Raw genomic sequence first — 120,392 nt, 5'->3', positions numbered from 1 at the left:
TCCCTGCTCCTCTGCCCAGCCCCGGCCCGAATGCCCCCAGCCCAGTGCCCCCTCCTCCTCCGCACATCGGGGGCCAGGGATCCCCCGGCCTGGCCTGGCTGCTGTGTCCCTCTGGCTCCCAGGCTGCCGCCCCGCGACTCGCTGCTCCGCTCCCAGCACAGCATTCTCCCCTGGCTCGGGGCAGTGGGGCCTAGTGGTTAGAGCAGGGGATGGGAGCCAAGACTCCTAGGTTCTCTCCCCTGGCTCGGGGCAGTGGGGCCTAGTGGTTAGAGCAGGGGATGGGAGCCAAGACTCCTAGGTTCTCTCCCCTGGCTCGGGGCAGTGGGGGCTAGTGGTTAGAGCAGGGGGGCCGGGAGCCAGGTCTCCTGGGTTCTCTCCCCTGGCTCTGGGAGGGGAGTGGGGGCTAGTGGTTAGAGCGGGGGGGGCCGGGAGCCAAGACTCCTGGGTTCTCTCCCCTGGCTCGGGGCAGTGGGGGCTAGTGGTTAGAGCAGGGGATGGGAGCCAAGACTCCTAGGTTCTCTCCCCTGGCTCGGGGCAGTGGGGGCTAGTGGTTAGAGCGGGGGGGGCCGGGAGCCAGGTCTCCTGGGTTCTCTCCCTGGCTCTGGGAGGGGGAGTGGGGGCTAGTGGTTAGAGCGGGGGGGCCGGGAGCCAGGTCTCCTGGGTTCTCTCCCTGGCTGATCATGGGGTACAGAAAGCCCAAGGCGTTGCTAAGCCCCATGAGGCCTGACACCTGGGTGAGGGGCTGTGCGGACACAGGAGGGTGGGGGGCACAGAGCCCCGCCAGGGCCAAGTGGCTGGAATAGCCCCCCAGCTCCCCGGCCAGGCCCTGTGCCGGCTGCCACCCCCTGGCCCTGCCCCTCCCCCCCTCAGCTCAGTGCCTGACTCACTCCGGTGCCTCACCCGCCCCCGCCTGAGTCAGCGGGGCTGGCGTTTGCAGCTCGGGGGCCGTGGGGGGGAGGGGGGCTCTCAGGGGCTGCACAGCCTGGGAGTGCCAGGGACTTGGCTGGGGCCCTTCTGCCCCTGCTTCTGGTTCAGGGAGGGAGTGGGGGCTAGTGGTCAGAGCTGTGCGCCAGGACACCTGGCTTCTGTCAGGGTCGGGGAGGGAGGGGGGGCTAGTGGGTTGGGTTGGGGCGGGGGGGGGGCCGGTTTCTGTTCCTGGGTCTGTCATGGTCATGGACTCCCCATGTGACCATGGGCCGGGTGGTTGAGTGCTCCCTGCCTCAGTTTCCCTGGTGACGAGCGCCACCCAGAATAATGCAGTGGGAGAGCCGCTGCCGCAGGCCCAAGCTGCTGACGACCCCCCTTGACCCCCCCACAGCCATAACCGAGCCACCCTGGCGAGCAGGAGACAAACGGCCCATTGAGAGCAGAGACATGGGGGGGTGCCCCGAACAGCTGCTCCCCTCTCCCGCCTTCTTCCCATCCCCCGCCCCAACGTGCCTACGGGGGGGGCTCTGGCCCCGTGCCCCCCCACTCACCGCTCACTGCCAGCGTGGAGGGCACCTGGGCCAGCTGCTCCACCAGGGAGTTGCGGGGAGCCCCGTTCTGCAGCCAGACGACCCGCACGGGATCCGGGGGTCCCTGGGCGCTGCAGCTCAGGTTGAAGGGGGTGTCGGCCGCCACCTCCAGGTCCTGGGGCTCCTCGGAGAAGAAGGGCAGCCCTGGGCAGGCAGAGCGGACATCAGGCTGCTGCTTCCCCCTGCCCGGAGCCCGCCTCCCCCGACAGGGGCGCCTGAGCAGCAGGGCTGGGTGTGACTCGGGGCAGCTCCCCGTCCCAGCCACGGCTCCGGCTCCCCAGGGACCCGCACTCCCGGGGCAGCTCCCCGTCCCAGCCACGGCTCCGGCTCCCCAGGGACCCGCACTCCCGGGGCAGCTCCCTGTCCCAGCCACGGCTCCGGCTCCCCAGGGACCCGCACTCCCGGGGCAGCTCCCCGTCCCAGCCACGGCTCCGGCTCCCCAGGGACCCGCACTCCCGGGGCAGCTCCCCGTCCCAGCCACGGCTCCGGCTCCCCAGGGACCCGCACTCCCGGGGCAGCTCCCCGTCCCAGCCACGGCTCCGGCTCCCCAGGGACCCGCACTCCGGGGGCAGCTCCCCGTCCCAGCCACGGCTCCGGCTCCCCAGGGACCCGCACACCCAGGGCAGCTCCCCGTCCAGCCACGGCTCCGGCTCCCCAGGGACCCGCACACCCAGGGCAGCTCCCTGTCCCAGCCATGGCTCCGGTGCCACGTGGGCCCTGCACACCCGGGGCAGCTCCCCGTCCCAGCCACGGCTCCAGCGCCCTGTGGGCCCCGCACTCCCGGGACAGCTCCCTGTCCCAGCCACGGCTCCAGCGCCCTGTGGGCCCCGCACACCCGGGACAGCTCCCTGTCCCAGCCACGGCTCCAGCGCCCTGTGGGCCCCGCACTCCCGGGACAGCTCCCTGTCCCAGCCACGGCTCCAGCGCCCTGTGGGCCCCGCACTCCCGGGACAGCTCCCTGTCCCAGCCACGGCTCCAGCGCCCTGTGGGCCCCGCACTCCCGGGACAGCTCCCTGTCCCAGCCACGGCTCCAGCGCCCTGTGGGCCCCGCACACCCGGGGCAGCTCCCTGTCCCAGCCACGGCTCCGGCTCCCCAGGGACCCGCACACCCGGGGCAGCTCCCTGTCCCAGCCACGGCTCCAGCGCCCCACAGGCTGCAGCAGCGTGGCTGCTTTCCCCTTTATCCAGCCACCGCCCTCAGCCCCGTGGTGCAGGGCCGAGTCCGGAGGGGCCCAGGGCCACTCACCTTCCAGGCCCAGGTGGGCGGCGTCAGACAGCACCTCCTGCCCCTGGACCTGCACCGCGCACTGGTAGCTGCCCGCGTCCGAGAGCTGCACCGCGGGGATACTGCGGGCGGAGGGGGGGCGTGAGCACTGCGGGCAGCACCTGGCAGGCTGGGCACGGCGCGGGGGGGCGGACTGGGGGGGGGCCGGACTGGGGGCACTGCATGGAGAGGGGCTGGACTGGGGGGGCCGGACTGGGGGCACTGCATGGAGGGGGGCTGGACTGGGGGGGGCCGGACTGGGGCACTGCATGGAGGGGGGCCGGACTGGGGGGGGGCTGGACTGGGGGGGCCGGACTGGAGGCACTGCATGGAGGGGGGCTGGACTGGGGGGGGGCTGGACTGGGGGGGCCGGACTGGAGGCACTGCATGGAGGGGGGCTGGACTGGGGGGGCCGGACTGGAGGCACTGCATGGAGGGGGGCTGGACTGGGGGGCCGGACTGGAGGCACTGCATGGAGGGGGGCTGGACTGGGGGGGCCGGACTGGGGGGGGGCCGTCTGCCCCGAGGAAGGAGGCAGCAGCGAGAGGCGCCGTGGCCTGCAGGGCGGGGCAGCTTCACCAGCGTCACCCGCTCCCCCCCCTCCAGCCCCCAACCTGCGCCGGGTGCAGCACCCGTCTGGGCTCCTGGGACGCGGGGTGGGGGGGGGGTCGCTCTGTTCCCTTGTTGTGTGGCATGGGATACCTACTGTCCTGGGGTGACCCCGTGTGTGTGCCTCAGTTTCCCTGGGCAGGGCGCCAGTGCCTGTCTGGGTGTGGGAATTTGGGGGGTGACCCACTGCAGGAGGCAGCCCCAGCCCAGCCTGTACCCGCTGGGCCAGGCACTCTGGAAGCTGAGCGTAGATGGGGGGCAACCAGCTGACCCCTTTTGCCCGGGAAGGGGGCAGGGCTGGCTGCAGGGCAGGGGCCGGTTGCTGGGGGTGGGAGTGAGTCTCTCTGGCTTGGGGGGCAGGCAGGGGGGGCCGGGTCGGGCTCTGTCTGCCCAGCCTGGACTGCACCAGGCTGCAGATGGGGGGCAGGGCCCGGTGCCACCCTCCTCGGGGGACAACCCCACTCCCCACGGCTCCTACTGGGTGACCCCTGGCCCTGGGGGGGGCGTGGGGTCTGGGTGAGGGGGACCCGCTCACCTGAGCTCGCTGACGGCCAGCCAGTCCCTGTCGGTCACCGGCATCTGCATCTGGTTGGTGTCGGCCAGCTCCAGCGTCCGCCCGTCCCGCAGCCAGCCAATGTCGGGGGGCTCCTGGCCCAGGCGCACGGCGCAGCGCAGCCGCACGTCCTTCCCCAGCGACGCCGTCAGGTTCGAGGGGCTCTCCAGGAAGTGCAGGGCTGCGGGGGGGGGGAGGGTGAAGGTGTCTGCTGCTGGGGGCCTGCCCCCCCAGAGTGTTCTGTGGGGCGAGGGGTCTGTGGAGGACCAGCCCCTGGGCCCCACCCCAGAGGTGGGCGCATCTCAGAGCCAGGCGAGGGGTCCGTGAAGGACCGGCCCCTGGGCCCCACCCCAGAGGTGGGCGCATCTCAGAGCCAGGCGAGGGGTCCGTGAAGGACCGGCCCGCAGGCCCCACCCCAGAGGTGGGCGCATCTCAGAGCCAGGCGAGGGCTCCGTGAAGGACCGGCCCCTGGGCCCCACCCCAGAGGTGGGCGCATCTCAGAGCCAGGCGAGGGGTCCGTGAAGGACCGGCCCCCTGGGCCCCACCCCAGAGGTGGGCGCATCTCAGAGCCAGGTGAGGGGTCCGTGAAGGACCAGCCCCTGGGCCCCCACCCCAGAGGTGGGCGCATCTCAGAGTCAGGTGAGGGGTCCGTGAAGGACCGGCCCGCAGGCCCCACCCCAGAGGTGGGCGCATCTCAGAGCCAGGCGAGGGCTCCGTGAAGGACCGGCCCCTGGGCCCCACCCCAGAGGTGGGCGCATCTCAGAGCCAGGCGAGGGGTCCGTGAAGGACCGGCCCCTGGGCCCCACCCCAGAGGTGGGCGCATCTCAGAGCCAGGCGAGGGGTCCGTGAAGGACCAGCCCGCAGGCCCCACCCCAGAGGTGGGCACATCTCAGAGCCAGGCGAGGGGTCCGTGAAGGACTAGCCCGCAGGCCCCACCCCAGAGGTGGGCGCATCTCAGAGCCAGGCGAGGGGTCCGTGAAGGACCAGCCCGCAGGCCCCACCCCAGAGGTGGGCACATCTCAGAGCCAGGCGAGGGGTCCGTGAAGGACCGGCCCCTGGGCCCCACCCCAGAGGTGGGCGCATCTCAGAGCCAGGCGAGGGGTCCGTGAAGGACCAGCCCGCAGGCCCCACCCCAGAGGTGGGCGCATCTCAGAGCCAGGCGAGGGGTCCGTGAAGGACCAGCCCGCAGGCCCCACCCCAGAGGTGGGCGCATCTCAGAGCCAGGCGAGGGGTCCGTGAAGGACCAGCCCGCAGGCCCCACCCCAGAGGTGGGCGCATCTCAGAGCCAGGCGAGGGGTCCGTGTAGGACCAGCCCGCAGGCCCCACCCCAGAGGTGGGCGCATCTCAGAGCCAGGCGAGGGGTCCGTGAAGGACCAGCCCGCAGGCCCCACCCCAGAGGTGGGCACATCTCAGAGCCAGGCGAGGGGTCCGTGAAGGACCGGCCCGCAGGCCCCACCCCAGAGGTGGGCGCATCTCAGAGCCAGGCGAGGGGTCCGTGAAGGACCAGCCCGCAGGCCCCACCCCAGAGGTGGGCACATCTCAGAGCCAGGCGAGGGGTCCGTGAAGGACCGGCCCGCAGGCCCCACCCCAGAGGTGGGCGCATCTCAGAGCCAGGCGAGGGGTCCGTGTAGGACTAGCCCGCAGGCCCCACCCCAGAGGCAGGCACGGGGATGGTGGAGGGACACGGCCGTCCCCAGGTCTGGCTCCTGGATGTGCATGGAGCAGGGGGCTGGGAATCAGCCCGCCTGTGCCTCAGTTTCCCCAGCTGCCAAAGGCAGAGGAACCGGATCGGGGGGGGGGGGGGGGAAGCTGATCTGCACAGCAGGGACCTTCTCCCCCTCCCCCTCCCCCGGCCGTTCAGCCCCTTGGGATGGGAGCCACATTCCAGGGCGTGGGAACCAGAAGGGACTTGGCCCTGCTGCTCGCTCTGGGGGCTGGCGGGTCACAGTGGAAGCCTGAGGCCCCCCCCCCCGCTGGGTGCACCAGTCACAGGCCCCCCCCCTCCCCCCGCTGGGTGCACCAGTCACAGGCCCCCCCCTCCCCCCGCCGGGGCGCACCGGTCACAGGCCCCCCCTCCCCCCGCCGGGCGCACCGGTCACAGGCCCCCCCCTCCCCCCGCCGGGGGCACCGGTCACAGGCCCCCCCTCCCCCCCGCCGGGCGCACCGGTCACAGGCCCCCCCCTCCCCCCGCCGGGGGCACCGGTCACAGGCCCCCCCCTCCCCCCGCCGGGCGCACCGGTCACAGGCCCCCCCTCCCCCCGCCGGGGGCACCGGTCACAGGGCCCCCCCTCCCCCCGCCGGGCGCACCGGTCACAGGCCCCCCCTCCCCCCGCCGGGCGCACCGGTCACAGGCCCCCCCCTCCCCCCGCCCGGGGCGCACCGGTCACAGGCCCCCCCCCTCCCCCCGCCGGGCGCACCGGTCACAGGCCCCCCCTCCCCCGCCGGGTGCACCGGTCACAGGCCCCCCCTCCCCCCGCCGGGCGCACCGGTCACAGGCCCCCCCTCCCCCCGCCGGGTGCACCGGTCACAGGCCCCCCCCTCCCCCCGCCGGGCGCACCGGTCACAGGCCCCCCCTCCCCCCCGCCGGGCGCACCGGTCACAGGCCCCCCCTCCCCCCGCTGGGTGCACCGGTCACAGGCCCCCCCTCCCCCCGCTGGGTGCACCGGTCACAGGCCCCCCCTCCCCCCGCCGGGCGCACCGGTCACAGGCCCCCCCCCCCCCGGTCACAGGGCCCCCCCTCCCCCCGCCGGGTGCACCAGTCACAGGCCCCCCCCTCCCCCCGCTGGGTGCACCGGTCACAGGCCCCCCCTCCCCCCGCTGGGTGCACCGGTCACAGGCCCCCCCTCCCCCCGCTGGGTGCACCGGTCACAGGCCCCCCCTCCCCCGCCGGGTGCACCAGTCACAGGCCCCCCCTCCCCCCGCTGGGTGCACCGGTCACAGGCCCCCCCCTGCCGCCGCTTGTGGTTCAAAGCAATTTGGTTCCTCTTTCGTTTCCCCCCCCCCCCCGCTTCCGGCACGTTCTGCCGGGAGGCCGATCCCAGGGCCTGGGACCCCCCCCAGAGCCTCGCAGGGCCCAGAGCGGGTCAGCAGGGAACCTGGGGCTGGGCTGGCGGTGACGGGCCGCCGGGAAATGCAGAGACTTGGCCTCCTCTTGGGGGGGTCTGGGGGCCCTGATCTCGGCCGGGGTCTGGGGGCGCCCGGCCCGACGGGCCCTGATCTCGGGAGGTCTGGGGGCGCCCGGCCCGACGGGCCCTGATCTCGGGGGGGTCTGGGGGCGCCCGGCCCGACGGGCCCTGATCTCGGGGGGGTCTGGGGGCGCCCGGCCCGACGGGCCCTGATCTCGGGGGGGTCTGGGGGCGCCCGGCCCGACGGGCCCTGATCTCGGGAGGTCTGGGGGGCGTCCGGCCCGACGGGCCCTGATCTCGGGGGGGTCTGGGGGCACCGTCCAGGACTCTGTAGCAGGCTCCTGTTCCCCAGCACAAGGCCCGTCCCGGTGCCAGGGGTCGGGTTTGAACCGGCCAGTCCAGTGCTGGAGCCAATGGAGCTGGGGGGGCGCGGGCTCGCTCCGACCTCGTGTCCGTTGGGGGCTCGTGGCTGGTATTTTTGTTGGACCCATCTGGCCGCCCTGCGCAGGCACAAGGTGACGCTGGTGCTGAAATGCAGCCAGTGCTGGGGGGGAGCTGCTCCGCGACACAGCTGGGATGCGCCGAGGGAGCTGCGGGGCCAAAGCCCCCACCCATCCGGCAAACATGATGTGTGTGCAGCTCGCCCAGCCCCACATCCCAGAGCCGGGAGCCGAGCTCCCTGTGCGGCCGGTGCCCCACCCTCCCCCCAGCCCCTGCCCCCTGCCCTGCCAGTGCCCCACCCTCCCCCCAGCCCCTGCCCCCCAGCCCTGCCAGTGCCCCACCCGCCCCCCAGCCCCTGCCCCCCAGCCCCTGCCCCCTGCCCTGCCAGTGCCCCACCCTCCCCCCAGCCCCTGCCCCCCAGCCCTGCCAGTGCCCCACCCGCCCCCCAGCCCCTGCCCCCCAGCCCCTGCCCCCTGCCCTGCCAGTGCCCCACCCTCCCCCCAGCCCCTGCCCCCTGCCCTGCCAGTGCCCCACCCTCCCCCCAGCCCCTGCCCCCTGCCCTGCCAGTGCCCCATCCGCCCCCCAGCCCCTGCCCCCCAGCCCTGCCAGTGCCCCACCCGCCCCCCCAGCCCCTGCCCCCCAGCCCCTGCCCCCTGCCCTGCCAGTGCCCCACCCGCCCCCCAGCCCCTGCCCCCCAGCCCTGCCAGTGCCCCACCCTCCCCCCAGCCCCTGCCCCCTGTCCTGCCAGTGCCCCACCCGCCCCCCAGCCCCTGCCCCCCAGCCCTGCCAGTGCCCCACCCTCCAGCCCAGCCCTGCCCCCCAGGCTCTGAGCAGCCTCTGCTGGCTCCCACCTGCAGCCTAGTCTGCGATGAAACTGTTTTTAGCTTCCGCTGACCCTGGCACCTCTCCAGCCCCCTCCACGGGGGCTCCGGGCACCTGCCCCACAACCAGCACCTGGGACTGACCTCTCGAGTCTCAGCCCCCACCCCGGCACCCCAAAGCCCGCAGAGATTGGCCAACATGCTTACCCCCAGTGGGGAAACCGAGGCACAATGGGGCTGAAGGGGCTTGGCCAGGGTCACATGGGGAGTCGGTCACAGACTCAGGACTGGAAACCAACCCCCCCCCCCCCGTGGGATCCGCCTGCCCCCAGTCCCCATCCTGCGCCTCGGCTCTGCCCTCCGCCCCCCAGGAAGGGGCAGAAGAGCCCGGAGCTACTGCCCCAGTCTCGCCCGGCCCGGCCCCAGGCTCTCCGGGGGGTACTCACCGGCCTGGGGCGCGCCCGTGCCCAGCCAGCAGGCCGCCAGCAGGCAGAGCAGGGGGCTGCCGGCCGTGCCCATGTCGGCTCCCCGGAATCGCCAGCACCCGGAGTGGATCTGGGGGGCCGCGCCCTGCCGGTCCGGGCGGGTCGGGGCCTCCGAGCCCGACTCCTGCCCACGGTCGCCTCCTTCCTCGCCGGCTTCGCCCCGCCTGGGCCTGGCTCCGGGGGGCCGCCCTGGCTCCCCACAGGCCCCCGGCCTGAGCACGGCGCCCCCAGGCAGCCTGCAAGAGAGAGCCCAGCCAGGGAGCTGGGGCGCCTGCCCCGGCCAGCCCTCTGCCAGCCTCAGCCACAGCCACTGCCTGTCCCGCCCGCCCACGCAGCCTGGCGCCCGCCCGAAAGCAGAAGGGAGCATCAGCTGGGCCGGGACATTCCAGCCGGCAGCCCAGGGGTTAATGGGAGGGGAGCGCAGAAAAGCTGCAAGAAAGTCTCAGTTTGTTAAAGTTACAGCACCAGGAAAGGGCCGGCGTGGGGCCGGGGTGTATGGGGAGGGCAGGCGTGGGGGTGGGGAGTATGGGGAGGGGCCGGCGTGGGGCCAGGGTGTATGGGGAGGGGCCGGCGTGGGGCCGGGGTGTATGGGGAGGGCAGGCGTGGGGCCGGGGAGTATGGGGAGGGGCCGGCGTGGGGCCAGGGTGTATGGGGAGGGCCGGCGTGGGGCCGGGGTGTATGGGGAGGGGCGGCGTGGGGCCGGGGAGTATGGGGAGGGGCCGGCGTGGGGCCAGGGTGTATGGGGAGGGCCGGCGTGGGGCCGGGGTGTATGGGGAGGGCCGGCGTGGGGCCGGGGTGTATGGGGAGGGGCCGGCGTGGGGCCGGGGTGCATGGGGAGGGCAGGCGTGGGGCCGGGGTGTATGGGGAGGGGCCGGCATGGAACCGGGGTGTATGGGGAGGGCCGGCGTGGCTGCAGGGTGCACGGGGAGGGCCGGCGTGGGGCCTGGGTGCACGGGGAGGGCCGGCGTGGGGGTGGGATGCACGGGGAGGGCCGGCGTGGCTGCGGGGTGCACGGGGAGGGCAGGCGTGGGGGTGGGGTGCACGGGGAGGGCCGGTGTGGCTGCGGGGTGCACGGGGAGGGCTGGCGTGGGGCCGGGGTGCACGGGGAGGGCCGGCGTGGGGCCTGGGTGCACGGGGAGGGCTGGCGTGGGGGTGGGATGCACGGGGAGGGCCGGCGTGGGGCCGGGGTGCACAGGGAGGGCCGGCGTGGGGGTGGGGTGCACGGGGAGGGCCGGCGTGGGGCCGGGGTGCACGGGGACGGCCGGCGTGGGGCCGGGGTGCACGGGGAGGGCCGGCGTGGGGCCGGGGTGCACGGGGAGGGCAGGCGTGGGGGTGGGGTGCACGGGGAGGGCAGGCGTGGGGGTGGGGTGCACGGGGAGGGCAGGCGTGGGGCCGGGGTGCATGGGGAGGGCAGGCGTGGGGGTGGGGTGCACGGGGAGGGCAGGCGTGGGGCCGGGGTGTATGGGGAGGGCCGGCGTGGGGCCGGGGTGCATGGGGAGGGCAGGCGTGGGGCCGGGGTGCATGGGGAGGGCAGGCGTGGGGGTGGGGTGTATGGGGAGGGGCCGGCGTGGGGCCGGGGTGTATGGGGAGGGGCCGGCGTGGGGCCGGGGTGCACGGGGAGGGCAGGCGTGGGGGTGGGGTGCACGGGGAGGGCAGGCGTGGGGGTGGGGTGCACGGGGAGGGCAGGCGTGGGGCCGGGGTGCATGGGGAGGGCAGGCGTGGGGGTGGGGTGCACGGGGAGGGCAGGCGTGGGGCCGGGGTGTATGGGGAGGGCCGGCGTGGGGCCGGGGTGCATGGGGAGGGCAGGCGTGGGGCCGGGGTGCATGGGGAGGGCAGGCGTGGGGGTGGGGTGTATGGGGAGGGGCCGGCGTGGGGCCGGGGTGTATGGGGAGGGCCGGCGTGCGGGTGGGGTGTATGGGGAGGGGCCGGCGTGGGGCCGGGGTGCACGGGGAGGGGCCGGCGTGGGGGTGGGGTGTATGGGGAGGGGCCGGCGTGGGGCCGGGGTGTATGGGGAGGGCCGGCGTGGGGCCGGGGTGCACGGGGAGGGGCCGGCGTGGGGCCGGGGTGTATGGGGAGGGCCGGCGTGGGGCTGGGGTGCACGGGGAGGGGCCGGCGTGGGGCCGGGGTGTATGGGGAGGGCCGGCGTGGGGCTGGGGTGCACGGGGAGGGGCCGGCGTGGGGCCGGGGTGCACGGGGACGGCCGGCGTGGGGGTGGGGTGCACTGGGAGGGCCGGCGTGGGGCCGGGGTGTATGGGGAGGGCCGGCGTGGGGGTGGGGTGCACTGGGAGGGCCGGCGTGGGGGTGGGGTGCACTGGGAGGGCCGGCGTGGGGCCGGGGTGTATGGGGAGGGCCGCCGTGGGGGTGGGGTGCACGGGGAGGGCCGGCGTGGGGGTGGGGTGCACTGGGAGGGCCGGCGTGGGGGTGGGGTGCACTGGGAGGGCCGGCGTGGGGCTGCCCAGACCTCGGCCGAGCTCCTGCGGTTCGGGGCGTGTCTGCCCGGGGCCCCCAGTGGAACCAGCCTGGCCGTGGGGCGCGGGGGCCAGAACCAGGCTGTGGGGGGCCGCACGCCCCCGGCAGCGCCCCTGCGCAGGGGGTAGGGGGAATGGCAGCCAGCGGGGGAGGGGTAACGCCGGGGTAAACGGGTAACAAGCCGGTTCCCAAGGGCACCTTCCTGTTTCACTATTAGCTGGAGGCAGCGTGAGCCGGTGTGAGCTGCACCCGCCCGACGGGCCCTGATCTCGGGGGGGTCTGGGGGCGCCCGGCCCGACGGGCCCTGATCTCGGGGGGGGTCTGGGGGCGCCTGGCCCGACGGGCCCTGATCTCGGGGGGGGTCTGGGGGGGGGCGCCTGGCCCGACGGGCCCTGATCTCGGGGGGGTCTGGGGGCGCCCGGCCCGACGGGCCCTGATCTCGGGGGGGTCTGGGGGCGCCCGGCCCGACGGGCCCTGATCTCGGGGGGTCTGGGGGCGCCCGGCCCGACGGGCCCTGATCTCGGGGGGGTCTGGGGGCGCCCGGCCCGACGGGCCCTGATCTCGGGGGGGGTCTGGGGGCGCCTGGCCCGACGGGCCCTGATCTCGGGGGGGTCTGGGGGGGGCGCCTGGCCCGACGGGCCCTGATCTCGGGGGGGTCTGGGGGCGCCCGGCCCGACGGGCCCTGATCTCGGGGGGGTCTGGGGGCGCCCGGCCCGACGGGCCCTGATCTCGGGGGGTCTGGGGGCGCCCGGCCCGACGGGCCCTGATCTCGGGGGGGTCTGGGGGGCGCCCGGCCCGACGGGCCCTGATCTCGGGGGGGTCTGGGGGCGCCCGGCCCGACGGGCCCTGATCTCGGGGGGGTCTGGGGGCGCCCGGCCCGACGGGCCCTGATCTCGGGGGGGTCTGGGCTGCACCCGCCCGACGGGCCCTGATCTCGGGGGGGTCTGGGGGCGCCCGGCCCGACGGGCCCTGATCTCGGGGGGGTCTGGGGGGCGCCCGGCCCGACGGGCCCTGATCTCGGGGGGGGTCTGGGGGCGCCCGGCCCGACGGGCCCTGATCTCGGGGGGGTCTGGGGGGGCGCCCGGCCCGACGGGCCCTGATCTCGGGGGGGTCTGGGGGTGCCCGGCCCGACGGGCCCTGATCTCGGGGGGGTCTGGGGGCGCCCGGCCCGACGGGCCCTGATCTCGGGGGGGTCTGGGGGCGCCCGGCCCGACGGGCCCTGATCTCGGGGGGGTCTGGGGGTGCCCGGCCCGACGGGCCCTGATCTCGGGGGGGTCTGGAGGCGCCCGGCCCGACGGGCCCTGATCTCGGGGGGGTCTGGGGGCACCCGGCCCGACGGGCCCTGATCTCGGGGGGGTCTGGGGGTGCCCGGCCCGACGGGCCCTGATCTCGGGGGGGTCTGGAGGCGCCCGGCCCGACGGGCCCTGATCTCGGGGGGGTCTGGGGGTGCCCGGCCCGACGGGCCCTGATCTCGGGGGGGGTCTGGGGGCGCCCGGCCCGACGGGCCCTGATCTCGGGGGGGTCTGGGGGCACCCGGCCCGACGGGCCCTGATCTCGGGGGGGTCTGGGGGTGCCCGGCCCGACGGGCCCTGATCTTGGGGGGGTCTGGAGGCGCCCGGCCCGACGGGCCCTGATCTCGGGGGGGTCTGGGGGCACCCGGCCCGACGGGCCCTGATCTCGGGGGGGTCTGGGGGTGCCCGGCCCGACGGGCCCTGATCTCGGGGGGGTCTGGAGGCGCCCGGCCCGACGGGCCCTGATCTCGGGGGGGTCTGGGGGCGCCCGGCCCGACGGGCCCTGATCTCGGGGGGGTCTGGGGGCGCCCGGCCCCAGGGGGCCGCCATCTGGTCTCATTACCCCACGGCGCTGGGGGGCAGAGCGGCCCTGCCGTAAAGGGCTGTGGGTGGGGACCCGTGGGCTGGACAATGCGGCTGATAAGGAACCAGGATCGTATCTCGCTTGTGCTGGGCCGTGCCCACAGAGATGGGCCGGGAGGCAGCGCGAGACCTTCCCGGCCCCCACCAGCTCCACGGGCATCTTACACGTAGGGAAACTGAGGCACAGAGCGAGGCCACAAATTGCCTCCAGTCACTGGCAGGGCTGGAATGGAACCCAGGGGTCCTGGTGCCCAGCCCCCCCGCTCTAACCACTAATCCCCACTCCCCTCCCCGTAAAGCCGGTCGGGAGGGGGCGGGGGGGAGGAGGCCTGACGTGCCCAATAAAAGCTGCACTGTTTGGTCAGGGGAGGGGCGGCCAGGCCGGCTGGGGCCTTGGGGTTTTAACATTAACCTCCAGGAGAGCGGCTGGGGGAGGGGCACAGCAGGAGGCGTCCCCCTCCCCTTCCCCCGCTGGCCTGGCAGAGCTGCCATTGGAAGGGGGAGGGGAGCCACCCGCCTCCCGCCAGGGGACGTGGGGGGGGGGGGGTCCTTGTGATCAGAGCTGAGACGGGGGCTGCTTGGGGGGATCCTGAACCAAGCAGGGGAGTCGTCCCTTCTCCTCCGAGCTGAGGCAGGATCACGGCCTCCGTTTAACAGATGGGGAAACTGAGGCACAGAGCCAGGGCGAGAACCCAGGGGTTCTGGCTTCCAACCCGCTCTCACCAGTAGCCCTCGCGCAGCCAGGGAGAGATGCCAGGAGTCGTGGCTCCCAGTGGCTGTGGCAGACCCAGCGGCCCTGGGGCCGTGCCCCTGGGTCCGTCTGCAGCCGCGAGCAGCGGGGGCCCGTTGTGCTCTGGTCCCCACGGGGGCGGGTGCTGATGGACACCCGGCAGGATGTGTCATGCCCCAGGCTGGCGCCAAGGCAGCTCCATCTGGGGGGGCCGCACCCCACGTTCTGCCTCATCTCCCTGGGCCTGGCTGGTGCCCCCTGGGGGCTGCCCCACACACCCGCTGACTCTGTCAGCCTCTGGTGATCCCGGGACGCCTCGTAACCAGGGAGCTCCACTGCCCCGGGGCGGGGTCACAAAGCAAAGACCCCCCAGCCCCAGAATGTAATATGGGGGCGAGAACCCAGGGAAGGGGGGAGGGGCTGGGGGCCCGGACTCCTGGCTCCATTTCACAGACGTGCCCGGGTGTAAGGGAGGGGCTGGCGCTAGCTGTGCCCTGGGACACATGCTGCCCATCCCCCACCGATCTGCCTGGGCGAGGGGCTGCGAGGGAAAGGGCCAGGTTCCAGTGGGGTAAATGGGGGTCACCCTCTGGCCCTGGAGTCAGTGGGATGGACCCCCAAGGGTGTAAATCGGCGCAAGTGCACAGGAAGCAGCGTGTAACAGCACAGGTGCACGGCCAGAGGGGTGTGACTCAGCACAGGCGCACGGGATGAGGGGTGTGACTCAGCACAGGTGCACAGGAAGGCTATGTCTAGACTGCAGGCTTCTTTCGAAAGAGCAATCCGCTTTTTCGAAAGAGAGCACCCAGCGAGTCTGGATGCTCTCTTTCGAGGAAGCCCTATTTACATTGAAGAACGCCTTCTTTTGAAAGAGGAACTTTCGAAAGAAGGCGTTCTTCCTCGTGAAACGAGGTTTACCGCCATCGAATGAAAAGCTGCGTTCTTTCGAAATTATTTCGAAAGAACGCGGCTTGAGTCTGGACGCAGGGGAAGTTCTTTCGAAAAAAGGCTACTTTTTTCGAAAGAACCCCTGAGTCTGGACACAGCCGAAGAGAGGTGTAACTCAGAACAGGCACATGGGAAGAGGGGTGTAACTCTGTACAGTCGTACAGGAAGGGGGTGAAACTCTACAGGTGCACAGGAAGAGGGGTGTAACTCAGAACAGGCACACGGCAAGAGGGGTGTAACGCTGCACAGGCGCACGGGAAGAGGGGTGTAACGCTGCACAGGCGCACGGGAAGAGGGGTGTAACGCTGCACAGGCGCACGGGAAGAGGGGTGTAACGCTGCACAGGCGCACGGGAAGAGGGGTGTAACTCTGCACAGGCGCACGGGAAGAGGGGTGTCACTCTGCACAGGCGCACGGGAAGAGGGGTGTAACGCTGCACAGGCGCACGGGAAGAGGGGTGTCACTCTGCACAGGCGCACGGGAAGAGGGGTGTAACGCTGCACAGGCGCACGGGAAGAGGGGTGTAACTCTGCACAGGCGCACGGGAAGAGGGGTGTAACGCTGCACAGGCGCACGGGAAGAGGGCTGTAACTCAGAACAGGTGCACTGGTGTCCAGGCAGCGCCTGGGCTCTCCTCCCAGGCCGCCCCGGTCCGAGTGGTGGCCCAGGGCCGGTTTGGGGACGTGAAGCCCTCGCGGGGGGGGGGGGGGGGCTGGCGACCCAGCTCTGTCGTCACAGGTCTGGCCCCACAGATGGAGGGCAGTGCAGGCCCAGGGATGCCAGGCGGGACGTGGCCTCTTCTCACCCACGGGGCTGGGCCAGCAGAGCCAGGCCGGGACAGCCCCCCCCCGCCTTCCTGCAGGGCCTGGCCCAGCTGTGCACATCTGCCCAGATGTTCCCCTTGCATCAGCCCGTAGCCCCGGGCAGCGCTGAGGCCGGCTCCACCCAGCTGGGCTTGTGTGCGGGGCGGCTCCGAACAGGGCAGCTTCCCTGGGTCTGGGCGGCGCCTGGTCTCGGCCGGGGTCGGGGGTCGCGCTGCAGCCCCCGGCCGTGGGGTGTCGACTCCCCTCCAAGCGAGAGGAGCTGGGGGCGCCCCTGGGGCAAGGGACAGCATCTGCCCTGCCCACCGGCCCCAGCCCCTCCCGCCAGGCGGGGGGGGGGGGCACGGAGTCCCCTTGCCCCCCCCCCCCGGCGAAGGGACCGTGGCGGGCGTGCGTCAGCTGGAAAAACCCGCCACGGCCCAGCTGCATTCCCGAGCGGTGAGGGGGCCGCCTGGCAGGAGGAATTTCCTGCCTGGGTTCGGGCTGGGGAGGCCGGGCCCTGTTCAGAGGATCGCTATTTGCTTCCCCCGCCGGCGGTGGCTTGTTTTTCACTGCGCGGCCCCAGCCTGGCCGGGGGACAGGAGCCATGCGGCCAGCCGCCCCGAAGGGCTGAGTCACTCCCTGCTCCGTGGGGCCGCCCTCCAGCGCCGGCCAGCTCCACCCACGTGCCCATCGGCAGCGGGGCTGGGCTGATGGGGGAGCCACGGGGCTCTGGCGCCCCGACCGGGTCCTGCCGCCGAACGGGCTGGGCCGTGAGCAGCGCAGCCGAGACCTGCAAACTCAGCGCGCCCGCCGCAGAGCTCCACGGTCAGCGCCGAGCCAGCGTGGCGGAGGGCGCTGGGCCCTGCCAGCTGCACGGATGCTGCGGGCACCGAGGGATGCCTGGCTCGGTCTGAGCTCCGGGGGCAGAGACTGTCTCTCACCGTGCGTGGGCAGCACCCGGCCCGATGGGCCCTGATCTCGGCCGGGGTTTGGGGGCGCCCGGCCCGACGGGCCCTGAGCTCGGCCGGGGTTTGGGGGGCACCCGGCCCGACGGGCCCTGATCTCGGCCGGAGTTTGGGGGCGCCCGGCCCGACGGGCCCTGATCTCGGCCAGGATTTGGGGGCGCCCGGCCCGATGGGCCCTGATCTTGGCCGGAGTTTGGGGGCGCCCAGCCCGACGGGCCCTGAGCTCGGCCGGGCTTTGGGGGGCACCCGGCCCAATGGGGCCCTGGTCTCAGCTGGAGTCTGGGGGTGCCCGGCCCCGGGGCCCTGATCTCAGCCGGAGTCTGGGGGCGCCCGGCCCGACGGGCCCTGATTTCGGCCGGAGTTTGGGGGCGCCCGGCCCAATGGGGCCCTGGTCTCAGCCGGAGTCTGGGGGTGCCCGGCCCCGGGGCCCTGATCTCAGCCGGAGTCTGGGGGCGCCCGGCCCGACGGGCCCTGATTTCGGCCGGAGTTTGGGGGCGCCCGGCCCAATGGGGCCCTGGTCTCAGCTGGAGTCTGGGGGCGCCCGGCCCGACGGGCCCTGATCTCGGCCGGAGTCTGGGGGCGCCCGGCCCAATGGGGCCCTGGTCTCAGCTGGAGTCTGGGGGCGCCCGGCCCGACGGGCCCTGATCTCAGCCGGAGTTTGGGGGCGCCCGGCCCAATGGGGCCCTGGTCTCAGCCGGAGTCTGGGGGCGCCTGGCCCCGGGGCCCTGATCTCGGCTGGGGACCTGGCAGTGGAATTGCCGACTGGGAATCCTGCCGTGCCGGGGAAGAAGGTGTCAGTGGGTCCCTGGAGTTGCACTGACACGCCTGTGGCACCCCAGAAATCCGAGGTTTTTCATCTCTGCTGCTGGGTCCCCCCTCCCGCGGGAGCAGCCTGTACCCGGCTTGCCGAGGGGAGAGACCGGCCCGGATCCCCGAGGGTTCCCGTAATCTTCAGGGGTCGGCTCGAGCCCGTTTGCCTGTCCTCTGCCGTCCGGCGGCAAATGAGAATATTCACGGGGGCTCTTGCAGCCGGCGCTGGAATGTGACACCTCGTTCCAGTAAGGACGAACTGGAGCAGGACTGTCATTTTCACGGGGAAATGACGCCCCCCCCCAGCTCAGGACCCTCTGCGGCGCCGTGGGGCTGGGTGCAGGGCGGGGACGCTGTTTCTCTCGGCACCGTCTGTCTGTCCCACTGGACCTGCTGGCGTCTGTCCCCGCGGGCGCACACGCTGCCCCTCGGTCTCACTGCCCGCCAGGGCTCTGGGGGCGGGATTCCCTCCGGGGCCAGGCGCTACGGCGGCTCTGTGGCGGCCTGGGGGCCTGCTGGCACCGTCTCCCCTTGCTCCACTTCCCCACTGACTCCCGTGGTCCAGCGCCAGGCCCTGCCGGCTGGGACCTGCCCCCGGCGCCGTGGCCTACTTACGCCTCCTGCCTCCGGCCCGGGGCTGGGCGGGGGCCCTGGGATTCCCCCGGCAGCCGCCTGCCTCGGGGATTAGATCCAGGCTCTGCTGGAGGCGGGTGGCAGCCGCCCCGGGCGCTCTCCCGGCCGGCTGCGCCGATGGACGGCTCGCGGCAGCCCCAGCCCCTGGGGATCCATCGGGGCTACCTGCGGAAATACGGTGAGCGCCCGCCGGCCGCGCCGTTCCCTTCCCCCGCCCACCGGGGGGCCGAGAGCCGCCTGCCTGCCCGGGGGCCAGGGCCCAGCGGACTAAGGGGAGCATGGGGGGCTGCCCCTCCCCAGCCCTGCTGCAGTGGGGAGAGGCACTTTGCCTAGCCCCGGGGGAGGGGGGGAGGGCCGGGGGCAGCCCCCCAAAGCCCTCAGCCTCGGCTCCAACCCAGAGCCCCAGAGCCGCCCCCTCCCACTAGGGCCCTCACCCACCTTCCAAACCCTGCTCTGCCCCTTCCCTGAGCCCCAGAGCCGCCCCCTCCCACTAGGGCCCTCGCCCCCTTCCCCTCGCCCCAGAGCCGCCCCCTCCCACTAGGGCCCTCACCCACCTTCCCTGAGCCCCAGAGCCGCCCCCTCCCACTAGGGCCCTCGCCCCCTTCCCTGAGCCCCAGAGCCGCCCCCTCCGACCAGGGCCCTCGCCCCCTTCCCCTCGCCCCAGAGCCGCCCCCTCCCACTAGGGCCCTCGCCCCCCTTCCCTCAGCCCCAGAGCCGCCCCCTCCCACTAGGGCCCTCGCCCCCTTCCCCTCGCCCCAGAGCCGCCCCCTCCCACTAGGGCCCTCGCCCCCTTCCCTGAGCCCCAGAGCCGCCCCCTTCCCCTCGCCCCAGAGCCGCCCCCTCCCACTAGGGCCCTCGCCCCCCTTCCCTCAGCCCCAGAGCCGCCCCCTCCCACTAGGGCCCTCGCCCCCTTCCCTCAGCCCCAGAGCCGCCCCCTCCCACTAGGGCCCTCGCCCCCTTCCCTCAGCCCCAGAGCCGCCCCCTCCCACTAGGGCCCTCGCCCCCCTTCCCTCAGCCCCAGAGCCGCCCCCTCCCACTAGGGCCCTCGCCCCCTTCCCTCAGCCCCAGAGCTGCCCCCTCCCACTAGGGCCCTCGCCCCCCTTCCCTCAGCCCCAGAGCCGCCCCCTCCCACTAGGGCCCTCGCCCCCCTTCCCTCAGCCCCAGAGCCGCCCCCTCCCACTAGGGCCCTCGCCCCCCTTCCCTCAGCCCCAGAGCCGCCCCCTCCCACTAGGGCCCTCGCCCCCTTCCCCTCGCCCCAGAGCCGCCCCCTCCCACTAGGGCCCTCGCCCCCTTCCCTCAGCCCCAGAGCCGCCCCCTCCCACTAGGGCCCTCGCCCCCTTCCCTGAGCCCCAGAGCCGCCCCTCCCACTAGGGCCCTCGCCCCCTTCCCTCGCCCCAGAGCTGCCCCTCCCACTAGGGCCCTCGCCCCCCTTCCCTCGCCCCAGAGCTGCCCCTCCCACTAGGGCCCTCGCCCCCTTCCCTGAGCCCCAGAGCCGCCCCCTCCCACTAGGGCCCTCGCCCCCCTTCCCTGAGCCCCAGAGCCGCCCCTCCCACTAGGGCCCTCGCCCCCTTCCCTGAGCCCCAGAGCCGCCCCTCCCACTAGGGCCCTCGCCCCCTTCCCTGAGCCCCAGAGCCGCCCCTCCCACTAGGGCCCTCGCCCCCTTCCCTGAGCCCCAGAGCCGCCCCTCCCACTAGGGCCCTCGCCCCCTTCCCCTCGCCCCAGAGCTGCCCCTCCCACTAGGGCCCTCGCCCCCTTCCCTCGCCCCAGAGCTGCCCCTCCCACTAGGGCCCTCGCCCCCTTCCCTGAGCCCCAGAGCCGCCCCCTCCCACTAGGGCCCTCGCCCCCTTCCCTGAGCCCCAGAGCCGCCCCCTCCGACCAGGGCCCTCGCCCCCTTCCCCTCGCCCCAGAGCCGCCCCCTCCCACTAGGGCCCTCGCCCCCTTCCCCTCGCCCCAGAGCTGCCCCTCCCACTAGGGCCCTCGCCCCCTTCCCTGAGCCCCAGAGCCGCCCCCTCCCACTAGGGCCCTCGCCCCCTTCCCTGAGCCCCAGAGCCGCCCCCTCCCACTAGGGCCCTCGCCCCCCTTCCCTGAGCCCCAGAGCCGCCCCCTCCCACTAGGGCCCTCGCCCCCTTCCCCTCGCCCCAGAGCTGCCCCTCCCACTAGGGCCCTCGCCCCCTTCCCTGAGCCCCAGAGCTGCCCCTCCCACTAGGGCCCTCGCCCCCTTCCCTGAGCCCCAGAGCCGCCCCCTCCCACTAGGGCCAGTACGGTGCCCCCAGCCGCCCGCCCGCAGCCCCTGCCCGCCACGCTGAGCCGGGGGTTCCGCTGGGGCTCAGGGCCCGGCCCCACATCTCTGGGGAGCGGGGCCCCTTGGGGACCCCCCGGCTTTTCGGGAAGGCCTGCCGGCGCCTCGCTGCCCGCGGGATTTAGCACGTGCCCCCCTCCGGCGGGATTAGCGGGGCCGCCCGCGAGCGACTGCTAATCCCCAAGCGGCTACGCCAGTGTAATCCGGGTTTCATCCGCCCGGGGGGGCTGCCCAGGGCTCTCGTGCCGGGGGGGGGGGGAGTCACTGGGGCAAGAGGCTCTGCTCCGCCCCACAGCTGGGTGCTGGAGGGATGCTCCCAGGACCTTTAAACATGCCCAGCCTCTGGCTGCTCCCACGCGTGCTCCGTGGGGCGGGGGCAGGGAATAGCCACAGCACAGTGGGGGCGGGAGGTGCCAACTGAGGGGGCAGAGCCGGGAGCCAGGACTCCTGGGGTCTGTGCCCAGCTCTGGGAGGGGAGTGGGGTCTAGCGGTTAGAGCAGGGAGGCTGTTGGAGCCAGGACTCCTGGGGTCTGTGCCCAGCTCTGGGAGGGGAGTGGGGTCTAGCGGTTAGAGCAGGGAGGCTGTTGGAGCCAGGACTCCTGGGTCCTCTACCTACCTGTGAGCAGGGAGTGGGGGCTAGTGGTTAGAGCAGGGGGCTGGGAGCCAGGACTCCTGGGGTCTCCCCCCAGCTGTGAATAGGGAGCAGTGTCCAGTGGTTAGAGCAGCTGGCAGCGGCCAGGCGGGAGGAGACCCTGCGGTGACGCTGGGGCCTGGCTCCTCTACCTCGCAGGTGGCTTTCTCTTCAAGCAGTGGAAGGAGAAGTTCCTCCTAGTGGCGGACGGGAGCCTGCTGATCTGCCGGGACGCTCAGTCCCCGGCCGAGCTGGGCATCTCGCTGGGCACCAGCTGCCAGGCCATCCTGGAGGGCAGGGAGATGGGCAGCCTGCCCCGACTGCCGCTGGGCGCCCAACGGGACTCCTGCCTGGGCCTGCGGCTCACGGACGGCAGGTGCCTGCTGCTGCTGGCCCCCGACAGCCAGGAGTGCAGGTGAGGTCCAGCCATGCCCCGTGGCCCCTAACTGCCGCGTGTGGCTCCTAGCCATGTCCCAGGGCTCCTAGCCACGTCCCCTGGCCCCTACTCACACCACATGGCTCCTAGCCACGTCCCCTGGCCCCTACTCACACCACATGGCTCCTAGCCACGTCCCCTGGCCCCTACTCACACCACATGGCTCCTAGCCACGTCCCAGGGCTCCTAGCCACGTCCCCTGGCCCCTACTCACACCACATGGCTCCTAGCCACGTCCCAGGGCTCCTAGCCACGTCCCCTGGCCCCTACTCACACCACATGGCTCCTAGCCATGTCCCGTGGCTCCTACTCACACCACATGGCTCCTAGCCATGTCCCGTGGCTCCTACTCATGCCACATGCCTCCTAGCCACGTCCCAGGGCTCCTAGCCACGTCCCCTGGCCCCTACTCACACCACATGGCTCCTAGCCACGTCCCAGGGCTCCTAGCCACGTCCCCTGGCCCCTACTCACACCACATGGCTCCTAGCCACGTCCCAGGGCTCCTAGCCACGTCCCCTGGCCCCTACTCACACCACATGGCTCCTAGCCACGTCCCAGGTCTCCTAGCCACGTCCCCTGGCCCCTACTCACACCACATGGCTCCTAGCCACGTCCCAGGGCTCCTAGCCATGTCCCCTGGCCCCTACTCACACCACATGGCTCCTAGCCACGTCCCAGGGCTCCTAGCCATGTCCCCTGGCCCCTACTCACACCACATGGCTCCTAGCCACGTCCCAGGGCTCCTAGCCATGTTCCCTGGCCCCTACTCACACCACATGGCTCCTAGCCATGTCCCAGGGCTCCTAGCCATGTCCCCTGGCCCCTACTCACACCACATGGCTCCTAGCCACGTCCCCTGGCCCCTACTCATGCCACATGACTCCTAGCCACGTCCGAGGGCTCCTAGCCATGTCCCCTGGCCCCTACTCACACCACATGGCTCCTAGCCACGTCCCAGGGCTCCTAGCCATGTCCCGTGGCCCCTACTCACACCACATGGCTCCTAGCCACGTCCCCTGGCCCCTACTCATGCCACATGACTCCTAGCCACGTCCGAGGGCTCCTAGCCATGTCCCCTGGCCCCTACTCACACCACATGGCTCCTAGCCACGTCCCAGGGCTCCTAGCCATGTCCCGTGGCCCCTACTCACACCACATGGCTCCTAGCCATGTCCCCTGGCCCCTACTCACACCACATGGCTCCTAGCCATGTCCCGTGGCTCCTACTCATGCCACATGCCTCCTAGCCATGTCCCAGGGCTCCTAGCCACGTCCCCTGGCCCCTACTCTCACCACATGGCTCCTAGCCACGTCCCAGGGCTCCTAGCCACGTCCCCTGGCCCCTACTCACACCACATGGCTCCTAGCCACGTCCCCTGGCCCCTACTCACACCACATGACTCCTAGCCACGTCCCAGGGCTCCTAGCCACGTCCCAGGGCTCCTAGCCATGTCCCCTGGCCCCTACTCACACCACATGGCTCCTAGCCATGTCCCAGGGCTCCTAGCCACGTCCTGTGGCTCCTAGCTGCCCCCCAGAGGTCCCCCATGGGGGCCCCTCTGCCTGGCCTGGCCACGCAGGCAGTGGCTGGCGGGAGCTGTGGGGTGGCTCGGTGGGGCTATCGATGCCAGGGGCTGGCGGCGGCCGGCACTAATCGGCGTTTCCCTCTCTCCTCCCCACTGCAGACAGTGGCTCAGCATCCTGCGCAAAGTCAAAGAGGTGAGAGGAGGCTCCGCCCGCCCCCCGGGGGTTTCCCGCTGCCGGGGTCCGTGGCTGGGGGACCGGACGCAGCTCAGCCCTGGTAGCTCCGAGAGCAGCTCGGCTTTGCTCCGGGCACCCGTCTGGGCCTGATTCAGAGCTGCTGCTGGGGAGGGACCAGTTCTCTGTGAATCTCCCCCTCCCGGCTGCCGTGGGGCTGGCACAAGGGGCCTGCCCCTCTCCCCCGCTCCCAGAGGGGGCAGAGCGGGGCGTGGCAGGAGCACACTGCCCTGTGGCTGTTCCCTGCCCCCCCGGCCCGTAGGGGGCAGAGTGGGACGTGGCCGGAGCACACTGCCCTGTGGCTGTTCCCTGCCCCCCCGGCCCGTAGGGGGCAGAGTGGGACGTGGCCAGAGCACACTGCCCTGTGGCTGTTCCCTGCCCCCCCGGCCCGTAGGGGGCAGAGTGGGACGTGGCCAGAGCACACTGCCCTGTGGCTGTTCCCTGCCCCCCCGGCCCGTAGGGGGCAGAGTGGGACGTGGCCAGAGCACACTGCCCTGTGGCTGTTCCCTGCCCCCCCGGCCCGTAGGGGGCAGAGTGGGACGTGGCCGGAGCACACTGCCCTGTGGCTGTTCCCTGCCCCCCCGGCCCGTAGGGGGCAGAGTGGGACGTGGCCGGAGCACACTGCCCTGTGGCTGTTCCCTGCCCCCCCGGCCCGTAGGGGGCAGAGTGGGACGTGGCCGGAGCACACTGCCCTGTGGCTGTTCCCTGCCCCCCCGGCCCGTAGGGGGCAGAGTGGGACGTGGCCGGAGCACACTGCCCTGTGGCTGTTCCCTGCCCCCCCGGCCCGTAGGGGGCAGAGTGGGACGTGGCCGGAGCACACTGCCCTGTGGCTGTTCCCTGCCCCCCCGGCCCGTAGGGGGCAGAGTGGGACGTGGCCAGAGCACACTGCCCTGTGGCTGTTCCCTGCCCCCCCAGCCCGTAGGGGGCAGAGCGGGACGTGGCCAGAGCACACTGCCCTGTGGCTGTTCCCTGCTCCCCCGGCCTGTAGGGGGCAGAGTGGGGCGTGGCCGGAGCACACTGCCCTGTGGCTGTTCCCTGCCCCCCCAGCCCGTAGGGGGCAGAGCGGGACGTGGCCGGAGCCCATTGCCTTGTGGCTGTTCCCTGCCCCCTGCCATGGGGGTGGAATGTGGGTCCCAGCAGCCCGGGGCTCCCACAGGGGTGCTGACAGTGGGGCCCGTTGTTTCCCGTGGCCCCGTGGCCTCTGGCGGGCCCCTGGAGGGCCCCTGGCTCTTGCTGGCTGCGGGCGCTGCCGGGGCAGTGCTGGGCGCCAGCCGCTCCAGTCCCAGGCAGGGCCCCCCAGGTACTTGGCTCCTGGTGACCGATCGGGCCCTCGCGGGGGCCGGGGGGGGGGGATCCTGGCAGACACTGACCCATGTGCCCCCCCGGGTCCTGCTTCTGCCCTGCCTGGATCTGCCCCCGCAGGGCCCTTCCCCTTGTTCCCGGTGACTGAGCCGGCGTCTCTCCGGACAGAGCTTCTCCCCGGCGGCCCCGGCCCGGGGCATCGGCTCCCCCGCCAGGAGGTGCTGCTGGAAAGAGGCGGGAGGCGGAGGCTGTCCTGGCCCGGAGAGCAGAGCAGGTACGGGGGGGACCCGGTCACTGGGCTGTCCCCGCCCCCCCCCAGAGCCACCATCTGGGCTCCAGCCGTGCCGCTGGCCGTCCTGCCCGGCGAGGCTTGCTCCCAGCCTCCTGGAATCCCGCCCAGTGCCGGCGCCGGAGCCACGGTGCCTGGCTCCGATGCCGCTCAGGTCTGGTCCACACCTCAGTGCAGTGGCTCCGATTCTGGCCTCGCTTAGACCTGATCCTCATCAATGTCCGGTAAGCCTGGTGTAAACCGCAGAGACTCCTTTTTTTTTTTTTGCACCAGATTCACTTCACGTTCCGCTGCTGTGTAGACGCAATCGGGTGCAAATCAGGAGTAGCTCGACGGTGGGTAGAATTACAGTAGGGCTGCAAGACTCCAGCGGAGGCGTGGCCTGGCCACACAGCGTAGGCGACATCACTGCCTTAGCCAGGGCTTGGGAAAGTCCCTCGGCTGGTGGACAGTCACCGCGCCCCCGTCCCCAGTGCGGACACGGCTGTTGCAGCAGAACGCTTCCATGGACCCCGAGTCACGTGCTGCACGGGCCCAGCAGCAGCCTCTGTGCAAAGCCAATCAGACAAAGCTCTTTCTTCCCCATAGTACGCAAAGGGGGAAACTGAGGCACGCAGCGACGGGGAAGTGACTGAGTCACTGACAGCGCTGGGAACGAACCCAGGGCCCCCCAGCTCCTCAGCCAGGGTGTTAGAGCTAGCGCACAAGGGGACCCAGGGCTTGGAGCTGCCCTATTGACCCCTCTTCTGCCCCCTTTCTGCCCCAGCCCCCAGGAGCATCCCGTGCAAGGAGACCTGCTCGCCCCGTTGCCTGCGCCACGGATCCCAGATGCACGCGGGGGTGAAGGCTGCCTGCCTGCTGATGGGGGGAGCCGCAGCCGGCCCCACTGTGGGCTACATGGTGACCTCGGCCACGGCCGGCCGGCCGGGGGAGACGCACCCCCCCGACTTCAAAGAACTGGGGTACCACCCGGCCGCCTGCGACGCGGAGGCCTCCCAGTTCGAGATGCTGGATTACGAAGGGCTGGACCAGGACTTCGACGGGCTGGATTTCGGGGGGTTTGCTTTCTAGGCACACGTGACCCCCCTGGTCCCCCCAGATTTAAAGGGCTACACAGACGGAGAGGGAGCTCACCGCTGGCTTCATGTCCTCAGAAACCAGCCACCTCCCACAGGTCCCCCCACCGTGCCCCTCATGGCGTGTCCCACCCACCCAGTGGGTCAGGTCTCGACTCGCACCCTTCCAGTGTGGCAGCAGCAGTGGTAGGTTGGTATCCTTTAGGCGGAGCGGCCCCGCCAGGGTGGCCTGAAACGGGCTAGGCGAGGCCGGTGAGGCAGGGAGTGCCACGGCCGAGCTGGGGGAAGAGAGAAGTGAGGCCCCTGGATGCAAAGCAGGGTGAAAGGTGCCCACCCCTGGGTCCCGCACCCAGCTCTGCTGGGCAGGGCAGGGCAGGGCGGGCGTCTGGCGATCAGCAAGGTGTTGCTTTGCATCGCTCCGGGCACCGCGTCCGACTGGCCTTCTGGCTGCTCGAGTTCGGCATGTGTCCCGGCTGCCGTGGCTTGAATCCGGCCCTTCGTTTCGTTCCCCCCCCCCAGTGTTAACCGGGGCAACTCAGGGCAGGATAACCCCCCAGAGGTGCATGACACTGCAGACCACCCGTAGGTGGTCTTTGCTCGGCGCGGGGAGGCTGAACAGGGCCCCCCGGATCCCGAGCCCTTCTCCCCAAGGACGCGCGTCACACGTACCTGCTGGTGAATCGTCAGCTCGCCGAGGCAGGCCGCCGCCTGGGAAACTGAGGCACAGAGCGTCCCGGGGGCTTGGCAGCTGAGGGCCTCGCGCCGCTGGGACAGGGCTGTGAGAAAGCCGCAGGGCCTGTTGCTGGGCAGCATGCGGCTGGAGGGGGGGCGTGGGAGGCTCCGTTCCGTGGCAGGGCTGTGGCCACGCTTCGGCTTTTACTGGGGAGGGGGGGTTATTCACCTTGCGCTGTTGCATGAGTTCTACTGTCCTGTAGTAACCCCGGCGGTGTGCCTCAGTTTCCCTGGGCGCTGTGCAGGGCCTAGATGGGGCTGGGAATTTTGGTACCTGAGCCCGGGGGGTGGGCGGGAGAGGGCCAAGTGACACCTTTTCCCAGGAAGCACAGAAGAGGCTGGAGGAGGGGCCTGGGGGAGGGGAGGGGGCTGGGAGTGGGGCAGTCTGGGCTGGCTTGGGGGGCAGGGCCCGGGCTCCGAGGCTGCCCCTGGTCCTTGTGCTGACAAGTCTGTGCTATCCCCTGAGCAATAAACCTCCTGTGCTCCTGCGGCTGGGAGTCTGCTTGGGGGGGGGGCAGACCCCAGGGACTTCGGGGACCCCCCCAAAGCACCAGGTTGCGCGAGTTCGCAGCCGGACGCCGCGGGGCCCGCAGGCCGGGGCAGTAGCAGACTGGGGCGCTACCCACTAGCCCACACAGCCTGTGGGGACCCACCGCCAGAGCCCTGCCAAGGGGCATCAGACCAGACCGCCCGGCCATTTCTCACTGGCCCTGCCGAGGGGAGGGGAGAGGACGGGAGGTCGGGGGGGAGAACATGGCGGGGGGGAGGACAGAGCAGGGGACGGGACGGGGCGGGGGGGGAGGACGGGAGGTCGGGGAGGAGAACATGGCGGGGGACGGTACGGGGGGGAGAACAGAGCGGGGGGGGGGAGAACATGGGGGGGGAGGGCGGGGCGGGGGGGAGAACAGAGCAGGCGGGGGGGAGAACATGGCGGGGGACGGGACGGGGGGGAGAACAGAGCAGGCGGGGGGGAGAACATGGCGGGGGACGGGGCGGGGGGGAGAACAGAGCAGGTGGGGGGGAGAACATGGCAGGGACGAGACGGGGGGGAGGACGGGAGGGAGAACATGGCGGGGGGGGAGGACGGGGCGGAGACCAGAGCGGACGGGGGGAGGACGGGGCGGCGGGGGGGAGAACAGAGCAGGCGGGGGGGAGGACGGGGCGGGGGGGAGGACATGGAGGGGGGGTAGAACAGAGCAGGCGGGGGGGGAGGACGGGGCGGGGGACGGACGGGGGGGAGAACAGAGCAGGCGGGGGGGGAGGACGGGGCGGGGGACGGACGGGGGGGAGAACAGAGCAGGCGGGGGGGAGGACGGGGCGGGGGGGAGGACATGGAGGGGGGGTAGAACAGAGCAGGCGGGGGGGGAGGACGGGGCGGGGGACGGACGGGGGGGAGAACAGAGCAGGCGGGGGGGGAGGACGGGGCGGGGGGGAGGACATGGAGGGGGGGTAGAACAGAGCAGGCGGGGGGGGCCCGCTCCGAGCAGGCGAGGTGCGTTTGCAGAGCCCGCGGCTGGCGACCCGCGCAGCGTCCGGCGGCCTCGGGGCGGGCGGGGCCGGGTGTGGAGGCCGAAGTGCCTCGACTCCTCACCCCGCCCCTCCCTCCCCACAGGGCTGTCCCGCCCCCGCCCGCTCGGTCGGTCTGTCTGTCCCCACCTCCATCTGTCTCTGGCCTGCCCTGCGTGTGCCCAGAGCTGTGCCCATGCCGCCCGGGTCTCGCTGGGGCCACGGAGGGGCCTCTGGGTCCCGGCGCCTCCCTCTCTCGGGGGCTCTTTGCCAGGGCTTGGCTGAATCCTTTGCCCCAGACGCGCCCAGCAGACCCGGCCCAGCCCCTGTGCCGAGGCAGGGCCGGTGGGTTTCCCCCACTTGTGCTCCGCCCGGCAGCTCTCCGGTTTGCTGGCTCCATTCCCCCCGACACGGCTTATCTGGGGCTTGCGGCAGGGCTCGCTCAGCTCCCCTGCTCCTCCCCACCCCACAACCCAAAGCCACGTGCGGCCGCCTCTGTTGCCAGATGCGCCTGGCTCAGCCTAGCACCACGGACATGCAGGTGCTGCCTCCAATTTCTTCCCATCCATGTGCGGAATGACTTTTGTTCTGTGCACCGAGGCATGTGCAGATGGGCACCACCGGTAGGAACGCACGCGGCTCCTCATCTCGGTGGCTTGGCTGCCCAAGAGCTTTGCTTCCAGGGGAACACCGCCCCTCTGGGGGTGTAGGCACAGCCAGCACCCTGCTGTCACCGAGCGCACCCCAACTGTCGCTGGTCTCCACTAAAACCCCTTCTTGGCCCCAGGAGGCATCCGCTGGGCAGGCCAGGCGTGGAACCCCCTGCCCCTCGCGCTGAGCTGCAGCCGGAGCTGCCGGCTTGGAAGAGCCTTTCCCGAGACGTGGGGTGTTGCAGATGCAGGGTGTGGTTCTCCGGAGGGCTCGCTGGCTGCATCCCGGGCTCAGCGGCGTAAAGCGGCCAGATGACACGGCCCTGGGCGGGGACCATCCGCCGTGGTTTTTAGGTCAAAACAGACATCGTCAGCGGGCTCTCGGGCCTAATCCCCCGGCAGGAGTCTCCGGCTAATCCGCCGGGATTACAGGGCAGCCGGGGAATGCTGGAACACGGCGCGTGCCCGGTTCGCTCTCGCTGCGTCTGGCGCGGAATCGGCAACGAGGCGCGAGGGAGCAGCGTGGGGAGGGGAGCGCTCTGGGCTCCGGCTCTGTCGCTGGAGGGCGGGTGTGACGGCGCGCCGGGGTCCCCGGCCCTGCACCCCCTCCACCCGCCCGTGGAACAGGGGGGTTTAGTACTTCTCGGAGATGCCGCCGGCCCGGGTTCGAGGTGCACGTCGGAGTAAGGGGCAGGCAGCCTCAGACCCCTTGGGGCAGGGTACCCACCCCTGATCCCCCAGTGCCCGACAGTCTCCTTTTCATGTTTGCCCAGCCAAGCCTGCCCCTTCTCCAACCCACCGAACACGCCTCCCCCCCAGGCAGCCCCCCCTTCCTTTGTTCACACCCCTCCCCCGCAGTGCTTACAGACACCAGCCAGCAGGGGTCACCCCCAGCCCACACAGCAACCAGTGACTGCCCAGCCAGGGTGGGCCCAGGGCCACAAGAGGGTACAGCCCCCACACTACATCACTCAGGGGGGAGGAGAAGTCACAGTGCCTCAGTTTCCCCATCTATACAATTATTGGCTGCTCATCTCCTTTGCGAGGTGCTTGGAGAGCTCCGGAGGAGAGGGGCTACCGGGGAGCGAGGGGTCCGTACGAGCCAAGCAGCGGGGTGCTGGCTTGCCTGCTGTGGGTGGAGACGCCGGGTTGTGATCCTGACTCCGGAAGGGTGTCCGGGTTCCTGGGTTCGGTCCCGCGGGGCTCAGCTGACCGGCCAGTTCCCACGTTGTCGCTGGGATCAACCATCCTTGCTCCCCACCGTACGGCTCGGGGGTTTCTCCGTGTCCCGCGCCGGCCCCCGAGTTTCCCTCGACAGCGTGAGAAGGGAGCAGTCCTGGCTCCGGCGCGTTAGCATCCTCGGGGAGCCGGCCAGCCTGGACAGCAAGGTGCCAGGAGACAGAGACTCCGACCCGCCCTTTGCTAAACTGTTCCAACCGGCAATTACCCTCTGTGGCGTAGTGGGGGGCTGTCTGCTCTGTAACCCGGTGGGCGGGGTGATGGGGCCTTGCGGGTTGCTGTGCTGGGCTGGGCTGTGGGTGACTCCACTGGCGGCTGTTTGTAGCACGGATGAGTCGCTAGGCCAGGGGCTCCCAACCTGTCCCACCGGTGCCTCCCAGGGAGAGAGACAAAGGGAGGAAGGTGGGGTCCAACCCCTCGGGGGCAGGGCTGGAAGGGAAGCAGGGGAGAAGGAGCTAGGGAGGGGGCTGGGATTGTAGGGCCCAGCCACCCCCCATCTCAAGGGGGGGGGCTGAGGCCTCCTAGCCCCAGTTCCTGTAACTAGATGACATCTGTGCTGGGCTGTATCCTGGAGAAGCAATAAACTCCCTCTGTTCTACCGGCTGGCGGAGTCTGTCCGTGCCACGACGGGGGTGCAGGAGACGGGGAAACCCCGACGCGCCGTCACACCTGCCCAGCCAGAAAATGGTAACGTCACACCAGCCCGAAATGTGGCTGCTTGACCGTCCAGCCTGGGGCTCTTGGTTTGCCTGGCTCTGGGAGGTGAAGGAACCCCCCGCATTAGATCCGCTCCTCCCGGGGCAGGCAGGCACAGACTGGGATTAAAGCATCATCTACTCGTCTCCATGAAACAGTCCGAGGGAAGCCCTGTGGCATGCGCCTACGGCCCGGATGCTCAGGACCGATTTGCAAGTCGGGGATGCAGGCCCCGAAGCCAGGCTGGCCACCAGCATCACAGATTTTAAGGCCAGGAAGGATCTCGTCTGACTTGATTTGAATATTTCACCCAGAGCCGGCTTTTCCTTCCTCCTGCTCGGCTCTGAACACTTGCCACATTTTCCAGCATCCTTTTCGGAGCGTGGGACCAGAACGGGGCACAGTACGTCAGCCAAGGTCGAAACATTGCGGCGCGAGTCAAACCTCGCTGCTCGTCTTGGGCAGAATTCCAAGAACCTGCGTGAATCCGTAGTTATTTATAGCACGGTTCATTTGGGGCCATTCTCTGCGTGTTTGGGGTTGAGTGGGAGAACACAAACCTCGGCTGCGAATCCAAATTACCTGGGAGAGGCTGTTTTGGCGGAAGCCGGCGTTCGCAGGAAACGCTTGCATAACTCCTACAGCCGGTCGAAATTATTCGTCCAAACAGTTTTCCCAAAGGAACCGGCCGTTTTGTCAAAAAGATCCATTTTCCATGGGAAAAATGTCAATGTGGGGGCAATCGAAGCCCAACTTTCCCCTCCGAAGCATTGATCCGGGGCGGCGGGTTTCGCTTCGAAAAGAAACAGGGAAGGGCAAAGCGAGAGCCGCGTTTCCTTTCAAACAGACATTTCACAACAAAAGGTTTCGTTCCGGCACCTCAAAAATCCGTTCTCCAACATTCCCCGTTCCGCTGGTGTTCTCAGGCGTTCGCCGTGTCGTCCCATCTGCGACGGTGCGTGGGGGTCTCCCCGTCTCCTGCACCCCCGTCGTGGCATGGACAGACTCCGCCAGCCCGTAGAATTGAGGGAGTTTATTGCTTCTCTGGGATACAGCCCAGCACAGATGGAATCTGGTCACAGTGACCAGGGCTAGGAGTCCTCACCCCGCCCTTGAGATGGGGGCGACTGGGCCCCTCCAAATCTAGCTCCCTCCCTAGTCTCTACTCCTCCTGCTTCCCCGACCGCAACTGCCTCCCCCCCAGGCCCTGCCCCCCAGCCAGCTGCTGGTCCCCGCCCTCCTCCCTTTGTCTCTCCCTGGGAGGCTGAGCTGGGGTGTCTCGGCTATTACACATTTGGGGGAGTCAGTGAGAATCTCACATCACAGCGCAAGTGGGGGGACACTGGGTTACAGAGCAGACAGCCCTCCCACTCCGCCACACCATCTCGGGGTGCAAACAAAGACCGGAACCTCGGCACCTCCCCTGGGGCAGAAATTCCATTTTCAGACCCGTCCCACCAAGTTCCAAACAGCTATTATCCGACAGATTGGAAACCCAAGTGCCCCGGTTTGCTGCTAACTTAGCGAGGGTGACTGACAGCTTCAGTTAATAAACAATCTGAATTCAATACGCCGGTTTCATTAATACAAGTTGAACCTTCCCAGCCCTGCACCCTCGGGACCTGGCCGGTTCTGAGCCAGAGAATTTGCCAAACTACAGCTGGTCTGCATTGTCTAGCAGTGTTACCAACGCGGCCACTGCTTGCTGGGCTCTGAGAAACAATTTCAGGGCACAGTAGAGCTAAATAACAGCCCAGAACATGGAGAGCCAGGTCTGGGGGCTGTAAACAAACTTTATAGGACCGTGGGAAACTTGGCCACCCCCCGGAAAAGTAGACACCTGGCTCACTCACATCCTTCTGGACGACGGAGGTTTCAGGCTCCGGGAGTTCTGGATTAGAGAGGTTCAACCTGTATTAAATTAACTTTCGAAACTAGGTTAGAATCAACCCCCTCTCTGGAATCCAGTCTCCTGTGCTACGATGGTAACTCATGGATTCTTGATCCAGTTTTATAGGCTGTTAGGTCTTCCCCTGAAAACACGGTTCCTTTTACCTTCCGCTCTGAAGTGACCAGAAGATCGGAGTTAATAAAACCGACAAACTGAAAAGCGTCTCCCCCATCCGGGCTCCCGCGGAGCCAAGTGGGAAGGAGAGAACCGGGATGTGGTTAAGGAAAAAGAACCCAGGACTCCTGGCTCCTAATTTCACCTGCTTTAACCACTAGCTCCCGCTCCGCTCCCAGAAGGGAATCCAAGCCCTTCTCCTCGACCTACGAGTCCGCCGGATCGGGAGCTGAGAGGGTCCCGGGAACGGAAGGACTAGACACGTTGCTGACTCCCACGCAGAGCCCAACCTCGAACCGTTGGGCGTGGGAAGAAACGTAATCCCTGCCCGCTCTGTGGCTCTTGGACTTTCCTCTGAACCGTCCCGCGGGGAGAACAGGCCGCCTGCCCTGAGCCACCCTGTGATGAGGGGGCTGGGCGGGGGCTGTACTCTCTTGTTGGCCAGTCACTGGTTGCTGGTGACCCCTACTGGCCTGTGTCTGTAAGCACTGCCCGGAGGGGGTGTCCCTGGGGCAGTGCACATAGACCATGACTAGCCACTTCACACCTGGCATGGGGAAGGGGTGTGAACCAAGGAAGGGGGTGGCTCGCTGGGGGGGGGAGTGACCGATGGCTGGGGGGGGGGGCAGTCTCGGCTGGGCAATCATGAAGAGAAGAGACTAAGCCGAGTGCAGGGGGTTCGGGGCCCTGGGTACCCTGCCCCAGGGGGTCTGAGGCTGCCTGCCCCTTACTCCGATGTCCGCATCGAACCCGGGCCGGGCTGGATCACCGGCTGGTGGAGTCACAACTTGTATAGGGGGTGCAGGGTCGGGGGTGCCCGACGTGCCGTCTCACGCCCTGCCGGAGCTACGGGCGGGAGGCTGGGATCCAGACGAGGCCCCCAGACCCCGATCCACGGAGGCTGCATCCACGGAGGCGCTGCGAGCCACGCGGGCGGGGGCTCTGGTCCCTGGGGCGATGGGCGCTGTCCTGTGAGCAGGGACCACCCGGGCCCGGAGAAGGCTGACGGGGACATGCCAGCAAAGGGACAGTTCAGCCACTTACAGCTGGGGGGCCACCGCTGCCGGGAACGATGGCGCAGTGCCGCCACCTGGTGGCCAGGGGCTGCCAACCGCCCCGCCTGGCACCCCTGCTCCCCTCGAAAACATGGAGCAACCGAGTCACGCCTGTTGTGAGGGGCTGGGTGGGTGGGGGGGGGGCCGCCCCGTTCTACATCTGCCCAGCAGGACTGTACCTCAGTTTCCCTCTCTCCCTTTTACTCTCCAGCACTTCTGCGGGGGGTGGGCAGGGCTGCCCTTTGGCGTTAGCTCAGGGCTGGCCCCCTGCCAGCAATTCTGGGCCATCGGGTGTGAGCGGCAGCCCCCCACTTTGGGTCCCCGAGTTCTGCCAGTGCAGCTCCAGCCTCCCCACCCCCCACCCGTTCCAGTCCTACAGCCCCGCCCCCGCACAGGCCGGTTCATGCCCCACCACCTCCAGCTGGGAGCAAGGGAGGCATGGACTTCGGCTGCCTAGAAGCCAAACAGCTGTTCTCCGGCCAGGTCAGGAAAGAGGCTGGAGGAGCAGGGAACGTAACAGAGATTCAGCCACTAACGCTGCGGCTGCCCTGGTACATACAGAAAAGAGGAGGCTACGGGGGATAGGATGGAGGTCTATATAATCATGACAGGTGTGGCAAAAGTGAAGAAGGAAAGGTCATTTACTTATTCCCAGAACACAAGAACGAGAGGTCACCCAATGAAAGGAAGAGGCAGCAGGTTTAAAACAAACAGAAGGAAGTTTTTCTTCACTCAGTGCACAGTCAACCTGTGGAACTCCTCGCCAGAGGATGTGGTGATGGCTAGAACTTTCACAGGGTTCAACAAAGAGCTAGATAGATGCATAGAGGTTCGGTCCCTCAACGGCTCTTAGCCAGGCTGGGTGGGAATGGTGTCCCTACCTCTGTTTGTCTGGAGGTGGGTGACCGGAGACGGATCCCGTGAGGATTCCCTGTTGTTTCCCCTCCCCCTGGGGCACCTGGCGTTGGCCACTGTGGGCAGACAGGATGCTGGGCTGGAGGGACCGTTGGTCTGAGCCAGGCTGGCCGCTCTGCTGTTCTTATGTGCACAGACGTGAGATGTAACAGGTGGAGCCGACCGAGCGAAGACAGCCCCTCCGTGCCCTGCACAGCCCCAGAGCCCGCCTGTCCTGTCTCCGTCGCCTTGCAGGCCATCCGGCCGCACCCCCTCCCCCGGCCGCGATTGACGTTGGCCCCCGCGCATGCAGGAGTGCGGGCAGGACTCAGCCGGGGAACTAATCTAGTCCCGACAGCCGTCCTCTGCTGTAACCGCTAGGCCCTCCCTCCCTCCCTTCCCAGGGCCGGCCATTCTGAGGGCTCCTCGCTCTAGGAAAGTAGAGGTGGGCCTAGTGGTTAGAGCGGGGGACAAGGAAACAGGATTTCTGGGCTCTTTTCCTGACTCTGCCACGTACATGGGCGCTGGTCCTACAGACACGCGTGATCCCAGCCTCTCTGTCAATAAGCCCCACCCCCAAGCCCCGCCCCCGCAACCAGGCATGGACCCCTGATGCCCAGGCGCTTGCTGTAACCACTAGACCCCACAGCCCCGCCCAGCATCACACCTGCTCTGCAAGCACAAAGCCACGCGCCTGCTCCCTCGCAGGGCCCCTCCGTGCCGGGACAGGACAGGACGTCAGAGCTCCGCGGGCGTTACAAAAAGCAGCCACACATTTCCTGTGCCCAGACCTGTACATGAGATCGCTGCCTGGGACAGCTTCCTCATTGGCACAGGCCTGCCTAGGGCTGTCGGACGTGTCTCCTGCTCGCTGCCCCCCCACCGGCGAGCTCCCTCCTCAGCGCGGCACGGCACAGATCTGGTACTCAGGAGGGAGGTTCCAAAACCCGCTCCCCTGCGGGGTTAGGTCTATTTCCTGGGGGTCGCCGGGCCAGGTCAGGGCGAAGCGCTGCAAGACGGTGGTGAGGAAGAGGAAGAGCTCCAGGCGGGCCAGGCCCTCGCCCAGGCAGATCCGCTTCCCTGGGGAAACAAAGACAAACGTACCCATCCGGCCTGTCCCACAGACCCAGAAAGGGCGCTCGGTCCCTTCCACGCGTAGAGCTCAGCTCCCGGCAGCAGGGCTACAACATCACGCCCGGGGTGGAGACAGCGAATAGGGAAAAGTGATTTCCTTGTGCCCAGAACACAAGAACTAAGGGTCACCCAAATGGAATGAAGAGGGGGCAGGTTTAAAACAAACCATAGGGAGTTTTTCTTCACGCAGCGTACAGCCAACCTGTGGAACTCCTCGCCGGAGGATGTTGTGAAGGCCAGGATTTTAGCAGGGTTCCAAAAAGAGCTGGATAGATTCATGGAGCTTAGGTCTAGCAATGGCTATTAGCCAGGACAGGCAGGGAATGGCCCTGTTCTCTGTTTGTCAGAAGCTGGAAATGGGTGATGGGGGGGGGGCACTTGATTCCCTGTTCTGTTCCTTCCCTCTGGGGCACCTGGCGTTGGCCGCTGGATGGGCCGCTCTCCTGTTCTTACCAGTCCCAGTGAAGCTGCCGGCGCCTAGCCTCTACGGGGTGAATTTGTTCGGGGTTTGGGACCGAGGCCTCGTGCGGGGCAGGGGCGGAGGCGGGGAGAGACGCTGGTACCTGCGGAGAAGGCCATGAAAGCCGGGTTCTTCTGAAAGCGGCCGTCCTCGCCCAAGAAGTTCCCCGGGTTGAAGCGCTCGGGGTCGCGGAAGTGGCCGGGGTCCCGCAGGGCAGAGCCGAGCGCGCAGAGAACGTCGGTCCCCTGGCGAGACAGGCGGGTCGGGTTGCTTGGCTAGCTCCGGCGATCACGGCCGCAGCTCCCCCGCTGGTTCCAGCCACGGCATGGCAGGCTTGGGACCCAGGGCCGGGAAAGGACCCAGGAGTCCTGGCCCTGCTGCCACAGCGAGGCCCTCTGCCTGCACCCCATCCCGCAGCCGCCCAGAGCATGTGGGACCCCAACACCAGCCCTCCGGGTGGCCAGGAATGGTTGGACTCAAGAGCTGGGGTTGGGCGGGGCTTGGCTGGGGAGAGGGTTGTTGAAGGGGGGTGTGGTCTTGGAGAAGGGGTGTGGCCACAGGCAGAAGGGGCGGAGCTTGGCCTTCACCCGCCACCCATGGCTGGCACGGCTTGTCTCCTAGGTGCACCCAGGACGTGCACCCCCCCAGCCAGTTCTGGGGCCTGTCAGACCCCCATTGCAGCTGAGACTTCTGGAGAAATTGCTGAGTCCCACCCGTGGGGCCAGCTTTGCAGTGATTGTTTAGGGAGCAGATGAGTGGCCGACAGAGACCCAGGCCTGGCGCTGCCTCTGCATCGTCTGCCCAGCGCCAAATGCAGCTGACTCTGGGGTGCAGGCGTGGCCGGGCAGCGCCCAGGGCCAGGAAAGCAGAGCCAGGAAGGGCAGGGGGGAGGCTCCCGTGCCGGAGGGCGGTTGGGGGGCCGGACGAGGGCGTGTGCACTATGCTCCGCACTCAGCACCTTGGGGAGCGTGTACCCCCGGAACTGGGTGTCTCGGCTCACGGCGTGCGGGATCCCCAGCGGGAGGACGTAGCAGAACCGCTGGACCTCGTGGATCACCGCCTGGGTGTAGGGCATCCGGCTGCGGTCCTCGGCGGCGGGGCTGCGGTCCCGGCCGACGACGCGCTCGATTTCCTCGTGCACCTTCCCTGTCGAGACAGGTGCGGGAGGCACGTTACGGGCACGGGCAGCGGGGGCGCGGCACTCTCCAGCAATGCTGCCAGCAGGGGGCAGGCTGCTGCCGGACGCTGCCGGACAGGCGGAGAACTACCGCGCTGGAGAGACTGTGGTCGAGCACAGCTTGCACGAGGAGTCACCAGCTGAACGCACATCTCCTGGCTCCCAGTGTAGTGAATTCACCACAGATTCAACCTCCTCTGTGAGAGCTGGGGTGTGTGTGCTGGGCTCTCCAACCTAGCACCACTCTTCCCTACAATTTTTCAATCCATGTGCGGAATAAATTTTGTTACACGCACCAAAGCATGTGCAGATGTGCACCACCAGTGAAAGCACAGGCTGCGAGCTCGCTGCTAATCAGTGGGGTGGCATGTGAATCACTCCCGGTGGCTGCCCGAGCAGCCAGTGTACAGGAAGCATCCGCCCCAGCTCCCCCCTTTCCTTCTGCACGGGAGAGCGCTTTCCTTGAAGCCGTTGCTTCCATAATGGAGGCTAGAGACAGAACCAGGCCAAACGTCGCTCTCTGGCCCCTGCCGTTGGCTCTGCTACCGACAGTCCCCACCCAGAGTGGCCCAGGTTGAGGAACAGCCGGTAGCCCCCTCCAGCAGGGGCCGGCACGTCCCTTGGACGGGAAACGTGGTGTTTCCCAAATCGGTTTCCCCTCCAAAGTGACCCGAGAGCCACGAACGAACATGGGAATTCCCTGCCCGAAAACGTAATGTGCTGAAAAGAAAATCGTTTTGAGTCCAAGCCCGTTCGGTTCCATCCCGACGCGGCCCTGCCCTCCCGATCTGCAGGGCCGGAAAGTTTCCAAAACTCCAACGGAGGCGACTCCGTGGGCTGGCTCAGCAAGCTGTGCCAGAGAGATTTTCGGCCACTCCCTCTCCATCACCCCTCGCTCTGCATGAAACGGGGGCGGCCCGCCCCGCGCCATCGGTACCTTGGACCTCCGGGTGTTTCGCCAGGAGCAGGAAGCCGTATCTCAGCGTGGCGCTCACCATCTCGGTGCCCCCAAAGAACAGATGCACCGTGCTCAGCGTCAGGTTCCTCGCGTGGAACTCGCTGTGCGGGTTTTGCTTTTCCTGGCCAGGGGAGACCAACACAAAGCCCCCAGACTCTCGCTCAGGACGCTCCGACTCCGGGGAGACGAACGGCAACCCGAGGTCTGTGACCAGGTTTGCACCAGACCCAATCGAGCTCACGAGTCCCCAGGCAGGCGGGGAAGCGCTGGGCTGGGTTCCCTAGGGAGGGGTGGAATCTCCATCCCTGGAGGTGTTTCAGTCCCAAGCCCTGGCTGGGCGGATGGAGTCGGGCTGGTCCCGCTTTGGGCAGGGGGCTGGACTCGGCGCCTCCTGAGATCTCTGCCCGCCCACGGATTCCGAGAGGGGGCACAAGACGCTTCCCGCGCCCACTTGGCATTTGGGTAAATAACGGCGCTAGGTGGAGAAACGGGCCCCGGGCGACGGAGATAAAGGGGATTCTTCCTAGTGCCCAGCGAGCTGCGGCCTCGCCTCCCTGGCTCCGCGTCGGGGCGTCCCGGAGCCCATCGGAGACCCCCCCAAGATACCGCCCCCCCCGCCCCGTACCTCTTCCATCTTGATGAGGAAGGCGTCGATATAATCCCGTGGGCAGCTGGGGTCCAAGGTCTCCTGGTTCCTCCGCATGCGCCCAGTGACGAAATCGTGCAGCACCCCGACGTGCACAAGGATCCGGTTGTGGGGGCCAGGGAGGAACCGCAGGAGGCCTGAAAACATCTCGTAGAGCTGCGGTGGGGGGGGCGCAGAACGCTCTGTGAGCCACACAGCGAGGGAGCTGGCGGGCCGTCCCAGCTGAGCCCACCCCCCCGCCGACCCCATCTGGCTGCTCCCACAGCTGGCTCAGGGTGGCCCCGCGGGAGAGGACAAACACCGAGGCGGGCCCCGGAACCACACGAGCGGCTGACGGCCGGGGAGATTAGAGACAGGCCACTCCTGGCTTTGGAGATCCTGTGGCTGGCCAGCCGGGCGGGGTGGCCCGTTGGGCGTTTCTCCGCCCACACATGGGCAAGCTCATGTTAGAAAAGAAGAGGCAGGCGAAGTGTCTTGCCTGAGGCCCCGGGCTGCAGGAGCTGGGGCTGTTAGAAAAGACCCCAGAGACCAAGAAATTGCCAGTGGGGGCAAACCGGGGAATCCCCACTTGGATCTGGGCTCGTAGGGGCCCCCCGAGACAGCTCAGAGCCAGGCTGCCCTTCCCCCGAAGGCCTAGACAATGAGACGTGCGGCCATGTGGTGTGCTGGCCCACGGCCCCTGCTGTGCTGCTGTGGGGAGAGCGTGCGTCTGTCTGGCTGCGCGTCCGCCCGCCCGCCTGGGAGTCCGTGGGTTCAAGAACTGCGCAACGGGAAGATGGGCAGGCAGCCTCCTCTCGCGCACAGCAGGGCGGGGGTTGGGCCGCGCCAGGGCAGCGGGACGTGCCGGGAATGGGACTGTGTTCCATCAAACAGGATGGGAGGGTGGGATAGCGCCGGGGCCCCTGTGTCCGACTTGGGTCTGGGAAGGGGGGAGCTCAGGGGGAGACACTGGCAGCAGGCGGGTCGGGGGAAGGACGAGGCCCCCCTGCAGGAGGGCGGGGAGGGGTCAGGCGCCCCAGTCACACGGGGGGTTGGTGCCTAGGGCACTTAGGGGCTCTTGAAAACCCTCCCTGCACTTGTAGGCACCTAAATCCCTTTGGCCATCCTGCCTGGATCCCTGCTCTCCTCCCTGCACGCGCTCCCACCCCAGGCCCCCCGCGGCGCCAGCAGCCGCCACCCACCTGGGTCCAGGGGCTGCTCAGCTCCCGGAAGAGGCCCCGGATGGCATCAAGCAAGGCCAGGAAGGCCTGGTCCTGGGGGTCGAAGCGCTGCCCGAAGGCGAGGGAGGCGACCACGTTACCCACGGCGAGGCTGACGGGGCGGCCGGGCTCGAAGGGAGACCCTGGGCGGCAGGGCAGACGGGGTCAGCGGCCGGGGCAGAGGGAGGGAAGAGGAGCCGTGCGGGGCCAGTGGGCACAGGGGGGCAGCGGGGGTGGGGGGAAGACGGGCCCCGAGGGACCCCTCCTCCTTTCCCCACCCCGAGAAGGGAGGAACCGGAACCTCCCCATTTACGGACTTGGAATCCGAGACCCCCAGGGCGGGATCAGCCCCGACTCCATCGGCCCAGCCAGGGCTTGGTCAATCCGGGACCGAAACACCCCAGGGACGGAGACTCCAGCCCCTCCCTCGGGAACCCAGCCCAGCGCCCCCCCGCCCGCCTGGGGAGATCGTTTGTCCTAATCTCCAACCTAGACCCCCCCCCCCGCAAGGTGAGCCCATCGCTCCTCGTTCTGCCCCCCCCCCGAGAACAGCCTCTCGCCAGCCTCTTTGGACCCCCCCGCAGGGAGCTGCAGGCGACTCTCACATCCCCCCCCCCCTCGTCTCCCCTGCAGACGGGACAAGCCCCGATCCCCCGGCCTCTCCTTGTGGGTCCCGCGCTCCAGCCCCCGAATCTTTCCCATCGCCCTCCGCTGGCCCCTCCCCGACGCGCCCACGTCCTTTCTGCAGTGGGGGCCTAGAGCTCCAGACGTGGCCTCCCCGGGGCTGCACAGCGGGGACTAGTCACCTCCCCAGGGCACCCCACTGGTGGGCTCCACAGCCCCCCGCTGCACGTGGGGGGAGCCGCGGCGCGGAGAACCCAGCCCCTCCCCCGCGGCCCCCGCCTGGCGCAAACCTTTGGTTTCCCCGATCTCCTCCACCAGAGCCTGGGCCTCCGCGGCGACCCGCTCCTCCAGGAGCCTTTTCCCCATGCCCAGGTCCCGCAGGGCGGCGATGGAGAAGTGCCGGAGCTGCTTCCACCGCACCCCGTTGGCCAGGAGGAGCCCTGAGGGGGAGAGGAAGGAGCCCGGGCATGAGGACCACAGCGAGGAACCGCCGGGCCCCCGCGGGAAGGTGGCGCCCAGGGCTGGGTCCAGGGAGCAGGGTGTCTGCAGAGATGGGGAACCCCGGCCTGGGAGCCGCCAGGGGTACGCCTGCACCCCAGCCCTGTAACGCCAACCCCCTGCTGCCCCCCAAACCCGGACCCCTGGGGATGTAGTGGGCAGGCCTGTGTGGGCTGTGGGTGACCCCTGCTGGCCGGTGTCTGTAGCACTGCCCAGCGGGGGCCCGAGGTCACACAGACACCGGTCCTACCTGTAGAGGGCAGGGACTGAACAGAGGAAGCGGGTGTCGGGGGAAGGGTCAGTTTCGGCTGGGGGGAACCACGAGGGGGACAGACGAAGCAGGGGGCCGGGAGTCTAGGGGCCCAGGCACCCCTGCCCCAAGGGGGCTGAGGCACCCCGGTCCTACTCCTGTAGCCACATCGCGTCTGTCCCGGAGAAGCACTAACCCCTCCCTGTTCTACTGGCGGGCGGAGTCTGTTCTGGCTGCTCCGGGTGCAGGATCGGGGGGACCCGACGCGCCGTCACCCCCCTCCCCCAAACTCTGCCCGCCCCCCGCAGCCTGCGCGTGGGCACAACATCGTGAAGCACTTTCCCCCGGCGGGGTCGCGAGAACAAGCCCGGGGGCAGGGGCTGGGGGCTGGGTTGTGCCCGGCCGGGGGGGACCCGTGTCGCTCTCCTCCATCCCCGAGGAGGGACCCGGGCGAGGGGGCGCAGGAAGGGGGGACGGGGGAGGCTGCCCTCCCGCTCACCGTAACCCTGGAAGATTCTGTCCAGCGTAGGCATCTGTCCCCTGCTGCCGAACGCCTCGGCGTGGTCCACCAGGGCCTCCTTCACCGCCTCGTGCCCGCACAGCACCACCACCCGCCGCGGGCCCAGGGAGACGGAGAACACCGGCCCGTACTGCTCCCGCAGCTGCGGCGGGAACGGGTGCAAATGGGCAGGCGGAAAGACCAGAGCCTGCCGCAACCGGGAGGCGGAGGGGCCTCGTGTGACGTAGTGGGGGTACCTGGCTGGTTTCTATGCTGCTGGCTCTGGGGTAACCCCCACTGGCTGCCGTGGGTACCAGGACCCAGCAAAACAGGATGAGTCACTGTGCAAACCAGTGGCCAGACACCCCCCATGGAGAGGAACAAAGGAAGGTGGATGCTGCCCTGGCTGGGGGGCAGGGCTGGAAGAGGGTTAGTGAGTGGCTGGCTGTCTGGGAGCATGGAGGAGAGCCTAGGGAAAGGGGCTGGAGTTTAGGGGCCCAGTCTCCCCCCATCTCAAGGGGGCCTGAGGCATCCGAGCCCAGCTCTGTGACCAGAGTCCATCTGTGCTGTGCTGTATCCTGGAGAGGCAATAAACTTCCTCTATTCCACCGGCTGGTGCAGTCTGTTTGTGCCATTTCGGGGTGCAGGAGACGGGGGACCCCCAACGCGCCATCACACCTCGAGAAAGGGTCGCGCTGCAGCTCAAACCTCCCCCCTTCCGGAGACGCCTCGGGCGTGGGCCGAGCGGGGACCCACCTAGATCCCGGCAAGTAGGGCCGGAGTAAGCCCATCAGAGGCCCCAAGCACTGAAAAGATGCTGCTGCCCTCCATATGGAATTCAAAATAGAAACAAAACGACACCGTAAAATCTCTTTTTTTGGTGCCCCGATTTGGTGGTGCCCTAAGCACGTGCTTGGCCTGCCTATTGGGTAATCCAGCCCTGATGCGTTCGCCCGCGATAGCGCGCCGCGGAGATGCCAGCCGGGCCACAGGCCGGGCCACGTCTGCCCGGGTCTCCCAGGGGCACCGAGCCACGGCTCAGGAACGCCACACCCAGCAATGCTGCCGGCACGCACCAGCTTTTCCCAGGCCTCTCCCTTGACACATTTGGGACCCGCTTCGGTGCCCGCGGAGAACAGCGGTTGCAACAGTGGTTGGTCCGTTCACCGTGGAATTCAGTAACGCCCCCCCGGCGAAGCGGATGCAGACGGGGCGACCCGGGGCCTTCCCCTGCTTGGTCCCGCGCCCCCACCGGTTCCGATCTCCGTGCCTAACGGCAATGGTTTCGGAAAGCCGCGTCGGTCTACAACCGGCTGCAGCGTGGGAAGGGGCGTCCCGGGAGTAGCTGTACGGCCGCGCTCCTTCGCAAGCCCGGCGGGCTCGGCTTTCGCAGCGCGGTTCCGACACGTCTCACGCCATCGTGCCAAGCGCGGCGTGGGGGGGGGGGGGATGACTGTATCTGTACAAGCTCTGGCATATGCCTGGAATCCGAGTCCCATCCGGGCAATGTAGCCAAGCCTGTTCTCCCTACTGCAGGAATCCGGGTGCGTTGCCATGACAGCCTTAGGAGAGCGTGCCTCAGTTTCCCTTTCCCTACAGCGCGTGATTTCTGGAATGACCTTTTCTCCCGGGGAGAAGTTGCACACTGGCTAGAGGCACTAGCCCTGGAGTGTCAGGACTGCAGGGGCCTCTGAACACGCGGCGTGTCCCTGGGTACCAGGCGGGCCAGGCTTCCCCCCCAGGGATCAGGCACAGGCGGCCGCACCCCGGTGGCCAACGCGCATTCCCACCCTTGGGCGAGCTGGCTTTGGGGCTCCCCTACGCTCCCCTGTGCAAACCCAGGTGTTCTCCCTCCTCCCTGCCCTGTGGGTGCAGCCTGGATCTCCCTTGCTCAGCCGACTCCGTGGGCGGGCTGGGTGCGCCCTCTCGGCTCCCAGTGGCTGGGGGAAGGAGGCCCCGTGCAGAGGCCTCATCTTTTCAGCGTTGTTGGAGTCTTGCCTGCTCCTGGCTCCTGGCTGGTTTCACCCTCCCGCTCCCCCCATCGGGGCCAGCCGCCCCCCCCCAGGGAACCAGCCGTCGCCCAGCCTCAGCGAGCCGGGGCTGGCCCCAAATGAAGTGGACCGCGAGGAGCAAAAGCCCGCTCTGCTGGCACGCTGGCTGGCATGTCGAGCGAAGCCGGAGCCAAGCGCGTGGGCCTGGGCACAGCCGAGGCCCCCCCTTTCCAGCCGGGATCACCCCTTTCCAGCCGGGGCCCCCCCTTTCCAGCCGGGATCACCCCTTCCCAGCCGGGGCCCCCCCCTTCCCAGCCGGGGCCCCCTTCCCAGCCGGGGCCCCCCCCTTCCAGCTCGAGTCCTGCAACCCCGCGCGCTCTCGGGGAGTTCCCAGGCGCGGGGCTGGGCGCACGGTGCCAGCCCGCCCCGACGTACCCGCGCTCCCGCCCCGCTCGCTTTTCCCGGCGGGACCCAACTTACCGCCATCAGGGACGTGAACAGGTCGCCCCGCAGCAGCCGCAGCGCGTTGCCCAGCAGCGGCAGGGGAGTGGGGCCGGGGGGCAGGAGGCGGCTCCGTCCCGGCCGCGTCCAGGCCCAGAGGAGAACCAGGCACGAAACGCCGGCGGCCAGGGCCAGCGTGGCTGCGCCCCCGAGCTCCATCGGGCAAGCCGGCGCGGCACCGGGCGCGGATCTCTGGCGCTGGGCGGGGAGGGGCCGGGTGGGGGCGGGACCGGGGCGCTGGCGTTTCTCACGCCTGGGGGAGCGGGTGTCCGCGCCGTCCGGGCCCCGGCCCTCGGGGCTGTTCGCTCCGCTTCGCTGGGCCCCGGTCTTAGGGCTCGGCAGGAGGGCGCGGGGCAGGTTGGGGCTCCGGGCACGGACCGGGGGGCACCACGGAGACTCCTCGGGCCCTGCAGGCTCCAAGCCAGCGCCCCGGTTCCTGGGCTGCCCGCCCCGCGCGCCTGCAGGGTCGGATGTGGGAGGCGCGCCGAGCCCCATCGAAGGGGCTCGGGAAGGAGAGGCCCCCCCCCCCCTTGCTGAGCCCCAGCCGTCGGGCAGGATGTGGGCGCCGCATCCCGCGCGGGGGGGGGGGCTGTTTCTCTCCCGTGGGACACGGACCTGGCCGATTCGATCCGTGGAGCAGGGGGCGGGCGGCGGGTTCCAGCCCCGCAGCCACCGCGCTAACCACTAGGCCTCGGTGCCCTCCTCTCCTCGGCTGGAACAGGTCACCAAGCGGCCGTGAAAGGCGCGGGGGGGGGAGGGTCAGGTGACCTGCTGCCGGGCGGCCCCAGGCCCCTCTGTCCTCACTCTGAGCCCCCCCCGCGCCCCGGCCCAGACACCCAGCGCCCGGCTAGCTGACCCCCCCGTCCCGAGCCGGGGCTGGAGGCAGGACGCCGGAGCTGCTCCGGGCTCCATTCAGAGGCGCTCAGGCGGGAACCAGGTGCCCCTCCCCACACACCGGGCATCAGCGTCCTGGGGCGCCCCGGCCGGAGCAGACAGCAGGGCTCCAGTCGCTGCCTGGCCCTGGGCTCACACTGGGGGGGGGGGGGGGGGGGGGTAGGAAAGGCCCGGCAGCATGCCCAGCTCTCGGTCGGCGGGTGCGCACCATGGCCGGCCCGGCACCAAGAGAGCATCGGCGGCGCTCAGTGCCTTCCATCCCTAAGAGCAGCCGGACCGGGTGAGAGCAAAGGCCCGTCCCTCTGCCCACGGACACACAGAGGCCGGGACGCCCTCCTTCCCCAGCCTGGCTAACAGCCAGTGAGGGACCTCACCTCCGTGAATCTATCCAGCCCTTTTGGGAATTCTCTGAAAGTTCTAGCCGTCCCCGCATCCTCCGGCGAGGAGTTCCGCAGGTTGGCTGTGCGCTGGGGGAAGAAAACCTTCCTCGGGTTTGTGTTAAAACCTGCTGCCTCTTCGTGTCATTGGGTGACTCCCAGTGATTGTGCGAGGGGAGCAAGTCAATCTTTCTCCGCCCCCTCATGATGTTATAGACCCCGCTCCTGTCCCCTTTTTGAGAGGCGGCGACCAGGTCCGGCCGCAGCGCTTAAGGAGCGGGCGTCCCATGGATGCACAGCTTAGGCCAGCCAGGAGCGGGTCCGTCCGTCTGTCTGTCTGTCGCTGTCATGGGCCGGGCGAGGGGGGAGGGGAAATCCCCCGCGCAGGAGAAAGCGAGAGGGCAAAGCAGCTGACTCCAAAAGGACTGACCCACCCAGCTCGGGGGCCGGGGGGGGGGGCAGGCCACCAGCTTTTTAACAAAGGCAACAGAAGTGCGAAGTTCCCTCCCATCCCCCGCCCCCGGAGAATAATAGACTCCGCAGCGGGAGAGGCTGCAGTTCCACGTTTCGCCCACCAGGGGCTGCTGTGGCGCCAGAAGACAGGACAGCTGGGGGGGGGGGGGCGCTTTGGACTGCCTGTCACATTACCAAATTGGAGGGAAGCAGCCAGATCGCTGCTGCACCCCTAGGTGGGGGTGTTGGCCCCAGAAATCTGTATGAAAGGGAGCCATGTGGGGTATTGAATGGGAGCTTGTTGTTTTCTGATCCTGTGTACACTGTTTATGTGAATATATAATGTCTGTGTGTGTAGATCTGTAATCTGTGTAGAAGCTGAATATTTCTGTGAATGGGTTAAGCATGGCTATGGACAGGCTGAGTAGCAAAGCCCTGTGGAACAATGACTCTCAATAGGCTATGGACACACCCAAAGAATGGGATTTGTCACCTGAGGGCAGCCAGCAGGAAACCTGACCAGGTGACTTGCTGCATACTGGAAGAGGCCAGGAAGGAGTATAAAGAGGCCATGTGGTCGATGCCATTTGGTTCTCAGCTCAGCACTTCATCCCAGAGGCAGCACTGCAGGGATTGAAGAGCCCGGAAGACCTGGGAACCCATCCTGATCGTAGGATGTGCAATAAGGACTTTTAACCAGCAGCTGCAACATCTCTGCTAGAGCCTGCATCGAGAACTGGGAGATTCGGTGCATGTAACGTACTGTACTTTAATAACCTTACTCTCAAGCTTTTCTTTCTTGTAATAATAAACCTTTAGATATAGATTCTAAAGGATTGGCCCAGCGTGATTTGTGGGTAAGGTCCAGAGGGTAAATTGACCAGGGATCTGTGGCTGGTTTCTTGGAACCGGACAGAACTTGTTCGGGGTAGGTGGGATTGGGTGCTAGGACCCCCCACCTGTGTATAGGCCCGGGGCCATCTGGGGCACGGATATAGCTGGGGTGTCGGAGGGGTTTTGCTCGGGAGGCTTCAGGCAGGCTGCTGAAGCGCTCTGTGAGACTGGTTTTTGGCCTGTGTGGAGAGGTCGCCAGTCGGGGGCTGTAAGGAACCCCGGATTTGAGCAATTCGCCCTGAGCGGACGCACTCAGCTGTGCCCAGACAAGGCCCGGTCTGTCACAGTGGCGTAGTCGGCAGGATCCACAGATCTTGGTCAATTGAGCTTTGGGATCAGGACCCCACGCTGTCTAAATTTGATTTTTGGTGTTGAGAGTTTGGTTGATTAAAGAGCCGCTGCGATGATCCCGGAACTATATGAGAGTCTGAGCAAAAGTGCTCTGAAGGATTTGTGCTTGGGGAGAGGCATTGCCTTTAGGAAAAGGGCCTCTAAACTAGATCTGGTAGTGTTGTTATTAACCAGAGATGTGGATGAAAAGGAGCAGAAGCAAGCCAAGGAGGCTGCTGAAAGAAGGCGGAAGGCAGATGAAGAAATTGCTAAGAGACAGAAGGAGATGGATCGGGAACTTGAGGAGAAAAAGGCAGAATATGCTGAGAGACAGAGGAGGGAAGAGGCAGAGCATGCAAAGAAGATGGCCCTAGCCAAGGAGGAAAATGCTAGACTTGACCTCCAGCTTAAGAGACTAAAAGAACAAGAGAGACTGTATCCTCCTGAAGGTTCAATGTATAACTCTGTGGGTATGGGGTATGCTTATGATATGGCAGACGTATTTTACCCAGCTGATGTGATGACCCAACCCCAAAGCATGTGTAAATGCAAACCTTTTGTGTTACCTGTAGCTAACAGGGAGGTTTGGGAAGGGGGTGCATGTGGGTATGGAAAGTTTCCTGGAGCTGGTCAGACTCCCTGTAACCAAGGGGAAAGTGTCTCTATATGTGAGCCTGTGGGTGAGGGCCCGTCTGATGCCTCAGAGGTGAGGCTGGAATCAGAACCAGGGCAGGAAGAGCCCAGAAATCGGGGAAATGTTTCTCTGAGGCAGCCTGGAGTGGCTGGCCAGAGTGAAGTTTTAGTTGAGGAGCTGGTGGCTGGTGAGGTTTGTGGAATTGAACCTGCACAAGCTGAAAGTGATTTGTGTGAAGAAGCACAGTGTGTGCAAGCTGGCAATTTGGCTGGTGGAAGTAGCAAGGGGGCAGTAAAGGAAGCTGTCCCAGTGGCTAGCTGTATGCCTGAGATTAGCCAGGGGTGTTGGGACAAGGGAGAAGCTGTCTCTGGTTGTCTGGCTGTGTGTGGGGAAGAGTTTCTTCCTTTGTCTGAGGAAGGTGCCCCACAGCCTGTGAAGGCTGAGAGCAGTGTTGTTGTCCCAGAGTTGGGTCTGGATATGGCTAAGGCCCAGGAAGGGGGTGGCCCAAGGTTTGTGTCTGCTGGGGAGAGGGATGAGGTGACTCAGGTAGAGTCAGTCAGTGTTTTACCAGAACCCCAGAGACCAGACAGTGGTGACCCTGATATTGTGCCTGATGCTGCTGTGTTGCTGGCAGAGGGGGGAGCTACTCGGTGGGAGCAGGGAGACCCCTTAGCCCGGGCACAAGGAGAGAATGAGGGTGTGTTAACTCTGGTGCCTAATGATGGTGTGGACGTTTACAGCCATCTAGAGAGCTGCACAGGGAGTGAAGATGCCTCTGACCCTGTCTCTTGTGAGTCTGTCTATGTGCCTGAGAGGGGATTATCTGTGAATCCACCTGAGGGGCCAGAGATAACTCAGGGAGTAAGGGAAGTGCAGGAGGAATTGGTTGGGGCTCAGCAGGGCAATGCTACTGCAGAGCCAGGGAAGGGTGAACTGCTGCTTAAGGAAGCTCATAGGGAGGAGAGTCCTGGCAGTGCTTGTAGCAAGCAGTTTGCTGTGACTGAGGGAGGTGACAGGGCCTTGCTGGGAGAAGGCATTCAGGAGAAAGCTCTGCCTGTAAAAGGCAGCAGCTTCTTGTGTGAGGCCCTTGTTGCAGTGCCTGACAGACAGAACTTGTCTGTTAACAGTGACTCCACTGACTTGGGTTTAGGGAAACCCAGTGTGGATGGTGGTGGAGAGGTCTCGGAGGGACTGAGGGTTGTTCCAGAGGAGGCAGGAACAGCCAGAGAACTGGAGCAGGCGGTTAACCCAGTGACTGTGGGTGACCAGCTTGCTGGGAAGTCAGTGTGTGTGGGACAGGATTGTTCCCAGGTGAGTGAGGAGAGTGGGAAGTTAGTGTCTCAGATTCAGGAGAAGGGCTGGGTAGCTAAGTATGCAGAGCAGAACAGCTGTGTGGTCACTCTCCCTAGGATGCAGGAGATGGCAGTTACGCTCCCATCTCTGGACACGGTGGACACTCATACTCAATCAGGGAAGTGGATATCTGGTTCCATGTGGAAACAGAGGTTGGAGGTGGACAGAGGAGAGACTTGGGAGTCTACAGCTCACTGCTGTTACCCCACTGAGTGGGGGAATGGGGAGAATTCCAGGGCCATTGTGAGCCAGGGAGTCACGCCCAGCCAGCCCTTTGTCTCGGTCAGGCCAGAGGTTTCAGGCCTGGAGCCCAGAGGACAAGGGGGAGGGGCAGGACTTGTTTTGGCCAAGAAGATTTGCAGTTTAAACCTGAAGGGCCAAAACTGCAATGGGGTGGGGCCAGAGAAGGGGCCTGAGGGAGAATTTCAGTATACACCTGATATAGGATTGTTCTTGTTACTGATGTTAATTCTTGTAACCAATGGATTATTGTTGCAGAGAATTGTAACGGTATACAGTGTGCATGAGCTTATGAAAATACCATGTAATCTGTCTGGAGATGTACCAAACGACAGATGGTATGTAAGGGGACATTGTGATGTTGCTATTTGGTGGTTAACACTTGTAACTGGTCTTGGAACTTCTTACAGGACAAAAAGGGTTCCAGCCAGAAGGTCCTGTGTAAGAAGGGAAACTGAGGCACACCACCATTTTGGTTGGGGAGGCCTGTGATGCCCTCAGTGATGTTACTGGCATCACTTCCTGCATCAATTTTGCGTTGGGGGTGTCACATTACCAAATTGGAGGGAAGCAGCCAGATCGCTGCTGCACCCCTAGGTGGGGGTGTTGGCCCCAGAAATCTGTATGAAAGGGAGCCATGTGGGGTATTGAATGGGAGCTTGTTGTTTTCTGATCCTGTGTACACTGTTTATGTGAATATATAATGTCTGTGTGTGTAGATCTGTAATCTGTGTAGAAGCTGAATATTTCTGTGAATGGGTTAAGCATGGCTATGGACAGGCTGAGTAGCAAAGCCCTGTGGAACAATGACTCTCAATAGGCTATGGACACACCCAAAGAATGGGATTTGTCACCTGAGGGCAGCCAGCAGGAAACCTGACCAGGTGACTTGCTGCATACTGGAAGAGGCCAGGAAGGAGTATAAAGAGGCCATGTGGTCGATGCCATTTGGTTCTCAGCTCAGCACTTCATCCCAGAGGCAGCACTGCAGGGATTGAAGAGCCCGGAAGACCTGGGAACCCATCCTGATCGTAGGATGTGCAATAAGGACTTTTAACCAGCAGCTGCAACATCTCTGCTAGAGCCTGCATCGAGAACTGGGAGATTCGGTGCATGTAACGTACTGTACTTTAATAACCTTACTCTCAAGCTTTTCTTTCTTGTAATAATAAACCTTTAGATATAGATTCTAAAGGATTGGCCCAGCGTGATTTGTGGGTAAGGTCCAGAGGGTAAATTGACCAGGGATCTGTGGCTGGTTTCTTGGAACCGGACAGAACTTGTTCGGGGTAGGTGGGATTGGGTGCTAGGACCCCCCACCTGTGTATAGGCCCGGGGCCATCTGGGGCACGGATATAGCTGGGGTGTCGGAGGGGTTTTGCTCGGGAGGCTTCAGGCAGGCTGCTGAAGCGCTCTGTGAGACTGGTTTTTGGCCTGTGTGGAGAGGTCGCCAGTCGGGGGCTGTAAGGAACCCCGGATTTGAGCAATTCGCCCTGAGCGGACGCACTCAGCTGTGCCCAGACAAGGCCCGGTCTGTCACACTGCCCCTGGGGGGACTCGGAGAGGTTTGGGGCAGGCGTGGGGCGGGGAGCAGGGCAGCTGGGGGAGGAGGCTCCAGGTTTAGGAACCCAAGCGCCAGCCGACCCAACGCCAGCACGAAGAACACTGGGGGCAGGAGGGGAAACTGAGGCAGGGAGCTGCGTCTGGGGTTCTTTGTCGTCCATCTGGGAGTGCCTCGCACGATCACTGTCATCGACCTGGAGGTGCCTTGCACACTCGTCATCGATCTGGGTATAGCTTGCACGGTCACTGTCATTGATCTGGGGGTGCCTCGCACGATCACTGTCATCGACCTGGAGGTGCCTTGCACACTCGTCATCGATCTGGGTATAGCTTGCACGGTCACTGTCATCGATCTGGGGGTGTCTCGCACGGTCACTGTCATCGACCTGGAGGTGCCTTGCACACTCGTCATCGATCTGGGTATACCTTGCACGGCCACTGTCATCGATCTGGGGGTGTCTCGCATGGTCATTGTCATCGACCTGGAGGTGCCTTGCACGCTCATTGTCACCAATCTGGGTCTACCTCGCACGGCCATTATTGATCTGGGGGTGCCACGCATGGTTAACGAGGCTGATGTGCTAGAATCTGTGCAAAGTGCAACACCTGGTCACCTGAGGGGTCCACGCCTGGCAGGGGGAGTGTCGGGAGAGGCTCTCGGCACTCGGCCAGGGAGCACCAGGGTCACCGCTGTCGTGGGCAGCCAGAGAGCACGAACCCCCCACCATGCGCCCAGATGCCCCCAGACTGACAGTGCTGGGCCCCGGGAGACGCTGCTGCTTCAAATCTGAAACTCCACCGGGGTCCCTGGGACCAGGCTCTGCCACGTGCTGGGTGGGCAGCGGCGTTTCAGGCCCCAAGCCACGTGCCGTGCTACCCCCCCCACCGAGCTCACCACCCAGCCACACACAGGGTGTGTGTGGGGGAAACTGAGGCACAGAGCACGGCAGCAACCTGCTCAGGGTGGGACAGAATCCAACCCCCCCGAGAGCTGCTGGATTCTCAGGGGCAGGCCCCTTACCTGGAAACGAGGCGACATCCCAGAGATCTTTGCTCCTCTCCGCAGCCCTCTGCCTCTCCTGGTGGCCTCCTGCCCCGGCCTCCGCCCGCTCAGGCACCAGGCGGAAAGAGACACTCGGACCACAACGCAACTGGACAGGGTCTCAGTGGCTTCTCTTTGACAGTCAGCATCAGGCACCAAGATGATTGTGCTTTGTGTGTCTCGCACACAGAGCAGGTGACTAGGACATAGACACACACACACACACACACACACACACACACATGCGTGCTCCTCCACAGCCATGCTCCCGCTTGCCTCCTGTGCACAATGCTGGTGCCCTGGCCAGGTGGCGTGCAGCACGAGGGCGGGGCGCTGTGCGAGGTGCAGCACGAGGGCGGGGCGCTGTGCGAGGTGCAGCACGAGGGCGGGGCGCTGTGCGAGGTGCAGCACGAGGGCGGGGCGCTGTGCGAGGTGCAGCACGAGGGCGGGGTGCCGTGCGAGGTGCAGCCGAGGGGGAGTGGCCCGGCCGCCCGGCTCAGCGGGGGACGAAGCGCAGCCGATAGTCCCGGGGCAGCTTGCCGAAGCCGTGGTACTGCGGCGAGACGTCCAGCTCCTCGGGGCCGGCCGGGCGGAGGGCGAAGCGCTGCAGGATGGTGGTGAGGAAGAGGAAGAGCTCCATGCGGGCCAGGCCCTCGCCGGGACACGCTCGCTTCCCTGCAGAGAGCGCGGGCGTCGTTGGCAGGCGGCTCCCCCCGCCCCAAGAAAACCGGCCGAGGGGGCCCAGGACCTGAGTCTCCGGCCCCTCGGATTCGCCCCGAGCGGCGGCTCCTCCCCCCCGGCAGGGCCCCTGGGCGCGGCCTGTGGCTACACCAGCCCCGGGGCTGCTCTCAGTGATGCCCAGACGGGGCGGCGCCGGCCTGCGGCTGCACAAAGGGGTTTCCTGCCACGTCCCGGCCAAGCGGGGACCCTGGCCCCCAGGGGCGCCAGTGCCCAGCGAATGCCCCGGGTGAACCCTCGGGCCTAGCGACTGGGACCTGCCTTTCCTCCGGCCGCTCCTGCCACCCTTTGGGCTGGGGCCAGGCTGAGGGATGGTCCCTGCCCCAGCGGGCTCGCCTGAGGACCGGCCTGAGGACCATCTCCCTGGCTTGGGGCCTGAGGGGCACAAGGAGGCCCCGTCCATTAGGAACCCCACTTTTTGGGGATGCCACGTGGCCCCCCACGTCTCAGGCCTCCACCCCAGCATGGGGGGGCGATGCAAGTCCTGCGCCCCGGGGGAGTCCTCACGGGGAGGCCTCGAGCCGTGATCCGGGGCAGGATCGGTGCCGTCCGGCTCTGGCAAACAGACTGGTACCCGGGGCACTCCCCGGGCAGCCCCCCGCGACAGCCGCCCGCCGCCCATGGGGCACTCCCCGGGCAGCCCCCCGCGACAGCCGCCCGCCCCCCACGGGGCACTCCCCAGGCAGCCCCCTGCGACAGCCGCCCGCCCCCCACGGGACACTCCCCAGGCAGCCCCCCGCGACAGCCGGCCGCCGCCCATGGGGCAGTCCCCGGGCAGCCCCCCCGCGACAGCCGCCCACCCCCCACGGGGCACTCCCCGGGCAGCCCCCCCGCGACAGCCGGCCGCCGCCCATGGGGCAGTCCCCGGGCAGCCCCCCCGCGACAGCCGCCCACCCCCCATGGGGCAGTCCCCGGGCAGCCCCCCCGCGACAGCCGGCCGCCGCCCATGGGGCAGTCCCCGGGCAGCCCCCCCGCGACAGCCGGCCGCCGCCCATGGGGCAGTCCCCGGGCAGCCCCCTGCGACAGCCGCCCGCCGCCCACGGGGCACTCCCCAGGCAGCCCCCCACGACAGCCGCCCGCCGCCCATGGGGCACTCCCCGGGCAGCCCCCCGCGACAGCCGCCCGCCCCCCATGGGGCACTCCCCGGGAGCCCGGACCTGCCGAGAAGGCCATGAACGCCGCGTTCTTCTGAAATCCGCCATCCGCGTCCAGGAAGTGCCCGGGGTCGAAGGTCTCCGGGTCGGCGAATCGCCCAGGGTCGTGCAGGACGGAATGCAGGATGGGAAACACGGCCGTGCCCTGGTGGAGAGTTTGGACCCAGCTTAGTGGAGATGGCTCCGGATCTGACACCTAGGACGGGGCTCGAGGAGTGGACGGGGTCTGCCTTCTTGTCCTTGTTCACTGGAGCCAGGTGGGGGGGGAGACGGTCCCTGCCCCAGCGAGCTCACAATCGACAGGGCCCCACGGCAGCTGTTCTTTAGAGAAACCACCACTGGAGGGCAGCAAAGTTACACAAGGGCCTTGCACGGTTATTTCTACCCGTGCAAGGTCAGGGCACAGTGTGGCGCATTCCAGTGCGGCAGCTTCCTTGCACTAGTGCAGCCGCCTGCCCACACAAGGGGCAGCAGGCCCTGGGGAGCGGGCCCCCGGGAAGCCAGAGCAGGAGCCGGGTGACCCTTTGTATCCGAAACTGGTTTGCTGATTTTTCCCCCTAGATTCTGCTGCCCTTGCACCAGCTTGTTCACGTTGGGAAAATCGTGCAAAGCTCTGCTGCACGGGGGCATTTTGGAAGTGACAGGTCGGGCTTCGGTTTGAGCCCAATCTGCAGTCCGTTTATCGCCCGATGTCCCCAAACGGAAACCTCAAGAAAGGGGCGAGATTGGAGCCAAACCGTCGGCTCGACCAGAATCCGGGCTTTTGCCTGTCAAGTTGTGACGTAGTGGGGGTACTTGCTGGGCTGTGGTGACCCCTGCTGTCTGGAGCAAGACCCAGCAGGGAAAACCTCGCTAGGCAGAGGTAAGGCCAAACTTGTTGAACCAGTGGCCAGACACCCCCCATGGAGAGGAACAAAGGAAGGTGGATGCTGCCCTGGCTGGGGGGCAGGGCTGGAAGAGGGTTAGTTAGTTCCTATCTGGAAGGCAGGGAATAAGGAGCTGGGGAGGGGGCTGGGACTCCCCTATCTCAAGGGGGGCACTGAGGCCTCTTAGCCCCAGTTCCTGTAACCAGATTACATCTGTGCTGCGCTGTGCTGGAGGAGCAATAAACCACCCTCAATTCCACTGGCTGGTGCAGTCTGTTTGTGCCATTTCGGGGTGCAGGAGACGGGGAACCCCCAACGCGCCATCACACAAGTCTCTGAACCTGTTTGCGGATTGTTCATTTTCGCCCCCGCAGGAAACAATCCGGCCCCGGCCCTCAAGCAGCCCCCCCAGACTGACCCCTCGCGCTGCCGTGGGGTGACGTTGTGGGGCCCGGCCCAGTGTACCTTAGGAAGGGTGTAGCCTCTGAACTGGGTGTCCCGTGTCACGGCGTGGGGTGACGTTGTGGGGCCCGGCCCAGTGTACCTTAGGAAGGGCGTAGCCTCTGAACTGGGTGTCCCGTGTCACGGCGTGGGGCACGCCCAGAGGAAGGACGTCGGCGAAGCGCTGGATCTCGTGGATGACGGCGTCGGTGTAGGGCATCTTGGCCCTGTCCTCCATGCGGGGCGCGCGCTGCTGGCCGATCTCCCGCTCGATCTCCGCCTGGACCTGCGCTGTGACGGGACGGCACAGGGGAGGGCGGTAAGAGCGGGAGCCCTGCTGTCCTGCCCGTCCCAGCGGGAGGAACATCCCCGGATGGGTTGGGGCTTCTTAAATGACAGCCCATAAGCTGCGTGCAAGGTTGGTCGTGTGGCAAAGGCGTGGCCTGTGGGTGGCCCTGGCCCCGCCCCTTCTGACAGAGGTCCCGCCCCTTCCACACAAGTCCCCGCCCCTTCAGCCACCTCTCCCCATGGAGCCATCCCCTTGCTGGCATTACTCGCCACCCACGGCAAAGACCACGGAGGCTACTCGTGCCCACTGAGGGCCGTTCCCAGCCCGCCCCGGCCCGGGGAAAGGGAGGAGCGCTCTGGCGTTTCGTGGATCCCCCGGAGCCAGGCCTGGGCGTTTCACTGCCCTAGCAGGCCCCGGCTTCCTCCCCGTGCAGTCGGACTGGACGTGCTTGCGGGGCTCCCGGTCGCCCGTTCCCGACGCCGGCTGGGAGCAGCGGGGCCCGGAGCCGGCCCCGTTCCCGCAGTGCTGGCTGACCTGCGACCTGCGGGTGTTTCAGCAGCAGCAGCAGCCCGTAGCGCAGGGTGGTGCTGGTCGTTTCGGTGCCCCCGAAAAACAGATCCAGGGCGGAGAGGAGCAAATTGTCCTGGTGGAATTTGGTGTCCGGATCGTTTTCCTCCTGGAGAGGCAGGGGGCGGAGGAGGGGCCGTGAGAACCGCATGCCCCGCCCACACCCCGCCTCCAGCTCCGCCCACACCCCGCCCCCTGGAGCACGTCTTGGGGGGCTTTGGAGCCGTGACACCAGCCCTACTGGTCTGTCCTCCCCCACCCTCCCCATTCTCCGGGAAGGCTGGGGCCACACGCCACCCGCTGGGGTAGGGTTGGTTTGCCCTCATAGTGGGGGCGCTTGGCTCCCATGGGGTCCTGGGTGGCATGGGCGGGGTTGGGCCATGGCCCCCCCAGCCCCAAGTTCACTCACCACCAGGATCGCCCCCATGGGCTGCCCCCTGGAGACCCTTCCTGGCCTCCACATTTCTCTGCTCTCCCAGAAACCGGCCAGAGACATTTCCAGGTGGGTCTGAGCTCGGTCCCAACTGGGCGGTGGCGCCCGAGCCAGCCTCGAGCTGGGCAGGAAGCCTCGTGGAAACGTTCCCCGTTTGTCCACCTTGGGAACGTTCCCAGGAGCCGAAAAGCCGAGTCCAGCGGCTCGTTTGGTTTCGATTTTGACCGCTCGGAAACAGATGGAACGTCTGGGATTTTCCTTCCTACTTCAAAGGAAAATCTCATTTTCCGCTGGCAAACGGACACTTGTTCCATGTGGACACGGGGCCTCGGGACAGTTTTCAACTTTCCAAGCATTTTCTGCGTGGAGCCGTTCCTTGAAACGGCCCCTTCCCTGCGGCACGCTTCGCCCTCGCCGAGAGGGCGTTTCTCCGCCGTCCACTGGGTTTGGGGTTACATTCCCAATCTGCCCGCGACGGGAGCAGGGGGAACGAAACCAGATTCAGGGTGTCTACACGGGGGTTCGCTAATCCGGTGTCACCGACCTGCCGCTCACGGCCCTGACCTGCTGCATCCGGATGAGGAAGGCGTCGGTGTAGTCCCGTGGGGAGGACGGGTCCAGGGTCTCTCTGTGCTTCTGGACGACCCCAGCCACGTATCGCTTCTGTTCTTCGAAGTTCTCAAAGAGGCGGTGGTGAGGGCCGGGCAGGAGGTTCATGATGGTGGGGAAGAGGTTGTAGAGCTGGGGGGTGCAACGAAGGGGAACCGTGGGTGCCAAGAGGACCCCCCAGAGCAAAGGGCTCCGTACGAGAGCCAGGGAAGCCACATCTGGGGGGCGCCCGGCCTGACGGGCCCTGATCTTGGGGGAGTCTGGGGGGGCCCTGATCTCGGCCGGAGTCTGGTGGCGCCCGGCCTGACGGGCCCTGATCTCGGGGGAGTCTGGGGGGGCCCTGATCTTGGCCGGAGTCTGGGGGCGCCCGGCCTGACGGGCCCTGATCTCGGCCGGAGTCTGGGGGCGCCCGGATCTCGGGGGGGTCTGGGGGGGCCCTGATCTCGGCCGGAGTCTGGGGGCGCCCGGATCTCGGGGGGGTCTGGGGGGGCCCTGATCTCGGCCGGGGTCTGGGTGGTGCCCAGCGGGCCCTGATCTGGTTAGAGATCCCAGGCAGGCTGCGGAGGGTGAGCCCAGCCGGGCCCTGCTGCCCCCCACCCGGGGGCTTGCCTCCTACCTGCACCCAGACGGTGTCCACGCGGCGGAAGTTGGCCTGGATCAGGCTGAGCAGCGTCTGGAACTCCTGGTCCGCGTAGTCGAACCGGGCCCCGAAGACCACGGAGCAGATGACGTTGGAGACGGAGCGCCGCAGCACGAAGGTGGGGTCTATGGGAATCCCTGGAGGCCGGGCCCGACAGCCGCTCAGCTGTGGGGCTGGCCCTGCCGGCGCCATGGGGCAGAGGGAGCCCACGCTGGCCAGCCCAGAGAGTCGGGGCAGGCGGCTGTAACGCCTGGGCACGGCCGGGGCGGCTCCGGGGATCCCCCCCACCACTTCCTGTGCCTCCTCCGCTTTGTCCCCCCCCTGAAGTCCCAGCCCCGGTTCCCACCCGCCTCGCAGGAGAACCCCAAACTTCTCCTCCTCTCCCGGCCTCTGCCCTCCTCTCCCGCTGCGCCCTGAGCGCCTGGCCACTCTGCTGTCCCGGGTACCGGGCGGGGTGCAGGGCTTGGGCTGGGCTGCCCGGATCCCCCCTAGCCCTGCACCCTGGAGTTAGCTCTCCATCCTCCCCGCCCCCCAACCCCGGTGGTGGGTGGGGTGAGGGGCAGGGAGGACTTAAGCCACGGCTATCATCTGGCCTCTGCTCTAGCCCCCCCAAATAACAGAGCCCGGTGCCGTGGGGCATCCTGGGATGTGCGGTCCACGTGCCTCCTGCTCCCATTCTCTTCGCTTGGCCACGTTCTGTGGCTGGACTACATCTCCCATGATGCACCACAGCACCCGCCCCATTCCCCTCCTTTCCTAGCGGGGCGAAAGTGATGCATCCTGGGGGATGTAGTCTGGCCAGATCGGCCAGGCTGCAGAGGAACAGGGACTCACGAGGCAGCTGGACCACACGCCCCAGGGTACCTCCTGCTCCCTGCACTTTGAATGGCTATTGTAGGCCTGAAATTTTCCCTGCCCGGTTAATAACACCTGCAAAATGGGGGGTGGGGAGTCGTGGGGCGGCCCCAGGGACAGGGCTGGGAGGACCCAGGGCACCCCCCTCTTTGGAACAACCCCAGAGCTTTGAAAAATCCCAAACCTTTGGTCTTCCCGAGCTCCTCCAGTAGGTAGTGGGCCTCCTCCCGGATCCGCTCCTCGATGCTCCGCTTCCCCATGCCGAAGTCCCGCAGGGTGCTCAGGGCGAACCGGCGCAGCTGCTGCCACGTCTCCCCGTTGCTGAAGAAGAGCCCTGGGTGCGGAAAGGGACTGGGTGGGCAAGCGTCTCCCAGCGCCTGCGCCCAACTCTCGGCCCCGCGCCAGGCGCCCGCTCCCCCGCCCCTCGCTAGGGGGAAACGTGCCGCTAATGAGGGGGGACGAATGCCGGGAGCTTCCCCTGCAAGCCCCTGCTCCCCTAGACCCATGACTAGCCAAGAGGCTCCTCTTTCACGGACAGACGTTTCTATGCGGTGTGGGGGGGAACCCTCGAAAAGTGCCCCCCCCGAGACTCAGGAAACAGGAGGTGAAAGAAAAGGACCCAACATTTGTTATTTTTAGAATAGCGGGTCACCTGACGCAATGAAAAGGGAGCTGGTTTAAAACAAACCAAAGGAAGTTTTTCTCTGTGCAGTGCACGGTCAACCTGTGGAACTCCTCGCCACAGGATGTGGGGAAGACCAAGATTTTAACAGGGTTCAAAAAAGAGCTAGATAGATTGACGGAGGTCAGCCAGAATAGGTAGGAACAGTGTCCCTAGCCCCTGTTTGTCTGGTAATGAGCGATACCCACCACCCATGTTCCTCACCATTGCCCTTGGAGGTCCTCTCTGCCAGAGCCAACCCCTCCCGGCCACTGAACTCCTCCGCGTGGTCCACCAGGGCCTCCTTCACCGCCTCGTAGCCCCACAGCACCACCGCCCGGTGCGGCCCCATGTAGATGGTGAACACCGGGCCGTACTGGTCTCGGAGCTAGTGAAAGGGAGCAAAGGTTACTTCTGGACACTCCTCCCCATGCCCACGCCGTGCCACGGTTTACCCAGCGAGTGGAGGTGCATGGTCACCAACCCTGCCGGAGTCAGGGAAACTGAGGCACAGCAGCAAACTGGTGCAGCCGTAGCCACGTGCTGGGCTGGAGCGAAAACGCCCCTGGAAAGGGCACTATTTCGCCTGCCCCGGCTGTGGTCGATCACAGAGAAATGTGCTCTCCTGCACATGCGGGACACCTGGATATTTGGTTTTCAGCTGCCCGCCCCCCGGAGCCCTTTGCTGGTGGACAAAAAGCCGAACCATTTTTGGATCAGCTCTGGGGAAGAGCCAGGATTAGCGCCCGTGCTTGCTAGCCCGCTGCTCATCCCGCCGACCCACAGCGGCTGGGGGAAACCTATCTGCCGCTGTGCTGTGGGACGAATCCCCTTCCCCCAGCTCACAATACTGCCCAGCAAAGGAACGGCTGTGAATTAAACGCACGGCAGCCCAAATAATTCAGGCTTCTGCCCCATCGCAGCCCCAGACAGGCCGCACCTAGTGCCAGATTCTCCTCTGGCATAAGCAGTGTTCCCTTGAAGCTTTTCCATCTGTGTGTGGAATAAATTTTGTCACGTGCACGGAGGCATGTGTGAATGTGCACCACCCCTCGAAACAACAAACCTGGCGGCGAGCGCTGTGCTAATCAGCCGGGCGGCATTGGAACCTCTCCTGCGCAGCCGCCCAAGCGCCCGGCTTCCAGGCAGACTGGCCATAAGCTCCATGGACGCCAGCCCCGGAGGTCGACAAATGACCCGGCCCCTCTAGGTCACAGGTCAGAGCTCTGGCCTGTATTAACCTGCTCCCGCTCGGGTGCAGGGAGGCGGCCGGACAGGGCGGGCTGGTCCCTGCCCGTAGGGGCCGGATTTTGGAGAAGCTGCGGCCCCCCAGCCGTCTAGCCTCCCCCTCTGTGCTCCCCCCTGGCAGAGCCCCGCCGTCGGGGCTCCCTTCAAGAGCAGAGCCCCGAGAGCCAGCAGGGAGCCGTGCGGCTCATTCTCCCTGGGGCGGCCGGGGAAGCGGGGATGCAGGAACTGAACTCACCGCCAGCAGAGAATGCAACAGCGAAGGGCCCCACAACTGCCGCAGGTTGCCCAGGAGGGGGAGGGGGCGCGGGCCTGGGGGCAGGTTGCCCCGCGCCGCCCTGTGCCCCCTCAGCAGCAGCAAGAACAGGACGGCCGTGAGCAGGAGCAGCGGGCCGGTGAGGTCCATGGTCCCGGGAGCAGGAAGAGGAAGTGACAGGACCACACCTCCCCGTGCGGGCGGGGAGCAATCCGAAAGCGCCGGGCCAGGGTTCAGATTCCCAGCGCGGGGGCCTGGGGCCGGCAGGCAGGGCTGGCTGCAAAGCGGCCGCCGGCTTTCGGACCGCAGCGGGCTGGCTGCGCCCTGCGGGAAAGTGGCTTCTCCGGACCCGCTCCCCCAAAAGTGATAAAAAGTTGCCTTTTCCCCCTGCAAATCCCAAGGCCCCCAAAGGCCGTTTTCATGGCCCGGTGCCGAGGGGGGGGGGGGGATCCTGGGCTAAGAGAGGGGCCGGGGCGAGTTAAAACACAGCGCCTGGGACACAAGCCCGGAGGCTCCCTGCTAGCGAACCGCTTCCCAGAGAACTCGGCCCAGGCCGCCGGTCCAGCCGGATTCCCACGCGGGGCTTTCGGCAGCTGGAAAACTGGGGCTCTGGAAACCGTTCCTGACACCAGGGGTGAGCGCCGGGACACGGCGGAGCCAGGGGCAAAGGTCAGCGGCAGCGTCTTGGAGCGGGGGGCTCTGTACCCGTGGGGCTGACCCCCGGCTCCCCCGGGAATCCCACCGAGGAAAGCGCCGCCGAAGCGGAGACATTTCCGGGGAAGGGTTTGTTGTGATCAAGCAGCGTTTTCCGACCGGGGGCGGGTTAGTTCATTGAACCCCCCCCCCCTTAATCGCTGACGTGAGGATCAATTCCTGGGCCGGGTGTGTGCGGGGGGTGGCCCTTTCCCCGCTGGGCGCTGCCGTGGGTCACTAGGGCGACACACGGGGCCCTCTGTGACTCTAGAGCAGGGTTTCTCACCCTGTTACAAACATTCAAGTACTCCCAGGACCTGCAGGTTTCAGACACACACACGGTTTTTTTTCTACCATGGCAACCCATTTGTTTAAACAACTTAATCGTAGCCGGGCAGGTGAGGAAAGTTTGGGGTGTAAAAATTACAAAAATAAGAGTAAAAACCCCAAACTTCAGTTTTTCCACTTTTCCATTGTCACCCCCCAGACCTCTCCCCAGTCCCCCTAAGGAGACTCGTCCCACTAGTGGGGAAACACTGGTCTACAGCAGGGATCCCCAACCTTTTGGGGTTGCCGGGTGCCTGGGGGTGGGGCCCCTCATGTGCGGTTCGCCGGGGGCGGGGCTGGCCCAGATGGTTCAGCGGGCGCACATAAATGCCCCGGTGGGTGCCATAGCGCCCGCAAGCACCGCATTGGGGACCACTGGTCTAGAGACTACGCAGAGCTAGTTACTAGACCTATGCCCTTGGCCATCACCTGCCAGGGACGCCCGGCCCCCCGGCAGCCCGCCTGCGGGGTCCATCTGAAGAGACGCCACTTCAAAAGGGGTTTGTTGTGTCCCAGAACGGCGGCAACGTGGAACCAGCCCTTCCTTGCTGTCAATTTCACAGCCACACCGAACGATTAACCTCGTTTTACAGCAGGGGAAACCGAGGCACGGGGCGGCTGCCCGTCTTCCTGGGGCACCGTGGCACCCTGGCTTGGCGGCCGATGAAGCACACCAGAGTTGCTCAGGCTGCTGCTGCTCGGTGAATAAATTCCAACCTGCCAGATGGAAACTGAATTCTGGGGCTGGGGGTGGGGGTGACAGCTCCGTTCGGCCCGTCTCCTGCCCTTCCCGTGTAGGGTCGCTGGCTCAGTGGCGGGCGGAAGGCGCAGACGGGCGCGGTCTTGGCTTTGACGCAGTCCCGTACGTGGCCTTGCAGAAGTTCCGATGCGGCGGGCGCGCAACTCGCCCAACGCCCGCCCGCCCCGAGGCGTTCTCAGGGGCTTGCTGGCAAACTGGGAGGTCGTAGCTAGAAGCCAGCCCTGGGCCCGGTGCCATTCGATGTTTCCTCAGCCGCTTGGAGAAGGCAGCGGAGAGATCGGGAGGGCAGGACCATCCTTCGGATTTATGGGGCCCTACGCAGTCCTATAATGCGATGGAAGCCGGGAGGAACTTTTTTTATGGCTGCAATTTTATAACCGTCAGCCACATGCCAATGAAATCGTTTCAAGTCAATTTTAACCCAAGAGCCTGTCGCCTCACGCAGTAAAATCACCAAGTAGCTTCTTAGCGACAAACCAAAATACAGCAAGTCATGAGCAAAACCCACTTCCTCCGGCGAGCTGGAGTGACAATAACAGAACCCAAGAGAGCTACAGAACAGCGGCAGAAATCCCTGGACCTGTGGGAATGAGGCTAATTCAGTGGGCTTGGCTCGTAGCGTTTGATGAAACTGACCCTCTGTACCTGCCCGTTAAACGGCTTCGTTACCACTCCAGTGGCTGTTTCACAGGTTCAGTATCTGCTAAGGGCTCTGTGCATTAACTAGCTCCTCTTTGGAAGAAGCAGAGCCAGAGAACAGGGACAGAAAGAGGCGGATGGGTGGCCATTAGGACCCAGCGGTGCCCCAAATTTTCAGGTGCCCGGACACGACTTTGTATTCTGCTCTGGGGAAGGCCGGCTCTGTTTGTGGGTGGCTCCCAGCTGGGCGGGGCTGCAAACATTGTGGATTCGCAGAGCAAAGGATGGTGACCGATGAGAGAATGGGTCTGAAACCAGGCCGATGAAAGTCAGGGAAGGCGCGTGATTGCGTTGGGGGCGGAGGGCTGTCCGAAAGAGGCATGGGATCGGTAGCAAAGGAACTCCCTGCTGTTTGATTCCTCCTGGGCTCATGGGGACTGAGTCTGGTACATTCGCAGAGCGTTGAAGAAATCCCGGATTCCTCTCTCCACCACCTGCTCCTCCCGGAAACAGCCTCTTGGCCCCACCGTGTCCGGACAGCAACAGGCCTATTTTTCCATTGCTGGGGTTCTGGAGGGTCTGTGATTCAGTGGAGACCCCCCCACCCGCCCCTCCTCCTGCGGACGATCTTTGGGGGGCTCCTCGCTCGCTTCGCTGCCTGCCCCGCGGGGCACCGCACAGAGCCGGTAGCTGGGTGGAGCGCGGACAAAGCCGCTGGCTTGCGGTGGGGCGCCCATGTCTGGCAGGGAGCCGGGGGCTTGGAGGGTGAAGCTCTGCAGGATGGCGGTGAGGAAGAGGAAGAGCTCCATGCGGGCCAGCGCCTGGCCCATGCAGACACGCTTCCCTGGGGAGACACGGGGGGGGGGGGGGGGGCTGAAATTAACCAGCCTCATCAACAGGTGTCTGCAGCAGGAGGGGAGAGGAACAAGGGAGGGACCAGGCTGTGAGCGGGCAGGCAGCTTTCAGGAGAGCCGGGGGGCGGTCCTGGTTTGCTGCATGACTTTGGACCCAAACCAAAGGCTTCTTCAGTCTGGCCAGCCTGGGCAATGGGACCCAGCCGGGCCAGGCCCCAGCCCCAGCCTGGGGGAAGCGTTCTACCGGCGGGGAGGCGGGTTTGCTGGGACATGGGAGAGCCCCTCCCCACGGGGGCCGTAGGGTCTGCCCAGGAGCGGCACCTGGGGGAGCCCCCGGACAAACTAGCCGGAGAGACACGGCAGCTCCCGGAATCCCAGAGGGGGCTGGAGAGACTGTCGCGGCCGATCTGTGCAACACGGAGCTGCCGGCTGTGCCGGGTGGTTTTAACTCACGGTGGACTTTGAGCTCTCTGGGGCAGGGAGTGTCTTGTTCTGTGTCTGGGCGGCGCCCGGCCCAGCGGGCCCTGATCTCGGCCACAGTCTGGGCAGCGCCCGGTCCAATGGGGCACTGGTTTCGGCCAGGCTCTGGGGGGCGCCCAGCCCGACGGGCCCTGATCTCGGCCGGGATCTGGGGGGCGCCCGGCCCGACGGGCCCTGATCTCGGCCAGGGTCTCCCAATCCCCCCCAGTTCCCGGTGCCCCTTCACCCTCCCAGCTGCGTACCTGCTGAGAACGGCATGAAGGCGTCATTTCTCCTGAAGCCCCCCTGCGCATCGAGGAAGTGCCCGGGGTCGAAGCTGTCGGGGCGGTGGAAGTGGCTGGGGTCCCGCAGCACAGAACTCAGCACTGGCAGCACCTCCGTGCCCTGGGCAAAGGGAGGCAGTGACTAGAACGGGGGAGGGACGAGGAGCCAGGCCTCCTGGGTTCTAGTCCGGGATCAGCTGCTGACTCAGTCTCCCCCTCTACAAAATGGGTCTAAGGATCCTGCTTTTTCTTTGGCTCAAGGGGATTGGTGACAATTCCATCAGTTACCGTGAGTGGAGCTTGGTCTAATGGTGGCTGCGGTGGGATTACTCCTGACCAGCACTGGGTGGGAGGGGAAGGGAGTCCAGCCCGGACGGACAGCGTGCATTGTTACCTTGGGAATGGTGTAGCCCCGGAAGTGGGTGTCCTGGGTCAGGGCATGCGGGAAGTTCATGGGAATCACATCGCTGACCCTCTGGATCTCGTGGATGACGGCGTCGGTGTAGGGCATGTGGCTCCGGTCCGCCACAGCCGGCATGCGGTGGGGCCCAATCACCCGCTGGATCTCCTGGCTCACCTTTTCTAGAGCAAGGCGGGCAGGGACATAGGGCGTGGCTCAGCTGGACGTACCAGGACACTGCAGCGTGGGCCAGGGAGCAGCAGGGCTTTGCCCCCCGCTGGGCTGGGATGCTCTGGAGGGTCGCCCGGTGGCCAGGCAGCTTGGCCACATGGGGGTGGCCGCAGGGAGACGGGGGGCGCGGCATGCCCCGGAGAAGGCCAGCGAGGGTGCCGGGCCCGGCCTCTGACTCCAGAGAACGCAGCCCAGGGAGTCCCTCCCTCTCGGGGTGCCCTGTGTCAGCCAGCGAGAGGCGCCTGTTGGGTCCCTCGCCGCGGAGAAGCGAGATCGCTCCTGGGGCGACTCCCTGGAGGTTCCTCTGCTCTGGTAGCTGGCCAGAGACGGGTCCCGCCGTTCCCCGTGGCTCACCGGCTCACCGCCAAGCTGCGGGCTGAGACGATGGGGGCCAGAAAGTTGCCACAGGATGCTCGCTCTGGGGGGGCCCAGGGACCACGCCCGTTGTCGCCAGCTGGGGCCCGGGCCGCGTGTGCAACCTCTTTGCAGCGCCCCCCCGTTACCTGCGACCTGCGGGTGTTTCAGCAGGAGGAGCAGCCCGTAGCTCAGGGTGGCGCTGACGGTCTCCGTCCCGAGGAAGAACAGGTCGAACACGGTGGCGGCCAAGTTCCGGAGGTGGAATTCCGTGGTGGGGCTCAGAACTTCCTGGGGACGCACAGGCGGAGACGCGGGTCACACCGGGAGCGGGACAGAGCAAGTCAGCTGAGCCCCGTGGAGTTTGCTGGGCTTGGGATCCAGCCTCAGCCTTGCAGGCAACTGCCCCGTGGAAACAGTCGTTGGGCCATAAGCCAGGGTCGGACAGGACGAAAGTCTGAGCTCATGCCCCCAGCCCCAATGCCAGGTTACCATGGAGTTGCCCAGTTACCACAGTGTTGCCAGGTTACCATGGAGTTACCAGGTTACCATGGAGTTGCCCAGTTACCACAGTGTTGCCAGGTTACCATGGAGTTGCCTAATTATCTTGGTGTTGCCTGGTTACCATTGAGTTGCTCGGTTACTCAGGATACCATGGAGTTACTAGGCTACCATGGAGTTGCCTAGTTATCTTGATGTCGCCCAGTTACCATGGAGGAGTCAGGCTACCATGGAGTTCCTCAGTTACCATGGTGTTGCCAGGTTACCATGCAGGGGCCAGACAACCATGCAGTTCCCAGGTTACCATAGACTTGCCAGGTTACCATGGAGTTTGCAGGTTACCATGGAGTTCCCAGGTAATGATGGATTCCCCAGGTTACCATGGAGGCAGCCAGGGGCTAAGGAGAGTCTCGGTCACTGTGGGGCCCTGTTGGGGAGCTACCGGGATGGTCAGGCCTAACCTGCAGTCTAGGTTTCCATGGCGATTTTAGGTTTCCATAGAGATTCTAAGTTTCCATGGAGGCACTGGAGATTCTGGGTTTCCATGGAGAGTGTAGGTTTCCATGGAGGCGCTAAGGGACACTGGAGAGTCTGGGTTTCCGTGGGGTTTCTAGGTTATCATGGGGGGACTCTGAGGTCACAGAGGTGCTCGGGCGCCGTGGTCGGACTCAGATATTTACTGATTACTATTGTGTGACCATAGCACTAGCCACCCTCTTGGTACTGGAACAACCCCGCCCCAAAGAGGGGGGTTCCAGTGCACAAGGCGCCGAGGGGGCAGGCGTTTTCGTGGGCCTCGCGGCTGAGGGGCGCTTCAGAAACATGCTTTGATTCACGGGCGTCACACACATGAAAGCAAAGGCCGACGGGGCCCCGCCCCGCCCCCCCCGCGCCTGTGGCGCCGAACCTTCTCCATCCGGACGAGGAAGCAGTCGACGACACCTCGCGGGTTAGCGCGGTCCAGAGACGCCCGGGTAGCGCTGACCCTCTCCGCGATGAAGCGGCGGACGTCCTCCAGGTCTCGCAGGAGCTGTCGGTGGGCGCCCGGGAGGAAGCGCATGGCCCAGGAAAACATCTCGTAGAGCTGTCGGGGTGTAGGACAGCCGTGTTAAAACAGCGCCGCTGCGGCTGTACGTGCTCCGGGGGTTCCTGGTCCACGTGGCCCCACGGGGAAGGGTATGCTCCCAGACTGGAGGCCTAGCGTGGGTGGGGTGTGCGGAGGGGCAGCCTGCTTTGTCTCTCGTGCGATCGGTGCGAATTCCCAGCAGCAGTGTTAGCTCGCCGCCGGATGCTCCCCTGGTTCCCTGTGAACGGGCCAGCTGGGGCAGATAGTCCGCCCCGGAGGGCAAGTCTTGTTTTACTTCCCAAACGTGGCGTCTCTCGGGCGCCAGCGTGTCTCAGACTCAGAGGCGGCGAGGCCAGAAGAGACCTTTCCAGCGATCTACTCTGCTCTCCTTGTATCGTTCCTGGCTCCGATATTTCTCCCACCCTGCCTCTTTCCCCGAGGCCACGGCGCCTGTCTGCCCCAGGACACCTCTGCTCCTGCTCCTCGCTACCTGCCCCCCTCCCTCGCGCTCTTACTTAAAAGTGATGGAGCCAGGACGTCCTGGCTCCCCGGCTCCGGAACCTCTCCGGAGAATTAAGAATAGGTGGCCTGGGGGGTTGTGGAAAACCGGAGGTTTTGGAAAACCAGAGGTTTTTAAGAACTGGTTGGGCAGATGATTCTGTGGGGGTGACTCTGCCCCACTCCAGCAGGATAAAGGGGAGAGGGCTGAGGACCTGCCTCCGGGGGGCGTCCGAGAGCTGGGGGTCCCATCCCAGTCTTGGCTCCGGGGCCTCTCACCTGTCCCCAGGTGGAGCTCAGCCGCACCAAGGCCTGGCTGCTCTTGGCCAGCGCGTTGAGGAAGGTCTCGTCCGTGTCGCCGAAGCGCTGGCCGAAGACGACGGAGCAGATGACGCCGGAGGCCGCCCGGCTCAGGAGGAACGCGGGGTCGAAGGGAGAACCTGGAAGGAGGCGGCGGGGCGGGAGGTTCACCCTGTCGGGTGGTTTTGGCACCAGAATGCCGGCCGGGGCAGGGAGCTGGCTTCCAGCGGGGAGGATCCCAGGTCAGGGCAGGAAGGGGACCCCCCCAGCTGCGCCCCAGAGCCGGCCCGGCCGCACAGAGGAACCCAGAAATAGACCAACCCTCGGTTTTCCTGAATTCCTCCACCAGGTGCCGGGCCTCCTCCTGGATCCGCGCCTCGACGCTCCGCTCGCCCGGGCCCAGGTCCTGCAGCGCGACGAGCGAGAACTGGCGCAGCTGCTGCCACCGCTCCCCACTGGCCAGGAGCAGCCCTGGGGGGTGGAGGGTGGGGCAGAGCGGCCTTAGAAGTGCCCCGCGACCTCCCCAGCCCGTTGGGCGGGTCTGGAGCTGGGTGAGAGAAGGCACAGGTGGACTGCCCAAGAGTCAGTCGCAGACTCAGGAGTCCTGGCGCCCCGCCCCTTGTGCTCTAACCACTAGGCCTCGCTCCCCTTCCTCAGCAGGGAGAGAACCCAGCAGTCCTGGTGCCCTGCCCCTTGTGCTCTAACCACTAAACCTCGCTCCCTTCCCTCAGCAGGGAGAGAGCCCAGGAGTCCTGGCGCCCCGCCCCTTGTGCTCTAACCACTAGGCCTCGCTCCCCTCCCTCAGCAGGGAGAGAGCCCAGGAGTCCTGGTGCCCCGCTCCTTGTGCTCTAACCACTAGGCCTCGCTCCCCTTCCTCAGCAGGGAGAGAACCCAGCAGACCTGGTGCCCTGCCCCTTGTGCTCTAACCACTAAACCTCGCTCCCTTCCCTCAGCAGGGAGAGAGCCCAGGAGTCCTGGCGCCCCGCCCCTTGTGCTCTAACCACTAGGCCTCGCTCCCCTCCCTCAGCAGGGAGAGAACCCAGGAGTCCTGGTGCCCCTTGTGCTCTAACCACTAGACCTTGCTCCCTTCCCTTAGCAGGGAGAGAACCCAGGAGTCCTGGCGCCCTGCCCCTTGTGCTCTAACCACTAAACCTCGCTCCCCTCCCTCAGCAGGGAGAGAACCCAGGAGTCCTGACGCCCGGCCCCTCGTGCTCTACCCACTAGACCTCTCTCCCCTCCCTCAGCAGGGAGAGAACCCAGGAGTCCTGGCGCCCTGCCCCTTGTGCTCTAACCACTAGACCCCACTCTCCTCCCTGAGCTGGGGATGGGGCCTGTCTCCCAGACACTGGCCCTCACGCCGCACATGCGCAGCGAGAACTCACCAAACCCCTGGAGCGCCTCCTCCCAGGCCGCCAGCCTCCCTCTGCCGCCGAACGCCTCCGCTCGGTCCTCCAGGGCCTCCTGCACCGCCTCGTAGCCCCACAGCACCACCGCCCGCCGGCGGCCCCGGTGCACCGTGAAGACCGGGCCGTACTCGGCCCCGAGCTGCGGAGACGTCGGGTCGGGTGGGGCAGAGTCGAGAGCGGCTCCGTCCCTGGGCGCTGATTTGCTGGGGGCTTTGCCCCTTTCTGCCCTCTTGCCCCACGAGCCTTTGCAGGGCCCCCCCACCCCGGCCCCTGCGAGGCCCTGCCCCGCGCGGCGCCTTCGCCCTGCCCCCCGGTGCTGCAGGTGTGAGCGTGTCAATCGGCGTCCTCGCCGCCGCCCTGTGGGTGCAGCCACGGCCCGGCCGGTGAACCGTGCAAAACCCATTTACCTCCGCAAGCCGCCGCCCCGTGTCCTCCCCCACGCCGGCTCTCCCCTGGGGCCCAGATCGCCGCGCCCCGGCCCTGCCACGGGGCACCCAGCCGGCGAGCCATCGGGCCGCGAAGAACCCCAGCCCCGGCCCCCCACCCCCCGCAGCTGCGGCCGTGCGGGCAGCGAGCAGGAGTCACCGCGGGGCGGCCTCACTGGGGCCCTTGGCCGCGCGACCCTCAATGGGCCGATTTGGTAGCCACAGGCCCCTCGCCTCCCAGCCAGGGCCCAGGAGCCGTGGGGAAATGCAGCTAGCTCTGGGGCGGAGCGCATCCCATGCACCGTGCACGCACAGCGCCTGACGCCCCCGATCTTTGCTGTGGCGAGCCAGGGCTCCGTAATCAAGGGGGAAATACGTTGCCAAGGTGCCTGGCGGTGGAGGGGAGCGAATTTTAGCCACGGACCCGGCAGCGAACACTCAGGCCTCCTGAGGCGGGTCCCAGGGCACCGCTGGGCGCTGGCGGGGGGAGACCTACCTCCCGGAGCGCGTCCACCACTCCTGCCGTGCTCAGCTGCAGCGCGTTGCCCAGCACAGGGAGGGGGGCCGGGCCGGGGGGCAGGGGACCCCGTCGGGCTTTCGGGTGGCGCAGGAGGAGGAAGATCAGGGCTGAAAGGCAGAGCAGCAGCAGCAGGGCCGTGGCCTCGCCGCCCCCCATCCTGCGGCGTCTCCTGGGAGCGGGAATCCGGCGAGACGCTGCCACGAGTCCCGGCCTGGCCCGCGGGTCTAGGAGCACCCCAGTGGCGCTGCGAGGCGGGCGGGCCAGCTGTATTTACCCAGCAGGGGCGGCCGAGCCGGAGGCGGAGGTGGTTCTTATCGGGCGCTGATTACACATGGGTGCAGCTGACCCGAGCGATGGCGGGCGCCGGGCGCACCGGCCCGGGTAGGGCTGGAAGGGGCTGGGTCGTGCGCTGGGCCCAGACAGGTTTGTGCTGGGACACAACGTTGAGAAAAAGCGACGAGGAGTCCTGTGGCACCTTATAGACTAACTGAAGTGTAGGAGCATAAGCTTTCGTGGGCAAAGACCCACTTCGTCAGATGCAACTGACGAAGTGGGTCTTTGCCCACGAAAGCTTATGCTCCTACACTTCAGTTAGTCTCTAAGGTGCCACAGGACTCCTCGTCGCTTTTGCAGATTCAGACTAACACGGCTACCCCTCTGATACTTAACGTTGAGAAAAGGGGAAGCCGGCTTCAGTTCTCCGCCACAGAGTCCCCGGGAGGCCTTGGGAATCCCTGTTTGTTAACTACCTTCACGGTCTGGGGGCGCCAGCCCGACGGGCCCTGATCTCAGCCGGGGTCTGGGGGTGCTGGCCCGACGGGCCCTGATCTCAGCCGGGGTCTGGGGGTGCCGGCCCGACGGGCCCTGATCTCGGCTGGGGTCTGGGGGTGCCGGCCCGACGGGCCCTGATCTCAGCCGGGGTCTGGGGGTGCCGGCCCGACGGGCCCTGATCTCGGCTGGGGTCTGGGGGTGCCACACCCGACGGGCCCTGATCTCAGCCGGGGTCTGGGGGCGCCAGCCCAACGGGCCCTGATCTCAGCCGGGGTCTGGGGGTGCCGGCCCGACGGGCCCTGATCTCGGCTGGGGTCTGGGGGTGCCGGCCCGACGGGCCCTGATCTCAGCCGGGGTCTGGGGGCGCCAGCCCAACGGGCCCTGATCTCAGCCGGGGTCTGGGGGCGCCAGCCCAACGGGCCCTGATCTCGGCTGGGGTCTGGGGGCGCCAGCCCGACGGGCCCTGATCTCAGCCGGGGTCTGGGGGCGCCCGGCCCGACGGGCCCTGATCTCAGCCGGGGTCTGGGGGCGCCCGGCCCGACGGGCCCTGATCTCAGCTGGGGTCTGGACGGCTTGTCCGCTCCCCCCAACCAGTGCCCCATCTGGCCAGTGCCCCTTGGCAAGATCACCACTCGGGTGAAGTTTCCATGGGGCTGGGCCAGTTCCAGGGGTTCTATTTTAGATGGGGGGGGGACCGGTGCATCCCACAATGGCAGCAGAGTGAAGGGGGGGCAGACAGAGGACAGCAACTTCAGCAGGGCGACTGAGCATGCTCAGTCCAAGCCAAGGAAAGGGGGGAACCCTGGTCGCCCCCCCTCTTTCCAGGGTTGGCTCGGCCCTGGCCCCCTCTGGTTTCTTTGGTGGAGGACTGGGCAGTCCTGCCTGATTCCCGTGTAGAAGAACGACAACGGAGCGGACGTTGGACCCCTCCGCTGTGCGGCCGGGGGGTGAAGCGGGGCTGGGGGGTTACAGGGCTCACCGCACGAGGCCCGAGCATACCGCCACCTTGCCAACGTGAGCCTGGTCCAGTTGGCCTCAGAGCTGGCGAACCCCTTCTGGCCACATTTTAATCAGCTGGCAAATATTTCAAAAGATAACAGCACACGCGAAGAACAGAACATTGGCCTGGCCCGACAGGGTCACGGCAAAGGTTCATCTCGCCTGGGGTCCTGCCGGCCGACAGCGGCCAGAGCCAGGTGCCCCAGAGGGAGTGAACCGAACAAGGACTCATCAACGGATCCCTCTCCTGTCGTCCATTCCCAGCTTCTGGCAAACAGCGGCCAGGGACACCATCCGTACCCATCCTGGCCAATATGTATTGATGGACGGATCCTCCATGAATTTATCTGGCTCTTTTTTGAACCCTGTGAAAGTCCTGGTCTTCACAACTTCCTGTGGCGAGGAGTTCCGCAGGTTGTCTGTGTGCTGCATGAAGAAAAACTTCCTTTGCTTTGTTTTAACCTCTTCCTATGCCTCTTCATTTCATTGGGCGACCCAGCGCGGCGGGGAATGGAACCCGAAAGCGCCGAGACTGGACAACAGCATCACGGCTACAAACCATTCAGCCCTTTGGCCGGCTGCGTGCTTGTCTCGGCTCACGGGCGGTGCCCCCGCTCGGCCTGTCCATCCCCAGGCAGGACCCCCCTCCAACCACAGCCAGTGGGGCAGCCCCTTCTCGGGGGGCCCCTCCACTCCAGCGGCAAGGAGACAGCCCTTCCTTGGGGAGTCCACTCCAGTGCGGCGACCCCCTCTTGGGGGGCCCCTCACCTGGGGGGTCCGCCCCTCCGCCTCTGGGACAGTGCCTCTCAGGGCCTCCAGCCGCCTGCCTCCGCCATGAGCCCCCTCGGGGGGTCCCCTCCCTCTGGCCCCCGGGGGCCCCCACCCCCAGAGGGACTAGCGCCCCCTGTTCCCCAGCCCAGAGCGACTCCCTGCCCGCCCCAAACAGGAGGGTCTATTGAGCTTTGAATGCAGCAAAGGATCCCTCAGGGCAGTCGGCCTGGCCCCCAGCCCACACGCCAGCCTCCCCTGCAGCCGGCTGAGTCCTGCCTGCTCTGCTCTGCCCCCCAAAACAGCCCCCGTCTCCTGGCAGAGCCCCCAATATCCCAGCCACAGCCCCTCCCCCGCTACTGTCGTCTCCCCAGGTAAGAGGGTCGCCCGGGCCCCTCTTCTCTGCCCCCCTCCCCTCCAGTGTTCTCCCCCCTGGGACCAGCTGTGCGACGGGCCAGGCCGGGTCTGGGCACAGCCGAGGGCGTCCGCTCAGGGAGAATTGCTCAAATCGGGGCTCCGTACAGGCCCTAACCGGAGACCTTCCCAAACAGGCCACCAACCAGTCCCACCAAACGCTTCAACTGCCAGCCTGAAGCCTCACGAGCAAAATCCCTCGGACACCCCAGCTCTTCCTAGGCCCCAAACAGCCCTGGGCCTGCCCACAGGTGAGGGGTTCTAGACCCCAATCTCACCTACCCCCAACGGGTTCTTCCGGTGCCAAGAAACCAGCCACAGACCCCAGGTCAATTCACACTCTGGGTCTTCCCCACAAGAGCACGCTGGGCCGATCCTTTAGCATCTAAAATGGAAAGGTTTATTCCGAAAAGAGAGAAAAGCCTGAGAGCGAGGTTGGGAAAGTATCCTACGTTACATGCAGCGACTCGCCCCGGTCTCGACACAGGCTCTTTAGAAATGTTCTAACTGCTGGCTTAAAAGTCTCTGGTGTACGTCCTATGTCGGGACGGGTCCACGGTTCTTCCCGGCTCGTCGATCCCTGCACGGCTCCATCTGGGATTCGGAGCCGAACTGAAGACAAAGATGGAGTCGGCTACGTGGCATTTTATACCCATCCCTGGTCTCTCCCAAGCTGGAGTGGGTCACATGGACCGTGGCCAGGTGTGTCTTTGGCATTTAGAGATCTATTGTCCTTGGAGCCTCGCTCGTCAGCATAGCCCATTGCTCTGCCTCAGACGGAGAATTTTCCAGCATCGACAGAGAGGACATGTTCATAACTCCACACACCGACATTACACAGGTACGTGGATAGCACACACAGAATCACTAGAGCAGAAGCCTTCGTGTGGCATCTCACACGGCCCCTTTCGTACAGACTTTTGGGGCACACACACACCCAGGGGTGCAGCCGTGATCTGGCTGCTCCCCTTAAAATCCAGTAACGTGACAAGCTGGGCCCAGTGCCGGGGTCTCCCCTTGTCTGTCGTCTGGCCAAAACCGGCCGTGTCCTCTGCGCAGGGGGGCTCCAGACGCCGGCTCCAGTTCTGGGCTGTTCTCTGACACGACTGTCGGTGACAGTCCTGGTCTGACCGCAAAGAGACAGGCCACACCAGCAAGGTCTAATCACAAAGCTCTTGATTGAAGAGTGCACACGCCAATAGAGCGCAGCCCGTCTCTCCGAGAACCAGCCCCAATTTCTATCACAAGTGGGGTTATATAGACACTTCCGTCGCGTCATCGGCTATTCACTTAAGCAAACAAAGGGGGGTCTCTGTCAGTTAGAAACCTGTAGCATGCACGCGTACCTTGCCAACTCGACAAGGCGGCCTTGAGACATCCGCAACTTTCTTATGAAGGCAGAAGGCGAGTACCAGACATCGAGGAGACAGGGAGTTTTCTTATCAGTTCCTTAAGCAAGCTGTGCGGCTCAGCAGTACAACGATGCAGCTGGTCGCTTATCTCATGCCCTTGCTCAGCTCGTGTCTCAAATTTCGTTCAGGGACTACCCAGAACCCTTTGCTGGACTCTTCTCGGTCTGTCTTAGCACAACCGCCCTAGGCCCAAATTTCTGTGGCCTAACACAACAAGCCCCCTCCGCCTTGTCACAGTAACCAGTAAGATCCGGGCACTGAGCACCCCCCTGGGTGCAACCCCCCTTTGAACCGCTAAAACTCCCCGCTTCCTCCTAGAGCTGCAAACCTCTCAGCCCCCTGAAGGGCCCGGACTCCAACAGCGCGGAGCCGGAGATCCCGGACCCCAGCGGCGCGGAGCTGGAGGTCCTGGACCCCAGCGGCGCGGAACTGAAGGGCCCGGACCCCAGCGGCGCGGAACTGAAGGGCCCGGACCCCAGCGGCACGGAACCGAAGGGCCCGGACCCCAGCGGCACGGAACCGAAGGGCCCGGACCCCAGCGGCGCGGAGCCAAAGGACCCGGACCCCAGCGGTGCGGAACCGAAGGGCCCGGACCCCAACGGCGCGGAGCCAAAGGATCCGGACCCCAGCGGTGCGGAACCGAAGGGCCCGGACCCCAACGGCGCGGAACCGAAGGGCCCGGACCCCAGCAGCGCGGAGCCAAAGGACCCGGACCCCAGTGGCGCGGAACCGAAGGGCCTGGACCCCAGGGGCGCGGAGCCAAAGGACCCGGACCCCAGTGGCGCGGAGCCAAAGGACCCGGACCCCAGCGGCGCGGAGCCAAAGGGCCTGGACCCCAACGGCGCGGAGCCAAAGGGCCCGGACCCCAGCGGCGCGGAGCCAAAGGACCCAGACTCCAGCGGCGTGGAGCCGGAGGTCCCGGACCCCAGCGGCGTGGAGCCAAAGGGCCCGGACCCCAGCGGCGCGGAGCCAAAGGACCCAGACTCCAGCGGCGTGGAGCCGGAGGTCCCGGACCCCAGCGGCGTGGAGCCAAAGGGCCCGGACTCCAGCGGCGCGGAGCCAAAGGACCCGGACTCCATCGGCGCGGAGCCAAAGGGCCTGGACCCCAGCGGCGCGGAGCCAAAGGGCCCGGACCCCAGCGGCGCGGAGCCAAAGGGCCCGGACCCCAACGGCACGGAGCCAAAGGGCCCGGACCCCAACGGCGCGGAGCCAAAGGGCCCGGACCCCAGCGGCGCGGAGCCAAAGGGCCCGGACCCCAGCGGCGCGGAGCCAAAGGGCCCGGACCCCAGCGGCGCGGAGCCAAAGGGCCCAGACCCCAACGGCGCGGAGCCAAAGGGCCCGGACCCCAGCGGCGCGGAGCCAAAGGGCCCGGACCCCAGCGGCGCGGAGCCAAAGGGCCCGGACCCCAGCGGCGCGGAGCCAAAGGGCCCGGACCCCAGCGGCGCGGAGCCAAAGGACCCGGACCCCAGCGGCGCGGAGCCAAAGGGCCTGGACCCCAGCGGCGTGGAGCCAAAGGACCCGGACCCCAGCGGCGCGGAGCCAAAGGACCCGGACTCCAGCGGTGCGGAGCCAAAGGGCCCGGACTCCAGCGGTGCGGAGCCAAAGGGCCCGGACCCCAGCGGTGCGGAGCCAAAGGGCCCAGACCCCAGCGGCGCGGAGCCAAAGGGCCCGGACCCCAGCGGCGCGGAGCCAAAGGGCCCGGACTCCAGCGGTGCGGAGCCAAAGGGCCCGGACTCCAGCGGTGCGGAGCCAAAGGGCCCGGACCCCAGCGGCGCGGAGCCAAAGGGCCCGGACTCCAGCGGTGCGGAGCCAAAGGGCCCGGACCCCAGCGGTGCGGAGCCAAAGGGCCCGGACCCCAGCGGTGCGGAGCCAAAGGGCCTGGACCCCAGCGGCGCAGAGCCAAAGGGCCTGGACCCCAGCGGCGCGGAGCCAAAGGGCCCGGATACCAGCGGCGCGGAGCCAAAGGGCCCGGATACCAGCGGCGCGGAGCCAAAGGGCCCGGACCCCAGCGGTGCGGAGCCAAAGGGCCCGGACCCCAACGGCACGGAGCCAAAGGGCCCGGACCCCAACGGCACGGAGCCAAAGGACCCGGACCCCAACGGCGCGGAGCCAAAGGACCCGGCCCCGGATGGCGCTGCTGGGTGTCAGGGCTGCGGCCGCCTCGGCGCAGAAGCGAGCTCCCTGAAGAGCTAGCGGAGGGGAAAGCGCCGGTGTCAGCCCAGTTCACAGCCTGGGGGAGTTCAGCTGCGGCCTTTGATCATTCATTAACCCGGGGCCTTACCGAGCACGCGGCTCGCTGATAAGAGGGAGGCTAAAGGGGAATGCAAGTGAAAGGCGTCTCCCAAGGCCAGCGCCCTGAAGTTACCAGGATGAATGAGCCGAATTTGGGGGCCAGAGCCCAGCTGGGTCAATGGGCCGTAGCTCCCTGGGGTCAGTGGGGCCAGCCCCACAGCTCTCGGCCCCTGGAGCTGGCCTGGGATTGGGGCCTTCTCTCGCTCTGGCCGGTGGCATGGCAGCCCTGCTCCTCCTGAATCCCCCAAACTGCAGCCTCATGCTGCTTGGCACCGCTTGGGGGGGGCCGCTGGGCACAGCCCGTGGGGGGGCCGGCCGGGGGATGGGCTGGCTTCGGTGCGGAGGGCCCTGGCTGGCCGGGGATTGGCGTGCTGCATGGGTGCTAGAAGGTGGCCGAGCTGCCCTACCACAGGGCTGGCCTAAGGAGGGAAGCGGAGTGTGGTAATTAGTCGTCTATAACGACTCGCTCGTTAGCGCCTGTGACAGTCCGGGCCGGTCTGGGCACAGCTGAGGGCGTCTGCTCAGGGCGAATTGCTCAAATCCGGGGCTCCTTACAGCCCCCAGACTGGTGACCTTCCCAACGAGGCCACAACCAGTCCCACAGAGCGCTTCAGCTGCCTGCCTGAAGCCTCACGAGCAAAACCCCTCCGGCACCCCAGCAATATCCATGCCCCCGATGGCCCCGGGCCTCATACACCGGTGGGGGTCCTAGCAGCCAATCCCACCTACCCCGAACAAGTTCTGTCTGGTCCCAAGAAACCAGCCACAGATCCCTGGTCAATTTACCCTCTGGATCTTACCCACAAATCCCGCTGGGCCAATCCTTTAGCATCTAACAACTAAAGGCTTATTGCTACAAAAAAGAAAAGCCTGAGAGTAAGGTTATTAAAGTACAGTACGTTACATGCACCGAATCTCCCAGTCCTCGGTGCAGGCTCTAGCAGAGATGTTACAGCTGCTGGTTTAAAAGTCCTTGTTGCACATCCTAGGATCAGGATGGGTCCACAGGTCTTTCCGGCCCTTCAATCCCTGCAGTGCTGCCTCTGGGATGAAGTGCTGAGCTGAGAACCAAGATGGAATCCCCCACATGGCCTCTTTATCCCTCCTTCCTGCTCTCTTCTTGGCTGCAGCAGGTCACCTGGCTCACGGCCTATCCCTGTGTCCCCTGCTGGCAGCCCTCAGGTGTCAGCCCTCATCCCGAGGTGTGTCCTTGGCCCATTGAGAGCCATTGTCCCACAGGGCCTCGCTGATTAGCATGTCCATAGGCCGGGCCCTGCCCAATGCTCAAGCACATGCAGAGAGACTCCCAGCCTCCATACAGATCCCTGACTCCACACACAGACATTACACAGATCTATGAAGAGCAAATATAGAATCAGAAGAAAGTAGCTTTTGTTTGACCCCTCCCATGGCCCCTTTGTACCACGTTTGGGGCGAACACCCCCCCATGGGTGCAGCAGTGACCTGGCTGCTCCCGTCACAATCCAATAACGTGACAGCGCCCAAGGATCCTCTTTGGCCCGGCCGGCCCCCCGCCCCCTTGGCCAGGGTTTGCTCCGGGGTCGGGTTTCTCCTGGGCGCGCCCAGCGACACAGGGCCTGGCCAAGGGAGTTGTGTAAGGGCCCCTTTGTCCTGGCGTCGGGCGCTCCCTCCCGCTTCCTAAGCCGTAATCCGCCCCGCCCGGCAACCCTGCCGAGCAGGAAACGCGCCGCGCCGGCGAGCGGGGTGTGAGGGCGGGTCAGGCCTGGGGGGAGCCGCCTGCGGGCCGAGAAGACGCGAGCCCCTCGCAGGGCAGTGGCGGGACGATGGAGACCTCCCCGCGCGAGACACGAAGCAGGGGCCGATGGCAACGTGGACAGTAGCCATCGAACCCGCGAGACGGGTGCACGGCGCCAGCCTGGCCTGGCCAAAGCCGGAGCCGCCCAAGGGAATTCACCAGTACACAAGCGGGGCGCTTGGGGCCAGTCCTGCAGCCTCGGAGCTCGGCACCACGGCTCCTCCCTCGTGGTCAGCTCAATCGGCCACCAGATGGACTGGAGAGACTGGGGGGCTGTGAGACCCTCCGCAGGGGGGCGCAGACGCACACGGCCCTGGAGGGGGCAAGACCTTCGGCAGATTTCTTGTCTCCCCTTCTGAAAAAAGGGGGGTGCCAAGAAATGGGCGGGGAGCCGCCCGAGGGAGGCTGGCGTGCGTGCGATGGTTGGGGGCCGGGGGCTGGCGCGGTTGCAATATGGGGCCTCTCTCGGCCCCTCTCTCGCTGCGGATGCGCCCTGGGCTTGGAGGCGCTGTAGGAAGCAGGCTCGGTCCCGGAAGCAGAGCAGAAAGATGACAACTAGCCCGGCCGGCTGCTCAGGTTCGTTCCTAGCTCCCGCTCTGAGTCAATCAAGGCTCCGTTCCCTTGCCAGGCAGGCCCGGGGGGCTGGGTTCCAGCTCCGCGCCCAGGTGGCCTGCCTGTGTGGGCGAGGCGGAGCGATGGGCAGCCACGCTCCACGCCACGGAGCCCCCGATGCCGCAAGACGAGCGGTGGCCTGGGAAGGAAAATCCAGGGGCATCGCTGGGAGGCAGGGGCCTCGTTCCCAAGTCTTGGGCCGTGCGCTTTGCTGGGATTAGGAGACGCCGAGCAGTCGCTGGGAGTTCCCCGGACGGTTGTTTAAATAAATAAAGAGGAGGACCTGGGCGTGGATGGATGGACAGAGGGTTATGGCTGGGTGGAGGGATGGGTGGATGGTGGGGTGGGGATAGGTGGGTGGATGGATAGGTGGAGGGGTGTGTATGGGGATAGATGGGTAGATAAGGGTGTGAATGGGGATGGATGGATGGTTGTGGGGATAGATGGGTAGATAAGGGTGTGAATGGGGATGGATGGATGGTTGTGGGGATAGATGGGTAGATAAAGGTGGATGGATGGATGGAGGGGTGTAGGGATAGATGGGCAGATGGAGTGGATGGATGGATGGATGTTTGGGTGGAGAGATGGATGGGTATATATGGGGATAGATGGGTAGACAGAGGTGGATGGATGGATGGATGGACAGAGGGGTGTGTGGGGGTGTGACGTAGTGGGGGTACTTGCTGGGCTGTGGTGACCCCTGCTGTCTGGAGCAAGACCCAGCAGGGAAAACCTCGCTAGGCAGAGGTAATGCCAAACTTGTTGAACCAGTGGCCAGACACCCCCCATGGAGAGGAACAAAGGAAGGTGGAATGCTGCCCTGGCTGCGGGGGCAGGGCTGGAGGGGAATTTAGTTAGACTGTGGAAGAGCATGGAGGAGAGCCTAGGGGAAGGGGCTGGAGTTTAGGGGCCCAGTCTCCCCCATCTCAAGGGGGCCTGAGGCATCCTAGCCCAGTTCCTGTAACCAGATTACATCTGTGCTGCGCTGTGCTGGAGGAGCAATAAACCACCCTCAATTCCACTGGCTGGTGCAGTCTGTTTGTGCCATTTCGGGGTGCAGGAGACGGGGAACCCCCCACGCGCCGTCACAGGGGGGGCTAGAAGTTTAGACGGAGGGACGGACGGATGGAGGGTGTGTGTGGGGGTAGATGGGTAGATAGACGGAAGGAGGGATGTGTATGGGGGTAGATGGGTAGATAGGTGGAAGGAGGGATGGACGGAGGGGTGTGTGTGGGGATAGATGGGTAGATAGATGGAGGGACGGAGGGACGGAGGGGTGTGTGTGGGGGTAGATGGGTAGATAGAGGGAAGGAGGGATGGACGGAGGGGTGTGTGTAAGGGTAGATGGGTAGATAGACGGAAGAAGGGACAGAAGGAGGGATGTGTATGGGGGTAGATGGGTAGATAGATGGAAGGAGGGATGGATGGAGGGGTGTGTGTGGGGATAGATGGGTAGATAGATGGAGGGACGGAGGGACAGATGGAGAGGTGTGTGTGGGGATAGATAGGTAGATAGATGGAGGGAGGGACGGATGGAGGGGTGTGTAGGGGGTAGATGGGTAGATAGATGGAGGGAGGGACGGATGGAGGGGTGTGTAGGGGGTAGATGGGTAGATAGATGGAGGGACGGAGGGGCGTATGGGGGGTAGATGGGTAGATAGATGGAGGGACGGAGGGGCGTGTGGGGGGTAGATGGGTAGATAGATGGAGGGACAGAGGGGCATGTGGGGGGTAGATGGGTAGATAGATGGAGGGACGGAGGGGCGTGTGGGGGGTAGATGGGTAGATAGATGGAGGGACGGAGGGGCGTGTGGGGGGTAGATGGGTAGATAGATGGAGGGACGGAGGGGCGTGTGGGGGGTAGATGGGTACATAGATGGAGGGACGGAGGGGCATGTGGGGGGTAGATGGGTAGATAGATGGAGGGACGGAGGGGCATATGGGGGGGTAGATGGGTAGATAGATGGAGGGACGGAGGTGGGTGTGGGGGGTAGATGGGTAGATAGATGGAGGGACGGAGGGGCGTATGGGGGGTAGATGGGTAGATAGATGGAGGGACGGAGGGGCGTATGGGGGGTAGATGGGTAGATAGATGGAGGGATGGAGGGGCGTGTGGGGGGTAGATGGGTAGATAGATGGAGGGACGGAGGGGCGTGTGGGGGGTAGATGGGTAGATAGATGGAGGGACGGAGGGGCGTGTGGGGGGTAGATGGGTAGATAGATGGAGGGACAGAGGGGCGTGTGGGGGGTAGATGGGTAGATAGATGGAGGGACGGAGGGGCGTATGGAGGGTAGATGGGTAGATAGATGGAGGGACGGAGGGGCGTATGGGGGGTAGATGGGTAGATAGATGGAGGGACGGAGGGGCGTGTGGGGGGTAGATGGGTAGATAGATGGAGGGACGGAGGGGCGTATGGGGGGTAGATGGGTAGATAGATGGAGGGACGGAGGGGCGTGTGGGGGGTAGATGGGTAGATAGATGGGGGGACGGAGGGGCGTGTGGGGGGTAGATGGGTAGATAGATGGAGGGACGGAGGGGCGTGTGGGGGGTAGATGGGTAGATAGATGGAGGGACGGAGGGGCGTGTGGGGGGTAGATGGGTAGATAGATGGAGGGACAGAGGGGCGTGTGGGGGTAGATGGGTAGATAGATGGAGGGACGGAGGGGCGTGTGGGGGGTAGATGGGTAGATAGATGGAGGGAGGGACGGATGGAGGGGTGTGTGGGGGGTAGATGGGTAGATAGATGGGGGGACGGAGGGGCGTGTGGGGGGTAGATGGGTAGATAGATGGAGGGAGGGACGGATGGAGGGGTGTGTGGGGGGTAGATGGGTGGATAGATGGAGGGACGGAGGGGCGTGTGGGGGGTAGATGGGTAGATAGATGGAGGGACGGAGGGGTGTGTGGGGGGTAGATGGGTAGATAGATGGAGGGACGGAGGAGCGTATGGGGGGTAGATGGGTAGATAGATGGAGGGACGGAGGGGGGTGTGGGGGGTAGATGGGTAGATAGATGGGGGGACGGAGGGGCATGTGGGGGGTAGATGGGTAGATAGATGGAGGGAGGGACGGATGGAGGGGTGTGTGGGGGTAGATGGGTAGATAGATGGAGGGACGGAGGGGCGTGTGGGGGGTAGATGGGTAGATAGATGGAGGGACGGAGGGGCGTGTGGGGGGTAGATGGGTAGATAGATGGAGGGACGGAGGGGCGTGTGGGGAGACAGATGGGTAGATAGATGGAGGGACGGAGGGGCGTGTGGGGGGTAGATGGGTAGATAGAAGGAGGGACGGAGGGGCGTGTGGGGGGTAGATGGGTAGATAGATGGAGGGACAGAGGGGCGTGTGGGGGGTAGATGGGTAGATAGATGTAGGGACGGAGGGGCGTATGGGGGTAGATGGGTAGATAGATGGGGGGACGGAGGGGCGTGTGGGGGGTAGATGGGTAGATAGATGGAGGGACGGAGGGGCGTGTGGGGGGTAGATGGGTAGATAGATGGAGGGTCAGAGGGGCGTGTGGGGGGTAGATGGGTAGATAGATGGAGGGACGGAGGGGCCTGTGGGGAGACAGATGGGTAGATAGATGGGGGGACGGAGGGGCGTATGGGGGGTAGATGGGTAGATAGATGGAGGGACGGAGGGGCCTGTGGGGAGACAGATGGGTAGATAGATGGGGGGACGGAGGGGCGTATGGGGGGTAGATGGGTAGATAGATGGGGGGACGGAGGGGCGTGTGGGGGGTAGATGGGTAGATAGATGGAGGGACGGAGGGGCGTGTGGGGGTAGATGGGTAGATAGATGGGGGGACGGAGGGGCCTGTGGGGAGACAGATGGGTAGATAGATGGGGGATGGAGGGGCGTGTGGGGGGTAGATGGGTAGATAGATGGAGGGACGGAGGGGCGTGTGGGGGGTAGATGGGTAGATAGATGGAGGGACGGAGGGGCGTGTGGGGGGTAGATGGGTAGATAGATGGAGGGACGGAGGGGCGTGTGGGGGGTAGATGGGTAGATAGATGGGGGGACGGAGGGGCCTGTGGAGAGACAGATGGGTAGATAGATGGGGGGACGGAGGGGCGTGTGGGGGGTAGATGGGTAGATAGATGGGGGGACGGAGGGGCGTGTGGGGAGACAGATGGGTAGATAGATGGAGGGACGGAGGGGCGTGTGGGGAGACAGATGGGTAGATAGATGGAGGGACGGAGGGGCGTATGGGGGTAGATGGGTAGATAGATGGAGGGACGGAGGGGCGTATGGGGGTAGATGGGTAGATAGATGGAGGGACGGAGGGGCGTATGGGGGTAGATGGGTAGATAGATGGGGGGACGGAGGGGCGTGTGGGGGGTAGATGGGTAGATAGATGGGGGGGACGGAGGGGCGTGTGGGGGGTAGATGGGTAGATAGATGGGGGGACGGAGGGGCCTGTGGAGAGACAGATGGGTAGATAGATGGGGGGAAGGAGGGGCGTATGGGGGGTAGATGGGTAGATAGATGGAGGGACGGAGGGGCGTATGGGGGTAGATGGGTAGATAGATGGAGGGACGGAGGGGCGTATGGGGGTAGATGGGTAGATAGATGGGGGGACAGAGGGGCGTGTGGGGGGTAGATGGGTAGATAGATGGGGGGACGGAGGGGCGTGTAGGGGGTAGATGGGTAGATAGATGGGGGGACGGAGGGGCGTGTGGGGGGTAGATAGATGGAGGGACGGAGGGGCGTATGGGGAGACAGATGGGTAGATAGATGGAGGGACGGAGGGGCGTGTGGTGAGACAGATGGGTAGATAGATGGAGGGACGGAGGGGCGTGTGGGGGGTAGATGGGTAGATAGATGGGGGGACGGAGGGGCGTGTGGGGGATAGATGGGTAGATAGATGGGGGGACGGAGGGGCGTGTGGGGGGTAGATGGGTAGATAGATGGAGGGACGGAGGGGCGTGTGGGGGGTAGATGGGTAGATAGATGGAGGGACGGAGGGGCGTGTGGGGGGTAGATGGGTAGATAGATGGAGGGACGGAGGGGCGTGTGGGGGGTAGATGGGTAGATAGATGGGGGGACGGAGGGGCGTGTGGGGAGACAGATGGGTAGATAGATGGGGGGACGGAGGGGCGTGTGGGGAGACAGATGGGTAGATAGATGGGGGGACGGAGGGGCCTGTGGGGAGACAGATGGGTAGATAGGCGGAGGGAGGGATGGACGGGTGGACGGAAGGCGGGCGGTGCGGGGACAGCTGGCTGGCTACCGGCCAGAGGCGCTCTGGGGACGGCTGGGTGGGAGGAGCTCGGGACCCCACGGGGGCGGGACGCGGGTTACTGCCCCCAGCCAAGGCAGAAGTGGGTGGGGCGGGTGGCTGGTCCCCCCCCCAGCAGGGGGCACCTTGCCGGGCTGCTAGGCGGCACCGGCGCTGGACGGCCGCTCGGGGCGGCGCTAGAGCACGGCCCGTCGCTGCCCTGCGTTGCCGGGGCCCTCGCTCGCCCGGGGGCGTTTCCGACCGGTGGGGCCCGGGCACTGACCAAGCTGCGGCGTTGCGCAGGGACTGGGTGGGGCCGGCCGTGTGCCCCCCTGCCCTGTCGAGGGGCCTGCGCCCCAAGGCCCGGCAGCGGCGTCAGACGAGAGTTTCTAGCCCCAGTTCCGCAGCTGTCGGCCCCGTGGCCCCCCGGGGTCCGTCCTCACGTTGTACTTCCCCCTCGGCCTCCTGCTGGGCTCCAGCCTCGCCCGCCTCAGGTCTGTGCCTTTGGAGAGACCGGACGCAACACGCCCTGCCCCCGGCCCCAGAGATAAACACTCCAGAGCCAGGCTAAACATGCCGGAGCCAGGCCGGACACACTCCAGAGCCAGCTTAGACACTCCGGAGCCAGGCTGGACACACTCTGGAGCCAGCCTAGACACTCCAGAGCCAGGCTGGACACACTCTGGAGCCAGCCTAGACACTCCGGAGCCAGGCTACACAATCCGGAGCCAGGCTGAACACTCCAGAGCCAGGCTGGACACACTCCGGAGCCAGGCTGGACACACTCTGGAGCCAGCCTAGACACTCCAGAGCCAGGCTGGACACACTCTGGAGCCAGCCTAGACACTCCGGAGCCAGGCCGGACACACTCCAGAGCCAGCCTAGACACTCCAGAGCCAGGCTGGACAAACTCCAGAGCCAGCCTAGACACTCCGGAGCCAGGCTACACAATCCGGAGCCAGGCTGAACACTCCAGAGCCAGGCTGGACACGCTCTGGAGCCAGGCTGGACACGCTCCGGAGCCAGGCTGGACACGCTCCGGAGCCAGGCTGGACACGCTCCAGAGCCAGGCTGGACACACTCCAGAGCCAGGCTGGACACACTCCAGAGCCAGAGATCTTCCAACGCACATCTCCCCGGCACCAAAGGCATCCCCAACCAAGGAGTTAATGATTGGGCAGTACCAGCAGTGTTTGCCCAAGGGGTTATGCAAGGCAGGAGGCAGGGCCCAACCCGCCCGGGAGGAGATATATAGCGGAGCCGGCCAGGCTCTCTGGCGACAGGCGAGTGTCTCCGTGCACCATGGAGCTGGCCGGAGCCATCACCATCTTCCTGGGCATCTACTTGTCTTGCCTCCTGGTCATCTCGACCTGGAGGAAACACTCGCGCTACAAGAACCTGCCGCCCGGGCCCACCCCCCTCCCGCTGATCGGGAACTTCCTGCAGATCAAGATGGGGGACACCCTCAAGTCCCTGGAGAGGGTGAGTCCCGGCCACCGGGGACCAGGGACACTGGGGGGGGGGGGGGTCCGAATTGCCAGGGGGGGCCAGGGCCAGCGAGGGGGAGGCCGGGTGGGGGAGGACTGGCTGGATGTTTTGCAAAGGGCCTCGAGCGAGTCCAACTCGGCACAAACCGTGGGGGCCGGAGAGAGCGGCCCCCCTCCAGGGCGGGGCCACGGGGTCCCTGTGGGGGGCTGCCCGAAAACAGCCGCTCAGTGTGTGGCCCAGCAAGGCCCCCCCAGGAATCTTACGTGCTAGGAAAGGGGCGGAGAAGACCCCGCACGGCCACCCCCTGCCTCCGGCCCTGCACGGCCACCCCCTGCCACCAGCCCCGCACGGCCACCCCCTGCCTCCGGCCCTGCACGGCCACCCCCTGCCACCAGCCCCACACGGCCACCCCCTGCCACCAGCCCCACATGGCCACCCCCTGCCTCCGGCCCCGCACGGCCACCCCCTGCCACCCGCCCTGCACGGCCACCCCCTGTCGCCAACCCCGCACGGCCACCCCCTGCCCCCGGCCCCTCATGGCCACCCCCTGCCCCCAGCCCCGCACGGCCAGCCGCTACCTCCGGCCCTGCACGGCCACCCCCTGCCCCCGGCCCCGCACGGCCACCCCCTGTCGCCAACCCCGCACGGCCACCCCCTGCCTCCGGCCCCGCACGGCCACCCCCTGTCGCCAACCCCACACAGCCACCCCCTGCCCCCAGCCCCGCATGGCCACCCCCTGTCGCCAACCCCGCACGGCCACCCCCTGCCCCCGGCCCCTCATGGCCACCCCCTGCCTCCGGCCCCGCACGGCCACCCCCTGCCCCCGGCCCCGCACGGCCACCCCCTGTCGCCAACCCCGCACGGCCATCCCCTGCCACCCGCCCCGCACGGCCACCCCCTGTCGCCAACCCCGCACGGCCACCCCCTGCCCCCGGCCCCTCATGGCCACCCCCTGCCCCCAGCCCCGCACGGCCAGCCGCTACCTCCGGCCCTGCTCTGCCACCCCCTGCCGCTGGTCCTGGGGCACCGCTCCCCCCGTGGGTGTTGCTGGGCTAAACATGGCTCCCCGTGGACTTCGCGCGCCTGGACCTTGGAGCAGTGGCTGGGGCAGGTCCAACCCCGCCTGGGACTCTGAGGCACCGAGCATCGCGCCCGCCCCAGGCTCCCACCCACGGCATGGCCAGGGCGTTCCCAGGAGGGGGGCGAAGGCCAGCCCTGTCGCGCACACGCTGCCGAGAGCCGCCCGTCCCCGGGCGATCCCTGGCTGGGACATCCCTGGCGTTACTGCCAGAGAGCGGGTCTGGGGCCGGCTACTGGGGGGGACGATTGTCTTGGGAGGTCTGTCTGTCTGTCTGTCCCCCTGGGCACAGGCCAGTTAGCTCTCCTTCCATACCCTGTTCACCTCCCCTCTGCCTGTCCCTGCGCACCCCGTCCATCTACCTGTCTCTGAACACCCCATCCGTCTGCCTGTCTGCCTTTCCCTGGACACCCCGTGTGTCTGTCTGCCAACCCCCACGCACCCCTTCCGTCTGCCTATCCCCCTACACCCTGTGTGTCTGTCTGCAAACCCCCACGCACCCCTTCCGTCTGCCTATCCCCCTACACCCTGTGTGTCTGTCTGCCAACCCCCACGCACCCCTTCTGTCTGCCTATCCCCCTACATCCTGTGTGTCTGTCTGCCAACCCCCACGCACCCCTTCTGTCTGCCTATCCCCCTACATCCTGTGTGTCTGTCTGCCAACCCCCACGCACCCCGTCCGTCTGCCTATCCCCCTACACCCTGTGTGTCTGTCTGCCAACCCCCACGCACCCCGTCCGACTGCCTATCCCCCTACACCCTGTGTGTCTGTCTGCCAACCCCCACGCACCCCGTCCATCTGCCTACCTCCTTACACCCCGTCTGTCTGCCTGTTTGCCTACCCCCGCATACCCTAACCCTCTGTCTGTCTGTCTACCCCCATGTACCCCATCCGTCTGTCCGCCTGTTCTCATGTGCCTTGTCTGTCTATCTGTCCACATATCTCCATACACCATGTCTGCCTGTCTGTCTACCCCACGCACCCTGTCTTTCTGCCTACCCCTACGCACCACATCTGTCTGCCTGTCTGCCTAGCCCTGTACACCCCATCCGTCTGTCTGCCTATTCACATATCTCCATACACTGCGTTTGCCTGTCTGCCTGTGACGGCGAGTCGGGGTCCCTCCGATCCTGCACCCCCGTAGCAGCAAGAACAGACTCTACCAGCCGGTAGAACAGGGAGGGTTTATTGCTTCTCCCGGATACAGCCCAGCACAGACGTGATGTGTCTAACGGAGTCTGGGCCAGGATGCCTCAGACCCCTTGAGATGGAGCCCTGGGCCCCTAGATTCCAGCCCCCTCCTTAGACTGGCTCCTTCATGCCCAAGACAGATTCTTCCCCCGAAAACACTCACTTCCTAGTTCCCTCGCTGCCCTCAACCGGTCAGACGGGTCGGGTCTTAGGCAGCCCACCTGCTGGGCTGTGCTCCGGACACCGGCCAGTAGGGGTCGCCCACAGCCCTAGCATAGCGACCAGCAAGGTACTGACACTACATCCCACTGCCTAGCCCGTACACTGCATCTGCCTGTCGGCCTGTTTGTACACCCCGTCTGCCTGTACTCTTACACACTTAGCTAGCGATCAGCTCACCAACGCCTCTGTCTAGTTGTGCATCAATCGCCGGAGGTACCCGCCTGGCTACTGTGAATCCCAAGCAGACCAGGGTCCAAGCCCCTGGTCCTCAAAGGGCTCCCAGCCCCCGGGGACAGAAGGGCGCCCCCTGCTGGTCCTTTGCCGTGTCAACTGCTTGACAACAGAGTTTGCGTTTCCAAGTTTCCCGACTCCTTCCCCGCGGTGTGTCTGTCCAGCGCCTGGCGCGGCTCCAGCGATGTGGGCGTGGGTGCCACTGCAGCACAGACCAGAAAGGGGACTCGCCTGGCAGAGATTGCCAGGGAAAGGTTTCCCACCAGAACACCGTGTTTTCAAGCAAACAAAATTGTTTGTGGCCAGGTCTGCTTCCCTAGAATGGTCCAGTACAGGGCTGGGGCAAGAAACCCAACGTTTCAAAGGTTGGGTTTCCAGAACGTCCCCCCCCAGACTCACAAGAGCACAAACACACAGCTTTCGCGTGTCGGTTTGCAGCCAGTCTGCATGTTTGGCAGCTCTTTTCCCCACAATTCCCCTTCAAGCCCAGAATGTGTCTGGTTTCCGCTCAGCTTCTTGCTGCTTTTTGGCAGGGTTTTTTGGGGGCGGGAGGGGAGGCGGAATTTTTGGGTGCCCAATCCCAGCACAAAGGGTGGGTTTGGGATTCGGCATTTTGCTTGGATTTTCCCCACCCCCCTTTGCTCCCCTGTGCTGTGCAGCTGCGGGACCAGTACGGCCCGGTGTTCACGGTGTATTTCGGGTCCAAGCCCATCGTGGTGCTGTGTGGTCACGAGGCGGTGAAGGAAGCCCTGGTGGACCAGGCGGAGGAGTTCAGCGGCAGAGGCGCCATGCCGACGGTGGAGAAGAACTTTCAGGGCCATGGTGAGACACGGGCATCGTGCACTACACCCCCCCCGCTCCGGAAGGGCTGGGTCCCGGCCGGCCGAAATGCAGAGTTCCACCGACTTCCGTGGGATGCCGCCGCCGGCTCGGGCCACGTCGAGCTTTTGTTAACAGGACACCCCTGCCTGTAGGACTTCTTGGGGGTGTGGAAGAAAAAAGAGCCCCCCTCAAAGGTCCCCCCGGCCCAGGTGTACAGCTGGGCATGTTTCATGGTGGGGTCCCCCACAGAGACCCCCCGGCCCAGGTGTACAGCTGGGCATGTTTCATGGTGGGGTCCCCCACAGAGACCCCCCGGCCCAGGTGTACAGCGGTGCATGTTTCACGGGGGGATCCTCCTTGCACGGCCCTGTGACCCCCTTGAACCTCCAGATTCACCGCCCCAGCTGGCTGACGCAAACCAGCCCCGCGCCCAATTTAACCGTCCGGCACGGTTGGGTTGGTGCATGTGGCACCGCCAGCTGGGGGCGGGGAACTGACCCCTAGCTACTGCGGGAGCCCTTGCCCCGACTCGGTTGCCATCTTCCTTCCTGGCCTGAAAACGTGCCTCCCCAGGGGTGGTCTTCGCCAACGGGGAGCGGTGGCGCCAGCTGCGCCGGTTCTCCCTCACCGTGCTGCGCAACTTCGGCATGGGGAAGCGGTCCATCGAGGAGCGCATCCGGGAGGAGGCCCAGTACCTGCTGGAGGCCTTTAGAAATACTAAAGGTGACTGCGCCGGGCGCTCCGCCCGCCGGGGGACGTGCTCCCCTGGCAATTGAAATGGGGGGGGAGAGAATTTACAAGGACAGGGTGTGGGAGGCGGTGGGAACTCGGGAAGAGTCCAGAGCACGGGGCGTGGGAGGTGAGAACTCGAGACGAGTCCGGAGCACGGGGCGTGGGAGGCGGTGGGAACTCGAGACGAGTCCGGAGCACGGGGCGTGGGAGGCGGTGGGAACTCGAGACGAGTCCGGAGCACGGGGCGTGGGAGGCGGTGGGAACTCGAGAAGAGTCCGGAGCACGGGGCGTGGGAGGCGGTGGGAACTCGAGACGAGTCCGGAGCACGGGGCGTGGGAGGCGGTGGGAACTCGAGACGAGTCCGGAGCAGGGGCCTGGGAGGCGGTGGGAACTCGAGACGAGTCCGGAGCACGGGGCGTGGGAGGCGGTGGGAACTCGAGAAGAGTCCGGAGCACGGGGCGTGGGAGGCGGTGGGAACTCGAGACGAGTCCGGAGCACGGGGCGTGGGAGGCGGTGGGAACTCGAGACGAGGCCGGAGCACGGGGCGTGGGAGGCGGTGGGAACTTGAGAAGAGTGAGGAGCACGGGGCGTGGGAGGCGGTGGGAACTCGAGAAGAGTCCGGAGCACGGGGCGTGGGAGGCGGTGGGAACTCGAGACGAGTCCGGAGCAGGGGCCTGGGAGGCGGTGGGAACTCGAGAAGAGTCCGGAGCACGGGGCGTGGGAGGCGGTGGGAACTCGAGACGAGTCCGGAGCACGGGGCGTGGAAGGCGGTGGGAACTCGAGAAGAGTCCGGAGCACGGGGCGTGGGAGGCGGTGGGAACTCGAGACGAGTCCGGAGCAGGGGCCTGGGAGGCGGTGGGAACTCGAGAAGAGTCCGGAGCATGGGGCGTGGGAGGCGGTGGGAACTCGAGACGAGTCCGGAGCACGGGGCGTGGAAGGCGGTGGGAACTCGAGAAGAGTCCGGAGCACGGGGCGTGGGAGGTGGTGGGAACTCGAGACGAGTCCGGAGCACGGAGCGTGGGAGGCGGTGGGAACTCGAGAAGAGTCCAGAGCACGGGGCGTGGGAGGCGGTGGGAACTCGAGAAGAGTCCGGAGCACGGGGCCTCACCCCGAGGGTCTCTTTCCTTCTCCCTCCCATGCTAGCGGAACCGTTTGACCCGACCTACTTCTTGAGCCGGGCTGTGTCCAACGTCATCTGCTCCATCGTCTTTGGCAACCGCTTCGACTACGAAGACAAGGAATTCCTGTCGCTGCTGCAGATGATGAACGAAAGCTTTCGGGAGATCAGCACGCCCTGGTCCCAGGTATGTTCCGCTCAAGACAAAACCCTGGGGATTTTCACTGCACGTGGGTGACTGTAGAGAACTGTGCTGAGGCACCAGAGCAAATACAGAGTAATTCTAGGGACTTCAGTGAAGGTACTCCAGAGTCACACTGACTTGACTCCAGATTCATAAAGGCTTGACTCCGGATTCACACCGGCGTGACTTGGGATTCATATGGGCGTGACTCCAGTTTCACACTGAATTGGCACTGGCGTGACTCCGGATTCACACCAGCAAGACTGGCAGTCTGGCTCTGGGGATGCACCAAAAGTCGTTCTCTGTGCGTCCCGTTTCTCTCTCCAGTTCTATGACATGTATTCGAGTTTCCTCAAATATTTCCCCGGCCCGCACACGAAAATCTACCACATCCTGGAAGACATGCGGAAGTTTATCGCGAAGCGAGTGAAGCAGAACCAAGCGACGCTGGATTCCAGTTCCCCCCGGGATTTTATCGACTGCTTCCTGATCCAGATGGAAAAGGTGGGGCGCCGGGGGGCTGGGAGCCGGGGCCGGGCTGGGGTGAGGTCTGAACAGACAGAGCCCGGGACCCCCCCGAGGCATGTGCATGAGAACCCTGCAACCGCAGCAGCGGGTCTGAGCGACGCGGTGGAAATGGCCCGGCTGATCTTTCGATTTTCTCCCCTGCAAGGAAAAGCAAAACCCGGCCAGCGAATTTAACATCAAGAACCTGGAACTCACCACACTCAACCTGTTCTTCGCCGGGACCGAGACGGTCAGCTCCACCCTGAGATACGGCTTCCTGCTGCTGATGAAACACCCCGACGTCCTAGGTAACCACGGCCAGCGAACGGAGCCCCAGGGTCCCACCCGGTGAGACGTGTCCTGTGGGGAGAGCCGGAAAAAGGCTGGTGCCCTGCGTTCGGGGCGTCTCCACCGCCTGTGTGACAGACCGGGCTGTGTCCGCTCAGGGCGAATTGCTCAAATCCGGGGCTCCTTACAGCCCCAGACTGGTGACCTCTCCACACAGGCCACACACCAGTCCCACAGAGCACTCCAGCAGCCTGCCTGAAGCCTCCCGAGCAAAACCCCTCCGACACCCCAGCAATATCCGTGCCCCAGATGGCCCCGGGCCTATACACAGGTGGGGGGTCCTAGCACCCAATCCCACCTACCCCGAACAAGTTCTGTCCGGTTCCAAGAAACCAGCCACAGATCCCTGGTCAATTTACCCTCTGGACCTTACCCACAAATCACGCTGGGCCAGTCCTTTAGCATCTAACATCTACAAGAAAGAAAAGCCTGAGAGTGAGGTTGTTAAAGGATAGTACGTTACCTGCACCGAATCTCCCAGTCCTCGATGCAGGCTCTAGCAGAGATGTTGCAGCTGCTGGTTTAAAAGTTCTTGTTGCACATCCTAGAATCAGGATGGGTCCACGGGTCTTTCTGGCTCTTCGATTCCTGCAGTGCTGCCTCTGGGATGAAGGGCTGAGCTGAGGACCAAGATGGAATCCCCCACATGGCCTATTTGTCCCTCCTTCCTGGCCTCTTTTTGGCTATCGCAGGTCACCTGGTCCACGGCTTATTCCTGTGTCCCCTGCTGGTAGCCCTTAGGTCTGAGTCAGCCTCATCCTTGAGGTGTGTCCTTGGCCCATTGAGAGCCATTGTCCCACAGGGCCTCGCTGATTAGCATGTCCATAGGCCGGGCCCTGCCCAATGCTCAGCCACATGCAGGGAAATATTCAGTGTCCATACAAGTCCATGCTCATAATTGCACACACAGACATTCTACACACACATGACCAGCGCACACAGGATCAGCAGACAGGGAGCTTCTATTCAACACCCCACATGGCCCCCCTTTATACTATTTTCTGGGGCCAACACCCCCACCTATGGGTGCAGCAGCGATCTGGCTGCTCCCCTCAGAATGCGGTAATGTGACAGCCTGCTGAGCCCAGAGCCGGGCAGAGCGAGACCGGGACTCCCTTCGGAAGGCTGGAATTGAGCCCAGAGCGTTTGGGACTCTGCTAGGATTTTAGTCCTCCTCTCTGTGGCCACTGGAGCCGGGCGACAAGGGTCTCGTGGACGCCGGCCGGGCGGGGCTGGCCATCCCCGTCTCCTGTGCAGCGCCTCTCATCGGCCGCGCCCCAAGGGCTTGGCACAGGAGGCCAGTGCCCTTATAGGGAAACTGAGGCATGGGGTGGGGGAAGTGGGAAGAGGCGCGGGGCGGGGAAGGGGGATTTCCAAGCCGCGTGCGGCCCGGCGGGGTGAGCTCTGGCGGTGTCGTGGGCAGGGAAGCTGCAGGAGGAGATCGAGCAGGTGATCGGGCGGAACCGCACCCCGGCCATCGAGGACCGGAGCCAGATGCCCTACACCGACGCCGTCATCCACGAGATCCAGCGGGTCAGCGACTTGATCCCCATGGACGTGCCCCACCGCGTGACCCGGGACACCCAGTTCAGAGGCTACACCATCCCCGAGGTGGGCGGTGCGCAGGGGGGCGGAGGGTGGGGGTTGGGGGCACAGGGGGCGGAGGGTAGGGGTTGGAGGCACGGGGGGCGGAGGGTGGGGGTTGGGGGCACGGGGGACGGAGGTTGGGGGTGTGCAGGAGGGGCGGAGGTTGGGGGTTGGGGGCACGGAGGGTGTGGAGGGTGGGGGTTGGGGGCACAGGGGGTGGAGGATGGCGGTGTGCGGGAGGGGCGGAGGGTGGGGGTTGGGGGCACGGGGGGGCGGAGGTTGGGGGTGTGCAGGAGTGCGGAGGGTGGGGGTTGGGGGCACGGGGGGCGGAGGTTGGGGGGGTGCGGGGGTGCGGAGGGTGGGGGTTGGGGGCACGGGGGGCGGAGGATGGGGGTGTGCAGGGGGGCGGAGGGTGGGGGTTGGGGGCACGGGGGGCGGAGGTTGGGGGTGTGCGGGGGTGCGGAGGGTGGGGGTTGGGGGCACGGGGGGCGGAGGATGGGGGTGTGCAGGGGGGCGGAGGGTGGGGGTTGGGGGCACGGGGGGCAGAGGTTGGGGGTGTGCGGGGGTGCAGAGGGTGGGGGTTGGGGCACGGGGGGCGGAGGAGGGGGCGGGAAGAGCCCGGGGCAGGTGCAGCTGGTGGGAACAGGCTCGGTGGCGCTGGGGGGCCGGGCAGGGCGGGTGCCAGGGTGCAGGGGGGGGGGGCCCAGGGGGCGGGCCAGGCTGGCTCATGCTCAGCACCTCGCGCTCCCCCCAGGGCACCGAGATCTACCCCATGCTGAGCTCCGTCCTGCACGACCCCAGCAAGTTCCAAAACCCCCAGAGCTTCAACCCCGGCAACTTCCTGACGGAGCAGGGCCGCTTCCGCAAGAACGAGGCCTTCGTGCCCTTCTCCTCAGGTACCCCCGGCGCCCGCCCGCCCCGGGCTCTGTCCGTCCCCGCCCAGCCGCTCCTCAGCCCCATGGCTGGCTGGCTGTCCGGCCGTCTGTCTGTCTGTCTGTCCGTCCGTCCGTCCCCGCCCAGCCGCTCCTCAGCCCCATGGCTGGCTGGCTGTCCGGCCGTCTGTCTGTCTGTCTGTCCGTCCCCGCCCAGGCACTCCTCAGCCCCATGGCTGGCTGGCTGTCCGGCCGTCTGTCTGTCTGTCCGTCCCCGCCCAACCACTCCTCAGCCCCATGGCTGGCTGGCTGTCCGGCCGTCTGTCTGTCTGTCTGTCTGTCTGTCTGTCCGTCCCCGCCCAGCCACTCCTCAGCCCCATGGATGGCTGGCTGTCCGGCCGTCTGTCTGTCTGTCTGTCTGTCTGTCCGTCCCCGCCCAGCCACTCCTCAGCCCCATGGCTGGCTGGCTGTCCGGCCGTCTGTCTGTCTGTCTGTCTGTCTGTCCGTCCGTCCCCGCCCAACCACTCCTCAGCCCCATGGCTGGCTGGCTGTCTGGCCGTCTGTCTGTCTGTCTGTCTGTCCGTCCCCGCCCAGCCACTCCTCAGCCCCATGGATGGCTGGCTGTCCGGCCGTCTGTCTGTCTGTCTGTCCGTCCCCGCCCAGCCACTCCTCAGCCCCATGGCTGGCTGGCTGTCCGGCCGTCTGTCCCCGCGCTCAGCCACTCCTCAGCCACAGGGCTCTGTCTGCCTGTCTCTCCGTCCATCTTTGTGCGGCTGCTCCTCAGCCACGTCTGTCTGTCCCAGCGCGGCCACTCCTCAGCCACGAAGCTGTCTGTCTGTCCATCTGTCCCCGCGCCTTGCCACTCCTAAGCCACGCAGCTGTCTGTCTGTCCATCTGTCCCCGCGCCTTGCCATTCCTAAGCCATGTGGCTCTGTCTGTCCGTCCGTCCGTCCCCTCGTGCACTGCAGCCCCTAACCCACACTCCTGGTCCGTCTGTCTGTCCCCCCACTCCCCTCCACCTTGCCAGTCCTGCTCTGTCTCAGTCTGGTCCCCCACAGGCGCTGGGACCCCGATAACGCTGCCCAGCTCGACTCCTGTCCCCTCGAGCCGGGGAGCCGCCCGCCTGCTCCGTGCAAGAGCCGGCCCCCCCGGCAGGTGCCCTCCTTGGCCGGGTGTGGCTCACCCCCCCACACTGTCCCCGCAGGGAAGCGGATCTGCCTGGGCGAGGCGCTGGCCCGCATGGAGCTCTTCCTCTTCCTCACCACCATCCTGCAGCGCTTCGCCCTGACGCCCCTGCAGCCCCCGGAGCAGATCGACACCACGCCCCAGGAGAGCGGCTTTGCCAAGATCCCCCCCTTCTACCAGCTCCGCATGGTCCCGTGCTGACGGGCGCCCTGTCCCCCTGCGCTTGCTTCGCCGTCGCTTCCAGTCCCCCATCCTGCACCGCCCGGGAGAGCAGGGAAGAGCCCGGCCCCTCAACCGCCCCACAGCCTGGGCACGGGGGGAGTTCAGGGCCCTCCCCCAGCCCACGGAGCAGGGATCTTGTGTCAGCGCAGGCCACACTCAACGGCTCTGTGGTTTGGGGGCCGGGTGGGAGGGGGACGTGCGAAATCCACCCACCTGGGTGCAGGAAAACATCTGTCCCGTGGCCGGCACGCTCAGTGCCCGCATGGCAGATGGCATGTGCCTGCCAACTCCTACACTGCCCCGCTTGCGCCTGCCATGTTCCCTTGAATTTTTCCACCCTTGTGCGGAATAAATTTTGTGCAGCGCACCGGGGCATGTGTGGATGTGCACCACCCATAGGAACACACGCTGCCGGCTGTGAGCTCTGCTAATCAGCTGGGTGGCCCTGACTCTCTCCTGGGTGGCCCCCCAAGGACTCAGCCCACAGGCCCCACTGCTAGCAGGGGCCCCGTTGTCCCCACGCTCTTGGCCTGAGAGTTGAACTCCATTTCCACCCACTGCTGGCGCTGGACCCAAGGAGATGCTCCCACGCCAGGGCACCGGCCTGGTCTGGGACGTTGCTGTGACCCCGAGCTGGGCGTGCGGCCCTGCCTGTCTCCTCCCGGGCAAGGCAAGCGGATTTTACGCGGCCTTATTTTTTCATTCGGTCTCCCCCCCCACCTGCCGCTTGCAACTATTTCCGCACTGAGCTGTCTACAGACAATAAAACACGAGCTGGGTGCTCTGGAGAGCAGCTTCGGGTGCTGGCTAGTTCTTGCCTCGTGCTCCGCAGTCGGTGGAGAGCTGGATACGGGGCCGGATCACAGGGGGGTTGGGGGGACCCATTGCTCCACCTGTCCATCCCCCCATCTCTCTGCCTCTGGCCTCAGACACCCCCTCTAGCTAGCTGGGTCTGGGGGGCACCTGCTTTCCCACTGCCCCTCATGCCCAAACCAGCCCCGTGCACCACGTTCTCCGGGCGTTGCAACATCGAACCCCTCACGGACCCTGAATCACATTTTCCGAGGGGATTTCGAAATGCACCAACTCCCAGATCCCTGTCGAGCCCGGCCCTTTGTTCCTGGGACAATGCCGGTTTATGTAATCGCCCGCAGTGTTTGCCTTCTCCGTGGCCGCCTCCCTCGGGGGCTAAGCCGCTGAGCTGACATGAAGCCCATTCACGTTCGCCGAGGCTTTTCTTCTCCATCCGCGCTCAGGTTTCTCACTTTTCTGCTCCCTTGCCAAGGGCTTGGCGGGCCCCACGCAAACCTGCCCGCCCAGTGCTGGTAAACAGCCACCGTGCCAGCCTGTTATGCAACCGCCGGCCCGCCCTGCAGTGTGGACCGGGCTGCAGCAGGTGGAATTTTCCAGCCTCCTGAGAGGGCTCAAGTGCCAACGCGGCAGCCTCACAATGCGGCGCCCGGCCTGACGGGCCCTGATCTCAGCCGGGGTCTGGGTGGCACCAGGACGGATGGGCCCTGATCTCGGCCGGGGTCTGGGTGGCACCAGGACCGAAGGGCCCTGATCTCGGCCGGGGTCTGGGTGGCACCAGGACCGAAGGGCCCTGATCTCTGCTGTCACGTTATTGGATTTTGAGGGGAGCAGCCAGATCACTGCTGCACCCTTGAGGGGTGTTGGCCCCTTTGTGCCACTTCTGGGGCCAACAACTGTGACAGACCGGGCCGTGTCTGGGCACAGCTGAGGGCGTCCGCTCAGGGCGAATTGCTCAAATCCGGGGCTCCTTACAGCCCCAGACTGGTGACCTCTCCACACAGGCCACACACCAGTCCCACAGAGCGCTTCAGCAGCCTGCCTGAAGCCTCCCGAGCAAAACCCCCCTGACACCCCAGCAATATCCGTGCCCCAGATGGCCCCGGGCCTCACACACAGGTGGGGGGTCCTAGCACCCAATCCCACCTACCCCGAACAAGTTCTGTCCGGTTCCAAGAAACCAGCCACAGATCCCTGGTCAATTTACCCTCTGGACCTTACCCACAAATCACACTGGGCCAATCCTCTAGCATCTAACATCTACAAGAAAGAAAAGCCTGAGAGTGAGGTTGTTAAAGGATAGTACGTTACCTGCACCGAATCTCCCAGTTCTCCATGCAGGCTCTAGCAGAGATGTTACAGCTGCTGGCCTAAGAGTCCTTGCTGCGCATCCTAGGATCAGGATGGGTTCACAGGTCTTTCCGGCTCTTCGATCCCTGCACTGCTGCCTCTGGGATGAAGTGCTGAGCTGAAGACCAAGATGGAGTCAGCCACATGGCCTATTTATCCCTCCTTCCTGCTCTCTTCTTGGCTGCAGCAGGTCACCTGGCCTGTGGCCTATCCCTGTGTTCCCTGCGGAGAGCCAGCCCCGGCTCGCTGCTGCAGCAGACCCCAAGGGCCCCGGGCTCTTCCCCGAGGTGGCTACCTCCGGAAGGGACCGCTCCAGGCCAATGGGGCAGGGGGCAGGGGGCAGGCAGGAGGAAGGGACTCGCGCGGCACAGGAAGAGGTGGGGGAGGGACGCAGGGTTGCAGCCCCCACCCCAGATTTCTGGGCAGGATCCGACCTGAGCGTGGGCAGCCCCCCCGTGTCCCCCGGCTGCAGCGTGGGCAGGAAGTGGTTAAGCCCCAGGCTGCCTGGTGCACCAGAGCCCAGGGAATCCGTCTGCCGGGGTGTCAGTGAACCCAGCCCAAGAGGTGGCTCAGCAGGGGAAGGGGCCTGGGAGCAGGACCTGGGGGGGGGGGGGGGCAGCGGGCGAGGAGGGGGCTAAGCCCCTGCCCGGGGGGCTGCTGCGGATCCTGCAGGGTGGGGTGCGAACAGGACGGAAACAGCGTCCTCCTGCCACTGCAGAGCTTAGCAGGGAGGTGGAGAATCTTCCCCAGGCCAGTGCAGTGTGGGGCTTTGACACACGCGGGGCCGGAGGACTTGAGCTTGCCCTGGGGGCCAGCCCAGCCAGGGCAGTGGGGGAGGAAGAAGCCGGCCAGCCAGGCTGTTGTGAGCTAAATGATCCGACCCGGGGTGATTCTCCGCCCAGCGCCGGGAGGGGGAGATGTGGGGGGGGGGGGCAGAGGGGCACAGCAGGGGAGGATGGGAAGAGGGGAAGCATGTCAAGGGGGCAGCGGGCAGCCAGGGCTGGCGGGGAACGGGGCGGCGGGGGGAGCTGGCTAAGGGGGGGAGCAGCCGACCCCACACACGGCAGCTTTGCCCCAGAAGCAGCCTTGCGCAGTTACCCCAACTTCAGCCGGCCTCTGGCGAGCCAGGATCTGGCCGGGAGCAGCCCCCCAGCGTGGCCGGGCGGGGAGGCAAAAACCGGGACAACCGGCCCATTTCTTTCAAGACGCAGGAGGGCCGAAATGCGGGACGGTCCCTTCCGAAGCAGGACAGCGGGCGGCTCGAGGCTTCCAGCTGGCGGCCGGCGGAGTCGCCCCCGGAGTCAAGTGGCTGCGTCGCGCGGACGCCCGGTGTGGCGCTGAACCAGCCCTGCCCCCACGCAGGCCGTGGGCCGGCCACCGGGCCCCGCGCTCGGCGCTGCACAAACCCAGCCGCGAATCCTCGGCCCCGAGGCCTGCAGTCCAGGGCGTGAGACGCACATGCGGGAAATTTTGCGCCTGTCACGGGGCTCTCCCCTCCCGCCGCCGGGCCAGCTGCTCCCAAGCCGATTAGCGACCCGGCATGGAAACCGAACCCTGTTTACCTGGCAGGGTTTCCGGATGCCACGGACGGCCCCGTCTCCCCTTACCATCCCGCCGGCATATAACCGCCGAGCGGGCGCCCACGAGGGGCCGTTCCCTGCCAGGTGCCATGGAGCTGGGGGCAGCCGCGACCGTGTTCCTGGCGCTCTGCCTCTCCTGCCTGGCGCTGCTTTCTGCGTGGAAGCGGCTGCACCAGGGCGGGACGCTGCCCCCCGGGCCGACCCCCCTGCCCTTCGTCGGCAACTTGCTGCAGCTCAAGACGGACGAAATCTTCAAGTCGTTCCTGGTGGTGAGTGGGGCCCCGGGGCCGCGGGGTGAAGGTCACGGGATGCTCGTTAATCTCTCCAGCACCCACCTCGCCCTGCTCCTGGGCTCTCCTGCGGCTCCGTGACTGTGCTGTGTGGGCAGGGTCCCACGCGGGCCAGGAGTGGACTGGGGCAAGGGGCCGCTCAGGCTCGGATTTAGGCAGGTGCAGGTGCTTCTCCCCATGTTGCAGAAGGGGAAACTGAGTCACAGACGGAGCAGAAGCGACTCATCTGTTCTCCGGAGTGGCAGGGGAAGTGTGGCCTAAGGGTGAGGGTGGGTACCTGAGCTGGGAGCAGTCCAGGTGCAGTTCTTGGCTCTGCTGCAGTCTTCCCAGATGACCTTGGAGGAGGTGCCGTGCCTCAGTTTCCCCAGCCATAAAATGGGATTGAGAGCTGGGCTGCTGGCTCCATGAACCACTCCCCCCTCCCCACCCTGGCTACACTGGCTCAGGATTGGTCCCCTCGCCTGCCCATCCCTGGGGCGGCCCCTCGGCACGAGCACGGAGCTGGCAACGTGACCCCCCTCCCGGCCTCCTTGCTGGGCTCTGCGCTGCAGCTGCGGGAGCAGTACGGGCCGGTGTTCTCCGTCTCCCTGGGCCCGCGGCGGGTGGTGGTGCTGTGCGGGCACGAGGCGGTGAAGGAGGCCCTGGTGGACCACGCCGAGGCGTTCAGCGGCAGAGGGGAGATGGCCTCCATCGACCGCAACTTCAACGGCTTCGGTGAGTGCCGGGGGGCGGCGGCTGAGACCCACCGAGCTCCACGCAGCTCACGGCGCATGGGAGGTTACCCGGGTGAATCAGCAGGGGGCGCTCTCCCCTGCAGGCAGGGCTGGCCCAGGGTGACACTAGGGGGTGCTGTGGGGCAGGGAGCTGTGCAGGGGGACTCAGCAGGGGGCGCTGTGGTGCAAGAAGTGAGGCGGTCAGCAGGGGGCGCTCTCCCCTGGCAGGCGAGGCTGGCCCCAGGGGGCGCTGTGGGGCAGGGTGGGCGCTCAGCAGGGGGCGCTCTCCCCTGGCAGGCGAGGCTGGCCCCAGGGGGCGCTGTGGGGCAGGGTGGGTGCTCAGCAGGGGGCGCTCTCCCCTGGCAGGCGAGGCTGCCCCCAGGGGGCGCTGTGGGGCAGGGTGGGCGCTCAGCAGGGGGCGCTCTCCCCTGGCAGGTGGGGCTGGCCCCAAGGGGCGCTGTGGGGCAGGGAGCAGGGTGGCACTCAGCAGCGGGCGCTCTCCCCTGGCAGGCGGGGCCAGCCCCAGGGGGCGCTGTGGGGCAGGGAGCAGGGTGGGCGCTCAGCAGGGGGCGCTCTCCCCTGGCAGGCGGGGCTGGCCCCAGGGGGAGCTGTGGGGCAGGGTGGGCACTCAGCAGGGGGCGCTCTCCCCTGGCAGGCGGGGCCGGCCCCAGGGGGTGCTGTGGGGCAGGGAGCAGGGTAGGCGCTCAGCAGGGGGCGCTCTCCCCTGGCAGGTGGGGCTGGCCCCAGGGGGCGCTGTGGGGCAGGGAGCAGGGTGGGCGCTCAGCAGGGGGCGCTCTCCCCTGGCAGGTGGGGCTGGCCCCAGGGGGTGCTGTGGGGCAGGGTGGGCGCTCAGTAGGGGGCGCTCTCCCCTGGCAGGCGGGGCTGGCCCCAGGGGGCGCTGTGGGGCAGGGTGGGCGCTCAGCAGGGGGCGCTCTCCCCTGGCAGGCGGAGCTGGCCCCAGGGGGCGCTGTGGGGCAGGGTGGGCGCTCAGCAGGGGGCGCTCTCCCCTGGCAGGCGGGGCTGGCCCCAGGGGGCGCTGTGGGGCAGGGAGCAGAGTGGGCGCTCAGCAGGGGGCGCTCTCCCCTGGCAGTCAGTGCCAACCCCAGGATGTGCCCGGGGGGGGGGGGGGTCTCCCCTGCAGCGGGCACGCCCGGGGCTGACTCCCCTCGCTCTCTGCCGTCGTTCCCAGGCGTGGCCATGGCCAACGGGGAGCGGTGGCGGCAGCTGCGCCGGTTCTCCCTCAGCACCCTGCGGGACTTCGGCATGGGCAAGCGGGGCGTGGAGGAGCGCATCCGGGAGGAGGCCCAGTGCCTGCTGGAGGAGCTCCAGAAAACCAGAGGTCTGTGAGTTCGCATCCCCCTTCTCCCCCCCGAGCAGTGCCAGGGCCAGGGCCAAAGCCAGGGAGGCCCTATTTATAAGGCCAATGTTGCCGTGGTAACCGAGTACCTCCCACATACATCACCTCCCGTCAGCAGGCTGATTTCCCCCATTTCACAGAAGGGAAACTGAGGCACAGACGGACTCATCTGGCTGCAGGAGTGGCCGAGGAAACGTGGCCCAGGGGTGAGGGTGGGTGCCTGAGTAGCAAGCAGGTGCAGTTCCTGACTCTGCTGCAGCAGTCCCAGGTGACCTTGGATGAGGCGCCGTGCCTCAGTTTCCCCCCATAAATAGCAGCACCTCATCTTACAGGGAAGGGGTGAGGGAGACGGGGCGGGGGGGCGTTACCGCCTTCGCGTGACCCAACTTCGAGCTGCAGACTGAGGCATACGGGACACGCCCATGCGGGGGGGAGACGAGAGGCCGTAAACATTCCTTCTGATTATGAAAGAGATGGGCTGGGACCCAACCGCCTGCTTCCCCCAGCCTGCGCCTCGCCTCAGGACTCCCCCGTGGCTACATTCAGTAAGCTCTCCCGATGCCGTAGGAGAACAGCCAGACTCGCCTTCTCCAGTGGGCCCGGAGCACAAATTAGCTGCGTTTCACGGAGGCCAGCAAATCAGTAGGTAGCCAAGAGGCAGTGTTGCCTAGTGGTCTGACCTGGGGTCTGGAAACATGGGTTCCACTCCCTGCTCTGCCCCGTCTTGTCTGCGCCTCTTCGTCCCCTGCTCTGTGACTCAATTTCAAGGAGGCGAAGACGACTCGCTAATCCGCTGGCGTCATGCCTTTGCTGGAATGAAAGGGGCGTCCCACACCCTAGGCCTGGGTGTCTTATCGAATCAGCATTTCAGTGCGTATCTCACCGTTTTCAGCATGGAAACAGGCCCCGGCTCTAAACAATGCTGTGATTTCCACCTGGCACCGGCTCCTTGGGTTGCCACACGCTGCCTTTTGGAGACAGAACCGTGAGAGCGCACGCACGGCCATGTGACTCTTGTCGGGAAAAACGCCCAGTTTGGGGGACAAAAAGCATCCAGCCCCTCGAGAGACTTTTGTCTGTTCCTCTCCCTTTATTGTCGACCAAGAGCCAGTGCGGACTCTGCTGTTTGTTTGTCGGGAGAACTGGCTTCTGCCAGGGTCCCACCATGTCTGCCCTGCTGGCTCTGCTCAGTGTCTTGTGATCTCTGCTGCTCTGCAGGCCTGTGCCCCTCCCCTGTCAAAGCTCCGGGACGTGACTGACAGCTGAGGGAGCTGCTCCGTGTGGGGAACAAAGAGCAAACCATTGGGATGCTCCTGTTCTGCCCGGCTAGGAACCCAGTGGCGGGCAGGCTGCTGCCGCCAGGGGAGGGCTGGAGAGACAGCAGTGCATTAAAAGATGCTCACCCACAATGCTTTGCTGTATCTGTGGACAGGGGAGCTAGCCATGTGGCCACGAAATGTCGATGATGGGAGGGAGAAAAAACAGTTTGCTCTGTTTTCACGGTTGGCGACTTTTGCTCATAGACGGCGTCTGTGTCGCCAACCCTGCCCCATGTAGACACAGCCTGAGGCTGCAGAGAGCCCGAAACGGTTGCCCCAAAAGGGGGGAGCTGCCCTTCTAAACCCGGATGCCCCCACCCCAAGAAGGGAGAGGGCCACAGGAGGAGGCAAGGCCACCCCGGGAGAAGGATCACCCGTCGCGGCTGCTTTTCTCCGTGCCAGGTTTGCCCTTTGACCCGACCTTCTTCCTGAGCCGCACAGTCGCCAACGTCATCAGCTCCATCGTCTTCGGGAGCCGCTTCGACTACGAGGACCCGACGTTCCTCTCCTTGCTGCGCATGATCAACGAAAGCTTCACAGAGATGAGCACTCCCTGGGCCCAGGTACCGCCGGCCGCCCGCGGGGTTGGGCAAAGAATTCCTCCCCCCCCGGGCCCCGATTTCTGGGGTGCTCCAGCTGCCGGGACCCCTAATTGAGACGTTCAGCAGCAGCTTGTCCTAGCTCGGGTCCTCAGAGCCCTTGTCCTTCTGGGCTGAAAGGTGGGGTGTGCCCTCCGCCCTGCTCCTCCGAGCCCGGAAGCAGAGTGGGGACCGTTCCGCGGCAGGTTTGCGATCGTTTGGGGTGGCGCCAGGTTATAACGACGCGAGGGATGAACCACTGGGAGACCGTCTCGATGGGTGGGGTGGATCCTCCATGCTGAGGGATCATTGAAACCAGGCTGGTGGTCTCCAGTCAGGGGCCGGGGACCCCAAAACAGCTGGTGGAGCCCCCCGGGGATGTTCTTGGGGTAGGTTGCCAGGGGCCATCGGTGAACTCGGCTGGTGTCTGCCTCCTGCAGCTCTACGACATGTACTCCTGTGTCATGCGGTACCTGCCCGGGCGTCACCACCGCCTCTACCACCTCATCGAGGCCCTCAAGGCCTTCATCGCCCAGAGGGTGCAGCTCAACCAGGCGTCGCTGGACCCCGACGTCCCACGGGATTTCATCGACTGCTTCCTCCTGCAGATGGAGAAGGTACCGGCCTGGGCCGGGCTGGCACCAGGAGATGCTTGGAAACCTTCCGGCTCGGGAGCGCTCTGAGCAGAGGCTGGTTCTTTGGGCCGTTTGTACAGCGCCTGGCACCCTGGCGAGCTGGTCCGGGACTAGGGTGTTTTACCGTAATCCATCTAGTAGCCATAACATGTACCACACCTGACACCTGACCTCTGGCGTCCTGGTCCAGGACTAGGGTGGGGCTACTGTAATCCATCTAGTAGCCATAAAATGTACCACACCTGACAGTGTCCTGGTCCAGGACTAGGGTGGTGCTACCTTAATCCATCTAGTAGCCATAAAATGTACCACGCCTGACACTTAGTGTCCTGGTCCGGGACTAGGGTGGTGCTACCTTAATCCATCTAGTAGCCATAAAATGTACCACTGTGACGTAGTGGGGGTACTTGCTGGGCTGTGGTGACCCCTGCTGTCTGGAGCAAGACCCAGCAGGGAAAACCTCACTATGCAAGGGTAATTCCAAACTTGTTGAACCAGTGGCCAGACACCCCCCATGGAGAGGAACAAAGGAAGGTGGAAGCTGCCCTGGCTGGGGGGCAGGGCTGGAGGAGGGTTAGTCAGTTGCTGGCTGGAAGGCAGAGAAGAAGGAGCTGGGGAGGGGGCTGGGACTCCCCTACCTCAAGGGGGGGCACTGAGACCTCTTAGCCCCCAGTTCCTGTAACCAGATTACATCTGTGCTGCGCTGTGCTGGAGGAGCAATAAACCACCCTCAATTCCACTGGCTGGTGAAGTCTGTTTGTGCCATTTCGGGGTGCAGGAGACGGGGAACCCCCAACGCGCCGTCACAACCACACCTGGCACTTAGTGTCCTGGTCCGGGGCTAGGGTGGTGCTACCGTAATTTATCTAATAGCCATCAAATATACCGCCCTGGCACCTGGTGTCCTGGTCCAGGACAGGTGTGGTTCTGCCTTAACACCCCTACTAGCAATAAGAAAGGTCAGAGTCCGACATAAGAGGCCTGCCCCTGGCTCCTTGTCGGGGGGCTGCCGTGGCTTTTGTGCATGAAGGTTCTGGCCCCAGCCACAGCCGCCTGTAACGGCTAGGCCCCTGCAGGGGGGTTGTCAGCTGCCTCTTTCTGTGCCCGTCTCCCCCAGGAAAAGAAAAACCCCAGCAGTGAATTCAACACCACGAACTTGGTACTCACCACGCTCAACTTGTTCTTCGCTGGCACGGAGACCGTCAGCTCCACCCTAAGATACGGCTTCCTCTTCCTCATGAAGTACCCGGAAGTCGAAGGTAAAGGCAGGAAAAGGAAGGATTGGCTGCACCTTGAGTGACAGCAGCCGGGATGGAACCCGCATCCCGCAGTCCAGGCCCCATCACTTGATAAGGAGAATCTCCCTTTACAGCAGTATAGGGCCTATGATACATAGTTAGGCAGTCCATTTCCGCCCAGCAGAGGGCAACAATGTTCCTACACACTAATGCATGAATATGAGGCCCAGGGTTGGTTCTCTCTGTGCAGAACTGAACCCCAGACCTCTCCTTTAAAACCTGCCTCTGCTATTGGACCAGCTCTGTTAGCTCCCATCAGCCTCTCTGCGTGCATTCCAGGTTGGGATAATGGAGCCCTTTGCCGAAAGCCCGTCCCTTTGGCATGGGCCATGAGCCTGCAGGTCGGGGGGCTCCGACAGTCAGTGCCAGTTGCTGCCCGCCCAAGTACGCCCCGGCTAGGACACACACCCGCTAGCCCCACCAAAATCGGCAACCGCTGCTCTGTGCCGCCCCGAATTCCCCCGGGGGCAGCTGGTATTTCAGCTCTAACATGTGAATTGCTCGGCCCTGTAGCAGCCGGATGGGCCACAGATTGGCCCCATCTCACAGTCACTGCCGCCAGTCCCTGCCTCTCCCACCCGGCCTGGGGGCTGTGCTGTCCATGTGGTTCCTGTGGAGCTCTGCCCCTGTCTCCGCAGAAAAGGTGCACCGGGAAATCGACCACGTCATCGGCCGCCACCGCGTCCCTGCCAGCGAGGACCGGATGAAGATGCCCTACACCGACGCCGTGATCCATGAGATCCAGAGGCTGACGGACATTGTGCCCTTGGGGGTGCCGCACACCGTGATCCGGGACACCCAGTTCCGGGGGTACACGCTCCCCAAGGTGCGGGCCAACAGGCAGGCGTTTGGGGGTTGTTTTTGCAAAGGGAAAGGTAGTTTGGGGCTCGGCCCCTTGTATCTGAACCCCCTGGGTGTTTGCCAGGAACATAAATGCACCTGTGATGGCGCGTCGGGGTCCCCTCTGATCCTGCACCCCCGTAGCAGCAAGAACAGACTCCGCCCGCCAGTAGAACAGGGAGGGGTTATTGCTTCTCAGGGATACAGCCCAGCACAGACGGGATGTGGCTACAGGAGTCGGGGCCAGGATGCCTCAGCCCCCTTGGGTTAGGGGTCCATCGCCCCCTCAGCACCCAGCTTAGTCTGTTCCCTTCAAGTTTTCTCCCAGGAACCTGCCCAGCTCCCAGATCCTGCCCCCCAGGCAGGTGTTCGTCTCCGCCCCCCTTTGTCTCTCCCCCTGGGAAGAGCCTTGTTATCTGCTCAAGCTGGGACGAGGTGTCTGAGCCAATCCGCACGTGGGTGAGTCAGTGGGAGGCACACCTCACAGCACAGGGGAACCCCGGGTTACAGAGCAGACGGCCCCCCCACGACGTCACAGCACCAGTGGCTGCAAACCCCTGCCTCTCCCTTTTCTGGGCACACAAACCTCATCCCGACTGTTCATGGAAGAACAACACAACAGGAAGAACCTCGCAGCCCACAATGAGAATAAACAGCCCTACGGAGGAAGGGGCAGACAGCCCCCACTGTCAGTTGCGGGTCAAGACTGTAAGGGACCCTCCCGTCTTGCCAAAGGAGGTGCGGGGATGTATCCCACCGCACACACCAACGCAGTGATTAAAGAGTCAGGGAAACCCTAGACTGTCTTTATTTCCTGTTTACACAGATGAAATTATATGCCCCGCCGTGAATCCCTCGAAAGGGTACCCCACAGCTATCTCCTGTGGGCCGGAGGTGGTTGCTTCCAAGAGATCCCGAAGGATTCAATTCCTGCCCTCTCTTCTCTTTTCCCCCAGGGCACCAACGTCTTCCCGTTACTGGGCTCTGTCCTACGGGACACGAAGTACTTCAGCAGCCCCGAGGAGTTCAACCCTGGGCATTTCCTGGACGAGAACGGCCGTTTTAAGAAGAACGAGGCCTTCGTGCCCTTCTCCTCCGGTACAGGACCAGCCTCCTGACCCCAGCGCTCACTCCCTGCTCTCTGGCGCTTGGTGTCCGGGAGCTGGGCTGGGGAGCATCCCGGGGGCTTCCGTAGCAGACGGGATCCGTGGGCCTCTCCCGTCGGCCAGCCCTAGCAAAGCAACACTTCGGCTAGTAACGCGGGTCCCTGGCACAGCGACTCGGGCCAGGCACTAAGGCCTGGAATTGCACTCAGGAGACCTAGGGAGGCCTGGTTCTTCGAGGGGTGAGAGCTACAGGTTAGGTTGGCAGCCAGGACTCCTGGCTTCTCTCCCCAGCTCTGGGAGGGGAGTGGGGGCTAGTGGTTAGAGCGGGGGAGCTGGGTTCTCTCCCCAGCTCTGGGAGGGGAGTGGGGGCTAATGGTTAGACAAGGGAGGCCTGGGAGTCAGGATACATGGGGCGCCCTGCCCCCGCTGTGCACCCTTTCCCCTCTCCATGCCTCAGTTTCCCCTGCAACGATCCTGACTTGCCCCGTGTGAGGCCGGCGCATGCCAAGTCCCCGGTGTGTGTGTGTTTCCAGGCAGGCGGGTGTGCCTGGGCGAGGGCCTGGCCCGCATGGAGCTCTTCCTCTACTTCACCACCATCCTGCAGCGCTTCGCCCTCCAGCCCCTCGTGGCCCCGAAGGACATTGAGGTCAGCCCGAGAATGAGCGGCTTCGGGAACGTCCCCCCCACGTACCAGCTGTGCCTGGTCCCCCGCTGACACCGTGAGCTGCTGTTCGGGAGGCTGCGGGCGGGGGGGGGGGGTAGCCACCAATTACGGAGCCTTTTAGGAGCTAGGGGTCTCACACGCCTTTCTTAGTTTGCCTTCGGTAAAGGGCAGCTCAGATTCCGCCGTATCTCGGCAGCTCCCTGGGAGCAGGGGCCTTCAGAGGGCAGGCTCCAGGCGTCCCCGGAAAACAGACACGGGAGCCAGACGGCCTCCCCCAGGAATTCCTGCAGCCAGCCCATATCTTGAGGTCGAGCTAGTGCGTAGACGGAGACAGCCAGTTGCAGAGCCGGGGCCCCACACCCATGTACATCTCCTTCTCCACGGCCTAAACGCAAGAGCCGCTACGGGGGAAATCCAGGCGTCTCCACCATGTGACGGGCATAGTCACAGAGGCGAGACACTCGATGCATATTGGCCTTTCGGGGAGGAATTTCTCCAGTGTAGATTGGAACCTGTCAAAATACAGGGGCCCGGTTTTGCTGGACATTTTGGAGCTGTCTGAGTATCATGGGATTGGAAACCGGCCCAGTTTTCTTCCCCCAGCGTCCCCAATGAAAAGAATGTCGGTTGGCCATTTTCCACTGACTTTTTTGTTCTTGCCTTTTTTCGGTCAGTCTTTGATCGGTTTTTCTTCTTTCCTCCTCCTAAAAAAAAGAAAAGACAAATACCGGGGCGCTGGGGGGGGGTGCGGGGGGGGGGGAGAGGGAAGAGAGTGTGTAGCCAGAGGGCAAAAATGACAACGGGATACAAAAAAAGTTTTTCTTTTAAAGAAAAGTTGGCCCAAAAATGCCCAACGCGACCGTTTGCCGTGCGCTTTCGACCTGCCCGGGTGTGTAAAAAGAGTCCAGCTGCCTCTCTGACTCTCTTCGATCTCTTCTGACTCCCACCACAACCACCCAGGCAGACGCCCACGCCGGTTCGATGAGGCTTCACCTGGGACTTTTGTGGAGCTTGGCTTTGCCGTTCATTGAAATAAACGAGACCGTGTGTGAATAGACGGGAGACTCGCGTTCTTGTTTCCAACTCTGCCATGGAGACCAACAATTGTTTCTTTCCATTTCATCTTGAGAGGGCTCACGGCATCTTACGGGACAAGGGCGGGGCCGGGGGGGGAGGCTCCCCGGCTCCGAACGAAACACAGGCCTTGGTCATAAGGTGCGTTGCCGTCACACGGCTGCCAAAAAAGCCAACCTGGTTCTGGGCTGCATGAACAGGAGTGCGGTGAGCAGGACACGAGGAGTCGTTCTCCGGCTTGCTCCACGCTGGTCAGGCCTCAGTTGGAGGGTTGTGTCCAGTTCTGGGCCCCACGTTTCGGGAAAGATGAGAGGAAATTGGAGAGGGTCCAGAGAAGAGCAACAAAAATGACAAACGGTCGAGAGAACGTGAGCTAGGAGGGCAGACTGAAGGAACTGGGCTTGTTTAGTTTGGAAGGAGAAGACTGAGGGGGGACATGCGAGCGGTTTTCAAGGACCTAAAAGGGTGGCACAGGAAGGAGGGGGGGAAATTGTTCTCCTTGGCCGCTGAGCACAGGACAAGCAGCGATGGGCTGAAATTGCAGCCAGGGAGGTTGAGGTTGGACACGAGGAAAAACTTCCTGCCTGTCCGGGTGGTGAAACACTGAAACAAATTGCCTGGGGGATAGTGGAATCTCCATCCCTAGAGATATTGAAGAGCAGGTGTCACGGCGCGTCGGGGTGCCCCGGTCCTGCCCCCCGTAGCAGCAGGAACAGACTCCGCCAGCCGTGGAACAGAGAGGCTGTGTCTAGGCTGTCCCCCTTTTCCGGAAAAGGGATGCACATTAGACACAGCGCAATTGCAAATGAAGCGGGGATTTAAATCCCCCCCGCTTCATTTGCATAAAAATGGCTGCTGCTTTTTTCCGGCTCGGAGCTTTGCCGGAAATAAGGAATATAAAATAAGGAATAAGGGATCTTTGGGAAAAGGCTTTATTTTCCGAAAGATCCCCGTCTAGACTGGCGCTTTTTGCCGGCAAAGCTCCGAGCCGGAAAAAAGCGGCAGCCATGTTTATGCAAATGAAGCGGGGGGGGGGGGATTTAAATCCCCGCTTCATTTGCAATTGCACTGTGTCTAATGTGCATCCCTTTTCCGGAAAAGGGACACAGCCTAGACACAGCCAGAGGGGTTTATTGCGCCTCCAGGATCCAGCCCAGCACAGACGGGATGTGGCTACAGGGGCCAGGGCCAGGATGCCTCAGCCCCCTTGGGGTAGGGCCCAGCGCCCCCAGCTTAGCCTCTGCTCTCCATGCTTCCCACTCAGCCGCTGCCTCCCCCCCCCAGGCCCTGCCCCCCAGCCAGGTGCTGGTCTCCACGTTCCCCCCTTTGTCTCTCCCTGGGATGCTGAGCCGAGGTGTCTGGGTTAATCCACATTTGGGAGAGTCCGAGAGAATCTCCCATCCCAGCGCAGGGGGTGGGGGGACACTGGGTTACAGAGCAGGCAGCCCCCTCACTACGCCCCAGCAGGCTGGACAGACGCCTGCCAGGGAGGAGCTAGACGGGAGGGTCCTGGAGCTCGCGAGGTCCTTGGCCGTTGTAGGGTTCCCGGATTGGAAGGAAGGCAGGCAGGCAGGCAGGGAGTGGAACTCGGGGGCTAGTGTAGACACACCCGAAGAAAGGCCGAAAGGCCAGCCAGCCTCTGGAGTGCAAGAGGCCGTTTTTAACCGTGAGCTGGGTCTTTGGCTGCTTGGGGTGGGGGCTGTACGCAGAGGAAGCTTTTCTGAGGCAAGGCCCAGCTGTCTGTTCGGCGGGGCCTCTGCCGGCGCGGGAAGCCGGCGGGCTTGGAGCAGACCCTGCTGCCGCGCTGGAAGCAGAACCAGATGCAGCCGCGCCGAAGGGGACGGGAAAGCCCCCCCGAGGCAGCCTCTGCCCCCCCGTGGCTGGCAAAGCCCCGTGCGGCAGTGCCAGTCTCGGGGAGCACGGCGCCGCACCCTCCCGGCCCTGGGCTCCCAGCGGCCGGGGGAAATAAGCCAGGATCACTGGCGTCGCGTCCACCGGAAGGCAAGGAAGGGGGTGGAAAGCGATGGAGCGAGGCGGGGAGGGGGAGCAGCAGAACCCCTCCGCGCTGGAGGGCCGAGGATCACCAGCTCCCCGGGCGTTCGAGGGGGGTGAAAGATCCGGGGCCAGGCGCCCGCTGTCGGGAAGGGCTCCCCCGTGGGCACGGCGCACCCTGCGCCCCAACCCTGCGGGGACCAGGGGGGGCCGAGGGATTTGCTGGAGACACCGGGGGCCGGTCGGCGTCACGCCAAGGAGGGGGGGTTTTCCGCTGCCGCGGGATCGACTCTTTTGGGCATCGCGGGGTCGCTCCTCGCAGGAGGTGCCTGGGGTTCAGCAGGGCTGGGGGGCCCTCCGGGTACCTCCTCCTGTGCCCACTGGAGAGGGGGGCAAGCAAGCGACGTCGGCTGGAGTCGGAGCCGGAGAAGCAGCCGCCCGAGGACGGGAGGGGTCCCGAGGTCCCGTGCAGGTCTGTGTTCCTGCCAAGTCCTTCCCCTTCCCCGGGCCTGCCGGAGCCCACCCTGCCGGGAGAGGAGGCGCAGCAGCTGTGGAATTCGGACTCCTGGCTCGTGCCAGGGGAGCCCAGCACGATTGCGTAAGCGTTGTGTAAAGGCGCGGGCCACCGGCAGCGCTGCGTCCCTCGCAGACGGGCACGGGACGGTGCCGGACGGACGGACGGCCATGGAGCTCCTGGGGGCTCTCACCCTGGCGTTGGTCCTCAGCCTCTCCTGCCTCCTGCTCCTCTCCGGCTGGAGGCAGAGGCGGGGGGCCGGGAAGTTGCCCCCGGGCCCCTTCCCGCTGCCCCTGCTGGGGAACCTGCTGCAGGTGGATCTCCGTGACATGCGCAACTCACTGATGGAGGTAGGTGGCTTTTCCTGGGACAGCCCCGTGCTCCTGGGGGCCCAGCCCCACACGGGGGGGGGGGGTCCCGCCCGGTGCCGGCCCTATGAATACCTTGAGTCAAGCCAGAGATCTGTGGGGGGGGGGGAGCTGTGTGGGGGGAGGATGAGGTGTGTGTGGGGCGGAGCCAGGGCAGGAGGGCTGGGGGGGGGTGCTGTGTGGGGGAGGGGCAGGAGGTGTGTGGGGTGGAGCTGGAGCAGGGTGTGTAGGGTGGGGAGGAACAAGGAGGGCTCTGTGGGGCAGGGGTGGGGAGCGAGGTGAGGGGGGAGGAGCAGGGCGGGGGGGGTGGCGGTGTGGGGAGGGGAGCGAGGGGCCATTGCGTGGTGGGGAGGATGTGGGGCGGCAGGGAGGAATAGGCGTGGGGATGCTGTGAGGGCCGGTGGTGAGCAGAGGGGGGGGCTCTGTCCGTGAGGGGGGGCGCTGCGCTGGGGGAAGGGCGCGGGGATGCCGGTGGGGTGGGGCGGGGTGGGGCGGGAGGGACAGCAGCTGCCCGGTGCTCGGGGGCCGGGCTGGTCGGCGTGGGGGGCGTCAGGAGAGGCGCGTCTCACGGGCTCCCCGTCCCGGCGGCAGATCAGCGAGCGCTACGGGCCCGTCTACACCCTGCACCTGGGCGCCCGGCGGGTGGTGGTGCTGTGCGGCTACCGGGCAGTGAAGGAGGCCCTGCTGGACCAGGCCGAGGACTTCAGCGGGCGCGGGGAACAGGCCACCTTCAGCTGGCTCTTCCAGGACTACGGTGAGTCGCCGCCGGGGGGGCTGCCGGGTTGTCCTCCCACAGCCTGGGGCGCGGGGCCTTCCCCCTCCATTGCCCGCGAGCCCCGGCCCTTCGCACGGGGTCCCCCCCTCGAGGGCTGCCCTGGGATCTCGGGAATGAACGAGATCGTCTCCGCGCCACCAGGCCGCGGCCATAAACCAGCCACACCCCACATGGGGCGCACTTTGGAGCCAGCCCTGTCATAAATCCCGGAGGGTGATCTCAACGCAGCTGCGCCCACATGCCTCCCCAGCTGCCCAAAGAAACAGCGACATCTCGTGGCTCTCGGCCGGGGCACACGTCCCCCCGCGGGGCTCTCAGGGCTTTTCCCGGGGGCCAGCTGGGCGGGCGCCTAGTTTTACAGCCGGTTACTAAAAAGCTCCAGCGGAGTCAGCACAAACTGAGCTGCCAGCTTAGAATCCTAGAGCAGGACGAGACCTCAGGAGGCACCGAGTCCAGCCCCCGGCCGGAGGCAGGACCAGCCCGACTCCATCAGCCCAGCCAGGGCTTGGCCAAGCCGGGACTTAAACACCCCCAGGGATGGAGATTCCACCCCCTCCCTCGGGAACCCAGCCCAGCGCTTCCCCGCCCGCCTGGGGAAATCCTTTCTCCTAAGATCCAACCTGGACCCCCCCACTGTAACGTGAGCCCATCGCTCCTTGTTCTGCCCCCCCCCCCCAGAACAGCCTCTCGCCAGCCTCTTTGGACCCCCCTGCAGGGAGCTGCAGGCTGCTCTCACATCCCCCCTCGCTCTTCTCTCCTGCAGCCTGAGAGGAGGCCAGGGACGGGTTTGTCCGGCTTGATGAAGGGTGTGCGATGCATTAGATGGTGACAGTGAGAAAACAAGGGGGTGGTGGGTTGTGGTCACCAGTAGCCTCCCCAGGAATTGAAATTAGTGGGGCTGTTTGAATTTACAAGGGGGGTGTCAGGGCCGATGAGGGGTGAGACTGTGAGGGTGAAGGCGGGCTGTATGGCGCCACACTTCACAAAGCTGGGGAGGTGTTGGGGAAATTCAGGGGGGTATACACCCCCATGGGGGGGGGAGGGAAATCCCTGGTGGCCACGGTGGCTGTGACGCTTTGTGTTTCGATGTCGGAGTCGTTTTGCAAGAGGTGAAGCTTGGGGGGGGGAGGGGGGATCGCAAGAGAAACCAGACTGTGGAACGGAGCGATTCCAGTGCCCCCCAGCGGGCTAGCAGAGCTCCCAGGAGTAGGTTTCGTTTCTACCGGTGGTGCACATTCGCACGCGCCTCAGCGCCCGTAAAATTATGCCGCACGTGGATGGAAACCAGGGCGGGAGCCGTGGAGGACAGCCGGGGAAGCTGGAGAGCCGCGCCAGGTGGCCGTTAGAGCGAACGCAGGCGGCGCAGCGGCGCTGTGCGGTTTATACCGCGTGAGCCCCGCCCCTCCGAGTCCAAGCGGCACACAGACCCATGCCCTCCTGCGTCGCGCTCTTCCTTCCTCGCCGCGCGGGGGGCCGTGGACTCGGCTGATGGAAGGAGGGTGCCCACGTAACTGGCCCTTTCACGCTTCCGAAGGGTCCGCTTTTCGGGATGGGCCTTGCAGCCGGCCGGGCCGGCCAGGGGAGCTCTGCCCTGTGGTTAACACCCCCCCAACATTCCCTTTTAACAATGCCGGCCCACTGCTCCCGCCAGGCGGTTTGGGGGGGGGGGGGTTGGGAATCACAGTGTCTCCCTTCTCGCTGCTCCCCCTGCCCAAGGAATCAATAAACCCCCTGCCCCATTTGGGCAGAACCCGCCTGGGGAAAAGGCTCTTGGTAGTGGCCCCGGGGGACTGATGGTTCTGCTGTTTCTACCCCCCCTCGCCTGGCTTCTCCCCCCCCCAGGCGTGATCTTTGCCAACGGGGAGCGCGCCAAGCAGCTGCGCCGCTTCTCCATCACCACGCTGAGGAACTTCGGGGTGGGGAAGCGCGGCATCGAGGAGCGGATCCTGGAGGAGGCGCACTTCCTGCTGGAGGCCCTGCGGGTCACGAAAGGTGGGTTGGGGGTGTGGAACGGTGCCCCCATCCCCGCCCCGGAGCCAGCCTCACAGCACCCATTGTGCAGATGGGGAAACTGAGTCACAGAGCGGGGGCAGGGGTATGTGTCAAGCCTAGGTGTCGAGGCATGGGTTCTGCCGAAGCTAGCCCTGCCCTGCCTCCTGGGAGGGTGGAGGGGGGGGGGGCTGCAGGGATGGGGGCAGGCGGCTGCAGAGCCAGGCTCAGAGGGGTCAGCAGGGCCCGCTGCTATGCAGCTCTGGGTGAGCAGCGACTTGGGGGGCTGGGATCCATCTGGGGGGCAGCCCCCTGCTAGCATGTGCCCCACCCAGCAGCGGGCATCTCCTCCCCCTCCCAGGTCTGCCCTTCGACCCCACCTACTTCCTGAGCCGCTCCGTGTCCAACGTCATCAGCTCGGTGGTGTTCGGGGACCGGTTCGACTACGAGGACAAGGAGTTCCTCTCCCTGCTCTACATGATGACCGAGAGCTTCCGCTTCACCTGCACCGCCTGGGGGCAGGTACGCCGGGGTCCCCGCCGGGGGGAGCGGCCCAGGATGGAGGACAAGCCGGGGGAAGGGGGCCGGTAGCTGCAGTGTTCCTCGTAAGCTGAGTGCTCGGGAGAAACCGGAGCAGAACGGCCCGGGACCGTGCTGGGGCACCAGCGTTGCAACCTGCCGGTGCGGCGCTGCAGGCCGGGAGTGGCAGAGCTGGGCAGGGAGCCGGGGCGCGTGCCACACAGGTTAACGGGGGAAGTAGCAATGGGCAGGAGAGAAAGCAGTGGCAGGAAGGCGCAGGGTGTCGGGGGTTGGTCGGCTGCAGAGAGGGGTGGGGGTGAAGACAGACCGATCAGCTCTGAACCCCGCCCCCGCTCAGCGGCTCTCCCTGCCCCCAGCTCTACGAGATGTTCTCGGGCATCATGCGCTACCTGCCTGGCCCCCAGCGCGAGGCCTTCAAGCAGCTGGTCGGGCTGGAGAAGTTCATGGAGAGGAAGGTGAAGGCGAACCTGGAGAGCCTGGACCCCAGCGCCCCGCGGGATTTCGTCGACAGCTTCCTGGCCAAAATGCAGCAGGTGCCGGGGAGACGGGGGGACGGGCAGGGGGCTGCAGCAAGGCCGGGAGGGGGAGGGGGCAGCCAACGGGGAGCCCGAGCGGCGCAGGGCGGTTGAGTCACGGCCGTAGCCCCCGAGACCTCGCCAGCGTCTCTCGTGCGTTCCCAGGAGCAGGGAAACCCGGCCTCCGAGTTCTCCCTCAAGAACATCGCCCTGACCACGCTCAACGTCTTCTTCGCCGGCACGGAGACGGTCAGCACCACGCTGCGCTACGGCCTCCTCATCCTGCTCAAGCACCCCGAGATCGAAGGTAGCCGCCCCGGCGCACAGGCCGCCCAAAGGACCCGGTGGGGGGCGCCCGTGGGAGGCGGAGGAAGCCGGGGGGCGGGGGCGGGCGGGTTGGCCCTCTCCCATTGCGATTCCAGGGCTGGATTCAGCCTTAGCTGCCCGGGGGCCAAGCCGGAGTCGGGTGGGGGGCAGCTCCCCCCTGGGGCAGAGCCGGATTCCCGCCGGGCCCCCCTGGAGCTGTGCCGCCGTCTCCGCAGAAAAGATCCACGAGGAAATCGACCGGGTGATCGGGCGCAACCGCGCCCCCAGCATGGAGGACCGGAGCCACATGCCCTACACCGACGCCGTCATCCACGAGTTCCAGAGGTTCTGCGACGTCATCCCCATGGGGCTGGCCCGCCGGGTGACCCGGGACACCCCCTTCCGGGGGTACATCATTCCCAAGGTAGCGCCGGCCCCATCGCTGCGCCCCTGGGCATGTTACCCGACGTGGCTCTGACTTTGGGGTCTGCTCATCGGGTTATTCTTCTGACGTGTCCGTGTGCTGCTTGTGGCACTCGGCTTCCTCCGGCCAGTTCCAGCCAACCCCAGGGCTGGATTCTCCCCCGCCCCCTAGAATCAGCTGAACACCCCCCCCCCCCACCACAGCACGCCCCTCTGTGCTTCAGCTGTGACCTCAGGTGCCAGCCACCTACGCCCCCAAGCTCAGCCCCGCCCCAGCCCCACTTCCACGCCACGGCCTGTCTGCGAGGGGTCCCCGTGGGGCGCCAGCCCCCCCGGGTGTGGGGCGCTGCAGGGATCTTTAGCTGAGGCACAAGGAGCGTTGTAGGGAAGCCGACCCCCGAAGGGAGGGGGAAGAGAAAAAAGCAGCCAGCCTCACCGGGGAAGCAATTTCTTTCCAGGTAGTGGCCATACGAGGGGAGACGTCACAAACAGAAGTGACATCCGGTCCCATCCGACGGCAGCCGCTGGGGCGGGCAGCCCAGAGCCGGCCCGTAAGGCAGGGCCAGGAGGCCACCCCTCGTACCTTTTGTAAAACATGGGCCAATCGCCCCGTTTTCTGCCTCTCGCCTCCCCGGGGCAGATCCCTGCCTCGCACGGGGACCGGCCGGCTCCTCCCTCCTTCCGCTGCCTCTGGCTGGGCCAGCGCCCCGGGAAAAGCCAAGATACTCCAGCCCGGGGCGCTGGCCAGGAGGGGCTGAGTTTTCCAAGTGTCAAAGCCCCGTACAGCGCTGGCTCTGCGGCTCTGGGGTGGCGGGGCCGGTCCCGGGCCGTGCCCGCGGGCGATCACGCGGCTCTCCCGTCTCTCCCGCCAGGGCACCGAGGTGTACCCAGTGCTGGGCTCCGTGCTGCACGACCCCTCGCAGTTCAGCGCCCCCGAGACCTTCGACCCCGGCCACTTCCTGGACGGCAACGGCCACTTCAAGAAGAGCGACGCCTTCGTGCCCTTCTCCATCGGTACGGACCCTCCCCCGAGCGCGGCGCTGCCCCCCCCCCCGCAGCGAGACCCCCCCCGGCCCGGCCACGGCTCACCATGTGCGGCTGCGGTGTCAGATCCCGGCCGGTGTGAATCCGCGTCACTGCCCCGGGGCCGGATCCCGGCCGGTGTGAATCTGCGTCGCCGCCCTGGGGCCGGATCCCGGCCGGTGTGAATCCGCGTCGCCGCCCTGGGGCCGGATCCCGGCCGGTGTGAATCCGCGTCACTGCCCTGGGGCCGGATCCCGGCCGGTGTGAATCCGCGTCGCCGCCCTGGGGCCGGATCCCGGCCGGTGTGAATCCGCGTCACTGCCCTGGGGCCGGATCCCGGCCGGTGTGAATCCGCGTCACCGCCCTGGGGCCGGATCCCGGCCGGTGTGAATCCGCGTCGCTGCCCCGGGGCCGGATCCTGGCCGGTGTGAATCCGCGTCACCGCCCTGGGGCCGGATCCCGGCCGGTGTGAATCCGCGTCACCGCCCTGGGGCCGGATCCCGGCCGGTGTGAATCCGCGTCACCGCCCTGGGGCCGGATCCCGGCCGGTGTGAATCCGCGTCACCGCCCTGGGGCCGGATCCCGGCCGGTGTGAATCCGCGTCGCTGCCCCGGGGCCGGATCCCGGCCGGTGTGAATCCGCGTCACCGCCCTGGGGCCGGATCCCGGCCGGTGTGAATCCGCGTCACTGCCCTGGGGCTGGATCCCGGCCGGTGTGAATCCGCGTCGCTGCCCTGGGGCCGGATCCCGGCCGGTGTGAATCCAGATCCCCGTCCGTCCGTCCGACTGGGGCAGAGGGGCCGCGGGCTCAGAGCCCTCCCGGCTCCCCCTGCCCGGCGGCCCCTGACGCCCGGCGCGGGTCTCTCCTAGGGAAAAGGTACTGCTTCGGGGAGATGCTGGCCCGCATGGAGCTCTTCCTCTTCCTCACCAGCATCCTGCAGCACTTCCGCCTCCGCTCGCCCGTGGCGCCCCAGGACATCGACATCTCCCCGAAGCTGGTGGGGTTCGCCACCCTGCCCCGCAGCTACCAGCTCTGCCTCGTGCCGCGCTAGCGCCCCGGCTGCTCCGGGTGGCCCTGGGGCCCGTGGGGGCCCAGTGGCCTGGGAAGCCAGAACAGCTGCTGCCTGCTCCCTGCTGGGATCCTCAGCCTGCCCCTGCCACAGATCAGTGGCTGCCCGATGTGTGCCAGGCCCACAGCTGTCCATGCCCTGAGCCCACCGGCTTCTCCCCTGCCGCTCCCTCGGCCGTCAGTCGTCTGGCTCCGGCCCCCAGCTCCTCCCTCTGGAGAGCTCCCAGAGAATCGCCCGGGCCAGCACTCGCCTGTCTCTCCACGCCGGATCCCTGGCGTACGCCGTGGCTGCCCCAGTGGCTCTGCACCCCGATGTCACCTTCACCCCTAGGCCGGACCAGCCGTGGCCCCT

At 66.2% G+C, this 120,392-nt stretch overlaps 8 protein-coding genes across 11 annotated transcripts; 4 read left to right on the top strand and 4 right to left on the bottom strand.

Moving 5' to 3' along the window:
- Positions 1–1,425: 1,425 nt before the first annotated feature.
- On the bottom strand, positions 1,426–9,192 carry LOC142823804 (tyrosine-protein kinase receptor UFO-like). The gene is made up of 4 exons (XM_075915255.1): positions 8,777–9,192; positions 3,926–4,124; positions 2,764–2,864; positions 1,426–1,661 (listed from the first exon to the last, which is right to left on the bottom strand). The coding sequence occupies exons 1-4, from the start codon at positions 9,180–9,182 to the stop codon at positions 1,441–1,443; spliced, it is 927 nt and encodes a 308-aa protein (XP_075771370.1). The 5' UTR covers positions 9,183–9,192; the 3' UTR covers positions 1,426–1,440.
- Positions 9,193–16,048: 6,856 nt separating this feature from the next.
- LOC142823883 (uncharacterized) lies at positions 16,049–26,850 on the top strand. 2 transcript variants are annotated; one of them, XM_075915595.1, is made up of 5 exons: positions 16,049–18,225; positions 21,137–21,392; positions 23,102–23,135; positions 24,645–24,989; positions 25,532–25,659. In XM_075915595.1, the coding sequence occupies exons 1-5, from the start codon at positions 18,165–18,167 to the stop codon at positions 25,607–25,609; spliced, it is 774 nt and encodes a 257-aa protein (XP_075771710.1). In that variant the 5' UTR covers positions 16,049–18,164; the 3' UTR covers positions 25,610–25,659. The 2 variants fall into 2 exon arrangements, with proteins under 2 accessions (XP_075771710.1, XP_075771711.1); XM_075915596.1 differs by having other exon boundaries at positions 16,054–18,225; positions 24,645–24,750; positions 25,532–26,850.
- Positions 26,851–34,407: 7,557 nt separating this feature from the next.
- On the bottom strand, positions 34,408–52,659 carry LOC142823880 (cytochrome P450 2G1-like). 2 transcript variants are annotated; one of them, XM_075915584.1, is made up of 10 exons: positions 52,375–52,659; positions 45,884–45,976; positions 42,124–42,286; positions 41,167–41,316; positions 40,235–40,395; positions 39,033–39,209; positions 38,387–38,528; positions 37,231–37,418; positions 36,376–36,517; positions 34,408–35,758 (listed from the first exon to the last, which is right to left on the bottom strand). In XM_075915584.1, the coding sequence occupies exons 1-10, from the start codon at positions 52,657–52,659 to the stop codon at positions 35,577–35,579; spliced, it is 1,683 nt and encodes a 560-aa protein (XP_075771699.1). In that variant the 3' UTR covers positions 34,408–35,576. The 2 variants fall into 2 exon arrangements, with proteins under 2 accessions (XP_075771699.1, XP_075771698.1); XM_075915583.1 differs by lacking the exons at positions 45,884–45,976; positions 52,375–52,659 and adding an exon at positions 44,595–45,877.
- On the bottom strand, positions 52,502–61,335 carry LOC102459201 (cytochrome P450 2B11-like). 2 transcript variants are annotated; one of them, XM_075915593.1, is made up of 9 exons: positions 61,132–61,335; positions 59,874–60,036; positions 59,172–59,321; positions 58,109–58,269; positions 57,448–57,624; positions 56,418–56,559; positions 55,698–55,885; positions 54,291–54,432; positions 52,502–53,070 (listed from the first exon to the last, which is right to left on the bottom strand). In XM_075915593.1, exons 1-9 carry the CDS (start codon positions 61,297–61,299, stop codon positions 52,892–52,894), a joined length of 1,470 nt encoding a protein of 489 aa, XP_075771708.1. In that variant the 5' UTR covers positions 61,300–61,335; the 3' UTR covers positions 52,502–52,891. The 2 variants fall into 2 exon arrangements, with proteins under 2 accessions (XP_075771708.1, XP_075771709.1); XM_075915594.1 differs by lacking the exon at positions 52,502–53,070 and having other exon boundaries at positions 54,294–54,432; positions 55,619–55,885.
- Positions 61,336–63,131: 1,796 nt separating this feature from the next.
- Positions 63,132–71,353, bottom strand: LOC142823881 (cytochrome P450 2G1-like). The gene is made up of 8 exons (XM_075915585.1): positions 69,898–71,353; positions 68,837–68,986; positions 68,495–68,655; positions 67,559–67,735; positions 66,300–66,441; positions 65,560–65,747; positions 65,145–65,286; positions 63,132–64,412 (listed from the first exon to the last, which is right to left on the bottom strand). Exons 1-8 carry the CDS (start codon positions 70,322–70,324, stop codon positions 64,117–64,119), a joined length of 1,683 nt encoding a protein of 560 aa, XP_075771700.1. The 5' UTR covers positions 70,325–71,353; the 3' UTR covers positions 63,132–64,116.
- Positions 71,354–86,387: 15,034 nt separating this feature from the next.
- LOC142818220 (cytochrome P450 2G1-like) lies at positions 86,388–97,343 on the top strand. The gene is made up of 9 exons (XM_075915588.1): positions 86,388–86,608; positions 89,997–90,159; positions 90,733–90,882; positions 92,035–92,195; positions 92,520–92,696; positions 92,866–93,007; positions 94,471–94,658; positions 95,389–95,530; positions 96,711–97,343. The coding sequence occupies exons 1-9, from the start codon at positions 86,429–86,431 to the stop codon at positions 96,890–96,892; spliced, it is 1,485 nt and encodes a 494-aa protein (XP_075771703.1). The 5' UTR covers positions 86,388–86,428; the 3' UTR covers positions 96,893–97,343.
- A 3,386-nt stretch (positions 97,344–100,729) lies between these two features.
- LOC102458597 (cytochrome P450 2G1-like) lies at positions 100,730–110,769 on the top strand. The gene is made up of 10 exons (XM_075915598.1): positions 100,730–100,922; positions 101,495–101,657; positions 102,846–102,995; positions 104,735–104,895; positions 105,351–105,527; positions 106,663–106,804; positions 107,482–107,669; positions 108,640–108,781; positions 109,323–109,508; positions 110,284–110,769. The coding sequence occupies exons 1-9, from the start codon at positions 100,743–100,745 to the stop codon at positions 109,502–109,504; spliced, it is 1,485 nt and encodes a 494-aa protein (XP_075771713.1). The 5' UTR covers positions 100,730–100,742; the 3' UTR covers positions 109,505–109,508; positions 110,284–110,769.
- Positions 110,770–112,188: 1,419 nt separating this feature from the next.
- On the top strand, positions 112,189–120,172 carry LOC142823882 (cytochrome P450 2A13-like). Its single transcript, XM_075915589.1, has 9 exons — positions 112,189–113,383; positions 113,993–114,155; positions 116,019–116,168; positions 116,527–116,687; positions 117,062–117,238; positions 117,386–117,527; positions 117,763–117,950; positions 118,822–118,963; positions 119,842–120,172. The coding sequence occupies exons 1-9, from the start codon at positions 113,204–113,206 to the stop codon at positions 120,021–120,023; spliced, it is 1,485 nt and encodes a 494-aa protein (XP_075771704.1). The 5' UTR covers positions 112,189–113,203; the 3' UTR covers positions 120,024–120,172.
- Positions 120,173–120,392: the final 220 nt, after the last annotated feature.

The sequence above is a fragment of the Pelodiscus sinensis genome, unplaced genomic scaffold (genome assembly GCF_049634645.1).
Source record: "Pelodiscus sinensis isolate JC-2024 unplaced genomic scaffold, ASM4963464v1 ctg34, whole genome shotgun sequence".
Lineage (NCBI taxonomy): Eukaryota > Metazoa > Chordata > Testudines > Trionychidae > Pelodiscus > Pelodiscus sinensis.
The sequence above is the reverse complement of the archived record's forward strand: the minus strand, read 5'-3'. Positions and strand labels throughout refer to the sequence as shown.

What these genes read in the sequence shown, in the direction of transcription:
- LOC142823882 (XM_075915589.1), top strand. Translation starts at nt 113,204, where the DNA reads ATGGAGCTCCTGGGGGCTCTCACCCTGGCGTTGGTCCTCAGCCTCTCC. An exon ending in TGCGCAACTCACTGATGGAG is followed by an intron (nt 113,384 to 113,992) that starts GTAGGTGGCTTT and finishes TCCCGGCGGCAG; the next exon opens with ATCAGCGAGCGCTACGGGCC. An exon ending in CTTCGTGCCCTTCTCCATCG is followed by an intron (nt 118,964 to 119,841) that starts GTACGGACCCTC and finishes GGTCTCTCCTAG; the next exon opens with GGAAAAGGTACTGCTTCGGG.
- LOC142823804 (XM_075915255.1), bottom strand. Translation starts at nt 9,182, where the DNA reads ATGCTCCCTTCTGCTTTCGGGCGGGCGCCAGGCTGCGTGGGCGGGCGG. An exon ending in CACGGGCGCGCCCCAGGCCG is followed by an intron (nt 4,125 to 8,776) that starts GTGAGTACCCCC and finishes CCCCCCCCGCAG; the next exon opens with CCCTGCACTTCCTGGAGAGC. An exon ending in CGCCCACCTGGGCCTGGAAG is followed by an intron (nt 1,662 to 2,763) that starts GTGAGTGGCCCT and finishes CTGCCTGCCCAG; the next exon opens with GGCTGCCCTTCTTCTCCGAG.
- LOC102458597 (XM_075915598.1), top strand. Translation starts at nt 100,743, where the DNA reads ATGGAGCTGGGGGCAGCCGCGACCGTGTTCCTGGCGCTCTGCCTCTCC. An exon ending in GAAGTACCCGGAAGTCGAAG is followed by an intron (nt 106,805 to 107,481) that starts GTAAAGGCAGGA and finishes CTGTCTCCGCAG; the next exon opens with AAAAGGTGCACCGGGAAATC. An exon ending in GGGGGTACACGCTCCCCAAG is followed by an intron (nt 107,670 to 108,639) that starts GTGCGGGCCAAC and finishes CTTTTCCCCCAG; the next exon opens with GGCACCAACGTCTTCCCGTT.
- LOC142823883 (XM_075915595.1), top strand. Translation starts at nt 18,165, where the DNA reads ATGGACGGCTCGCGGCAGCCCCAGCCCCTGGGGATCCATCGGGGCTAC. An exon ending in GGGCTACCTGCGGAAATACG is followed by an intron (nt 18,226 to 21,136) that starts GTGAGCGCCCGC and finishes TCTACCTCGCAG; the next exon opens with GTGGCTTTCTCTTCAAGCAG. An exon ending in TCCTGCGCAAAGTCAAAGAG is followed by an intron (nt 23,136 to 24,644) that starts GTGAGAGGAGGC and finishes CTCTCCGGACAG; the next exon opens with AGCTTCTCCCCGGCGGCCCC.
- LOC142818220 (XM_075915588.1), top strand. Translation starts at nt 86,429, where the DNA reads ATGGAGCTGGCCGGAGCCATCACCATCTTCCTGGGCATCTACTTGTCT. An exon ending in TCAGCACGCCCTGGTCCCAG is followed by an intron (nt 92,196 to 92,519) that starts GTATGTTCCGCT and finishes TTCTCTCTCCAG; the next exon opens with TTCTATGACATGTATTCGAG. An exon ending in CTTCGTGCCCTTCTCCTCAG is followed by an intron (nt 95,531 to 96,710) that starts GTACCCCCGGCG and finishes CTGTCCCCGCAG; the next exon opens with GGAAGCGGATCTGCCTGGGC.
- LOC142823880 (XM_075915583.1), bottom strand. Translation starts at nt 45,110, where the DNA reads ATGGGGCTCGGCGCGCCTCCCACATCCGACCCTGCAGGCGCGCGGGGC. An exon ending in GGAGATCGGGGAAACCAAAG is followed by an intron (nt 40,396 to 41,166) that starts GTTTGCGCCAGG and finishes CCTGCCGCCCAG; the next exon opens with GGTCTCCCTTCGAGCCCGGC. An exon ending in TCCTCATCAAGATGGAAGAG is followed by an intron (nt 38,529 to 39,032) that starts GTACGGGGCGGG and finishes TCCCCTGGCCAG; the next exon opens with GAAAAGCAAAACCCGCACAG.
- LOC102459201 (XM_075915593.1), bottom strand. Translation starts at nt 61,299, where the DNA reads ATGGACCTCACCGGCCCGCTGCTCCTGCTCACGGCCGTCCTGTTCTTG. An exon ending in TGTTGCATTCTCTGCTGGCG is followed by an intron (nt 60,037 to 61,131) that starts GTGAGTTCAGTT and finishes CCCTTTCACTAG; the next exon opens with CTCCGAGACCAGTACGGCCC. An exon ending in GAGGCTACGCCCTTCCTAAG is followed by an intron (nt 54,433 to 55,697) that starts GTACACTGGGCC and finishes ACTCTCCACCAG; the next exon opens with GGCACGGCCGTGTTTCCCAT.
- LOC142823881 (XM_075915585.1), bottom strand. Translation starts at nt 70,324, where the DNA reads ATGGGTTTTGCACGGTTCACCGGCCGGGCCGTGGCTGCACCCACAGGG. An exon ending in TGAGCTCCACCTGGGGACAG is followed by an intron (nt 67,736 to 68,494) that starts GTGAGAGGCCCC and finishes ACACCCCGACAG; the next exon opens with CTCTACGAGATGTTTTCCTG. An exon ending in CTTCATGCCGTTCTCAGCAG is followed by an intron (nt 64,413 to 65,144) that starts GTACGCAGCTGG and finishes GTGTCTCCCCAG; the next exon opens with GGAAGCGTGTCTGCATGGGC.